The sequence below is a fragment of the Pollachius pollachius genome (genome assembly GCF_949987615.1).
Source record: "Pollachius pollachius genome assembly, chromosome: 7".
Taxonomy (NCBI): domain Eukaryota; kingdom Metazoa; phylum Chordata; class Actinopteri; order Gadiformes; family Gadidae; genus Pollachius; species Pollachius pollachius.
Window position 1 is genome coordinate 12677986 of NC_136940.1, and position 144179 is coordinate 12822164.

Sequence of the window (144179 nt, forward strand, 5' to 3'; positions counted from 1 at the left end):
CAAACAGCAGGCGAGCCAGGATCTGACGCCGGAGCGCGCCAGTCAGTACCGGGCGTTAAAGCAGGCAATACTGGCATACTATGGCCATAGCCTCGTCGCCAGGGCCCAGCACTTCCACGACTGGCAATTTGATATCAGAGGCGCCGTACGGACTCAAATCTCCCTACACGGGAGGCGGATCCAGAGATGGCTCGCGGCCGGTGAAGGATCCAGCCTCCTTGATCGGGTCTTAATAGATAACAGCATCGGTCAGCTCCCGCCAGACGCCCGGAGAACCCTGGCCAACAACCACCCCAACACGGTGGATGAGTTGGTCCGGCAACTGGAGAACTGGCAGGTTACTGAACAGCTGAGTGTCAGCATCAGGACCCTACCCAACCCGCCGAGACGCGTAGGGACCAACGAGGACCGAATTCTACGCCTGGAGTCACGTCCTCGCCCATGATGGCCAAGCGAGGGAGTCGGTGAGTTCCAGGGCGGGCCTGCAGTATCGGGTAGTAGAGAGGGGGGGTGGTGACCAAACAGTGGTAGTCCACTCTTATATTAGCAAAGTGCTGTTCATGGCACACTCCCATTTGTTAGGGGCCCACCTAGGCATGGATAAAACCAGAGACAGGATTTTAGACCGTTTTTACTGGCCCGGGGTGAAAAGAGACGTCGTCCAGTAATGTCAGACATGCCACAAATGCCAGTGTACTGCTCCGAGACCCTTGGTCCGAAACCCTCTAATCCTACCTGGTGACTATGCTACAAGGTATCCTGAAGACCTTCCTCTCCACTCCGGCACCGCCAAGGCTGTAGCTAAGGAGCTCATGCTTCTGTTCAGACAGGTTGGGATAGCCAGGGAGGTACTAAGATACCAGGGGTCCTGCTTCATGTCACGTGTAATGAAAGAACTGCTTAGCCTCCTCCAGGTAAAACAGCTCCAAACCTCGGTGTACTACCCCCAGACAGACGGGCTCGTGGAACGTTTCAACAAGGCCCTCAAACAAATGCTGAAGAAGGCCATGGACACCGACGGGAAGAATTGGGACCAGCTCCTGCCCCATGTTCTATTCGCAGTCCGCGAAGTGCCCCAAGCCTCCACGGGTTTCTTTCCCTTCGAGTTGTTGTATGGGAGAAGACCAAGGGGACCCCTCGACCTCGCCAAGGAGGCGTGGGAGAGTTGGCCATCCCCACATCACACCATTGTGGACCATGTGGAGCAGGTGCGGGACCGCATGGCGCAGGTCTGGCCCATCGTCGGGGACCACCTCCGACAGGCCCAGCAGGCCCAGGCATGGGTCTACAACCGGGTTGCCCAGCTGTGCATATTTTGGCCTGGAGACCTGGTCCTGGTCCTCATACCAACTGCTGAATGCAAATTCTTGGGCAAGTGGCAGGGGCCATACGAGGTGGTTGACAGGGTGGGGGAGGTGAACTACCGGGTACGGCAGCCCAGGAGACGCAAACCCACCCAACTCTACCATATCAACCAGCTGAAGCAGTGGCGGACTGGAACTTCCCCACCGGCACCGGCTCCCCTGGTTCTTGCCGCCCGGCACGACATACCGGTGGTCCCCGTGGGAGATGACCTCAGCCTCGCCCAGAAGCAGGACCTCGTGGAAGTCATCCTTCAACACCAGGATGTCTTCTCGGGAGTACCCGGAAGAACCGCGGTCGCACAACATGACATTAAAACGGCGCCAGGCTTCACGGTGCGCATCCCACCCTACCGGGTCCCAGAAGCCCGTAGGAACGCTATCCGGAAGGAGGTCGCCCGAAGGCTCCAGCTCCGCGTCATCGAGGAGTCGCGCAGTGCCTCGTCTAGTCCTGTCGTCCTGGTCCCCAAACCCGATGGGACCTTTAGATTCTGTAAAGCTTCCGGAGACTGAATGAGGTCTTGGACTTCGACGCCTATCCCATGCCCAGGGTCTATGAACTGATTGAGCGGCTCTGACCCGCCCGCTACCTCACCACCCTGGACGTCACCAAGGGGTACTGGCAGGTTCCTCTCACCAAAGCCGCTCAGGAGAAGACAGCGTTCGCGACCCCGGGGGGTCTTTATCAGTATACTTTTCTCCCATTCGGTGTCCATGGCGCACCCGCCACATTCCAGCGGATGATGGACCAACTCCTTTGGCCACACCAGGCGTACGCAGCAGCAAACATAGATGATATCATAATCCACAGCCCCAGCTGGGATGTCCACGTCCGACATTTGCGGGCGGTCCTGGGGAGTTGAGGAAGGCCGGTCTCATGGTCAACCCAGCCAAGTGCCGCCTGGGTCTGGAGGCGACGTCCAACCTAGGTTACCAAGTCGGATGTGGGAACATCCAACCCCAGGAGAGCAGAGTTGCAGCCATCCGGGATTGGCCCCGCACCACCTCCAGAAAACAGGTGAAATCGTTTTTTGGTCTGGTACTAACAGAGGTTTATCCCCGGTTTCGCCACTCTGGCCAGCCCCCTAAATGATCTGACCCAGAAGGCCCTGCCAGACCGGGTATCCTGGTCGGAGGCAGCAGAGATGGTATTTGGTAACCTTCGACGAGCCCTCTGCTCGGAACCCATCCTGATAACACCTGATTTCTCTCTGCCCCTAATAGTCCACACCGATGCATCCGAAGTGGGACTGGGAGAGGTACTCTCACAGGTCCGGGCGGGAGAGGAACACCCAGTGACCTACATCAGTCGAAAAAAAACCCTAACTTATGATGACTCCAGAGTGACAGAGACATTCCTGGGGCCAGGTCGCCACAACATCCATCAATGCACCATTTCTCTCCACTGTGAAGAGAGTTTGCTACCCTACACATGGGCCAGGGACAGCAGCCACCGACTGCAAGACAGGCATCCGTTGCTAAAGTGAAAGACAATAACATAAGTCACCAAGTGCAAACATATGTTTGTTTTGTTAATCCAGCCTTCCCACAAGCGTCACCAGATGGCATCGTGAACTGCATCTGTTGTGGGAAAGGCAGTTTAGAAATCAAATGCCCGGCAAATTTAAGACATGCACTGTCCTGGAGGCGTGTTTATCAGACGACTGCAACTTCTGCCTGCATGTGGTTTATGGAGAAGTGCACCTCAAAAATTCTAACCCATACTACAGCCAGGTCCAGACCCAACTTTTTTTCCACACACAGCAGATACTGTGACTTTGTAGTCTGGACACTAAAGGACTGTGTTGTTGTTTGCATTACCCGGACATTGCATTTTGGAAACTGGTGTCTCTCCCAGAACTGCTTGCACAATACTTAACAATACCAACTACCTCCCAAGCATCGGCCGGCACCATTGTGCTACGGCAACAACAGCAAGTGCATGTCCAAAAAAACAAAGCGACCAAGAGGAAAATTAAGGTATGGTTTCTCGGTGCTGAACCAGAGAAAGGTCAAATTGTGGCATGTGACAACCAAAGCTGCCTAATTGAGTGGTATCACTTTAAATATGTCGGGCAATACCAATAAGTACTGCTAGCACTTCTTGGTATTGTCGTTTTTTGGGCTAATTAGTATTTGTATTGAATAAACACTTTCAAACCACAAAGTAGTTTCAAGAATTTATTATGATAATGCAACACTTTTGCACTTTTGTCAGGACACAGCAAACAATCACAGCTTTATCTTATGTTGTTACATACCAATTACTCTCTCCACATTCTGAGATGTGCAATTGCCCTGGCCTCCTCCACATCTTTCACTTCCAGCTGTGCACGACCCCTTGTGAAAGAGGGTACCTTTACCTCAGTTTGTAGTGGAAAAAGATTTGTGCCCTGGCAAGAAAAAATCTAAACGGTCAACAATGGCGGCCACATTTCTCCCAAACGATTCAACAAACTGGTGGTGCATGCTTTTCAATAAACTTTCTCTGGTTGGCCAATACACCCTTGGAGACAGCCCTAAGTACATCACACCAAGGGTATGGTGAAAGGCATCACTAGTACTGTGTACCTGAAACACAGCTGAGGTGCGGCATTTGGCAGGTCTATTCTGATGCGCATAAGGGTTAACAGGATAAGCTAGAAGGGTGAGAGCTTTTTCAATGCACACAAGTGTTCAAGCAGAAAAGTGTTTGGAACATTCAATAGTTCGGAATTCCTGTGTAATACCTCACTGTGTCATCATTTCTACTTAAAAAGGTTTCAGTCATCCGATACTCTTCAAGCTCCTCGTTCAGCTGTCTGTTTTCCTCCAAGAGTGATTAGATGACTTCTCTTCTAAATGGGCAGAGTAAACATTCCTGCTCTCCCTGGTACTCTTCAAGCTCCTCCTTCAGCTGTCTGTTCTTCTCCAAGAGAGTAGTGATGGATTCAATGATTATTTTCCTTGATTCAGTTTGCTTCGGTCAATTCGCCAAGAAGAATCGTTCAGAATCGTTTGTTCGTTCAGTCGAGTTTCCAGTAGCGGTGAATCTTGTATTATACTATATACCTGACCTTTTTATTTTATTGTTCACCTGCTTTAGCAATGAGTTGTAACTGGTCATTTGAAAATGGCGCAACATTTCGACAAGAGAATCTGCGGGTTGGTGAGGGGTGTCACATGCCACCGCCGCTTAGGCCTACACTTTTTGCACATTTTTTTTGCCGATTTCGGATGACAAAAAGCAAAATCATCTCCTCTACATTTGCGATTGTCGATGCCGTTAATTTTGTGACACGACAGTCACTGCCCTCCAGAGGATATATTGCGTAACATCCATAACAACGCTGAAACCTGGACGGAGGTATGAAGGGTAGTCCCGGAGACAACGTTTGGTACGGACGGACGAGTTTCGTCCGGCTCCGGAGGTATGAACCGGCCTTAAGCCTCTTCCCTCTTCACCACTCACAGTCATTGATCGAATAGCGAGTCAGAGAGTCAGCGACTAGTGAGTCTAGGAGGAGTCCAGTCTGAGAACGAACGAGAGAGAAGAATCAGTTCGGTTCATTAATGTAACAGATTTGCTCATTCAAACTGATTCGGTCACAAACAACCCATCACTACAAGAGAGAGTTGATGACTTCTCTTCTACAGGGGCAGATTGCACATTCCTGATCCTCCTGGTGCAGCTCCGGAGATGGCAGCTGCTCCTCCTGGTGCAGCTCCGGAGATGGTTGCTGTTCCCGTGAACTGGCGGCTGCTCCCCCTAGTGCTGTACTTGGACTGGCTAATGTTCTTCCTTCTGCAGCTCCTGGACTTGCTGCATCCGGAGATGGCGGCTGCTGGTGAAGCTGTTGGTTTGCCCTCCACTTGTGCTTTGCTTGCCGCTGAAATCTCACTTCATGTGTTACCTTGGGCCACATCACTGTGGCCCAACTGCAAAGATGGCGCAGAGGCAGAGTTGTTCCCAAACATTTCTTATGATGGTATACCTATAACAGCATAATTTGGTTAAGAAAAATCCTCAATTTAAACAATGCCTTTAAACAATGCCGTTATATCCAGCACGGTAGTTCCTAAGTGAATGTGTGTAACCAGAGGTTGCCAGAAGAAGCCAGGCGGTAAGAGATACAGACTTGTTCATGATGCTGTACGCCTGCTATTAAAGTAGCCACATTTGCAATGAATATTCCTCTCTGTCGTTTTTACTTAAGTATCCACACAGTCTGTAGAAACACAACAGGAATATTTTTTGTGTTTAATGGGAAAACATTTAAAATGATGACCCCAAACATTGGAAAAGCAGTGTACATGCATAGTGGGATAACTGGTTCAATTCTGCTGTAGCGGAATTCATGCCACAAACATGAGGCAAAGATGACCACTTTTTATGAACAAATCTTATTATTTCATATTTATGTGTTATCGGGGGTGTGACCTGCCCATGAACAGATACGTATGAAACTTTCATATACTGCTAATCATCATTAAGCAAACACATTGATTGGCTTTTAGCCTGCCAATCAGGGGCGTAGGAATGAGTTTAACATTAGGGGGACACATATCGGAAACCTGACAGATCCGTTAATGGTTTGAACAGAAATATGTCATAAATTAACTACACTGAAAAAATTCACAAATATATTTTGTAAATGTAAAGGAAAACACATTTTGAATGGCAGTAATGAACTGATAAATATCAAATCAATTCTTTAATTGCACAATCATCCAGTTTTTTAGAATAAGAAGCGGTGACAAGACGCTGTGTTGTGCTTTCAAAATAAAATAAAATATTTTTCTCCCCCCGGTATAATTCTTAGGTGGGACAAATGCGCCTGTCTCCAATATTGGAGGGGACACGTCCCCTCCGTCCCCCCCGGTTCCTACGCCCTTGCTGCCAACGCTAACGTGTGCACAACAGACACTGCTCTGTTCTTGATTAACTCAATTGCATACAGAGAAAATAGAGAACATAGACGATTGAGAAGAGATGTAAAGAGTGTTACGAGATATAAAGGTCATAATCCAAGGAAAACTGGGACTTTTGAGGGATGCAACACAAATCTGATAAACATGTTGGAAGCTAAGGTAGGGGTTAGCAATGTCTGATGCACGCCAGGTGCACTTTGTGGCTTTAAGAGTCAACAACATAAAGGAAATGAACACATTACAAGAACATTTTAGAGCACTTACCCGAATGAAAATGCAGAGAACACCGCCTCACCCTGTCGGGGCAGTGATCAAAAGTAATACTTTATTTTAATGGCAGCCACCCAAGCCATCCGGCGCCTCACCGTCAATTTTGAAGCTAGCTCTCCTTCCAACTTTTTCCATTTTGGGAAATTTAAAAAACTCTACCCATGGTCCTTGATTTTCCCACAGGAATCGTGTGTGGAACTTGAGCAGTTTTTTTACACAGCAGTATCTTCAAGACATCTCAGGTAAATGCGCGCAACAGCAACCCTTGGTTAGCGGTCAAACAACTCGACGGCAGTAAGCTCAAAATGGCAGTTGTGTGTCGTTACGACAACCCCTCACTCTCAATTATTTTAATATTTTTCTATTGAAGTACAGTTTAAAATGATGCAATTGTTGCTTTATCAGTATCAATAAAATTGATTAGTTGTAATTTGCAGCGTATTTAAATAATGTATTTTATATATTACATATAGCGAATTTCTTTTGTTAAATGTCATTAAGCCTAATAAGATACATTTTGTACAAAGTGCTTAGTTATAGCATAGTATATTTTGATATAAGTAACAGGTGGCGCTATAAATGTCACAGTGGCATAAGCCATAGAGACGTCAGTTCAGTGATCAAGAGGTTGCATGTTCAACTCCCGCTATAGTCAAATTTATTTTTGCCCTTATAGTCCAAATTATTGATTCAATTGGCCTCTTTCATTATAACATTTTAGTATGATTTCACGACAGACCAGCCACGGCTGGCCGCTGGCCACTGGCTCCGGGCTGCAGGCTGCGGCTGGCTGCTGGCTCTGGCAGGCTGATATCATAGGCTTTTGGTTGCGATCGAAAGCAGCCAGCTACAGCTGGTTTGGTAGCAGCTATGGTGTTGGCTGTGGCTGGCTGCTTTGGTCGCTCATTTAGACATACCTCTGCTTGCAACCTATTTGCTGCCAAAAGGGTTGTGACGTAAGGGCAAAATAAAATTGACCATTGCAGGAATTGAACATGCATCCTCTTGATCACAGAACTAACATCTCACTCACTTCTGCCAGTGTGACATTTATAGTGTCTTCTGTTACACTCATATCAAAATATATTATACTATAAATAAGAACTTTGTACATAATGTATCTTATTAGGCTTAATGACATTTAACAAAACAAATTCTATATATAATTTAATAAAACAAAAACAGGCTATATATAATATATTAAATATATTATTTGAATGCACCGCAAATTATAACTAATAACATTTTAAACTGTACTGTACTTCCATAGAAAAATATTAAAATAATATTAGCAATAATAATAAAAAAAAGCAAACGCCAGAGATCATGGCTTTCTGGTACTTTAACTATCGCAAGCAGCCAGCGGAGCGATCAATGCGACCTACGTCGCGACGCACGTCGTTGGTCATCACGGAGCTCGGCCCTACTTGAATTCTGAAGGAGCGAGGATCTGTAGGTTGTGATCTCCATCTGATTGGAGAGGGTTTGGACTGCACCAGTGAGAATGAATGTGCACCCGTGAGAATGAATATGCCTCCGTGCAATTCGTTTGGGAGCTTGAGCACCCAACAAAGTTAGAACTATATGCTCTATGTGTGGTTGGGTTAGCCAAAATAATTGGAGACCAATTGGAGATTCATTGCTGCCTCTTCTGGCGTTAAGAGGGTGGATCTGGCCTCCAGAAGAGGAGGGGCAGTGCATCTCTCTCCAGGAGGGGCAGCCTATCTGTCCTCCAGGAGGAGCAGCGCATCTGTCCTCCAGGAGGGGCAGTGTATCTGTCCTCCAGGAGGGGCAGCACATCTGTCCTCCAGGAGGGGCAGTGCATCCGACCTCTGTCCTGCGGCAGAAAGGCATGTGTAGCACCTGCAAGGTGTCAATCACACCCTGATCTTCTCATGTCTGTGGATCACAGTACCCTGTCAAGGCAGGGTTTTTGTGCGAAATTTGATGTTTTGTACCTCTGAGAGGGATTAGCCTTATTAAAATATTAAATGGTCTAGTCCTTAGCAATGGAGACAGGAAGGGGGCATGGGATCATAACGGGAGCAGAACTTTACACGTCCCTGCCCCCTCCACCACAGACCTACACACAAGCATACACAAACACACACACACACACACACACACACACACACACACACACACACACACACACACACACACACACACACACACACATACCCTACATGACTAAACATAATCACACGCACGGATACACACACCATCAGCACCTTCCTCTCTATTCCTTTCTGCTCTCTTCTCTCATCAACACCCCAGTAGGCAGAGCATGTGCCGCCTGCAGGAGGATCTGTCATCGCCCCTCTGAGGAACCTCAGATCAGTTGCCAACTACAGGGGCTGAACTGCGAGAAACAAAAAATGAATAAAAAAACACACATACAAAAACACAAAGCAGAAAGGCCAAGGGTTTAGAACAAATGGGATGAATAGTTTTGCCCTTCAGGAGCAGTTCATATGTGATTCTGTCTGAAGGTTGATCGGTCCAGAGCAATTACTGGGTCTAAGTCTGACATTTAGACCTGCAGGTTTTTAATAACACACAAATGGGTAGTATGACATACAGAAATATAAGAAAGAACACTGAAATAATAATTTCTAGAATAAAAATAATCCCTGTTAAAGTGGTGGGTTAGCAAGTAGAATCAAACTGGGAATCACAGCATCCTCGCTATCAGCCCAATTTTTATTTGCTCTGCTTAGCTTTATCATGGTATGAGTACTGTGTTGTATGCAAAAAATAAATAACATTCTGACTCTCCATGTTTTTGTGTAGGTAGTGCTCAGTGCTTGTTTGGCTGCTACCGCATACTGTTACTAAATCAAAGTTCATAACAAGGATAACAAGGGAGAAACAGGGGAAGAAGAGGAGGGAAGGGAGAAGGTTTTGTTTCACATGCAGGTGGCTGTAAAGTCAAGTCAAGTCAAGTTTATTTATGTAGCACATTTAAGAACAACAATAATTGACTGAAGTGCTGTACAAAAATACAATTCAAAACAACAAATAGGCCTTAGATACACAACAACAGCAAAAACAACAATAACAACAAAGCAAAACAAAAAAGCTTAATTTGTGTTAAAGGCCAATGCAAAAAAGTGAGACTTTAGTAGCGTTTTAAACTGATTAATAGACTGGGCAGTTCTCAGACTCAGGGGAAGACTCTTCCAGAGATTGGGAGCAGCCACAGCAAAGGCTCTGACATATATTGAGGTGCCAGCCCATGTAAAGATTTAAAAGCAAACAACAGAATTTTTAACTTGATTCTAAAAACCACAGGAAGCCAGTGAAGAGAGGCCAGAACAGGGTTAATGTGGTCATATCCCCTTTTCCCAGTAAGGAGACGTGCAGCAGCATTTTGTACCAGCTGCAGGCGACGGAGCAGACATTGGTCCACACCAAAATAGAGAGAATTGCAGTAATCTAAATGGGACCTAATAAACAAGTGAATGACTCTCTCAAAGTCCTTCGGAGGGAGATAAGGCTTTACTTTAGCTAGGAGTCGCAGCTGGAAGAAGCTTGTCTTGACGACTGAGCTTATTTGCTTGTCAAATTTAAAAACATTGTCAAAAATACCTCTGAGGTTTCCAACAAAAGGGCGGCTGTAGGAGGCAAGGGGACCAAGGACACTGTCGATGCCATCTAGTAGTTCAGATTTACCAAAAACAATTATCTCAGTTTTCTTATTGTTTAGTGTTAGGAAATTAAGTTCCAACCAGGTTTTAACATCTTTCAGACAATTTAACAATGCATTTGTGGAATCCTTATTTGATTTTAACAGCAGGTAGACTTGTAAGTCATCTGTGAAACAATGGAAAAAAATGTTGTGTTTTTCAAAAATGGAACCTAGGGGAAGCAAATATAAAGGGAAAATAATTGGAGCTAAAATAGGGCCTTGAGGGACACCACAGACTGGTGGGGCTGCAGCTGAGGAGTACTGGCCTAGGTGAACAGAGAAGGTTCTCTCTGCAAGATACGACTTCAACCATTTTAGGACATTTCCAGTAATACCAACACACAGTTCCAGGCGGGATAAAAGAATTTGGTGATCGACTGTGTCGAAGACAGCAGTCAAGTCTAAAAGTACGAGCGCAGCAGAGCTCCCCGAGTCAACAGTTAAGAGAAGATCATTAAAGATCTTTAAAAGTGCAGTTTCTGTGCTGTGGCGTGATTTAAACCCAGACTGAAACTTTTCTATTATGCCATTAAGATCCAGGTGTAGCTGCAATTGTTCTAAAACCACTTTTTCTAACACTTTAGAAAGGAAGGGAAGCTTAGAGATAGGCCTAAAGCTGGAAAGAACAGAGGGGTCAAGGTTGTTTTTTTCGATAAGGGGGTGAACTATAGCATGTTTAAAAGCAGTTGGAACTCAGCCTGAGGCAAGGCTGGTGTTTATTAATGTTAAAATGTAAGGGCCAACAGTGTTAGACACGTCTTTCAGTAATCTTGCAGGAATACTGTCTAAACGATATTGTGAAGGTCTCAATTTTGTAACCACCTGCGATAACTCAGAGAGTGACACTGGGTCAAACTGCTCAAAGACAGTAGGGCATACAAGAGACACAGCTGGATCTACGGTGGACAGAGGAGGTGAAGACCTGATGGCAGAGATTTTATCAATAAAAAACGCAAGAAATTGTTCACATAAAGTGAGTGATGGCACAACAACAGGAGAGTTACAGGGATTTATGAGATGGTTGAAAGTATCAAAGAGAACCTGGGGCCTATTGGACACAAGGTTAGAAATTAATTGTGTTTTCGCAGATTTAACGGATTTCTGATATTCAGTTAAACTGTCTCTTAAAATCCCAAGGGAGACATGAAGTTTATCCCTCTTCCATTTTCTCTCAGCATGCCTACATGTGTGTCTAAGAGTGTGAGTGTAATCATTTAGACACGGCTCAGCGACAAGTTTAGGGTGTCTGTCTTTGAAAGGTTCAATCAAGTCCAGGATATTAGTGGAGGTAGAATTAAAAAAAACGGACTATCTCCTCAGAAGATGCATTGTACAAGTCACTTATTAAAAGCATAGAGTCAGTAAAGGCAACGGAAAACTGTGACGCAGTCAAAGGATTCAGCGCGCGCAGGCAGCGCGCCGGGGCGCACGTTGAATCCTGAGTGCAAGGCAGAGTCACAGTGAACAACAATGGTCAATAGTCTGAGATCGGCATGTCACAAATCCTCTAATACACACATTTAAGCCATGATACAAGACAAGGTCCAGTGTATGACCCTTTTCATGCGTCGGGACAGTAACGGACTGTGTGAGGTTAAAAGAGTCAATGAAATTCAAGAAGTCTTTAACCAGCCGCCGGAAGTCACAACACATATGGATATTAAAATTGCCTATAATTAATAAGTGATCTGTGTTCAAGACAATTCCTGCCACAAAGTCATAGATAAAATCCTTATTAAACTTTGGGGGACGGTAGATCACAGCACATAGAACAGGAGGTTGAAAATGTATCTCAAAGAATTGCAGCTCAAAGCTAGAGAAGCTGTTGGACGGAGTTTGACGGCAGCTGAAGCTGGGTTTAAAAACTGATGCCAGCCCTCCACCTTTCCCAGTAATCCGCGGGGTGCTGATGAAGGAACAGTCAGGAGGAAGAAGTTCAGCAAATGCTGTAAACTCACCAGCGTGAAGCCAGGTCTCTGTCAGAAACATAAAATCCAAGTTCCTGGACGTGAAGAAATCATTTAGGAGGAATGTCTTATATGCTATTGATCTGGCATTGATAAGTGCCAATCGCAGAGTGAGCTCCACGGTGCCAGATGGAGAAGTCCTACAGGTCATTTTGATGGGCCACAGCAGACTAGGATCCACTCTGCATCTTCCTCCCCTCCTAATGTGCAGGCTAGATGTGCGGGTCGGATGGCAGGCGCTGTCAGTAATAGGGAATGTGTCCGTATAGGGAATGTGTCCTTTGAACGTAGTGTTGGGTGTGGCCTGTAGGGGGAGCTGCTTGGGGAGGCAGTGTTCTGATGTGCAGAGATGAGCAGAGTCGTGGAAGTAGACTCTGTAGAGGGGGTTTGCCTCGTAAACAGTCAATCATGTGGACCGTTGTGTGGAGCAGATTGTACGACATGCTGTATATTAACAGCTAGCACCGAGCTGCCCAAAATGGTCAGGTGTATTCCATCAGTGCTATAGAGAGAAGGGCGGTTCGAAAACAGATTGAAGTTATCGATAAAAGCAAAGTTATAAACTTTGCAAGTGGACTGGAGCCACGTATTGAGCTTGAGTCTGCTTAAACGCTCTGGGCGTTGGGACATGATTGGCAGGGGACCATTGATAAAAACAGACTTCCCGCAGCTTTTTAAGAAAGAGAAGAGGTCAAAAATCAAAATCCCGCTTTGTCAGCTCAGTTTGCCATGTCATTGCAACCTGGGTGGACTATCACCCGATGTATGGCAAAGGATCTTTACCAAAATTTACAAAATGACCTGTATCTCTTTTTGCTCCTCTCTCACTGTCTTGCCTCTCTCGAATTAGCTATGAACAAAAATTCAGTTCAGTTCCCTTAGACAGCCTTACTATTGAGTGACGGTCCTGACAAACCAAACATCCTCTGTTGTTTTATGGCTAGCCTGCCTGTCCATATGGAGTTTCACTTTGGAAGCATCACCGACACCGAACAGAATAAAAATATTCTAACACAAATGTTAAAGCTGTTATTACATTCACCATAATCTTCAAGATAAATATATTAACAGATTACAAGTTTCACATGTCTTTACACTGCATTATTAGTCCCTATCAGGTTTTTATTTTTATTATTATCATACAACATTCCATAACTGTATAAATGAAAAATAAATATCTTACTACTATATAATAGCAGGCCTGTCGGACAAGTTACTCAAGTTGGTCAGTGTGCATGTGCCAAGCAGCCTGCAGCTGTCATGGATAAAACCCACGGTCTTATACTCTAACAAAATACGAGAGGTCGAGAAGGACTAGGGTTGAATGATGAAGGCTTTACTGTCACTGCAGAGAGTAACAACATCACCTGAGTTTGTTTGCAAAGAACTGCCCCAACCCGGTGTCTGAGGTAACCCCAGCATCTGTGACTTCCTAGACCAATCACAGAGCTCTAAAATGAAATCAACGGGCCCTTCCATTAACCCTTTAACATTTATCTTCCCGCCCACATGCTCATATTACATTCTCATACATTCAACCATTACGTACAAAGAGTTACATATTAAACATTACAGTTATATGAAGTAACATATAATGCATTAGTTACATAGAGTGAGGTCTTTGATTAAAATCCATTCATCGGTCTGTTTATTAACCGGACCTTAAATCACCATGACTCACCACTTGTGTTTAAGAGATGAGCCCTGAGAAAGCAATATTAATTTAAACAGTGAAATATGCATTTGTAATAGTTAGCAAAGCCACATTATTTGTCGGTGGCCTATACAGTCATAATCCTATTAGTTAGCTCAACGTCTAACTTGAAGCCAACAGAATATACATTCTAAAGCCACAGACGAGAAACCATAGGAGGTCTTCTCCTCTCACCATCTTTGAGGGCCCACTTATACATAAATGAGGCTGCTGAGGGTTAATTTTTGTAACGCGTGAATGAGGGACACATGTAAATGTCCCTCAGAGTGCAGGCCCTTGTTGACCAAGGAAAGCCAGGTAATATCAATAGTGTTTGACATTTGGAACAATAGTTATCTTGTATGCTTTATACTTAAAGAGACGCTGTCTCTTATATAGCACAGAACGAAAACAGGTCAATAACACAGTATGGTGAATTATGTCTATAGAGTCCACCACAAGACTACACTTTTTTCTTGCTCAAATGTAATATTACTCTCCTTCTTGCACCTCCAGAAATGTCTTTACACTTAATATTAAGTTTGTTGATCAAACTTAATATTACTCTTCTCCTTGAGCCTCCTGAAATGTTTTGCGATATTGATATCCCCCTCCCCCCTGCGGACTATTTTAGTTGTTTTATTTTTCTTATCTTTTGTGTGTATGCTATGTGTGACTGTAGGCTACTGCTGCCTGTCTTGGCCAGGACACTTGAAGAGATGTTTAATCTCAATGATGATTATTATTTTCAAGTAACCAATTGTAGTTTACATGCATTTAAAAATGTCAATGCACTTTTCAGCCCTGAATAACAGTAAAAGCTAATGAATAATTGATTTGCATGCAAGGTATACTACACTTTTTAATGAAAAATTACCCCTGTTACCAATAAATTGACTCATTTTATAATGTAATCAAATGCCCACACACTAGCTGCTTTCAGACACACATATAAGTCCTGATATTCTCCTGCTGGGCTGTATGTGTGAACAACATATCCTGACATTCTTACCCTGAAAATCTCCTGAATAATACTACCCTTGAGGTAGTATTTTCTCCTTAGGAAATGTAAATTACCTTATATGTGAATGAGGAGTAGAATTGAGTGGCCCCTAAATGATAATCAGCCTGTTGCCTTTTGTTCGCTGAATGGTTAAAAAATATTTAAATGTTGGCACTGCTTTTAAGAGTCACTTGTGTCGAACGCTAAAAGATATGTCTTATCATAACCCTAAAAGTACACATCATACAATAAATTACAATAATTGAGCTCACAGCTTCACGTGTATAGAAAATGTTATTTTTATTATTATTACTGACAACAGTCAGCGGAACATTATAGGGTCCCGTCCTTCCACTCTCTGTTTTCTCAGTTAAACACAGAAATAAACTACATTTGTCCAAGTGCTAGTTAAATTTGAAATGAAGCAAAAAAATACGCTCTCTTTCTTCGATAACGCAGTTGTTCACGACGCCTTTCTTCTTCCTCATTTCTTCTATTTGTCTCCAATCTTTCATCGATCGATGCTTCAGATTTTTTGGATGAAACGGAATACATGAAGCATCATTTTTGCAGAGTTTACAGCCGGCCAATAGGGGATAGTATTCGATTAAAGACCGCTGACCGACTCAGTTAGGCGTCAGCCTTATAGTGTTTACCAGCACTACAGACGTTCCTGTTACAGAGGTTGGATATTAAGCTGTTAACATATTTCATGTAAGTCCATTATCATTCTTTATTACTATAGTTGTTGTTGTCAAGGTTGGTTAAGTTCCTGATGAAATAAATGTTAAACATGTGCATTTAGGATTTACTGGTTGTAGCTTATGTTGTTATTTTGTGTATTGCTGCAGGGCTTCTTCATCTTTGTCAGTAAATAAGTAATCTGACATCAAGGAGTGTATTTCTTCATGAAGAATCCATGGTTGTCATTGGATGTACCATTCCTTGCTGAGCTTTCGAGACCGGAGATGTGTCTGAAGCACTTGCTATTGCTCTGTTGTCAAATCACGGACTTGTCCACCGGAACCCGCTGGCCCAATGCCCGACTTCACATGGCGATAGACGATAGAGGAATTGGACGTGTTCATCTGTCACTGGGATGTCTTTTGCACCGGCTCAGGCATAGGAGCTGCCCACGCCCCTTTCCAGTTATTTCAGTGCGCTGGGCCTGAACTTGGAGACAGCATGTTGAATGCCAATCCCAACATAGCCTCCGGACCCCGGGTGGATCTGATCGCTGCCATGCGTTCACTAGCTGTCATTCCGGTTGTCAGATGTCCCACCGAGCTGCTTCAGTTGCACCAGGAACGTGATGAAGCATTCCGTGCCTTCACCACCAGGGTGCAGGGGAAGGCGGAGACATGCGCTGTAACGTGAGCGTTTGGCTGAACCCAAGTGCACAGACGGGCGAAGAGCGTGGAACAGTGTCAATCGTTTATTCGGATTCAGGATCGGCAGGCAGGATAGTCAGACAGGTGGGGATCAGGAGCAGGCAGGGTAGTCGGACAGGCGGGGATCAGGAACCGGCAGAATAGTCAGGCAGGCGGGGGTCAGGAGCAGGCAGGATAGTCAGACAGGCGGGGATCAGGAACCGGCAGAATAGTCAGACAGGCGGGGATCAGGAGCAGGCAGGATAGTCAGACAGGTGGGGGTCAGGAGCAGGCAGGATAGTCAGACAGGCGGGGATCAGGAACCGGCAGAATAGTCAGACAGGCGGGGATCAGAAGCAGGCAGGATAGTCAGACAGGCGAGGATCAGGAGCAGGCAGGATAGTCAGACAGGCGAGGATCAGAAATCATCCGTGATGTTCTATTCAACGGGTTTAAGACTCAGACATACGGCGCAAGGCACTGGGGATAGTCGACATTCTGACAAAACCAGTGAACGATGTAATTGCAGTCGTTGAAAAGAACGAAATGGCCCGCAATTCTCTCGTGTCCACTCTGTCAGCCATGTCGTCATTCCAGCGCCTAAAGAAACATCCACAGACAAGCCCTGCCCTGGCCCCAGCAGACAGGGCTAGGCAAGTCTCGTGCCTGGACTGTAAAAGCACCTTTAAGGTTTTCAGGGGGGGATCTCGCGGATGGAATACCAGGCCTCACCAGATTTGTATCAGCTGCTATAGGGCCTGCCGACAGAAGAGGCGACAACAGCCATCAACCAACAGTCAGCAGGCTGCCATGGAGTCAGTGCCAGATTTCATTGGTTCAACTCAGAGCACGCCCTCACCGACGCTGCGGGGGCCGTCGCCGCGCTCAGACGACACACAGCACTGTTAGTAATCCCACACCCATCAGGCTCGGGCACCACATTTTTTCCAGGGGTGAATTGAGGCGGGCCAAGCTAAGAGACCACCCCCGAGTCTTAATCACCATCTCGGTTGACAGGTCAGTAGGACCGCGAGACAACGGCAACCACCGACACATGTCGGCCGGTCAGGCATTGTGTTGAATCCAGATAAGTTCAATTTGCAGAGAGGAGGGTACATTTTGCTGGGTTCAGGGTGTCAGACGCTACCATAGAGTCACTCAACCCCGGACTCCACGACAGATATCAGAAGCTGGTTTGGCCTTGTCAACCAGGTGATGAACTACGCCCAGTTGCGCGACACTATGGCGCTATTCAAGCCGTTCCTCAGCCCACACTGCAAATTCTCATGGTCCCCTGAACTGGAGGAAGCCTTCCAACGTCCAAACAAGCCATAATTGGGGCCATCCGTGAGGGCATGGAGATCTACATGCGGAGGCGCACCTGCCTCTGCCCTGACTGGTCCAGGCATGGCATTGTCTACCTCCTGTTCCAACAACATTCTAGCTGCACTTTTGATCCTGGGTCGCCGGTTCACGGTTCCGGTTCACAGTTCCTGGTGGAGCAACGCTATAAGGCCATCGAAGGAGAGGCCCTGGCCATGGCCTGGGCCTGGAGCAGACACGATATTTCACACAAGGATGTGACAACCTCGTTGTAGTCACCGACCATAAGCTCCTTGTGAAGATCTTCGGCGACCGCATGCTAGATGAGGTAACAAACTCACGCCTGTTCAGACTCAAGCAGCATACCCTCCCATGGCACTTTGACATTGTGTACCTGCCTGGCAAGAGCAACCATGCCGCTGATGCAACTTCGAGACATCCTTCCCTCTCGGGCTCTGCAAACGGCCTCTCATTGGGATCGCCAAGCGTATCTGTTGCCGTAGAATCAGCACTTGGCTTCCATCCGGGACGATGCACTAGGATCCATCCAAGGACTAGGATCCATCTCATGGTCCCTTCTCGCACGAGAGACGGCAGCTCACGCGTGCCTTGATGTTAATGACCCTGTCCTAGCGAGTCTGTCACAAGTCTGTGATTTCATCTACGCGCAGGATGGCGTCCTCCTACAGCACGCCCGTGCCATTGTCTTCTGGCCCTTGATGACGAAGGACATCCAAGCCACCAGGTATGGATGTTTGGACTGTAACCGCAATTCTCCGTCACAAGCAGCCCCCCCCACCATCCTCACCACCGTCCACCCCATTCAAGGCGGTGTTTGCTGACTTCTGTGATTATGGAGGCCGCCACTGGTTGTCGGAGATCGACACTCGGGTTGGGTTTAGGTCCTATGCTCCACAGCAGGCACTGATCGAGGAGGCTTGGCTGGTTTAGTTCGCCACCTCTGCACGTTCTTTGCCACCTTTGGCGTGCCAGAGGAACTTTCGAGCGACGGTGGTCCAGAGTTCAAAGCTAGCCATGCAGAGGACTTCCTCCAATTATTGCACGTCAGACATCGCATATCCTTGGTCGGTTTTCCACAGTCGAATGGGAGGGCGGAGGTTGCAGTGAAGGATGCTAAGCGCATTCTTGTGTCCAACACTGGCCCGACCGGCGCTCTTGATCATGACCGCTTTATGCGTGCCATGTTACAGTTGCAGAACACACCTGACCCCGACTGCAACCTCTCACCAGTGCAGATTATATTTGGTCGTCCCCTTCGAGACTCATTTTCTTTCGTCAACAGACTAGAAAAGTTCTCGAACCCTCATATCCGGCCGCTCTGGCGCCAGGCATGGGCGGCTAAGGAGGATGCCCTTCAGACCCGGATGTCCCGCACCACTGAGTCTTTGAGGGCTCACTCAAAACCACTCCGCCCATTGGTATTTGGTGAGACAGTATTCCTCCAGAAACAGCAGGGCCCAAGTACACACAAGTGGGACAGGTCAGGGGTCGGGTTGGAGTCGCTGGGTCACTATCAGTATCGGGTTAAGGTTGATGGGTTGGGGCGTCTGACTTTGCGCAACCGGCGATTCCTTTGCGGCTACACTCCAGCCACCCCCTACGCCCGACAGCAGCCAGCTGCACTGTTGCCGCCACCCGCGACCCTGGACCGCCAGCCCCTCCCTGTCCACCCCAGGCCAGTGATGCCCCAGGGAATCGTTCCACAGGCAGAAGATGGACCCCGTCACACAGCATTTGACACCTCCCCGCCGGAGCCCCCTGGTGAGGCATCCACTGGTCTCGGGGCCCGAGATGTCCCCATTCCTACAGGCGTCAACCCGGATGCATCGCTTCCAGCCTCGCGGTCGCCACCGTCGCTGCCCCCTCTTGAACAGCCGTGCCGTGCAATTAGGCCACCAAGAAGCTACGAGCCCGAAACGGGCCATTGGATACAGGACTGAGTCCGTTAACCTTTTCCCATTCATAGCTTTCCGGACTGGGGGGGATGTTTACCGCCGGCCTCTAGGGGATAATATTTGATTAAGGACCGCTGAACGGCTCAGTTAGGAGTCGGCCTTATTATGTTTGTCAGCATTACAGACCTTCCTGTTACAGAGGTTGGATATTAAGCTGTTAACATAATCATGTAAGTCCATTATCATTCTTTATTACTAAAGATGTTGTTGTCAAGGTTGGCTAAGTTCCTGATGACATATATGTTAGACATGTGCATTTAGGAATTACTGATTGTAGCTTATGTTGTTATTTTATGTTATGCTGTAGGGCTTCTTCATCTTTGTCATTAAATAAGTAATCTGACATCGAGGAGTGTATTTCTTCGATTTTAGCAACATTTAAGATGATCGCGTTCTGCCCGTTCTGCCTCTATTTTGTCTATGGTCAAATCAAAACCAACAACAGTGACAGCAGCCACAGTTATCCTGCCTTTTTGCGAACTTAGACCCTATGTCATATACCGCCCCTTGCAAGCCCACCCCCCTAAACCCACATTGATTCTACTGATGTCTAAACGACATTGATGTCTGCATATAAAGCAGTATAAAGAAGTGTGAATCACCCTCAGGTTCGAATCTCCTGTTATATAAATGTAGCCAAAATAATATGTGAAAATGGCTTATAAGTATAAAATTATTATGCTTGCTTCATAACGTAAGGAGGAAATAATTATGCTTGCTTCATTACGTAATAGGTGAACCAAAATGTTAAATGTTGTAACATTATAGGCAAAATTATATTATATTATGCGCTCAGAAATTTGTTACATTATCATCTGGGGTTTCCACATTATTGCTATGGGTTTAATTACAACTAGAATTTAAGCGAGCACAACGCGCATGCGGAAACTCTAGTCTTACTAATGGGCCTGACAGACAGGAACATTATAGTCAAAAATGATATACATCTTAGAGCCAAAGATGCACTATCTCTGGCTCTCGGCCCTGGGGACCCAGCCTATATGGCAAAATCAAAGACAGGAGAAAAAAAGTAGAAAAAAACATTTAACTCAGCACTGAGGTTACCTGATACCACTTCACCACTTCCCATAAGACGCTGAACCTGTATGGAAGAAGTTCAGGCCAGAAATCTTCAGGCCTGAAGATCTGTATGTAGTTTGATTTTACAGGGCAACATCCTAATTTTGATAGACACATACTATGCATAGTCCTGTTTGAAACTGCTTTGATTTTTTCGGGCACATTTCAATGCATTTTAAAATGGTTCTGATTTTAAGTTTTAATGTGTATATGTTATTTATTTACTGTTTATCACAGAAGCCATGGTTCATCATGCAAAAAACGATACTGTGTAGTGATTCCACACTGTAACCATAGTTTAAAATGCAAACGTAATGCAGCATCAATAAACGTTTTTACACTGCCAAAAATGCCCGTCTTATGCATGCCTTTTTCCCGGCATGGTCCGCGCGTACACACATTGGCGGTTTCATTCTGATGTAAATGCAATAAGACGGCTCCGCGGTTCCAGGGGCGAGACTTAGGTAGAGGTGTTGCTGAGTTGTCTCTACAACAGAGAGAACGCAGCGATATCAACATGAGTAGTTCTAACTGGAGAGACAGTGAAATCCGCTAGCTGCTGATCATGTAAGAGAATGGGATGCAGTTGCATTTAACAAAGACGGGGAAAGATGGTGTTTTCTGTGAGAAAACACAGAGGAACTGTCCTTTTGTCGGTGGTCAACAAAATAAAGAATATGTTGGCGTTTTTGCATTTGTAAATAGTTAATGGGTTAGTAGCCTACACTCAGATGTATGCTCATTCTTAAATGCGGTTAAGGTTAGGGTTAGGGTTATAAAAAAATATTTATAGTATGGAAATTATTCTAAAGAGGTCTACTCTCCGTGCTTAGCCCAGCCTTCTCCAGTGAACCAAGAAAGTCCGCTTTGTGACGACTGGGGATTTTACCCCCTCAGTTTTACACAGGCAAGGCAGTGAAATTGCCGGGGGTGCCAAGCCGGTTCGGACCGGCTTGGCAGTGTAAAAATGCCTAATGTTATATTTTAGTGGACCGTTATAGCCCGGGAATGTCCCCGAACAGTTTGCTGGTAGTATGGCTGTGCCATTGTGGAGATTCCCAGCAGCCACTAAAGGCATGTCCCCTGCTCAGTTATCTCCCTTATGCTGAGGGCTACATTATTATGGCCTTCCCGAAAAAGGGCAGATGGAGCTACAAACACGGGGACCAGTTTTCCCCAAAAAACATTTTAAAAAAGATGAGGAGAAACATCGGACTTTAGAGATGCTTTGGAAAACTTTGGATTTCAGACATGAAAACAAAGGTTTCAAACCTTTGTTTGGGGAATGTTTAAATCAGGTTTTCCTCCCTGTCTGGTTGTAAATTCAATGTTAAATGGAATGAGATCTTAATAATCTTTTTGTTTCTGTACCATTTTTTCTTAACAAAACCATAGCCCACACATCCAATTAGTGTGAATGGAAACCTCTTTACAAGTGGGATTTTATAGTGTTACATTTTGGCTGCAGACTTTGTGGGTAACTGCACATCTAATTTTCACTGCTGACACAGGAGAAACGTTTTGGTTTTCTCCATTTATTAGTGATACCTATTTGGCTAATCATGAAATCATTCACCATAGAATGGAATTATATCTCAAGTTTAAAGGCACAATAATTAACATTGACACAGAGCGTTTAAAATGGGCCCTGCTGTCCAAATTCCTGATGGGATGTCAGGTTGAGGTTCCTGAACGAACACAAGCACAAGACATGCCCTCTGGGCTCTAGGCTATATACATCCTCAAAGGCAACTACGTTCACAACGAAAGCGAAGCAAATATTCGCCCGCCGATGCCGTCGTTTATGGATACATGATATCATCCGTTGCACACAGCTTTTGGCATTGATATTATATATTATATTATATTATAGTTCGCCTTGTAGCAAAATTGCCTAGTTGTGATTATTAGATGTGCAAGGTTACAGATCAATTCTAGCACTTGGTCAGATCATGTGCGACAGGATATCTCACAAAACTGGTTGTCATGACACCATTAGACAGTGGCATGAATAAATTCTCAGTGACATGTCACTCTTACGTAGATATCTTCAAATATAGTGTTACCAATTCGTCTTTACATGACAGCAATCAATAAATCAGATGCTAAAAAAAAAAGAAAATATCGGATATCCGTGGTTGTCACAAGAAATTTCATTAGCCAATCCAAACATTTCATTTTTTCAATCATTTTCCTATTTTGAAATAATAGGATGGCTTACCTGTCTGTCCATGTACCTACTCCGCTACCGTTGTGCACTCTGCCCATGCATTGATTTCTCATCTGGAGTCTTCCCCAAGGGCAGGCAGACCAGAGACCTATTGCTAAAGCTAGTGAGCTAGCCATGTATTTTGGAGTGGCTTTATAGGGAGGCCTGAGAGGTGGGATGTTTTGGTTGGATACATTCAAAATCTAGCTTTCTCTGATTTGTTCACCAAGTTGCCTACTATAGCCTTAACAAGGGGATAGCCAACATAAAATATATATATATATTTATATATATTTCATATATTATATATTGTTATATATAGATGAAATTAATTCAATCAGCCAAACGGTATGGCAGGTGGTATTATACCATCAACCACTGGTGGGATTTCCTAGGTCATGGAAAACACAACACAAAATCCTTAGCAAGACACAAGAGGTCCAAGGTCTTCCTGAAATATTATACTTTATTATGATCATACTTTTCTTGGAGTCAGTACAAAGTCCAATTTGCACTTAGTCTAATGCATTCTATGCAACATTTTCTCTGCAAAGGACAAACAAAACATTTTGAATATCTACTAAATGCCAACACGCACAAACAAACACGCACAAACAATGACATAGGCATGCACAGGCTGATACTTGCTTCCTTCTGACTACTAAAGGTTCACTTTGGATGTTTTGTTCTTTGTTGCACTCACCTATCAATACGTGAGTGCAATGAAAACTGTAAGATGGAGGCAGAGGCTAAACTGTATCCTCTGTGTTTCCCAGGGACAAAGGGTGTGGAAGACAACCCACTGTAGCCCACTTTCACCATCTCACACTCTCTCTGAACCCTACTGGGAATAAATGACACAGCTCATGGCTGAAAAGAGCAATGCATTGTGGATACAGCAGTTGCTATAACCAGAGATAAGATGTTTCAACCAACCATTTGGTTGAAGTGGGTAGACTAGCATTGTTCTATATAAATATATATACTGTAAATATACATATAAATATAAATACAGTATATATTATTTATGTTTATATATTCTTGATTTTTACTACACCACTGAAACATAAGCTAACAAATAATATACTCAAATACATTTTTATAGATATTTATATGTACACATATAGGTTAAATGATCATTCTGAATCCCTGGATAGCTGGAGAAATTATTTTATCTATTCAGGCAGCTGAATAAAACTCATACTGTTACGATTTTTACCATGTAATAGCCATTCCTACCATGCACTTCACATTTGCCTTTGTCTCACTCATGGTTTTAATAGTTTGGCCCAAAGGTTTTGTCCAGTGGGGAAGAATCAGAAGAAACATTTGTCTTCTATTTTTTGTCTTCAACCTGTACAGTTGAACACTCCATTAAATACTATGGACTCATTTTGGAGGGCAATCCCTCATATCTCCATCTTATGCCGTCACATGCGAGTTAGAGTGTGTGTGACTTTATGTGTCTAAATTACTGAAGGCAATTTCAATTACTCAGCCTAAGTCATGTTTATCTGCCACTGCATAGCATTGTGTCGAACCATGCTAGTCCATGGCAGTGTTTACACACTGCTACGTGTAGTAGTGCAATGTGAACCATATCAGCAGACACACCCCGCCTTATAAGTGCATACATGTTAAAAAATTACTGTTGTACTCTGTAGAGAGATTTTCTCCTTTTTTCTACTTACCCCTGAGATCAATAAATACCACGTTATTTCAACTCCAAGTCTTAAGCAGAAACCGTTAAACATACCAAGATTACTTTTGTCATGAAGTCAATGTGAAAAGTTTATGTATCACATTTCTAAAATATTTGTAGATATGTATAATGAAGCTTGAGTTATTCAAAGATTGCTATGGAAGACTGGAATTGTACCCATTCGAGGTTGAAGTAACATTTACACAGCATCAGACGTAAGTAGAAAATAATTCTTCAATTCACATAATTTTGATTTGATGATTTTGGACAGATCAGACCAACTTTCTGAACATAAGGAAAGTCTCACCGAAAGCACTTCCAAAACTTAATCATAGGAAAACAACTAGGACCCCCTAATTTTCCCTGACCAGGGGGGTATTCCATCAACCAAGCTAAAGGAAAAGCCGGGCTTATTTCGCTTAGCCTCGCTACTAAGCTAGAGTTGCGTTCCATCAACGTGACTTAAGGGAAACTCCGCTAAGTAACCATGGCAATTTATCCGACCAAATGAAACTGGTCGGTACCAGGCTAACTGTCAGGCCTACTTGAGCGGTGTTTCAGAGAAGTTCCATCTGTCGGAAACAAGTGTACCATCAGAAGGTTCTGCCAAGACTAGTCCTCACGATTTTGTCATAAATGTACATATATGAAGTAGGCCTACAAACAGCGTATATTTTCACTAAGGGTCTAAGATTAAATTTTGCAAATAAAATAATTAAATGACTTGCTATCTATTGTTATAGTGGATATTTTTTTAACACATTTTTATCTAATACTATGTATTCTGTCAAATTTGTGAACTAGCAGTTCAGGGAGTGGTCTAGTATTTGCCCTGAGGTTCGGGCGAAGTGAATTCGCGTCCTGAGTAGCCTACGTCCTTAAATATTTGGCGTTGGCTCATTTTTGTAATTTCCTTTATAACAGAGAAATTAGGCCTGACAATTGACTTTTTATATAATAAATATATCTTACAATATCCCCAGAACCAAAATATAACTTGCAAAAACCCATGGTAAAGTTAACGTTAATATTAATGTTATTGATAGTGAAATTGAGACGCTGCTGCATGGGAAATTGTCAGCCACATAAATTTCTTTCAGGTGAGGCAGGCAGCCGAGACCACCTCTGTTGAGATAAATACTATGGTTAGTCAATTTAGAATATTCAAAGAAATGGAAAATTAACGGCATGCAAAGTTTTTTGATTACTCCAGTAATCCTTCCTAAATTACTAATTAGGTGGGGATTGAACCCTGGACGACCGGCTGCAAGTCCAACACGTTACCTCGAGACTATCTCCCTGAATAAAAATATACAGACAATATTAAATGTAAATATGTGACGCTTAATACTACTTATTCATTCAGAAGATCTGCGATTTTATTGTCAGGCGGCCTCCCTGTTTTTATTAATGGTTACGGTATTCCCTTTTTGATTTATTATATGCTTGTACTCCTCATAGACCTCCACAAGCAGCTTTTGTTCGCCTCTGGAAAAGATCCCGCTCGGCCTTTTCGGACATTTGATCCATGATTCGACGTTCATGGTTCTGGGCTGGTTACATATCTCATGAGCGCGCGTAATCCACGATAACGTAAGCCTGGCTTGAACTAGCCTGAGCAAGGCGCGGCTGAACTGGGTTTCTGGAACGGCTTTAGCCTCAAGTGGAAGTTGGCTTTAGTTGTAACCGGGCTTAATCAACTAAGCGCCGCCTTCGTTAGCATCTTTGATGGAATACCCCTCAGGCCCATTTTGTGAGGCATAACAATACCAAAAATGTTCCAGACTTTTCCTATTACTAGAACATTACAACATTGCTTATTGATGTAATACCAACATTCCTTAAACCTAAAGAACCATAAAATATCAGATAATGTAGCTCAAACAAGGAAATCCTAATAATAGCTTGAGGATCAATGTTACTTGCAGACTTCGAGCATGTCCAATATCATCTGAATAATACAATGTTAATATTGGCATATTATTATTATTAATATTGTTTCTGTGTTCCGGAACTTCAGGAGAGGGATTGTCCTTTTCAGCACACCACCTTCGCACAATCAAGGCACCTTTAACACCCCTGGGGGTCAATGAGTTCTTCCAATAAGAAGAAAACCAACAATAACATGAAACACAAACCTGGATTACATTGGAAAAAAGGAACAAAATAAACAAATAGTTGATAGCTAAATCATTGTGGAATGTGGGGTAGAGAAAATAGTGAAGACCTCTCGTCTTTCACAAATAATTGTTAAATATTTAGTCTTTTGTTGTACTGGAAAATAAAGCACATTGAGCACCAACACATCAGTGTTGCCGTACATTTCACCCACACTGTGGTTGTACCCTGAAGCACCGCCATCGGTCGAACATCATGCGTTTGCATGCGTGCCAGACATGCATGTGCACGGTATGCGTGGTGCGGACGTGCACGTCAGTAGCCAACGTTAAGCTTGTTCTTGTTGAGCTCCCTCTCCAGGTTGCCTATGAGCGTGTCTATGCTCTCTTGAAGGTCCCGCAGATTGACCCTGTTGCTGAGCACGGGGCTGATGTCCTGGATCTTCACGTAGGCCTGGTACGCGTGCTTCTTTTGGAGGTGTGGTTGCAGAATGTGGATGCGCAACCTTTCCTCCTCCTCCTCCTTTTCCTGCTCCTCTACCCCCTGCTGCTGCCCCTTCTCCTCTTCCTCATGTTCCATCATGGCTATTTCTTCCTCCATCTTGGTCTCTAAGGGATGAGTGCATCCAGAACTGTCACTCTCAACCAGCACCTCCCCCTGCTCCTCTTCATTATCATCCTCCTCCACCTCCTCTTGGTCTGTTTCTTGTCTTTTCTCATCATCCTTCTCCTCCTCCACCACCACCTCTTTTCCCTTTTCCGACTCTTTTTCTGATCCATCCTCCCAATCATGTTGTCTAGCCTCTGGCTTCTCCTTCACCTCCTCCTCCACCTTCACCTCATAAACCTTATGTTCCTTCTCCTGCTGCTCCTCCTCCTCTACTCCTGCCTCGGAGGCCACGTCGTCATAGTCCGCCTCAACTCTGCCACTTGAGAGCATTGGTACTTCCGGCACTCCGAAATAGCTCTCACCACAGCAGCTCCAGTCGCCAGCGTAGCGGTTGCTGGGGCTGTCCAGGCGGCCCGGTTTGGGCCGCAGCATGCCCGCCATCTCCGCCTCATTCAGGTTCAGCACCTGGGGCCGCTCCTTCCTCCGCCGAAGTGGTGGAGGGGCCCCCAGGAGGTCAATCATCATGGCGGTGGTGGTACTGGTCAGAGACGAAGAGGCGTGAGGAGTCTGGGTGGAGTTCAAGGGCTGGCCCGGATAGATCACTATAGGAAGAACATAAAATGATGGGAATGATAAGGGGATGAGTATTGAAAATATTAAATATTAATATTGTCTTTCTATCGAAAGCTGCTCAGTTTCAGGTACAAAAAGGAAAAAAAGGTCCTTAGAAAGAGCCCATGGGCTTGTTGCTATGAATGCTGTTTGAGTAGTTTCATTGCTCTGCTTTCCCTTTCCAGACTATTAAATGGCATTGGTCCCAGTCAAACTTCAATGATTCAATCACTGCAATCATGCATTTCTATTGATTTAGTCAACATAGTAATTGTATTGGAAATTACATTCAAAAGGTGGACTCTGGGTCCGGGAATCGTTTAGCGTACTCTTAAGTCTTATACTTAACCTATTTTTCAAAGATGTAACTTGTGTTATCCAATTAGATTGGATGTCTTATGCTGACAGGTAACCGAGTAAAGTCATGTACAAAGTTAAAAGTTGAATTCTACACCATACAGATGAGAGAGACACACATGCTGAACTTACTGCAACAACCTCACTCTCTATAATGCTCTCTAACTAGTCAGCCAACGCTTCCACACAAGAAGAACAGTTACCTGTCTCTCTCTTTCTCTCTGTTTGTCATTTCACTGTCCTATGTGTCTCCACAGCACTAGCTTACTAAATTGGAAAGGAACAAGAGGCATTGATACGGTTGATGGGTGTAGTTAAAATAGAAGGAAAAACACAGAAAATCTGTGAAATAATATAAAAGTGGAAAATCATTACTTCTGCTCATCTAAATCATATTACAAAAAGCCTGGGGAGACCATTTGGTTGGCAAGACACAGATTAATTAATTTTCACATTCAATTCTATGCAATGGTCGGCTTTGCTAGTTCGATCCCCAGCTCCTCCTAGCTGAGTGTTGATGTGTCCCTGAGCAAGACACTTAACCCTAACTAATCCTGACGAGCTGGCTGTCGCCTTGCATGTTTGAGTCTGCTGTCGGTGTGTCAATGTGTATATTTACCGCTGTAAGTCGCTTTGGATAAAAGCGTCTGCTAAATGCCCTAATTGTAATTGTAACTCAAACACTGTGAACAATGAACCAAGTTATACCTAACCTGTTCTCTTTCACAAGCACCGACCGACCGACCGACCGACCGACCGACCGACCGACACCGCACACATTTTTCATGCATGAGACCAGATATATCCAGATATTCAGCAAATACCAAAAGAGCACTGGCCTATAAGAATACAGACACACAAATCCAAAAATAACAAAAACATACCACTGTCACAACCTGTGCACATGTTCAAAGTCACCAGATGGCAATACCAAGTGAGGAAAAGTGGGATCCCAAAAGTCCTATCATACAGCAAATAAATGAGATGATGATGTTGGTGGGAGGCGGGGATGAGAAGAGGCAGAAATGAGACAGAATGTGTTTCCTTCACGCTGGGCGAGATAGGCTGGCAGAGGCACACAGCGGTTTGGCCTGCTAAGGTTCACATTTCTCCCAACAGCATTAGGTCATTAAGCTAGTGGCCGGCATCACGAGAGAGCAGAGTGGAGGCACCTCTTTATGTGATTAGGTAAATATTCCAGGACAAGCTGGATACAACCTGTGTATTAAATATCTTACTCATTTGAATTGTATTTTCCTATTTGTAGAAGATTTCTTATATTTATTCTATTGCCATCCAATGTTTGGCCTTTTGCTCCCTACAATAACAGGGGCTACAAATATGAAATCCCTCTGCAAGGGCTTTGTTTGTATTTGTTAAGATTGTAGCATTGGAGGAAGTGGTGGAGAGTGGAGGCCAGACTAGGTGATTGCTCTTACTGTAGCTTTGTTGATCCAACATAGACAGTGAGGTTACACCTTCTCTATGATTTTCTCAATGGATTTGAATATTCATAAATCCATACCATTAGAATAGACCACAGTCTATCCAATATCTGGATGGACTGTGTCCGCCCATTTAAAACACAGACATATTGTTTTTATTTTCAGATAATTATATATTGAAGACTCCTTCGATGTCTTGGTTCAGAGTCTACAGTATTTGTTCTCTGATTATGTAGAGGAGAGGCATTTTCTGCCATTACAGCTAATCAACCGCTAATCCAACAGGGGGCGGGGGGCAGTGTTGTGCCTGAACGCGTTCATTGAACAATAGTTCATGAACTCGTTCATATTTTGGGCGAACGTGAACTGAACGTATTGTATTACTGTCTGATGAACGTTACTGTGAACTCATTCATTCTGGTGTCTGTGAACGGCACCCTCACTTGGTTTAACTTCGTTCAATATGGGGGTTATTTGTTTACCAACACGGCGGATGCGCGCGCAGATCGCCATGTTGTTTGACCGGTTGCCATGGTAATCTCTGTGTGGTTAATTTGCGGTGTTGCCAGCTTACTGTTACATTGAACTGTAATCAGAAAAGGCGGTTATATGCTATAGACCCTATAGTATCTGTCGTATAAAGGCTGGGACGAATTTCAAATTATAAATATGTATTTATAATTTTATTATTTTGAAAGTATAGACCGGCGCGATTCCCATTGAAATGAATGGCGCGGTGATTATTCTTCAAAACGAGAGCTGTTAAATTGTGGAAAATGAATTAAACTGTAATCAGACAACGCGGTTATATGCTATAGACCCTAGAGCAGAGGTCCCAAATACGTAGATTGGGGGTAGATCGCGTGACGTAAAAAAAAACAAACAACGTATAACGTTTAAACAAAAAAGAATTGCATCCCTATGGCATTTACCACTGGATTGATGAAAATTGTCTGTTTGACTTTGACAAACTTTTCCAAGACTCTCAAGACTGCTATCCATTTAGGGAAGATGTTGAGGTTGATTTACTCAATCACAAAAAATTGTAGCACTGTTTCACCTAAACACGTCTGCAGTGGAGGAAGAGATTTTGATAGTACAAACTGATATTGAGCTTAAATCCAGGGCTCATGGACAATTTTGGAACTTACTCACAAAGGAAAGTATCCAAACATGAGGAAATGTGCTACCTCCTTGACTGCATTATTTGGCTCTACTCTATTAAGTGCAAATACCATTCCATCATGACTGATTGTCATTTGGAAGCCTGCTTGAAACTAACTACCAGCCGCCACCGTGTTGGCGTTTTGCCATGTACAGTAGGTAGATCATTTTGACCTGCTCATTTTTAAAGTAGCTTGCACGCCAAAAAAGTGTGGGCCCCCCTGCCAAACGAATTACGAATTATAAATATGTACAATCCATAACGTTAGCTCTCTGGCTCATAGTTCAGCGGACTAGAATACCTCATAGAATCATTGCTTGTTGGCCGGAAACGGAAAGGGGGGCTGTTCACGTTTGGTTGTAGTCTTTTCGCTCGGTTCTCCGTCTCATCAGTAGGGCTAGAACCGAGCGAAAAGACTACAACCAAACGTGAACACCCCCCTTTTCCGTTTTCGGCCAACGAGCAATGAGTCTTCCAAAATAAATCAATGGGATTTACGAAATGCGCTAAATGTGCAATAAAACACGATAGAAACTGTATTTCGCTACGATACTTGATTCAACCACTCTATTTCATCCTAGACAAACCACAAAGGGGGCTCAATGTTCAAAATACCGGAAAAAACAAATAGCTCACAGCAACATATTGAAAAAAAGAACTATGAACTAGTTCATTTTTTGGAACTGTGAACTTCGTTCAAAATTTTTAATTATGAACGTTTAACTGAACTAGTTCATTTTAAAATTTGTGAACTGAACTTTGAACTAGTTCACGTAGAAAGTGAACTTTCCCAACACTGGCGGGGGGCTTAAAGCCTGTGTTGCAGGTTAACCACCACTGTCGATTAATGGGTACATAAAGCACTCAATATATGTATATCACTTTAAAAATGTCTCCAAAATGGTGTAAAAGTCAAGTTCTTGTTATTTTTGGTAGTAACGGGTGTTTTCTAACGCAACTCTGCGATGATGTCACATTGGGGAGATGTGGTGGAAGGTGGCCTCAGCAAAGTACTAGAAGTATGGCGTCTTAGAGGTGGCAACAACCACAAATAACATGTTTGATGGCCCATAGGCGTATAACTTTAAACCTGTAAGACGTGAGAGGGCGAATGAGGAATTGCCGAGAGCTGATGGCCGTCAAAGACAATTAAATGCATGGTCAGAGGGGAATGAGTGGAGAGTTGCTATCATTTAGCAACGCAGCAAAGAGCACTGGAGCTAGTCTATGAACAGCAGTGCATACAATAACGTCCCTTTTTTTTTTTACTGTCAGTGAATAGCACCGAGTAAAAGCCAACGCTTTCTTTATATCTAGTGACAGTGATTATGTCGTTAGTTCATTCAGATAAGTACCGGTAAATTTAGTCAGAAGATCTAGAAATAGAAGGCATATTGCTAGCTATGGGCTAACTTGCCAGTCCCACTTGTCAATCCCCCCCCCCTGATAATCCCTAATTAAATCTTTCCCCTGACGTTGTAAACACATTTCCGATTATTTATCCCATGTTTTGATGGTAGCCTACTCCAACATCTTTGCCTAGTGTTTATTTCTAAGCTTTTACCCAGTGTCTGAAATACCCGGGGGGGGGGGGGGGGGGGGGGGGGGGTCCCCATCTCGCGATTGTTACGCAATACCGATCTATATCGATATACGCAGTAGGCCTATAACATCACATTATTTCATTCATGCAAGCCAAGACAATCAGTCTATAGCCTACATGAAAACCCACACACGAACACACTTAACAATTTTGATAATCCGATATGCTATAGTATTCATAAAGCAACACTGACATAGGAGGCTGCATTGACTAAAGTTGTTTGGATGCACGTTGTTTTATAACAAGGAGACGGAAAGTTGTGCATTACAATGCAAACACGACAATGATTGGCACCAATCTGGCACACTTAGAAGAGGCATTTATCAACTGAATAAATGCCAGGTATAGCCTATCGGACAAGCAATCACTGCACTTGCAAACAAGTGCCTGCAGTATGACCGATAATGGTGTGACATTATTTAACCATCCATCTACAAGAAAAACGATCAGACAGATACATCATTGAACACAAAGAAAAAGCACATTCGAAGCACACTGCTTCACTAAGACCACAACCAACCGCAGGGCCTTCATAACCATGCAGTATGCCAAAGCCGGAAAGGACACACGCACAGTCGCACACACTCATCTTATGCAAAACAAATCAGTTCTATCATCAACATTCAGTCTAGAGCCCGATCGATAAAGGATTTTTAAGGCCGATACCAATACAAATATTTGGTGATTTAAAAATCTGATATTCTGATATATCCGCCGATATATATTTAAAAAAGAAATTCCAGAAACGCGTAACAAAACATAAACAGATTTCCCTAACATTGGTTATTTGTAGTTATTTAGATGTCCTCACTGAGGTAATGCAGTTTAAAAATAAACTTTATTTTATTGTTTTATTGTCACAACAGAAAAGTCAAAATCAAAATTTATTAAAGTTCTGATGAATGTAAAATGAAATTAAATTTAATTTTACAAAATGAAAATTTATAAAAATACAAACTTAAGATATGAAACTCAAAGTCCTTTGAACAAAAACACAATAACGAAAAAATAAAAAATATATTTTTTTAAATATTAATTAATCGGCCGATACCGATAGTTTGGAAAATGCCTAATATCGGCCGATAATATCGGCCCGCCGAAATATCGGTCGGGCTCTCATTCAGTCACTGCAACCCTGCATCACAGACTTTAATTGCTGGTCTCTGAATGGTTTGGGTCGGCTGCTGCTCGTCATGATGGAGAAGAGCTTTGTGGGGAGTTTCATCTCCAAACAGATGGTACGGCCAATCTGTTACGTCTATCTGCACTGCCCATTGGTGGTGGCTACCCTCAGGGATCAAAGCATAAAGCCTGACCCCATGGTTGAACTACTTTATTGAGATAAAACCTCTGAGAGATTCTGTGCATTAGAAAAGGCCTATCATGGAGAAGGGAGTGGCGTAGGATATACATCGCTGTTTTTGAGACGGAGCCAGATCAACTCTTCTTGAATGTATGCCTGTTTGGTGGATTTAGGGAATGTATGTACGAACTACTTTCAGTCAATACTGCAGCAAACACGTTTTGCTCATTTCCTGTCATTCTTAAATGTTCAAACGTGAACTCATGCATAAACTAGCTAACAAAAGAAACAGAGAAAGTAACACACACATGTACATATACACCTATTCAAGGACAACATGTGGAACTGCATGTTAACATGCCTGTGGTCAGCGCAGATGTCTCACCTGGCCAAAGCTGCAGCAGGTAGTGGAGGACCTCGATGTGTTTCTTGAAGTGCAGGGCACTGGCCAGCTCCTCTGAGTCTATGAAGACCCGGTTGGTGTGGCAGGAGGCCTCCTGCCGCTGGCTGAGAAGCACAGGGCCGAAGCACACGGCCAAGTTCTGACACGTCATCTTGTTAACCTCCTGGTGAGACGCCACCAGCTTCAGATGGTCGAGAAGCTTCCGGAGCGTCACCTGAGGAAGCCATGGGCAATGAGCGCGCACACACGCGCACACACACACACACACACACACACACACACACACTTCCTTGAAACAATGCTAGTTCTTGTCGGTGATGCTAATGATAACAATTGAGATATAAACTGTAACAGCAAACAATGGTTAGCTTAGCTTAGGTCAATTGGAGACGGAAACTATGTATACTCATCATATATAAATCGCATGCATATGGTGTAATCCATTTGTTTTGTACGCCGGTACGTGCAAGTCGTAAGTTGTAAATCTCCCAGCCTTGTTGCGCCCCCTTTTGGTTGGTCCCACTTGCTATTCAGAAAGTAGAGCAAGTTCAGTGAGGCCTACAGCAAAAATAGCTGCGCCATTTATATTTTCTTTGTATTTGTATCACGTTGGTCATTTTAAGGTTGATTTTAAATGCTCTTACACACTTATATTGCTACTTTATGCGGTTCAACAATTTATGCATTGCATGGCCTTGGTATGCGTGCAATACAACGAAAGTTGTGTTGTTTGTTCTCCAGCTGGTTTGCTAAAGAGGCTAAAGTAGCTATCAATAACAATGACTAGCCAATGAGAAACGGGAAAGCTACCATGACCAAAAAGGAACGTGCCTCCTCAATTGCCGCAAGCAAGCAGGGATATTTTCAACTTACGACTTCAGGGCTCTCAAGTGTTGAACTGAGTTCAGAGTGAGATTTTGTCGGCGATGTGTCCACAGACATGGTGACTAATGTATGATAGTAAGCATTATTGGCCCTTAACACTAATATTCAGAAACAACACTGCCTCAAAAGCCTATTGGCTTAAGCAACACATAAGCAACACTTAAGAGGCATATACTTTTCCCTGAACTTTTAAACGTTGCAAACGTGCAAAAACATATTTATGTATTTATGTGGCATTCAGTCCAATGCTTAAAATATATCTGTGGCATTCAGTAGGCCAATGCTGTGGTAAAGTGTGTAAAGTATGACCAAGTGTTTCTTTCTGTTCAATAGATAGAACTTCCTCAATCCCCTGTAGGAGAAATTTATAAATTTTTGTCCCTGTAAAACAATAATGGTAAAAAATATATACAAAACATGACGGTAACTAAGTAAGTCAAACCGTCCAATCTGAAGGCTCTACTTAACCACTCCCCCTACTCACTTCTACCAATGCAAAGCGAACAGAACTGAGTTGGGGAGGGTGTAGCCTAACTAGTTTGTGAACGACCCAGAGAAACGCAACGCAAATTCAATGTGAACATGTATGAGGCTTTGATAAAATCCCGGACGGTTTTGAAATTCCGCCACACATTTTTTTTAAAGTGTCTCAAAAAGAGGGCATGTCCGGGCAAAAGAGGGTGTCTGGTTAACCTAAGTACTGGAAACCCATTTGATTCCTACTTGTTCCACTGTTAAATAGCGGCCCAAATTGGTGAGCGCTATCCTGGTAATTTCTCTGCGTGAGAAATACGAAGTGTGGCGTGTGAGCGTGTGCATGGGTTGAATTGCATGTGTCTCACGCCGAATGCGTGAAACTTGAGAGCCCTGCGACTTTGACGAACCCACGTACCATACAAATGGATTACACCATGAGTACCCATATTACGTGTGCTAACAAACAGAGGCTTAGAGCTAATAACACTGATGCTAGCAGCTACAAAACTATGGCAGACCTAGCAAGCAAATTTGATAGGCTCTCATTTTACCTTGTCACAGCATTTATATCGGAACCCGAAAGCACACACTATACTATGTTTTCTGTTCACTCACCCTTTCCACCTCCGGCAGCTTCTCCAGCAGGCTGACTGTATGTTGGGTGTCAGCGGCGTCGTTCTCACAGCCCGAGGCTCCGATGCGCAGCGGCCTCTGTACCATGGTCTCCAGCACGGCCTCGTACAGTTGCTTGGTGATTAGAGGGTAGGGCAGCTCCCGCAGGTAGTCCTTCAGCACCCCTAGACACGCAGAATGGGTGAGAAAAGCTGCTGTGTAAATGAGCCCTGACACACCAATAGCTTCATGAACCTGTTGAATGGGATCTCTCTGGTTTTACATGGAACCTTTGATAATTAACTCCCTCCTACTTTTTCAAATTTTTACCCTGACCTTTGGCAAATACCAAGACTGAAAATATTGAACCTTTTTCATATTTCAACGTTTTGATACTCCTAATTCTGTCAGATGCTTACCCAGGGCACTATCGTCTCCTTTTACATAAATATATGCGTGTGAATTTAGGCAATGATATAATACCTGAGTCAAGATGGCTAGAATAGGAGTCTGAAGTGTAATTCAATTTGTGGGTCTGTAATGACATACAAATAAATAATATAGCTACTGAACAGCCAATCAAAAAATAGTATTGTTGTATCCGGGTAAGATTTAGATATTCCTGCTACAACAACGTTACATTGAGATTCCAATTATATCTAAAAAAATAATTGCCGTCGATAATTAATTGATTAGTTAAGGCGATAATAGTGAACTTGCCCAGAACTAATATATATATATATATATATATATATATATATATATATATACATACAGTGGGGCAAAAAAGTATTTAGTCAGCCACCAATTGTGCAAGTTCTCCCACTTAAAAAGACGAGAGAGGCCTGTAATTTTCATCATAGGTAAACCTCAGCTATGAGAGACAAAATGAAAAAAAAATCCAGAAAATCACGTTGTCTGATTTTTTAAGAATTTATTTGCAAATTATGGTGGAAAATAAGTATTTGGTCACCTACAAACCAGCAAGATTTCTGGCTGTCACAGACCTGTAACTTCTTCTTTAAGAGGCTCCTCTGTCCTCCACTCGTTTCCTGTATTAATGGCACCTGTTTGAACTCCTTATTAGTATAAAAGACACCTGTCCACAACCTCAAACAGTCACACTCCAAACTCCACTATGGCCAAGACCAAAGAGCTTTCAAAGGACACCAGAAACACAATTGTAGACCTGCAACAGGCTGGAATGTCTGAATCTGCAATAGGTAAGCAGCTTGGTGTGAAGAAATCAACTGTGGGAGCAATTATTAGGAAATGGAATACATACAAGACCACTGATAATCTCCCTCGATCTGAGGCTCCACGCAAGATCTCACCCTGTGGGGTCAAAATTATCACAAGAACGGTGAACAAAAATCCCAGAACCACACGGGGGGACCTAGTGAATGACCTCCAGAGAGCTGGGACCAAAGTAACAAAGGCTACCATCACTAACACACTACGCCGCCAGGGACTCAAATCCTGCAGTGCCAGACGTGTCCCCCTGCTAAAGCCAGTGCATGTCCGGGCCCGTTTGAAGTTTGCTAGAGAGCATTTGGATGATCCAGAACAGGATTGGGAGAATGTCATATGGTCAGATGAAACCAAAATAGAACTTTTTGGTAAAAACTCAACTCGTCGTGTTTGGAGGAGAAAGAATGCTGAGTAGCATCCAAAGAACACCATACCTACAGTGAAGCATGGGGGTGGAAACATCATGCTTTGGGGCTGTTTTTCTGCCAAGGGACCAGGACGTCTGATCCGTGTGACGGAAAGAATGAATGGGGCCATGTATCGTGAGATTTTGAGTGAAAACCTCCTTCCATCAGCAAGGGCACTGAAGATGAAACGTGGCTGGGTCTTTCAGCATGACAATGACCCCAAACACACTGCCCGGGCAACGAAGGAGTGGCTTCGTAAGAAGCATTTCAAGGTCCTGGAGTGGCCTAGCCAGTCTCCAGATCTCAACCCCATAGAAAATCTTTGGAGGGAGTTGAAAGTCCGTGTTGCCCAGCGAAGGCCCAAAAACATCACTGCTCTAGAGGAGATCTGCATGGAGGAATGGGCCAAAATACCAGCAGCAGTGTGTGAAAACCTTGTAAAGACTTACAGAAAACGTTTGACCTCTGTCATTGCCAACAAAGGGCATGTAACAAAGTATTGAGATTACCTTTTGTTATTGACCAAATACTTATTTTCCACCATAATTTGCAAATAAATTCTTTAAAAATCAGACAATGTGATTTTCTAGATTTTTTTTTTTTCATTTTGTCTCTCATAGCTGAGGTATACCTATGATGAAAATTACAGGCCTCTCTCATCTTTTTAAGTGGGAGAACTTGCACAATTGGTGGCTGACTAAATACTTTTTTGCCCCACTGTATATATATATATATAAAAACGTATTATCGCGTTAACTAATTAATAAATCATCGTCGACAATTATCTTGCATTAACGCAGTTATTATTTATTTTCTTATTGTAAAAGTCTGTTGCTCACTTGCTTTTATTTTGTAAAAGTCCATCCAAGTTCATATGGCAGTACATTTACAATAAAAGTGAGCTATACACGACTTTTGAATTCATTATTGGATTTTGCGCATAACAATGGTTTAATCGTGATTAATCACAGGAACTTTTAAACGTTGCCCAGCCCTAATATATATGTGTGTGTGCTAATGCATGTTTGTGCTAATGCATGTGTGTGCGTGCTCTTATGCATGTGTGTGCGATGTGTTTGAGTATGTGGACACGTGTGCACATGTTTCGGTGTGTGTATGTTTCAGAGCACTGCGGACAACAGCCATGGGGCGAAGATACTACCTATGAATTTATACTGTCTGGTCTCAAATTAATCTCAATAGAAAAAACACTGGGGTGTCTTTTTTAAGTGCTATTAAAAATTAAGAATAAAGAGAAGAGTCAGAGGAGGAGTGATAATAATACAACGCTCTCAAGTCTCACGAATTGGTCATAAGACACACGCATTTTTAACCCATTCACACGCTCACACGCCACACTTTGTTATATAAGGATAACACCCACACAAGTTGCGCCGCTATTTTAGTGGAACAGGTAGGAATCAAGTTGGTTCCCCGTACAGTTTAGAGATGCCTGCCACGCACCAGCTAATCGTATAACAATAATATAGCTACCGAACAGCCAATCAAAAAATAGCATGGCTGTATCCGGGTAAGATTAAGATATTCCTGCTACAACATTACATTCAGATTCTAACGACAACATTGCGCATTGATTCACGTGCTCGCTGAAGTAGCTACAGAAGAGGACAGCTAACATTGGTTCACATCTCGCTGAAGTAGCTACAGACTGATTGATGTGGGAGGAGACCATATCCTAAGAGTACAGTAAGTTATCTCATCATTTGATTTCTGTTTCTGGGGACTATTGTGTCCAGGCAGCTGGTAATCAGTATTGTTAGCAAACTGTTTGACCAGAGTCTGTGAACTAGTCTATCTAGCCAGTTGAATCCCTGCTTATTTAAGCAGCTATACTGACACTTTTTTTAGTCCTAGTTCAGGACCCATTATTCACAAGCTTTTCTCTTAGGCCAAAGATGTCAGGGAAGAGGCAAATGGGCATTCTTTCATGCTTCGCTCTGAAGGATCAGCTCCCTAAAAAGGTGGCCAGGTCAGAGGCAGTAGATGGGGCAGGCATGTGGAAGGCAAGGGACATCGAGCCAAAGAACAGACTCTAAACTCAGCAGTCAGCAGTGTTGCACAGTTCTACACGCCAGCAACTTCTGTTGGAGGCATGAGTGTACAAGAGGCCAAGGTACATAGCACAGGAAAACGAAAAGGCTGGTGGCAATGTTTGATGAATTGCATTGTCCTTCAAATATTGGTTATATTACCATGAAAACGTATCTAATGTTTGTGAGTATTATATCAATTGTTTATATTGCAGAACTGGAGAGATGAGGTGAGGGTTGCAGTTGCAATGGTGCAGCACAATTTTCCATTTGCCGTTGCTGACCATTTCAGCCCCTTGTACAAAAAATGTTTTAGAGACTTCCCCAAGGATCAGAGCTTTAAGAGCACAAGCACCTAAACAACGTGCATCATAAATGACGCAGTGGCACCACATTTCAATTATGTACTGGTGAGGAAGATGAGAGAGAATCCGTTCACATTTGTCAAAGATGGCTCAAATGATACTGATATGATACTGAGTGATTTATATGTTTGTATGTATGTTTTTTCGTATTTTTTTTTACAGGTCTAGAGTAGGTGAATCCCCTCACAGTGAGAATATTTGACACCAACAAAGTTGTGCACAGATTCCTTGATATGTGCACCACCATTGGACGGAGCTGTGGCATTGCTGAGGTGATTTATAAAAATGAAAATGACACCTTGCAGGAAAGTAACATCCCTTGGAGAAATTGGGTTGGTCTCTCAATTTCTAACGCTCCTGAGAATACAGGCGCCAACATTTCAATTGCAGCAAGAAAATGGCAGCATTTACATAAATGGACGCCCCTGTCATATTATCCACAATACTGCCAAACATGCAGGGCAGAAGTTTTGGAAGTAAGCTCAAACATGTGCATTTTATATTACCAATCTATTAAGCCTAATGCCAAATAAAACAGTTTGCTGTATAGTGTTGTAATAAATCTTTGAATTCATGTATTGCAGATATCTGGATTTGATCAAGAGGGTCTGACTGTGGATGTTGGGAACTGATTTAAGGGAAGCACCAACCGTAAAAGTTACCTGGCAGGTTTATGATTCAACCAGCTCTACTGTTAGACAACAAAATGCAGACATTTTTAATTTGTTTGCTATTGGTGATATTTATATTATTTATTGATTTTCTCTCCAGACTTTTGTGATTTCCATGGGAGCGAGGTCATGGAAATGCTTCTGCACATTTCAGTGTGATGGTTAAGCATGGAGATGTGCGTTACACAAATTCTGCGGCAGTATGTGCCACTTATTACTATTATGACTATTTCAAGTCTTTAAGTATGTTGCTTATTTCATTGACAGTAGTACAGGTGCATTAAACCAGACTAAATATGTACTTTAAAGCATAACCTGTTTTTATTTACAGATTAGAAACAACCAAGGTTTAGAAGGCTGGTGGACGCATTTTCCAACCCCCCGACTGTCCACCTCCTCTTCTTTCATGCAACATTGCCAATGTTCACCACTCTGAACCTTCTCCTCCAGCGAGAAAGGTCTTCCATCTTCCAGCTCCATGGAGAGGTCAAATGCAAGGGTTGAGGTATCCTGCTGCGAAGTATGTCTGATTATCTTAATTGGCTGATATGTACTTTTTCAAGTAGTATATGGAAATCTTTTATGAACTACAATTTCAGATGACGAAGTTCATCATGAAACTGGGTTGCGAGGTTCATGAAGCCGTCAGCACTACAGGGCTGACAAGTCCATGACATCCTCTACAACAGGGGTGGGCAACAGTTTTAGTCCGAGGGCCACAGTTACTTTGGCAAAGTAAGCGGAGAGCCACACTTTGGACAACGGCAATTAAACATAGTTATATGTTTAAATGGTAAAATTAGGCTACTTTACAGTTGCCTCGACTTTCCCAGCCTATGTCAAGGCCTGATATTTATTTTTTGCTAGGCCTATTTGACCTTGGCTATTCTAAGATTACAATAACTGGATTTACTTTCAAGGATTCATTTACTACACTACCCCTGCATATTGTTCAACTGTCATTCATACGAGCTGTAGCTCTTCAAGATAGATAACTATTAACAAAACTGCAAATGTATATGTGCAGGTTACATTAACGTACAGGGACCTATTTTAACGGTCTGAAACACAAGTGAGAAGCGCCAAACGCAAGTAGCTTTGTGGGCGGTTCTTTGGCGATGTTGCTATTTTACCAGCGGATAAATGAATTTCGGCAAAGAAAACTTAACACACATATGATATGCGGTAACTGTAGTTCTATTTAATGATAAACGCAATGCATTAACAAACATAGTTTCTTACCAGTATTGTATGCATTATCGTTATCGACTTGTGTTCCTTATATGCATGTGTCCCCCCGTTAATATACATTGCCATGGAATGTATTATGCGTTACGTGTTTAGTTTGTGTGTTTAAACAGATGGATGCACACACGCGCGGCCGCATTCATTAATTCTTTGACACATACACACACACACACACGCTCGCCCGCATTCATTCGTTCTCTTTAACACTCACTTCGTGGTAAAACAATGTTTTCTCACGATCAAATACTCATCAATCCTAAAAATTATGGGCTTGTACACGATGCCTGTGTCAAGAAAATATGTGTTTGCTGTACGGTGTTTGCAGATGCATTGATTTAAAAGTACAACTTATTACCGCTGCATCAGCTGTTCTTTCCCAAATAATTTACCAAGAATGTGTGGCTAGGTAGATGAGAGAAGCAAAGTGCATGCGTGAGGTGCACAAGCAACATTATGCATGCGCCCTTAAAATAGCATCTGAACAACGTGCCACTGACTTTAAACCATGTATTTCCTGGTTTGTGGCGGAATTGTTTTCTGAAACTGCAAAATAGCACCAGGGACCGTTTGCGCCAGAACACGCCTCCTCCTTTCGCCGAACCACACCTTGGGGCGCAAGTTCATTCCCTTATTTACCGACGCGTGGTGGTGGAGGGAAAAGAACGCTCTGCGCCAGTTGCAAACTAGCAACGACACATGCGTCAGTGTAGAAAGTCAATTGCGCTGGATGCAAGATAGGGCCCACAGACTTAAGGCAATTTGGCTTGGAGTCATCAAATTTAATTGAGGCTACCAGAAGGAGACCTTCATCACTGAATGAAAAATACATGCCTATCCAGATGATTTCAGTTGTAATTATTCCTTTTTTTGTCATTTATTTCACATATTTAATTTAAATATTTTATGAAATAGAACACAATTTAAGTGCAGATCAACTTCATCATACTTATGTTAGCTTGAAAGATATAAAAGGGACAACATGGAAGTAAACTTTTCTCTTTTTGCTGCACTCATTTTGACAAATTGTTTATGCCGCCCAACCGTTTATTAATTTTTTACTTTGAGGCAGGCACTTAGCCACATAAGGGCCAACATGGGCCAGTGCCACTATGATTGACAGCTGAACCACCCTATCAGAAGTGCCCTGAATTAACCTGAAAATCAAGGAACAAAAAAATAGCCCATATGTCATACAAAATTGTGTGAGATCAATTTTGTTTCAATAAAGTATCATAGTGTTACAAATATTTACCAAAATGCTCTCTCTGTTCATCTTTAATATTGTACGATTCATTTTGATTGGGTAACACTATGTAGGGGGCCGCAGGGTGCGTAAGTTGTGTCCACAATCGTGGAATTTCAAGCGATTATGTTATGCATGGTCATCTGAGTTTGAGAGAGGCTTCCCCTTGTGACCACCATGTTTCTGTTCTGCCAATTCATTCTCAACCATGGCCAGTCTCTACCTTTTGTGGAATACCAGAGACGTCAGATAAAACCAACGCGGTCGTTTAGGATTCATAATATCATCCGGAGGCGCACACAGCTTTTGCCCATGCTCTAATCTAGTATAATATTCTAATCTAGAACATTCCGGGAGCTCCGGCGGGCGTCCTGGAGCTCTATGTCAAAATAATATAATATAAGAGTGAGAGCGAGATATATATATATTTTATATATATGTATATATATAAAATATAATATTTAATACCACGGCCAAAAGCTATGTGCGCCTCCGGGGAATATTATGAATCGTAACGACTGCGTCGGGTTCTACAACGTCTCTGGTACTTCCACTTCACTCCGGGGGCCGGCGCTGAGCTGCGGCAATAATCACTTTCTCCTCCATGTCGCAACATCGGTTTGATTGATTTTAATAGCAGGATCGTGGGTCAGATAGGTTAAAGGCAGCGTGTTTTTCCGCCAAATTGCGAGCGCATCGCGGGGGCCGATTGAAGCACTATCCGGGCCGTATGATGCCCATGTCTGCTCTACAAGGACCCACTTAACCAACTGCCAGGTTATACTTTGAAGTCTCACATAAGGAGATAAACCTTTATTATCATTGACCTCAAATACACTTTTTGGGAAGATTGTTGTTATGAGTTGGGTGATATCTCTGATGTGATGAAAAAGGTATAAAAAGTATGTAGGAATAGAAAGTATATGTAGTCCATGGGTCAAATAGCAAGCTTACATAGAGGAATACCTTCAAAAACTTACACTTATTGTGCATATCTTGCAGATTCTATGTTCTAGTTTTGAGTTAAAGTGCTGATTGGCAAGTCAAATTCCTGTGTGTCTACCTGATGCATTTGGCGAATAAAAAGTGATTTGACTCTGAAATATTGTTTAAACTACCTGTACTTAATTTTCTTTATCTCTCTCTGTTCTCTGTCTGGTATGATAGAAGCTAAATGTTGGCTTCACCATCAGAGCTACCCTCAACAGGCTCCTTGAGGCTGGAGACATCACACCTCAGGAGATGCAGCTATTCCAGCAGGCAGCACTAGCGTTTCTGGTTAGGGCTGTGGAGTATGGATTCAACAAACTCCTCCTGAAGGAGGCCCTTCTGCAGCATGCAAAATGTGTTGACGTGCAGCCCTAGGCTGAGTGCGGGATGGAAGATGCCCTATACTTCGTAGACAGGCAAGGAATTCCAGTTTTTCAACACATTGAATCCTTAATCAGTTTTTCAAACTTGGTGCTCTTTTTAGATTTCAGGAACTTTCCATCCATTCCATGGGCCACAGGAAAAGGACAAGGTGAGTGAAGAGTTCCTGGAGTATCAGCTCATGGATATCCCCATGCCCCAAGATCCCACCTCATTTAATGTTGAGTTTTGGGGGAGTATGTCCTCAACAAAGAGCAAGGTAAAAAAATATTTGGCATAAGATACATATGATTCATTGAAATCATAAAAGCAAAGCATTTGAGTGATGGAGGGCCTTGGTTCCCATTTTCAAAGATGACCGGTTTTGGCTTTCCAAGTAGTGGAATGCAGGCACTCAGAGGGTTTTCTCCAAGGAACAGCTTGGCACTAAATGGAACTCTGTCATCAATCATGACAGTAAAAATGGCTGGCCTGGAACCACAGTGTTTCAAATGGGAGCCACCAACCCCCGTGCTGAAGGCCTCAAAACCTGCCAACAACACCTAAAATAAACAACACTAACTATTATTTTTCTCACATACGCACACACAAACACCTGCACTAAGAAATACTGCATTAAAGGTTCAATGGCATGCTACTTTATGAGTGCTTTTATATAAGTGTTAGTAGGCCCCTAATAGAGTATTTGATGTTCAAGAAATTCAGCCTTGGTGCAGAATTACAGCCACAATGAGCCAGTCCCACAATGAGCTTTCCACAAACGTGCTGTTTTTAGAGGCAGGTCAAGGTGGCGGGTGGGGGTGTGGCCCTGAGCAGCTTGCGGCCACGGTACCATGCGCTAGTGTTTACCGTGGATGTATCACAATGGCTCGGATTCATAATATCATCCGGAGGCGCAGACAGCTTTTGCCCGTGTTCTGTAAATATTCTACAAAAATCCTGGCGCTCCAGCGGGAGTCCTGGAGCTCTATATTTAAATAATATAATATATAGATATCTATATAATAAAATATATATTATCCCAGCCAAAAGCTGTGTGTGCCTCCAGATGATATTAAGGTTGTCAAATGACTGTCGGGTTCTCGTATCTGGACGTATCTGGTTCTTCCACTTCCACGTCAATCTGAAGTGCCTACTGTGTGCGGCGACATAGAGGAGAAAGGGATTGTTGCCGTTTGCGGACTCCCGTTACTTTCACAACGAGACTCGTAGTGGGGGTTATCTCCGCCATGGTTGAGAAGGAATTGGGGGAAAGGAACTTTGGCTTTGACTCCCTGAAGTCCAGATTGAACCACGACATGGATGAGAAAAGGAATTGTTGCCCGCGATTGTCTCCCGCCGGAGCCCCGTTGCCGGGGCACCGCAGCACCACCACCACGGGGCTCCACCGCCACGGGGCTCCACCGCCGGGGGGCTCCACCGCCACAGGGCTCTACCGCCAAAGGGCTCTACCGCCACAGGGCTCCACCGCCACAGGGCTCCACCGCCACAGGGCTCCACCACCCAGACAGTCGTAGGTCATTGATCATTGGCAGGCCAAATTCTCTGGTCGGACAAAGCAGAGAAAGGGGTGGTAACCCTTATGACGACATATGGGGCCAAATACGAAATCGGTGCGCCTGAGCTTTCGATTTTCAAAGACGGAGCAGGTGGTCATTTTACACCTAATGTAATTTCTAGCCTCTGGGGGACCATAGGCAGGCTAGGGGAACTCATATTAATGTCATTTATCAGATCAGTCCCCCTTCCCAACCCCAACCAAGCCCCCAACCCAAGCTGCCGCCGACGTCTGACTAAATCTCACTCTGAACTCAGTTCAAAACATGAGAGCCCTGATAATAATTAAGAATGAATGACAATAATAATTAAGATTTAATCAGAGGAGGGATAATAATAAACATAAATGAAAGAGAAGAGTGGAGGGATGGTAGTAATATTCAATTCAGACTCGTGATGGTGCTGTGCGGCAGCTAGCTTTTGTTTGTTCTCCTTGATTTAACGCCGGATGGTTTACACAACAGCATTGGGTGTTGTCAGCAGAATAATATAAGTTATTTAAAAGCTAACATGCAGATACACTTTTTCCATTGAGCTACACGATCGGTTGAAACAAAACACTATTAAATAGCACAGTGATTTCCTTCACGGCCAACTTGTCTCTGCCTGCGGCTAGTATTGGTTTGAATGGTTTGTTTTTCAGCACCAGTGACTCAAATTAATGACATCATTGCGTCCACACCACTCACAAACATTCACAGATAAACTCTCTGTATGGACTATAATGTTATGGATTTAGTATCTTTATTAAAGTATCTTCAGCAGCAGGCAGAAGCAAAAGATACAAAACGAACATCAATACTGTTATTCTATTGGTGCAAATTCAAGAAGTAAGTTAACAATCCCCTAGACATATTTGAACCTCATCATTACTTAGCACTCTGTAAATAGGAATTCCCTGTTCATCGCTAAAACACTGCTGGATAAGTTTGCGGTGGTCACTAGTAGCAATGAATGCCCCGTGAGTTGGTTTTAGTGAAATAAATGCTCTCAAGCTCCTGTTTCACACTGTTCTAATGTGATGGAGACGGTGGGCGGTGAGGAACGACATGATTTTGGCTCTTACTCATGAATATTCATGACATGCAAATGTCTCGCCTCTGATTGGCTTATTTCCATCAGTCCTTCAATTCAATTTCCCAAGAGACTCAGAGAGAGGGAGAAGGAGAAAGAGAAAGAGAAAGAGAGAGAGAGAGAGAACCACTGGGCTCCTTGGGGGTTTCTGATTGATTGAATACAGAAAGAAGAGCCGGGGCACTGCCGCCGGGCGCACTGCCGCGGTGCCCGGTATTTTGCCAATATTTTAGCCTATTTAATATGCGCAAAAACTAAATGTTGAAATAGTGGTAATGTCCAATCCAATTATTTCTTCCTCAACTCTTCTTTCTTGGTCAAGAGATGCAATGTTGATTTGTTATCGCCACAAATAGCACAGGAACAATCTTCCGAAATGTAAGCACCTTGCTGTTACCTCCTACCTGGCAAAATGGGCTCTGTGTCACCGGCAGCAAAATCAATACCGTCTTCCTGTGGACCGTCGCAAGCCAATGTGGGCAAGGCCATGAATACTAATTCACCAAATTATGTCAGTTTGTGAGGCTTTTCTGATTTGCTTGTTTATGTGTCTATTTTATTTCATGTGCTAATGCAGGCAATCGAGGTAGAAGAACATTTACACGTTCAGCATACATATGCAACTCCGAGTGACCTATCGCATTTCAAAAGGAACAAGTACTAAACGGTTACACCTTTAACAAGCTCACCTCCTTAATCCTCCTAAGGTCTACCCTTTCTAGCTTCAGAAGCCCACTTGGTCTCCATAGGAAGGAATGGGGACTAAAAGTGGGATGCGCAAAGTACATTTTGAAATTGAATTGGAAATAGCGTTGATAAAGCAACGCATAAAATGCATTTAGGTAAATCAATAATTAGCTGTGAGTCACCATGTTTGCTGAGTACTGAGTCTCTCTCTCTCTCTCTCTCTCTCATGATCAAGGTGTAGCGGATAGACACTGTGTTAATGGCTCCATTAGGATTCCCCCACACTGACAGCAGTATCTGTAAGGAACAGGATCTCTAGGACAAGAGTTTTACTAGAAAAGCGAACATCAAATACTGAACACATGCAGTGTCTCAAGCTCCCTGGTGGAAGAGAGACAACTGACCCAGCAGACATCAGGTCACTTTCATTGTTGTTTTATGAACACCTGTTTAGAGCTAAGGATTGTGATAAATCTGCGGGGGATGAGCTCCTGCAAGATTTACCACGATTAGGAGAGGAGGAGGCCCTGAGGCTAGAGCACCACCTTTCCTACAATGAGCTCACCCAGGCAGTACAACAGAACTGGCCGGTCACCTGGTTTAGATGGTTTGTCGGGGGAGTTCTATAAGGCTTTCTGGTCTCTTTTAGGGCCAGACCTGCAAACCGTCCTCCAGGAGGGTATTCTCCCTTTAAGTTGTCGTGGGGCAGTCCTGTCTTTGCTGCCCAAAAAAGGGGATTTGGGAAACTTAAAAAAATGGCGCCCTGTCTCTCTCCTATGCGTGGACACAACGATCTTCTCCAGAGCCCTCACCAATAGGTGAAAGACTGTAGTAGGCTCAGTGGTCCATAGTGATCAAACATACTGCATTCCAAATTGATCAATTTTTGATAACCTGTTTCTGGCTCGGGACATCATAACCACAGCTGCCTATCATAATCTGAACCTGGGCCTTCTCTCCCTAGACCAGGAGAAGGCTTTTGATCGGGTCGACCATGGCTTTCTGTTTAGGGCTTTAGAGGCTTTTGCGTTTGGTCCAGTTTTCATAGGCCTCAACAAGTTGCTATATAAAGACATTTTTAGCATCCTTAAAATAAACGGCTTACTCACCAGACCTTTCTCTGTTTCCAGAGGAATATGGCAGGGGTGTGGTCTCTCTGGGCTTCTTTATGCTATCTCTATTGAACCTCACCTTGTAATGCTGAGGGCACGCCTGGGCACCATCGCTGCACTAGGGATTCCACAGGCCCCTACCATGTCACTTATAGTCTATGAGGATGATGTAACATTGATTCTGCAGTCGCAGGAGGATGTGAAGGTGCTCTCAGGTTTTACAAACCTACCAAAGAGCTGCGTCTGCTAAGATTAACTGGGAGAAATGTTCTTTTTTAATTGGAGACTGGCAGGACTCGACACCACTGGTTTTGCCACAACGTTGCGTCTGGAATTTGGATGGCTTTAAGTTTTTGGGGGTATATCTAGGAACTGTTGGATATATGGATAAGAACTGGGAGGGGATGGAAGAGAAGATAGCAAGTCGGTTGCAACTGTGTAGGTGGATATTACCACAGCTCTCGTATAGAGGGCGGGTGCTGGTGGTCAAAAACCTGGCGGCGCCGATGTTGTGGCACACAGCCAGAGCCGGCCCTGGGCATAGGCAGTATAGGCAAATGCTAGGGGCGCCGTCATCCGCGGGGGGGGGGGGGCGGAAAACGGGGGGGGAGAAAAAAAAATATATAAATACTTTTTTTTTTACCAGTGCCATTACTACTATTATTTCGAAATATTATATAGGCCCACAGCAACATAAAGTCATAGTAAAGACTATTAAATAATGGAGAAGCCTTTTTTCTGGGTGCCTGCCTGGCTCGTTGCTCTGTACCTGCCCTCTGTGAGGGGGGCGGGGTCAAGAGGCCAGCTGCCTGAATCTGACTGGACCGTGACCCCGAGACGAAGAAAAAGATTAATGAAACTATATCGGAATTATGTCCAAAAGACTGAAGCCATCCGGCGCCCAAGGAAGGAAAAGAAGGAAAGAAGAGGAGGAAAAACGTGAAAAAGATAGAGGTACAGTAATGTCAATGTGATTAAGTGCATGAAAGTAATAGTTTAATGCATCGTAGTTACCGTTGTTGGAGCAGAGTGTTAGCTTGCTAGCTTACTTCGGACGATAGCAACATTGTTTAATAATCAATAAATAGCTGAGTCGAAGTGTGTTAATGTTAGTCCACCTTAAATTCATCAGGGACGTTTGGAAACTTAACGTTAGGCCTTTTCAGGTGTTATTTTACAGGTGTCTTTCCTGCTTGTATGTCAGTTAAAATGCTTTTAGTTGTCCATCCCCTTTGTAATAGGGTGGTTGTAAGCATTTGGTTTTATGTGTCACAGTTTATGTTTGTTAAAGTTTACATCAGTGTTAAAGTGCAGTTAAAGTGTATTACTGTTAATATTTCATACCTAAGCTTTCACATATCATTCATAGGCTATATATACATATATATTCATTTCACTGCACTTTACTGGTTTTTGCACTGTGGTTAGACTGAATTGCATTGCAATGACAATAAAGTTGAATGAATCTCATCACATTTTCATTATTAGTCTATATTAGTCTCATGTATAGCACACCAAGCATCTGTTTTTTTTTTATTAAAATGTAACATGCAGTCGTCACATATACTTCTCTTCTCTCTTCAGATGCACTTTTAAAATATTTCAGTACCACCCCCAGTGACACAGCATCAGGTGCTGCTGTCACGTCTACCTCTGCACAGCCCAGTGACACAGCATAAAGTGCTCCTGTCCCGTCTACCTCTGCACAGCCCAGTGACACAGCATCAGGTGCTGCAGTCCCGTCTGCCTCTGCACAGCCCAGTGACACAGCATAAAGTGCTCCTGTCCCGTCTACCTCTGCACAGCCCAGTGACACAGCATCAGGTGCTCCTGTCCCGTCTACCTCTGCACAGCCCAGTGACACAGCATCAGGTGCTCCTGTCCCGTCTACCTCTGCACAGCCCAGTGACACAGCATAAAGTGCTCCTGTCCCGTCTACCTCTGCACAGCCCAGTGACGCAGCATCAGGTGCTCCTGTCCCGTCTACCTCTGCACAGCCCAGTGACACAGCATCAGGACTAAAGGCTGCACCTATAGACCCTGCTGACTGGCCATCTCTTCTTACAGACAAAGTAAGAAGAGAGTTAGTTCACAGAGGACCATTTCAAACAAAAAACAGTTACACATTTCCCCAAAACAACGATGGGAGAAGGTGTAAACATGACTTTTTTAAAAGAGTCTTAGTTAATTGGGAAAAAATCAAAAAGGAGCTGGCTGATATACTCCAAAAAGAATGATAGCTTGCACTGCTTCTGCTGCAAAACATTCTCTACAAAAGATTACAAACTTAATAAAGAGGGATTGAAGGACTGGAAAAATGCAAGCCAGTTGCTGAAAGCTCATGAGGATAGCCGGGAGCACAATACCCACATGGCAACATGGAAGGAGTTGGATGTCCGTTTTGCAAAGGGGTTAACAATAGATAGGCAAGAGAAACAGGTGGCGTGATGTTCTCTCTCGATTGGTGGCAATAATTCAGTCCTTAGCTGAAAGAAACATAGCTTTAAGGGGGTCCACAGATACATTAAATAAACCAGACAATGGCAACTTTCTGAAAGAGGTGGAACTCATGGCCAAATTTGATCCAGTAATGAAGCAGCATGTTGGGAGGGTGGAAAGTGGAGCTAGCAGTCACACACATTATCTGGGTAAAACAATCCAAAATGAACTGATAGACTCCATCAGCTCCAAAATACTGGAAAGCATTTTGGATGAGATCAAAACAATGAAATATTTCTCTATTATTCTAGATTGCACCCCTGATCTGAGTCATAAGGAGCAGCTCTCTGTCATTGTCAGGACAGTATCACTAGAAGACTCACCACAAGTTAAAGAACATTTCTTGGGCTTTCTTGTGGCAGAGAAGACAACAGGGGAAAGTTTGTCATCTCTCATCCTAAACAGGCTGGAGGAGCTGAACATCCCCTTTGAGAACTGCAGAGGACAATCCTATGACAACGGTGCCAACATGAAGGTTGCTTCAGCAGAACCCAGGAGCTTTTTTTGTTGCATGTGGTGCCCACACTTTAAATCTGGTGATAGCTGATGCTGCAAAGAGCACAACAGAAGCCATCAGCTACTTTGGACATTTAACAAAGCTATTCAAGCTCTTCTCAGCCTCCACCCAGAGATGGGATACCCTGCTGAATCATGTTAAAACCACTTTGAAGTCATGGTCAGAGACGAGATGGGAAAGCAGGATAAAAAGCATTGAGGCAGTAAGGTACCAGGCTAGGCAAGTCAGAGGGGCTCTTCTGGAGGTGAGGGAAACTACTTCAGACCCTGTGGTGAGAGTTGAAGCCCAGTCTTTGGCTGAGGAGATAGGATCTTACAGATTTTCCATTGTACAGCCATATGGTATGACATCCTCAACCAAATCCAGCATGTGAGTAAACTGTTGCAGTCACCCTCCATGCAGCTAGATGTGACTGTAGACTTGCTGAAGAAAACCAGAGATTCCATGGCCTGCTACAGAACCACTGGGTTTTCTGATGCACAGACAACTGCAAAGGAGATGTGTGAAGAGATGAACGTGAAGACTGTACTGAAACAACAGCGATTAAGAACCACAAAAAAGCACTTTGCATATGAGTCTCCAGATGAGCCTATCAATGACGCACTTAAGAAAATGGAAACCACATTTTTTAATGTGGTCGTGGATACAGTTGTCTCTTCACTCGATGAGAGATTTCAGAACCTTGGAGAGGTTAAGGACAAGTTTGGAGTGCTCCTCAACTTCCCCAACTCAGCAAAAGAAGAGCTGCTACAACAATGTCAGACCCTGAGCACTGCTCTGACCCATGATGGGCAGCAAGACATTAATGACAGGGAACTTTGTGTGGAAATGCAAAAATGTCCACCTTTGCCAGCAAAGAACATGACAGCCATGGAACTCCTGACTTTCCTGCACGAGAAAAAGCTAACCGAGATGTATCTCAATATGTGGGTTACTCTGAGGATCTCCGCCACTCTTCCTGTTACAGTGGCTTCTGCGGAAAGAAGCTTCTCTAAGCTCAAGCTTATTAAAACCTACCTGAGATCAACGATGGCACAAGAACGTCTCAGTGGGCTTTCGATTATAAGCATCAACCATCAGTGTTGGGACTAACGCGTTATTAAGTAACGCGTTACAGTAACTACGTTACTTTTGCGGTAACGAGCACTGTAACTAATTACTTTGTCAAAATCAGTAACGCGTTATCGTTACTGCGATTTAAACAGGCTTGTTACTCGTTACTTCACGTGCATAACCCAGGACTACAGTTTCCGTGGTGGACGTGAAGCGGACGTGAGTCACGTGACGCAGCGACGCACAAGTAAATGAATTAAAACAATGGCGGCAGTCGACGACGGTCCAGGCGTTGTATTTCTCTCATGGAAATATGCACATTGGTTTTCCTTTCTGACAGTAAAAGACATAAGGAATATTTTGGTGACCTGTCATCTTTGTGGAGGTTCGAAAACTCTAAAATCAAAAGCTTGATTTTACAAAGCCTGTTGCACAGTCTATAACCCAGACACAGCTAAACAAATGATGGAGATGTATGGACAAAGACTGATATAGACATAGACATACTAATATAGACTACTAAAGCAGTCTATATTCCACCATTATTGATTTAATCAGTTGTTTTATTTATCTAAACGGCCAGAGTGGAGGAAATATTATTTTTGTTAAACATTAACTATGTTTGTGAGGCTGAAAGTACTTTTTATTTATTTAGTTTCTCTTTGTGAGGCTGAAAATACTTTTAAGTTTGCCCATCATTATTGATGATGAGGTCTCCAGTTGGTGGAGTTTAGCTGTTTTGAGTTAAGGTTAACTTACAAAGAACGGATAAACCTCACTGTGTTTACATTGAAAACATCTATTGTATCAGTTTTGCACTATTGATTCCTACAGTTGCTAAATGGTCTGTGGCACAGTTTAATTTTTGCACTGCCAAAACTATACTTTGTACCTGTTTCAATGGCTATGATAAATATGCCTATCAAAAGTTTCAAAACATACTGTATGTTGTGTTTTGTTGATCCACTGCTTCATCGTAGTGATACTGGGTACAATGATCAAATTTTACAGTTGTTTTGTCGAACACTATGCCACATCAACCCCAAAATAATGTGTGTGCATTTGTAGAGGGTTGGAAACAGTTGGAAACAATGGATATATTTCATTTATTTGCACTCACACTACTACACTGCTATGACACGTTCAGGTCACTAGGTGGCGCATTGCGCTTGTGGTAGGATAGGACTTACGTGTAAGCAAGCCAGAGGACTGGCAGCCTCCCTAGCTATCCAGTTAGGGAGGTCCACATTAACACAATAAGATAATTTAGGAAAAAAAAAAGTTACTTTCCCTAGTAACTAGTTGAAAGTAACGAGTAACTTAAAGTAACTGAGTTACTTTTGAAAGAAGTAACTAGTAACTAACTAAGTTACTAATTTAAAGTAACTTGCCCAACACTGTCAACCATATTGTTGGAAAACAGCTGTCATATGATGACATTATAGATGACTTTGCATCAAGAAAGTCAAGAAGAGTAAGGCTGTAAAGTGAGTTTCTTGAGGTGTTGAGGCCTTTAATACAATCAACATGCAGATAGCCCCCTCTGTGGGAATCATGTAAATAGCGGTGAATTAAGAGGTCTCTCATTTATCTTTCTTTTACTGTGGGCAATAGTGTGTGTGTTGTTATGTCTGCACTGGTTTCATTATTTATTATTTTGTGCAATACCATATTTATATTGTATTTTTAATTCATTTTATGTCACTTGTTTTCATGTGCAGTGTTCGGCTTAATATGTTTGCCTTATTTATTTTGTATGTCTTATTCATTTTATGTCACTTGTTTTCGTGTGCAGTGTTCGGCTTAATATGTTTGCCTTATTTATTTTGTATTTTTAATTTTATCACTTGTTTCTTTCTTTAGTTTTTATTTGGTGAGATATTTTTTACTCAAAGAAATAAAATCTTGAATACACACATTCAGTTTCTATGTGATTGTATGAAAGTTGATTTTGAAATCGACTGCTGCGATGCAAGGGGGCGCCAGCTAAAATCTTGCCTAGGGCACCAAATTACTCAGGGCCGGCACTGCACAGAGCATTCGTAGTTGACCCCCCTGTGTACCTCCTCTGTAGTCTCCAGAAGTCTTTTGTAAATGTATTTTGGGATGGTTATCATTGGCTGGCCCCGGGGGTTTTGTGCCTGCCAGTGGCTGAAGGAGGAAAGGGACTGATTCACCCAGCAAGTAAGGTCGCCTCTATGAGACTGATGGCCCAATGTCTCCTCTATGCGCCTGACAGTGTGCTTTGGGATTCCTTTGCGCGGTCAGTGATGCATGGCATTGGGGCTTTTTCACTGGACAGACATTTTTTTCTGATGACGAACAATCAATGATACAAGGGTTTCATCTCCCTTTTTTCTATAAATCTGTCCTGGAAGCATGGAATATTCTAACTGTGTCTAGATAACCAGATGAACATTATGGTACAGAAGAGCCCCCCTTTTTTATTTTCAAATGCGTAACCAGGAGAGAGTTGGGGATAGCTTGATCTCGGCTTTCATGGGAGCAGGCATGACCAAGTTGGGATACTAGACCGTGAGAAAGGAAGGTGGAAGTTGGCACTGGAGGTCAGTGCCCAAACTGGACTGAGGTGTCTGCGCCTGGTGGCTGACCTGTTGGGCAGGCTCAGAGTCTCGCTCCCGACCAGCCTCAGTGCTGCAGCAAGCAGCGTGGTAGCTGGAATACAAGAAAGTGTGGTTTTCCATGATCTTTGGATATCTCCAAAGTGTATCTAGTATCTAGAGGAGAGGGACACCTGCTGCCCTTTAATGGTCTTACTGATATAGTTTTTGCCTCAGATGACCAAATGTTTTGTCTCAAGGTTCAACCCTGACGTCATGCCAACGTGCCCTTTCTGCCCAGCCCCAGACACGGTTCATTGTTGGGGAAACTTGGGTTTCTGTTTAATCAGAATCTGTTAGTATTTTCAGTGAGGTACAGTAAGGAGAGAAAAGGCAAATGTACACTGGCAAATTTCCTTCTCGGTCAGGCAAAGCTGGCCATCTATAAAACTCCACAAGACTGACAAGCAGGAGGGCAATGGGAAGGATTTAGTGGGGGTGTTTAAAGTGATTGTCAGGACCAGGGTGGCAGCTGATTTTGTATACTATAAAATGACTGATGAGTTTTTGTGTTTCAACCAGCGGTGGTGCATTGGTGGTGTCAATGCTCAGTGGACTCTCTTTCCAGTTTTAAGACAATGGTTTTATTTTTGTTCCTTTTGAGTCTCTCTCTCTGTCTCTCTCTCTCAGGTTATATAGCTTAGATATACAAACATACAGGCGCACACACACACAGTCATGTCCTTGAGTGTGAACAGGTGGCAGTGCTCTGCAGGTGCCTCACAGTCAGTCTCGATACATACCACGTGTTTGCACATGAACCGTCTATGGACAAACTTTGATATGCACTGCATTATCCTAAGGCCCTTCATTAGGGAGTTGTTAGAAATGAATGAACCATCCCAAACTTACAATATGCATAAAGCATTCTGATGCATGCAAATGTTCTGTCAATGTCCACATGTCGACAAGTTAAATAAATAATTCCCCCAAAATGAATCATCATTAATTATGCTCTGGGAATTGCTTAGAGCAATCTCATGCCTCTTAAGAGAACACATTAAACCACAGTAGACCTATAACAAAACAACAATCAAAAAACAAACACAAAAACAAAGGCTTGCATTTAATCTTCATGCAGTTCTCCGTACCACGGAATAGAACCTAAGCGTTCCGACACGAAGGCAAGGCTGACTGCTCCCCTGGCCGGCCAAGGGTTCAACTAATCCCCCATGCGTGAGCCAAATACCATCTGTGTTTGTTCGGCAACAAAGGGGGCACTTGTTAATGACTTTCCATGTCTTCACTGGGGCAGGGCTACAATAAGCAGCTGAGTTTGGAGGGTCGAGGGGGAGGGAGTGAAGTGTGTTGTTGTGGAGGGGTGCGGGTGAAGGAATGAGCTGGCAAAGCTGGTTTCAGATCCACAACTGTGCTGAGCACTCCCTTTAACGTGGATGACGGAAACATCATGGTTCATGTCTTTTATTCAATCAAAGACATTCAGGTTTCCTCTTGATAAAAGTTCCCAATTGGTCCACTGTACTTAATAAGGCTGGTCTTGGTATATGGTGTGCATGGTCAAAGTATCTATGGATACTCATTTTATTCCTTTTCTGTATCCGGAGATAAATTGGGAGGGATTATTTCTGCACTTTAAGGCCCCGCTCAATGCTGACCAATGACGCTTCCACAAGGCTGACCAATGTCAAGATATTACTTCTCCTATGGTCAATATCTACTTCATGCCAGTGGTGTCACTAGGCTGGATAGTATTTAATTAGCCCCGAATCTTATAAAAACATAATACTTGCTTTACACTAGAATCAAACATGGGGAATCCAGGGGGATCTCAAAGTAGCCTAGTCCTTCTAGATAGTCCTTCTGGCAAGAGAAAAACATAACCAGACTGTTTACCACCTCAAGTGACTTAACCTATCCTATCTCCAGTCATATATATATATATATTAGTGCTGTCAAGCGATTCAAATATTTAATCACGATTAATCGGATTAATGTCAGTTAACTCGCGATTAATCACACATTTTTTTCTACTCTAAATATCCCTTGATTTCGTGCTGCTAGCCTTTTAGTGAGATCAGAGAGTGTTGAGAAGGACAGTAATAAAATATATTTGGTAAGATGGATATAAGAAGAGAGACCCACACTGAATTCAACCCGGTCCACTTGACATTGGGTAGGTGCATGACAGTTGTAGGCCTACCCGTAAAACTTCAATAGCCTAGGCTTTCATTTGTTTCAATTTCTGAACTTTCAAACAAAACTCTTGCTCAGCAAAGCTAGGAAATACTATAACATTTATTATTCAAACCAGTATGAATATTACTACCATACGTAGGCCATTACACATTTAAATCGCCAATGCTAATCGCGGTAGCATTTACCATTGAATTACAGTGTAAAATTAGCATTGAAGCTAGCAGGATTACAAAGTCTGATGTTAATGGATACTCTTTAGTTTAATGCTATTTCTTAGTTTATCGTAGCTTTGTATATTGTATATTCATTTACATGAGCAGATTGTAAATTCATGTTCAGTATGTTTTTACAGTTTTACAAGTTTTGAAGTAAACAAGGAACCTTATCAAAGGCCTAAACCGTTCCACGTTTCCTGGGCTTTTATTTCAAGGCACCGACTTCATGTTAGCTATCTGCTTAGCTAACCCTAATCGAGAGCAAGAGCAGAATAATATATATTTATATGTAAGGTCATCACTTGTATTCATTTTACTCTGAAATAACTTGAATGGAACATTAGATGTCTGAGGATAAGCAGCACAGCAGTCACGAAGCTATTTAAAGCTATAATAAACTGCATACTTTGTATATTTATGTAAAGCATTATGAAAAAATTTGCATGCGCAATAAAGCATACAAAAAAAAATGCTCCGCGCCACGCACACATTTTCCCTTTCCCTCTGAGCTAAGCCCCGGATATTTCAGAAACCTAGAAATGCCCCTGCTTCATGCAAACCAAGGTAGGGCCTACACGCTAGGTGTTTGCCTTCAGTACAGAGGCAATGCCATCCAATGCAGTCCCTATCGTGGAAGGCAAAGGAAGGCTAAGATGTCACAAATGCTGAGGCTCACTCAATATAAAATGGCGTTATTCCAATATACTATACTGGCCAGGAAATATATCAGTGATCTTAAAGTGTTAAATATTGTCCAATATCCAATCTTTAAAACCAAACTAATTTGTTTTGCAAGAGAATATTGTAAAACTAAAATCATTGCGGTGAGGTTCCATCTATAGAATATCATCAAACTAAAATCACTGGGTTGCGCTTCTACTAAACCATCATTGCCCTATAGGCTTCTATAGTTTTTGGAACTAACAAATTATAAAGAATGCAGCTGTTTAGAACTTTAGCCATACTCTTTATGCGTGGCGACGCATCTCATACACAAGAACACTATTGTATTTAAACACTATCATTGTACAACTTCTCTCGCCGAACAGCAACCAGGGCTGACATTACTGCAGCCCACTTGAAGGCGGGTCGGGCTCGCTTTGGCCTGACCTCAGAGATTATCCATCTCGGGCCCGGTTTGGCACAGCTCGGTGCGTTTAAAATGACAGTGGAAACGCAATTCAGCTCGGCATGGTATGACTCAGCACGGCCAAAAGTGCTAATGCAAAAAATGGTGTGTTCGTGAATGCACACTCGCACATACAAATGTAAGATCCATGACCATCACAAACTGACATTTCCCTTATTGCAGTGAACACCATTGACCGCCACTCCAACACACACACACACACACATCCAACCGGAGCGCTTGAGGCCCATGAGTGAAGCAGCCACCCTTTTTCAGCTGGGCAGGGTACATTTAGACGGTGAGAAAAGACTAACAGTCACCTCCAGCACTGGGGCCCTTTTTTCCGAAGCCGTTCAACTGTTAACTGTGTTTTCTGCCCTGCCATGCAAATGTATGCTGATCAAAGCATCCGCATGATAGAAGGAGGCCCACAAAGGGCCTCTTCCCAAAACCAACAGCAGCTCCTGTTGCCTTCCTCTTTCACTGTGGGAAGGGAGGTGGGAGAAAAATCATGACCATGTTTCTCCCCCATGAACTCCAACCAAATACTTTGTGTACATCCTCTACACCCAGTTTAAACACCTACCTTCCCCATACATCACAGAGATTGATACATTATGCTTAACGTGCCAATATTATAATACATATCATAATCTGATTATCACACCAAACAATAAACGTTTATAAACAAACCCTATTATAATAAAAACAATCAAATACTTTCTACCTCTGACCACAAGACCAAGGAATGGAAGGGACATTCTTCGACCTCCACCACAGCTCCACAGCCTGGGAGCCATAACACAGTCCTATGAGATAGCTGGTTGAACTACAGGTGACTGCAACTCTTTTTGTTGGTCAAGAGTTGGTTGGACACAATAACAAAAAGATTGGATAGAGCAAATGGTAAAGAAACAAGTTGTATTCCTCTGTATGGATCTTTTCCATAATTTTGGAATATAATCTGAGCCTGTCAAAGGCTAAACAAGCACTTTTAGAGGACGTCTATTAATGGGGCGCTATTGCCCTGAAGTATTCAGGGCATTGCCGTTTTCGAAGATCACAGCTGCAGCGTGATCTTCAGCCATCTGCCTTTTTTCGCTGAAGTCTGGACCAATGCAAAAATTGTTGCCCACAACAATACCAAAGACGAAAAAAAAATCAGAAATTGGGAGCCAAGTGGGACAAAAAAAAAAAAATATATGTGTGTGTAGGTTGTGCGCCAGCATAACCTGAACTGTGATGTTGGTTTACTACAAACAGAAAACTGGTGTGATGACTACAGTTACCTGTGATGACATTGATGTCGGGATAGGTGTTCTCACACAGCTCTGTGGCGAGGCTGTCTCGCTCAAACGCCTCTCTTAGCTCCTTCTTCACCGCCGCCGAACCACAGAGACGGTAGAGACCCACCACCTGGAAAATCACGCACACACACATACACCAATACACACACAGAAACACAGAAACAGACAAAGTGGGTCAAGCTAGGTGGACATTTTTACAGCCCCATCGATCAAGTCTACGTCTTTCCAAACAATGTGCTGTTGGAAAAGGCCTAATATGAATGACAACTTGGCTAGAACGCAGGAATGTGTGGTGAAATGCAGCAGTCTGAAGTCCAACTCAGGATAAATTAGTTATGTTGTGTGTTCATAAGACATGATAACTGCTTTCCTCACTTCTCCTTTCTTAAATACTATTTGTTTTTGATGAAAATGTACTATGTTTAAGCTCAGGCATTTAGTCACTTAATGGGATAATTAATCGCGGGACCCATTTTAGTTCATTTAGATTTGTTGTTTGGATTCCTGTAAAGATATCGAAACAACGACATGACATTATGTTATTAGACTCCAAAACCCAATACAAAAAATTCATTTTAGCAGTGAAAATGCATTGTATCCTAGCATCAATGTCTCCAAGACGCAGCTTCAGCCAAACAGTCCCCAGGTAGCACAGCAGGTGGCAAGCCGCATTAGCCGCTTTGAGACTTGCAGAAGAAATGGCAACCAACAAGTAAAGTAAACCTGCCAACTCATGTACTCACAGCTTACATAACAACACAAAAGCACTGTGTCAACCAGTGTTAATTTCGTTGACGAAAACTATGATGAAAAATATTTGTCAACGAACCCTTTTCACAGACGAAAACTAAATAAAAATCAGATATGATGACGAAGACTGTGACGAACTATAACTGACACTATAGTCAACGAATAAAAACGAGACGAAAATGTTAGCGCGGGACGAATGGAGAAGAGATCCAATCAGAACTACTCTTTCTGTTGGACAAATTGGGAAGAAATCCAATCAGAGCGAATCTTTTGAGGTTATGTCGATCTATGCAGAAGCAGCCATTTTAAAAAGCCGCGGCAAATGCAGGTGCACGCAACAACAGCTAAACAAACGCAGCAGCAGTCACACAAGAGGAGAACAAAGAAACACAACAAAGTTTTGCAGTGCACCCAGTCCGAGCCGAGGGCAACGGCATGTCTCATTAATCACAGAAATGTCAGGACTAGGGCGAAAACGAAGAATTGACATCTGGTCTTACTTCACATATGACAACAAGCCTGTCTGTACCACGTGTCAAGCAAAAATCGCTGGGAAAAACACCACCAACTTGAATTGACATTTACAGACGACTCATCCAGAAATACATGCGAAGGTAAGCATATAGGCTACGGCTATTTTATCAGATAACCCAACATGTTTCCTCTAAACTTGGAATTAAATAGAAGCTAAAGGAAACCCCCTCTGAACTCTTTTGATTAGACGATTGTCTCGCTGAATTAATATGAGTATAAATATTCAATGTTCTCAAATTGGATCAAATCTGTCCTATAAGCAGGTGTGTGTGTGTGTGTGTGTGTGTGTGTGTGTGTGTGTGTGTGTGTGTGTGTGTGTGTGTGTGTGAGACAGGGAGAGATCTGAGGAGATTGGGCAAGAAAGAAAAGAACCACAACTTGATTCCCCCTTTATTCACCCTCACAGGTACAGAAGACGTCTGATGACAAAGATGACCATGGGCCAAGTGGAAATAAAACTAGTGCTGCTAGTGCAACCCAGCAGCAGGCCATCTCTACAGCTTTCCAAAGTTCTTCAAAGTACAAAACTGAATCAAAGGAACAACATACCAAGGAGCAGTCCATAGCTAGATGGATTGGACGCACAGGTTTACCACTCACAACAATTGAAGACAAGGGCTTTGTGCTAATGATGGAGATAGTAGATAGGAGACTAACAGTTCCAAAGGAAAATAAAATGAGCAATTTGATTGAAACACAGTATGAACATGAAAGACAAAAATTGAAAGAGAGACTGGCTGCTGCCCGGAGAGTATCCATTGGCCTTGACATGTGGACAAAAAAAGGCCTCATTCCTTGCCATATGCTAATTTTGTGTTGAACGAAGTAAACCTGTACACATATTGTTGGCCCTTGAACAAGTAACTCACCCACACACTGCACTATTAAGGCTATTAATACTCAAGGTCTATTAAGGCATGTGTGGATAAATGTATTCAAGAGTGGGCCATACCAAAGGAGAAGATCAACAATAATAACGGACAATGGGAGTAACATGGTGGCAGCCTTTAAACACACCACAGCAGGAGAAACAAGCTCCGAGGACGACTCCCCTGGGTCCACAACGCCGGAAAGTGACTCTGAATCTGTACCTGATGACCAGCGGTGAGCCATGTTTAGTTTATTTATTTTACATACATCATACATCACATGAATGATCTTCCCCCTGCCACATGTATACAGTATACAGACACATACCAGCCACTTTATTAGGTTCAGACTTATTTGGTTGTCTTTTCTTCTTGTTATTAGGTACCATCATGTCGACATGGAAATGGACCGGACACCATGTGTGGTGCATGCCATACAACTTGTGGTCCACACGTTGCAGAAAGAGACAACTGTCAAAAGAGTCCTCGATAAAGCAAGGTCTGTGGTGAAGCTCTTTCGCAAGTCCTCAGTTGCAACACAGAGGGTATTGGACCAGTGTGGTCTTATTGTTGTAAATGACTGCCCCACACACTGGTCAAGCACATTCAACATGGTCACACGACTCCTCACAGTCAAAGATGCAGTCTGTCAATCGCAAGTGACATGGGATGGGACAGTTTGCTTACTAGTGAGTGGCAAAAGCTTTCGTCATTGCACGACCTACTGCTGCCTTTTGCAGAACACACTAAAACCCTCCAGAGTGACACCACATCTATGTCCCTAGTGGTTCCTGCCCTCTTTGATCTGCTAAGTCACCTAACTTACTTTGCAGAGAGCACTTGGTACAGAGACCTCGGCACTCTTGCAGATAAAATGAGATCAAATCTGAACCAGCGTTCTGCTTGCTTCTTGTATTCAATCGATGAAAAGTTCTCAGCGCTTGCAGCAGCTGCCTGCTTCGTCAACCCAACTGTCTGTGAAATCCTTGTTAATGTTGATGTGGCTGATGGAAATATCCAGGAACTGCTGAAACAGGCAGAAGACTATGTGGTCAAATGCACTTTGCCACACACAAGACAGGAGGGACCAGTCTGAATATGATGCAGAAGAAGAGGTTATTGAGGAACCAGAAGCAGCGCCATCCTCATAGCAGCCGGTGTTTAGGTTCCTCTCAAAGTGCCGCACCACAAGGCCTAAACAGAAAACCTCCACAACCAGCCTCAGGCAGCAGATCATCAAGTACAAGGAAGAACTTTCACATCCCATCACTGAGGACACAGGAACAGACTTCTGGCTGGAAAAGAGTGACAGTTTTTATCACAGTTTAAAGCCTTTTGCGTTAGACTTGTTGGCTATGCCAGCTTCTCAAGCTTTTGCAGAGAGGGTATTCAGCATTACAGGTGACCTCACAAGAGGACGGCGCAACCGAGGAAGGGTCACATTGGAGCGAGGTGCTTTCCTTAAAATGAACAGAGAGAAATAGAACTGTTGTATTCACTGTTATTTACAGCATTTCCTGTAGCAGTATATGCACAACTTGATTGGTATTTATTTTGTTTTTTGTTTAATATGAGAGCAGAGATTTTTTCGTTCCATGCAATAATGGCATTACAGCTTAGCATGTTATTCACTTGTCTTGAGTTGAGCTCATTGATACTATCTCATTGGACCACTTTGTATTTATTAACAGAAGAATATTTCATTTTGTGTGCAATGTCATTACAACCAATCCCTATTTTCTTTTACATGTTTTTTATTTTCAAATCTCTTTGATTTTGTACACAATGCACAGTAACATAAGATGTGTACAGAGTTGTGTGCTATGCTATCAATGTTGAGAGCAGGTTTTTTTATTTCCTTGAGGATTAAGGAGTATTCTTTGGTAGTGTGTGCAATGGCCTTACAGCCAATACACATTTTATTTTACATTTGAGAATTGCACTAATCTGTTCTGTTCAAATTTTGTTGATTTTGCACAGAGTAGCAAGAGATTGTATGGCATTCTAAGGCATTGTAGCCTTAGCAGTTATTTAACTTTTATTTTGAGAGCAGGTTTTTTTATTTACTTGAAGATTAGGGAGTATTCTTTGGTAGTGTGTGCAATGGCATTACAGCCAATACATATTTTATTTTACATTCGAGAATTGCACTAATCTGTTCTGTTCAAATTTTGTTGATTTTGCACAGAGTAGCAAGACATTGTAAGGCATTCTGAGGCATTGTAGCCTTAGCAGTTATTTAACATTTATTTTGTTAAAAATAAGCCCCTGAATTCAACACATTTTACATCTCATGCATAAATGATGCACAAAGTCCATAGAAGAAGATCAAACTTGAGATTGATGCAATATTGAAGGAGGAGAGTTCTGTCATGACGTTAAGAATAAAATACATGTTACAACCGTTAAATCTGTGTCTGTATTGCATATTCAAACCTTTATACCATTCCTTAAAAAAATAAACCTTTAGTCGACTAAGTCCACTGTAGATTTAGTTGACTAAAATCTGCTAATATTTAGTCGACTAAAACTAGACTAAGACTAAGGGCCCTATTTTAACGGTCTGAAACGCAAGTGAGAAGCGCCAAGCGCAAGTAGCTTTGTGGGCGGTTCTATGGCGATGTCGCTAGTTTACCAGCACAAAAATGACTCTTGCGCCCGGTGCAAATCTAAAATGGGTTGGTCTGAAGTAGCCTGATTACCCGTAGGTGTGGTTTGGGCGTAAAGTGCAATAAACCAATGAGAGTGCCAGCTCCCATCCCCTTTAAGAGCCATGAGCGCATTTGAATCTGATGAGTTGATATTTTGACAGCGCGTCTGCAGTCTCCGATGAGACAGATGCAAATGAATTTTAAACTTCAAATGGCTCAGTTTATGGCCAAATAATATGGCCTAATTCAAACATGGAATAAGTTTTTCTTCCACAACTTCAAATAAATTTTGGCAAAGAAAACTTAACACACATATGATATGCGGTAACTGTGGTTCTATTTAATGATATACGCAATACACTATAAACATCGTTTCTTATCAGTATTGTATGCATTATCGTTATCGACTTGTGTTCCTAATATGCATGTCCCCCCCCATTAATACACATTGCCATGGACTGTATTATGCGTTACGTGTTTAGTTTGCATGTGTTTAAACAGATGGACGCACACACGCGCGCCCGCATTCATTAATTCTTATACACATACACACACGCGCGCCCGCATTCATTCATTCTTTTTCACACTTACTCGCGGTGAAACAATGTTTTCTCAAGACCAAATACTCATCAATCCTAAAAGTTATGGGCATGTACACGATGTCTGTGTCAAGAAAATATGTGTTTGCTGTACGGTGTTTGCAGATGCATTGATTTAGAAGTACAACTTATTACAGCTGCTCTTTCCCAAATAATTTACCAAGAATGTGTGGCTAGGTAGATGAGAGAAGCAAAGTGTATGAGCTAGGTGCACAAGCAACATTATGCATGCGGCCTTAAAATAGCATCTGAACAACGCGCCACTGACTTTAAACCAGGTATTTCCTGGTTTGTGATTCAGATTTTTTATTGTGCATAATCATCATTATCATTATTATCAGAAAATTCCTCTCCGGGAACCATCACCTTATCATGGTGGAGGTTTGTTTGAACCTGAGGGCTATCTTGTCTGGAGCCTGGGGCTCCTGGTAGGGTCTCCCATGGCAGAGTGGTCTCAGGTGAGGGGCCAGCCTAAGAATGGCTCACAAAGACTCCATGGAAAATAGAGAAAGAGGAGGAGAGACCCTGAACGGAGGAAACCCAAGGCCCCCGTCTGGAGCCAGGCCAAGACGGAGGGCTTGTTTTCGAGCGTCTGGGCTTGCCACGGAGCTTGGCCGAGCACAACCCCCCTCCCTCCGTCCTGTGGGCCGACCACTCACAGGAAGACCTGCTGGGGTAGGGTGCGCTGCCACATGGCAGAAGCTGGCTCTTGGGACATTGAACATCACCTTGCTGTGGGGGAAGGAACCGGAGCTTGTGAGGGAGGTGGAGTGGTACCAGTTAGATCTGGAGGGGCTTACCTCTACGCACAGTCTCAGCTCTGGAACCGTACTCCTGGATAGGGGTTGGACTCTATTCCTCTCTGGAGTTGCCCAGGGCGTGAGACGCCGGGCTGGTGTGAGGATACTCAGAAATCCTCGGATGAGTGCTGTGGTGTTGGTGTTTACCCCATTGGACGAGAGGGTGGTCAGGAAAATAGTCTGACTGACGAAGGAGGCCTTCCGGGATATGTTATCCCGGAGGACGACCGAGACAGTTGCAGGGTACCGAGAGGCTCAAAGGCATGGATAAGGAAATTCGGTCGGCACCAAGGTGCTTTTGGAAAACCGTCCGGCACCTCAGGAGGGGTAAACAGGGAACCATCTAAGCTGTGTAGAGTTAGGAAGGGACTTTGATGAACTCAACTGAGGGGGTAGTCGGACGGTATAAGGAGCACTTTGAGGAACTCCTGAATCCGACTAACACGCCCTCTATGGTAGAGGCAGAGCTGGAGGCTGATGGGGGTTCTTCGTCAACTTCCCTGGGGGAAGTCACTGAGGTAGTGAAACAACTCCATAGTGGTAAAGCCTCAGAGATTGATGAGATCCGGCCAGAAATGCTGAAAACTCTGGTTGTGAAGGGGCTGTTCGGTTGACACCCCTCTTCAAGCCGTAAGAGTCTGGGACAGTGCCATAGGAATGGCAAACCTGGGTGGTGGTTCCCCTGTTCAAAGAGAGGGACCAGAGAGTGTCTGCCAAATACAGGGGTATGAAACTACTCAGCTTCCCTTGTCAATTCTACTCCAAGGTGCTGAAAAGGAGGGTTTGGCCGATTGTCGAACTTCAGATGTAAGAGGAACAATGCAGATTCCGCCCCGGACGTGGAACCACAGACCAGCTTTTCGCAAGGATCCTGGAGGGGGCCTCGGAGTATGCCCATCCAGTACTACTTCTAGTAATAGGTATGGGGATCACTTCTCAGGGCCATTCAATCTCTGTACTTCCAAAGCGAGAGCTGTGTCCACGTTCATGGCGGGGAGGTGTTGCAGTTTGGTGGGCTTGGGATCTCATCACTGCTTTTTGCAGATGATGTGGTCCTGATGGCATCATCTGCCTATGAACTTCGACACACTGGATTGGTTCGCAGCCGAGTGTGAAGCGGCTGGGATGAGGATCAGCACCTCTAAATCTTAGGCCGTGACTCTTAGCAGGAAACCGGTGGATTGCCTACTCCGGGTAGGGAATGAATCCTTACCCCGAGTGAAGGGCTTTGAGTACCTCAGGGTCTTGTTTGCGACTGAGGGGACAATGGAGCGTGAGAGATTGGCCGGAGAATCGCAGCAGCGGGAGCACTATTGTGACCGCTTAACCGCACCGTTGTGACACAAAGGGCTGAGCCGGAATGCAAAGCGATCGATCTACCGGTCGATCTTCGTTCCTACCCTGACCTATGGTCATGAAGGACGGGTCATGACCGAAAGAAGTGGAACTCGGAGTAGAGGCACTGCTCCTTTGCTTAAAAAGGAGTCATTTGAGGTGGTTCAAGCATCTGGTAAGGATGCCACATGGACACCTCCCACGGGAGTTATTCCAGGCACGTCCAGCGGGGAGGAGGTCTCGGGGAAGACCAAGGATTAGGTGGAGAGATTATATCTCAACATTGTCCTGGGAATGCCACAGCATCCCCCCGTCAGAGCTGGTCAATGTGGCCTGGGGAAGGGAAGTCTAGGGTCCCCTGCTAGTGCTGCTGCCCCCGCAAACCGGGTTAAGCGGTTGAACATGAGTGAGTGATGAGTCAGTGACATGCGTGGCACATCCGTTTTCAGACATTCCTAAAATTTGCTCCAAATTGGCTCACTATTATGAGACAATACTATAACAATCTTGTGTCCTAAACCAAGCTTTTTCAAAATAATTACCTATATGTAACCTTTACACAAAAGTTAGTAAGTTGAACAGCTCATAACATGCTCCTTCAAGACAACTCTTCTTGCTTTTTGCGCCATGTTTTGTTGGAACTAGGCCAGATTGTCGAACTTCAGATTTAAGATGAACAATGCGGATTCCGCCCCGGACTTGGAACCACAGACCAGCTTTTCGCAAGGATCATGGAGGGTGCCTCTGATTATGCCCATCCAGTACTACATGCGTGTTGTGGATTTGGAGAAAGTGTATGACCGTGCCGCCGGGAGATACTGTAGGAGATTCTGCGGGAGTATGGGGTGAGGGGGTCACTTCTCAGGGCCATCCAATCTCTGTACTCCAAAAGCAAGGGCTGTGTCCACGTTCATGGTAGGGAGGTGTTGCAGTTCGGTGAACTTGGGATCTCATCACTGCTTTTTGCAGATGATGTGGTCCTGATGGCATCATCTGCCTGTGAACTTTGCCACTCACTGGATCGGTTCACAGCCGAGTGTAAAGCGGCTGGGATGAGGATCAGCACCTCTAAATCTTAGGCCAAGAATTACCTATATGTAACCTTACACTAAAGTTAGTAAGTTGAACAGGTCATAACAGGCTCCTTCAATCCAACTCTTCTTGCTTCCCCCCCCTTGTTTTGTTGGAACTAGGCCAGACTACCTAGACATCTCTCCTACATGTGTCAGCCTGGAATTTGGCATAGCAGGCCAACTGCTGCAGTTGCCGGGGCAACTCAGTCAGTGGGCTGTGAATGGCAGGTTGAGACCAGGTCGGTTATACACACACACACATTCCTTCACAGTCTTAATATGTTTTGCCACGGACCACTGTCTTAATAGTTTTGTTACACATCCATCCAGCCAAACAAAGACAGGAAAGAGACATCAGTCCTCAGCTCTGTAAAATTACAGATATCAGCATAGTAGTGGAGCAACACTTTCCTTATTTACCACATTTATGTAAACTATGAGCATAAGACAAGTAACAAACATACACAAACACACACACACACACACTTACAGACCTTTCTGAGTATAAACCGTCCCCAACACATAGCAGTTGCCAATTATTAACCAACTGGCTACAATGGCACCACCAAAACTGTGCTAGGGCTTTGTAAAAGGGAGGGGGGAGAGAGACAACTTGGATACCTGTTTGGGACGAATACAAACAGCATAACAATAGCAGCAGCAGCAAGATTTCTGGCATACTGCGTCCAAATCCCCATACCCTCCCCCAGACCTCACCTTCATGGTCACTAACCTGGACACCATCTAAAACCTACCCTCTAGTCACTTCATCAGGGGACACACACACAACCACCTTACACCGGACATTTGTACATCGCTGATATTTCACAGCTGAACTACAGTTTTATTTTTGTATAATGGCAGATTATTAAATGATTCTAGCATATACTGGACACCAAAGACACTTAGATATAAGTGCATACATGTGTTGGATCCAAATAGAAAAAAAAACATTATATTCATGCTATCAACTTACCACATGTCAGAAATTCACTTGAGCAGGTAGAACTATGTTTTAAGTGTCAAACATTACCTGTGACAACCCAGAAAACACCACTACAGCAACAAGAACTGCAGGCAACTGGCGGTTACCTAGCAGTAACCGTGGAATGGGGATGGGGAGAAGTGTGTGCTGCTTGACAGATGAGCGTTTCATGGGACTTACTGTTTAACCCAGCACCCTCTGCCCCTGGTATGTCTCCCTATAGTGAGCTACCATAACCAATGGCCTGGTTTTACAGTTTTACTGCCAGTCTTAGCCTTAATTAGGAGGAATAGGATTCTCTTATTCCTCCTGCACGCTAGTGGCAAAAGTGAAAAGCTGGATTTCGCTCACCCTGGACCAAACTCACTAGGCTTGAATGAGAGAGATCTCTCTCCCTCCCTCTCCCTTTCTCTCCCTCTACCTCCCACACAATCCCTTTTGGACTCCTCCTTGCAGCTCTCCTCACTCAGCTGGATACAAAGGCCACTCTAAAGGCATAGAAGGAAGTGCAAGCACCAGGGTTGTGGTGTTCTGTTCTGTCTGATTTGTTCCATGACTGTGGATATAGGACACTCTTTCATGCATCACCAATGGCTGCAGGGCCAGAGTTTTTTACTAAATAGGCTTACTGTGGGTGTATGCACTTACTGCCCTTCCCATTAGCGACACAACGTCATTATATAAACCTACCGTATGGCAGCATCATTCAAGGTAATGTTAAAGTTTTGTTTCCATAACTCCAATACTTCAGAATTACTATTGATAATGTTTTCTTCAGGGAAGCTTCAGCTCGGGTTATTTAAGGGGTTCTGACTCACCTGGCAGCCTCTATTCTCGATCTCAGTGATGCACTTGTGTATGAGCAGTGGCACCAGGAGCCCCGTGCTCTCCCGCTCCACCACGCGCCACGCCTCCACGCCAAACACCCGGCGCTCCCGGCTGCCGTCCCCACCCCCGTCCAGTGAGTTCTGCCAGTGCTCCATCAGGTTAAGCTTAACGTAGATCAGCCCACGTGGCTCCAGCTTCACGGTCAGCTGGTGGCTGCGTGTCACGCGGAAAAGCGCTGGCAGCACAACCATGCCGTGGCAGCAGACGCGGTTGCGCTGCTTGGGCGCTGGTTCCCAGCTAAACACCACCAGCTTGAGGTGCTGGGCGTTCTCCAGCTCGATGTTAAACGTGTGGTCCATGTCCAGGAAGCTGGTGCGGCAGGTGAGCAGGGCAGTTCGTGCCTTGTTCACAGAGTCCACCTGTATGGCACAGTAGACGTCACGTGAGTCCACGCGTGGTAGCTTCAGGTCCTCTGCGCCGTAGAAGTGTAGGCTCATGAGCCCCGAGATGTACTGGCTGCACTTTGGCTGCAGGCTGAAACTGTATGGGCGGAAGGCGTCGATGTCTAGCTCAGTTCCGTGCAGCTTTGGAGGGGCCACCCCTCCGGCAGCAGTCCCCATGCCCCCAATCGCTTTTTCGGCTCCCACACTCCCAGGACCCAACTCCTTACACTTCCGCCCGCTGCCCTCCGTGCAGCCGCGCTTCCCGGACTTGGCGACCAGCTCAGGGGTGTCTCCGTCACTGAGATAGCCACCTTTATTGGCCGACTTGGACACGCCACTGTTCTTCTTCTTGCCGTAGTTGTGCTGGGTGGAGACACTGCTGTCCAGGTGGTAGCGTGAGATAACGTTGTGGCTCGCCTGCCCTCCTCCTCCGGGCGTAGACAACCTGAGATGTCCTGAGGAGTTCGCCATAGCCTCGGGACCCGAGCTTTTCAGCCTAAAGGAGTTGGCCCTGGTCTCTGATTGGCTGCCTCTGTTGTCACCGCCAATGCTGCTGTTGGTGTTGCTAGGGTACCCCTTGACGCTAAGCTTACGACTCAGCTCCGGAAGCTTCTTCATCTTCATGGAGATTTTCCTGACCGTGCGTGGGGACTTGATCTTGTCAGGGAAGGACCAGTTCAGGGAACTGGGCTTCTTGGCTGGGTTGGGGCTGGAGGGAGGCGAGAACCCAGCTGCCTGGGGAACATCCGAGCCATCTGCAGAAGAAAACATACAACATGAGGATGTCAATAAGTCACTACTTACATACTATCACTGAAATTCATTTTCGAAAATCGAATGTATGATGCCAGTTTAAATACAATTATTGATTTGAATCTCTCATGAAGACACCCTAAACACAGTCTTTACTGGGGCGTTACTGTTTGATTATATTATTATAAACCAATCAAAGGTTATGAAATATTAAAATAGGTTGTTTTCATATACATCTATGAATTAAAATTTATGATACATTGCTATATGTAACGCCTTCAATGGCAATTCAAAATTACAACGCAAACTGTTTTAGTATCATGAACAAGAGATGGGTTATGCATTATTGTGTGCTTCAATACTGTTGTGAAATTTCAAAAAGTACTCTGATAGATGGCATAGATGCGCATTTAGATTAAGATTAACATTTTGGAGAAAGAGAGCATGGAGGGTGGGTAGGAAGAAAAGAAGAAAATGAGAGGAGAAAGAGTGAGGGATTGTATGGCTGGTGGAGGGAATTTTAGGCTTCCTCAGCAGAACTTCACAGTTACAGTTACATTGGAACTTGTCAAATAACAAGGGGACAACGTAGTAAAATTTTAATCGTCAAAACAGAGTGGCCCAGTCCCCTTTTTGGACAACTTCGGAACTCTGCTAAGAAGATTTAGTTCTTGACTAGCCTGCCACTTTTGCACACATTATAAAAAGGTATTTTTGGGGTCCATTGGGTTCCTTGGTAAAAAGGAAGGAGCCTGTCGTGGAGGATTAAACAAGGACGGAACTGTGGGTTTCTTTAACGGCATCCATGACTTTCGGCGTACATCGTGCTCAAAGAGAGGATTGGGTATATACACTTGCAAACAACAAAAGTTAGCCAGGCACACAGAGCTCAAAGTTAGCAGCACACACACACACACACACACACACACACACAAACACCACAAAGACCCCCATCCCAAGTCACCCTGTATCTGTCGTCCAGGAATGTAGTGCTGTTGAAGTCTCCTTAATGCGCCGAACAGACAGGTGCGGAGAGGCAGGGTCTGGATGGGTGTGTGTCTGCACGTACGTGTTTATTAGTGTGAGTGTATGAGCATCCGTTATTATGCGTCGGGGCATGTTAGCACGTGTAAGCAAGTGCATGCCTTAACCCCATTGGGATGCAATGCATGTGCACATTCTCAGTTCAGGGTGTATATGTCATGTGAGTTTGTGTTTGCACAATGTGCTTTTGGGGGGCGATACTGGGCTTTGCTTGTGTCAGAAAGTGAAAGTGAGTGAATGAAATCCAGTGTGGGTTTAGAATATACAATACCTAGGTACAGACGGACAGAAAGACAGACAGACGTCCTGAATGACGTTGGAGGTAAACAAATCTGCTGTCCCTGTAAAACCCTTGTGTTAAATGTGTGTGTGTGTGTGTGTGTGTGTGTGTGTGTGTGTGTGTGTGTGTGTGTGTGTGTGTGTGTGTGTGTGTGTGTGTGTGTGTGTGTGTTTAACGTTAGAGAAAAAAGCCAGCGAGTACGCTTGCAAACATAGTTTTGTACATAGCGGAATGATTGGCATAGTTGTCCCATGGTTTCCGCTCTCTGTGATGAGGGCCCCAACCGACACTGTTGGACTTTCTTTCCCTCTCCGCCTCCATCACATTCAGCAGCACAAGGGGCCATTCCTTTGTAAGTGACGCCCAGGACACCCAGTGTGACATGTACATTGGAAACAGAATCCCTGCTACTAGAACCAGGCATGCAGGCTCTCCTCCTCCTAGCACAACATGGCCCCCTGCCAAGGCTGTGCTCATGCAGTGTTGGCCACCCTGCTGCAGCAGCAGGAGCAGCAGCAGCAATTCCAGCTAACTGGTAACTGTAGCAACAAATTGTCAACTAATTCAAGGCCACTCTGCAGGCAAGTACTGTCTTGTTAAACTGCTGATGATGATTAAGACCAACCATGAGAGTGGTAAAGGCTCTGTAATAAGATGCATCTTTAAAGTTCTTAACTGCTGTAAAGTAACAGAGACCATGTAGCCACCCTCACTAATAAACAAAATGTATTACTATGACCATTATCTCCTGGAAGTAATGCGTCTTCCTCTCAAACTAAACCTGACCATTGCAATCTTCCTCTTCTAGATAGATAAGATAAGCAACACAACCCAAGCTCTCTCTCCATGTAATCCTAGTTGTTTAGGCTAATTCTAGGCCACTTTAGGCGACCCGGCCTCCTCACTGAACTGCACTGACCTAAACAACTCCCAGAAATAGCTTATCACATTATGAGCCATCCGCCAGATTCCCTCAGCACGACATGAGTAGAAAGACAGTGTGTGCAATATGGACATCATATAAACTACATCAATCACGACTCCAGCTTCTATACAGGGCATTGAGGGAACACTACGACGGGGCAATAGGCTGCATGACCCGTCTGGGGAGTATCCGGCGGCCCAGAAAAGAAGCAGCCATCCGAACAGAGGAGGGCCATAGTCATACCAAGTCATCTGCATCTGAACCACTTCATTAATGCAGCACTCTCTTGTTCCCAGTCAATCAAGGAGGCTGCCGTCCATTTTTTAATCTTCACTAAGTGATCTCTGTGCCCTCCCATGTTGATAACACAAGATACATCGCAAGACTAGAACTCTGGATCTGCTTCAACACCATGAGCCCGTTGACAGCTCAGACATTTTTAGACATTAAAACAAGGTGAAAAAACATCACCAAGTGTTACTGAATGTGAATATTTTAATTTAGAATCATTGTTAACCGTATACAAGGAATCCATTTATTGTCCTCACTGCAAATATGTACCTGCTCTTTCATCTGTTCAACCTTCCTCTTCTTTTACACATTTCACAAGACGGCTACCTAAATGTATGTATGTATGTATGTATGTATGTATGTATGTATGTATGTATGTATGTATGTATGTATGTATGTATGTATGTATGTATGTATGTATGTATGTATGTGTGAGTGAGTGAGTGAGTGAATGAATGAGAGAAAGAGAGAGAATCCCCTTATTTCAGCCGTCTCAGGCTCCCCTGTCCCATCCCTCTTCCTCCCAACTAGAGGAGAAGCACCATGTCATTCTTATATAAAGCCAACTACATTGGCACAAAGACAAAGAAATATACACACACACGTGTACAGGAGTGAACATCGCTACTAAGGCCCAATCCCATTTCCACCCCTTACCCCTTCCCCTTCCCCCTTGTTTTTGTAGGGGTAGGGCTGTCCAAATTCTTATTTGGGTTGAGGCTAGGGCCAAGACGTAGGACTACGTAGCCCTTGAAATGAAGCTTCCAAAGGACCACACTTTAAAGGGAGGGCTTTGAGGAAAAGCCGGCCAGCAAATTTGGCAGCTGACATGAATCCTTTTTTTTTTTTTTTGGAAACACGCCTTATCTTGGCCTCTGTTGACGTAGCAGTCCGCGAGCTTCAAGCGATGATGACGCGACGTAATGGAGGGGTGTCTCATTTCTTAGGGGAACGTTTTACCCCTCTGTATTGAAGGGGCAAGGGGAGGAAATGGGATTGTGCCTTAATGTTGATTTAGATACAATATCAAGGCAATGTTTAATTCACCTATCTCCCTGCTCCTTTAACATTCCATAAGCACCCACATATCCCAAATACAGGCTGTAGAACATCGTCAATTTGTGTCGGTCACTTGTATTGCCGGTGTGTGTTCCCTCCATGTGAGAGGGAACACACAGTCCAAAGTGTTGTTCTTGGCTGCTGAGCCCAAGTGTGGGATGGCGTCACCAAAGCCACAGGAATGGGCGACAAAGTCAACAAGCTGGCAGTTCCGGAGCGAGACACGGTGGACGTAGGTTGGGTGGTGCTGGTGGGTGTAGGGAGTCTGGGGCTGGTTGTTTGCTGCTGGTTTATACAACAGCAAAGAGCACAGCAAGAACACCAGCTCAATGGGATAGTCCATTTACTCATTTGAGAAATTAAACTCAATTTTTTAGGTGCTTGCACAGGTCCAACACCAATGTCGATGGTTATTTTTGGCTAGTGTCAGCTTACCTTTTTTGTTGGAATTGGCCAACATTCTATAGTTTTTTGTGGGTGTTTGTTGGGGCATTGCAAGTTTCCTTAAACTAGGTTGGTTAAATGGCAGGGCATCTCGTCTCTTTTGAATACTAGAACAACATTGCACCAAACCTTTTCATTCTAAAACAAAGATTGCCTGTTTGTCGATGAACAAAACTCCTTCACCGGATTAGAATGTGCTGAACAAGCCAATCTGCTCTGCTATTATGTCAGCTCATACCTGCCTACTGAACAAGAAAGGCCCTAATTTCAGCAGACTGATGACAGCAGCACATTTCAAAGAGGCCTGCGAAAAACCAACCTATTAAACTGTATTTAGAAATGAGCGCTCCCCCCCGTAGTACAGAGTGTGTCTCTGACTAGAATTTGGGTACAAGGAGACTCCTCTGGGAGTGATTGAATCCTAATCACAGAGTGAACTTCTTGGGGGGCAGGGGGGGGGGGGGGGCGTGGATGATTGGAACAGTGAGCCAACCATGACTGTTTTTCAGGTGTCAATCAATCTCCTCTGGGTTGCTTCAAGTACTTAAGGTCCCAACAAGGAAGGATCAGTGTGTGAGAGTTCATTCAATTCATGGTTTCAATTTTGTAGCTTTTTATAACAAACAACTGTATATGCAATGCATATCTTTATCTATTTTAAACGAGGCCACATTAAACCCTTAATTGTCAATGACAGAAGTGGGGTTTATTGTCTTCTGAGCAGAAGACAATTAAAGTTAAGTTAACAAAGGCATAGCTTTGGTCTTCAGATGTACTCTGTTGGGGGGGGGGGGCTGTTGCGTGCCACAGTCAAGAGTCGTTTAGAGCTATAATTATATGCACAGCTCAAACGGTTAAAACTACCATGTTGCCACAACAGACACGACAACAGGTAGCAAGTCAGGAGAACAAACAAGGAAAAATAGTCCATAGGGAGTGTCGACATAACACTGGTCTGAGACCACCCATTGGAAGAAGAAAACTTGCAGATGTAGAAGTGCCAAACACACACACACACACACACACACACACACACACTTGGATAAATGTATTATATATATATATAGGACTGAAAGAACATTCACATTTTTTGTGCTAGTTTTCATCTTTTGTGGAAGGTATTAAAGAGTCTATAACATGAGTGATGGAAGATTTCTCCCTGCTGATGTGTGACTGCTGTTCCACTGTTGAGTGACACTGATGGTAAATGCTATGATTAAACAGTGAGAGGGTCATTGTCAGATCTAATAGGATCTTGTTTTGTTCCTATTTGATCTTTGTTTGGTTTTGGTTCCCAATCTCTCCATTTTCTTATTTTCTTTAAAAAGTAGCAGAAACATAACTGAAAGCCTAGCAGCAGCCAGAGATAACTAAGAGCTAAATAGACTGTGTGTGTGTGTGTGTGTGTGTGTGTGTGTGTGTGTGTGTGTGTGTGTGTGTGTGTGTGTGTGTGTGTGTGTGTGTGTGTGTGTGTGTGTGTGTGTGTGCGCGCGCATTCCCATTCCCTTCCTCACCTGTTGCTCTGCTGCTGGAAGCCCCCGCCTCCTCCTGAGATTTGCAAGAAAGCATCTGCCTGTGCAGATGTGGTGCATCTGTGGAATGTGTGGCATTCCCCTGGCTCCCATCTCCTCCTTCACCTCCGCCAACAATGCAGGCCAGGCCCCCGCCTTCCCTAAGCTTCTCTGGCCGGGCCGTGTTGGTGGAGGTGTCTGGCGTCCTACAGGAGCCTCCATCCCAGCACCTGCTGGGCCTCCTCTTTGGGGCTTGGCTCTCCTGCGGAGGTGAGGCCAGTGGTCTCCTAGAGGGGGGGTTGTTGTTGGTCACCTGAGCTGGTTCTTCGTCCTCAGGGATGGGGTTGTACCAGATCTCACCCTCGTCATCTGCATCGTTTTCTTCAGCTGGGTCAATGCACCGGATCTGTGGCGTGACCCGGGCCTGGCCCACGCAAACCTTAGGCAGGGAAACAAAGACATTAATGTAGTGATATATATTTCTGCTAGAACATATAGTCTAAGACATTCCTCGCCAACACGTTGCCCGCCGGGACCCTGTGAGTCGCATGCATGGATGTTCCAAAAGTGACAATTCCTGCACTTTCCATCTGTGCAGACGGTTGTGAATGGAAATGCCACTGCCCCTGCGACCGCTGACAGGGATGAAAAAAGTACACCAAGCTCACATTTCGGCATGGCCAAGAGTTCAAAGAGAGATTTTGCTTTCTTTTGGTTTTGTTCAACGTATCTCTGTGAGTCTGTTTTTTAACTAACAGAAAACCTGCTTAAGCGATGTGCACCTCGAACATTCGATTAGAGTTGCTGTGTCAAGTTATACACCTGAGTACAGTGCTCTGGTGGATTCGATGCAATGGCAGGCTTCACACCATGAAGAACTTGTATTCATAATGGTTACATATGCATTTGTATGTTATGAAATGTTATGTGTGTAATATGTTTGTACATTATATTTAAATATTAGATGTGTGTTTTGAGAAAGTATTAAGGTGGAATCTTTCAAAATGCAATTCTAAGAGTTTAAACTTAAACTTATTTTTTTGTGTTGTGTGACTGCTATGGAAGTGGAGCTTTTTGAAGAGCTTTAAGTGTTGGGCACATTGAACAATATAATTGTATTATTGTGCCTTTCCTATAATTTATGTTCAGATAAATTGGCAATGACTTTCAGTAACCATTCTTATATTTTGAGATAAATGGGATCATAATTATTCCTAATTAATATTAGTCTATTTCCTTTGATTGGTGTTAATAGAGAGCAGAACAAAAATATAGGCTTATTTTAAAGAGGTGTTTACACTTATTTTAATTAGGAAAATGATTTTGAATGGAGTAGCCCTTGATATAATTTCGCATCCATCGGGTAGCCCTCAGCTCCAGAAAGGTTGGAGACCCCTGGTCTAACAGACTGTAAGAGAAATTGCTTTTTTTTCGTTCAAATGCTTCACTGAAAGAGCTTCACTTAATTCACTTATTTTCAACGAGAGAGGGAGGATCACCAATAACTTAATAAACACTAGGTCAAAAGCATCGGAGTGAGTATGAAGGTTTTGCAGAGGACGGAACATTTAGTAATTTGATTAAGGAAACATTTAACAAGTGGACATGGAAAAAAAAGTTTGGGCTTGACACCTGCTTGGAACTAATCAAAATATATAATAAGAATGAGCTACTATGGTTGTTGACTGTAGAAGACCATGAAAGCATCCCCGAAGATGATTCGCCAGTATAATACTCTCCACATCTGTATTAAAAAGCCAATTATCACCAGTACCTGCGGCAGGTGAAAACGCACTGGGCGTGACGATGAAACCCCTGGGGGCATCAGGGGTTCAGGGGAAGAACTGGGACGAATGAGAGGCTGGTCACGTGAGGCCTGTCCTCCCTCCTCATCAGCCCCCAGATCTCCAAGGGGCTCCTCGAACCCATGGACCCTCCCCAGCGAGCTTTGCTGCAGCCAGTTGCGCTTCTTGGAGACAGTAATGGAGTTGAGCATCGACCGACAACCAGGCGGCTCATTGGGTCGTTGGTTTGGCTCGCGGCCCTGTGCATTCTCATCGGGAACTGAGAGAGAAAGAGAGAGTATTGTTTTTGCCACGTTCCACTAAATAATCCACATCTGAGGCATTTGTCAAATGTAAGATAATATGTATGTAGATATTTGACACAGGTTCTGGTTTTATCTTACCCTAGTTTGAATAAAAAATATCTGTATCAACAAACCTTCCTTCAGTCCGTTTTGAAAATCTGCCTCTTCTGACATCACAAGCTGGCGTATCCACCTACATGTATATATCTAGGACCATACATCTAAGTGGACACGGCCACATGTGATGTCAGAAGAGGCAGATTTTCAAAACGGATTGTAGTGGCTAATCACATTCACACCTGGAGGTATAATATGTTACCTTTAATGGGAATTAATGTACTCTTATTTGTCACACGACATTTGCCAATTCTGGGACAATGTCATTGTAGATTACAATCAAACTAAAAATGGGACTAAAAGTTCCAGGATATTTGGTGGAAACACAGCTTTTGACTTTGTTTTTCCCACCTATTTTCTTTCTTGTTCCTCTTATTCTAAAGCAGGCCACTGGTGGCCCGGGCCATAACTGGCCCGCCAGAACTGGCCTGTCTGGCCTGCCAGATTATTCTGAAGTAATATGATTGATTTATTGTTATTTTTTTAATATCTAATATCTATATCTGTTAGCTTAAATGTAATGGGCCGGATACAGTGAACTTTTTTGTTCTTTCACAACCTTTGAATTTAATTGTATCAAATCCTGCTACTACTCCTGGAAGGTTAGAGACACTCTCGTCACGGTCACGTGTAAGCTGCGAGGGGCTGAGCGGGAGTTATTGGAAACTATGCAATATTAAATTAAACGGAACCCCCCTCTATAGGCCTATATACCACAACCATGGCGACCCGACATTACGTATTTTTGTATGACACTGCATGTAGAGAAAGGCAGGAGCTGTTGACAAAAGTCCACAAAAGATTTAAGACGCCAAGCTCTGAGACTTTGCTGTTTAACGCAAGTAGATTCTCTGATTAGACTACTTCGCCTACAGCTCTTCTAACGGGGAGTAGGCTAGGAACGGAGGTTTGTGTGTGCGCGCAGTCAATGAGCACCCGCTGTGGTGTGTGTGTGTGTGTGTGTGTGTGTGTGTGTGTGTGTGTGTGTGTGCAGTCAGTCAGTCAGTCAGCACCCACCGTGGTGTGTGTGTGTGTGTGTTGTGCTGTGTGAAGTGTTTTAAGAGTGGTTGGCTGCTTTTTTAGGTTTGCACTACTGCCCTCTCTCCAGCGAAAGGCCTTTCTACATTGCCAAGCCGGTTCGGTCGAGGCTTAGCACGCCCGGCAATTTCACCATCTTATCTCAAGTTTCCTGTGTAAAACCGAGGGGGTAAAATCCCCCGTTCGTCATGTCGCGGGCATTCTTGGTTCACTGGAGAAGGCGGGGCTACGCACAGAGTCTAGACCTCTTTAGAATAATTTGCATATTCCCGAATGTTTTTATTTTTTAATGAATGAAGACACCCGCATGCAAGAATGAGTTGACGTCTGAGTGTAGGCTACAAACGGGATTAACTATTTACAAGTGCAAAAACGCCAAAAAATTCTTTATTTTGCTGACCACTTTTGGGTTAGGAACGGGTTAGGGTTTTTTATTCTGACAAAAGCCTCGTAAGGACAGTTCCTCTGCGTCTCTCTCGTAGATCGCACCATCTTTCAACGTCTTTGTTTAATATGAGTGCATCACCTTCTCTCACATGATCAGCAGCTCACGGATTTCACTTTCTCTCCAGTTAGAACTGCTCATGATGATATCGCTGCGTTGTCTCTGTGGAGACAGTGCAGCAACAACTCTACCCAATATGATCAGGCATGACATTTACGTGATTAGGGCATACACTTGTTTATATGTACGTCTTTTAAGAGTCATCTACTGCTTGGTAGGCATATGACTAAGCCAGCTAACGGGCCTGCATCTCAGTTCCAGTATGTCAGTATGTAAAGTATGTCATCTTTTTGCCATTGAGGAGTACAGGTACCTCAGCAAAAAATCCTTTTGTGCGGAATCCGTTCAAAAGGCTGGAGAACGATTAGTATTTTGAATACAGAAAAAAGAGGAAACCAGTGAGCTGTGGAAGGATATTGTTTTTTTTATAATAAGTAGCACCAGCGGCGATGAGTGGGAAGTGAATACACAAAAATATACGGTGGTGACTCGCTGAGTCCTTTTCGAAGGCTATATAGAGAATATGCATGTCAAAGCAAACATAGTGAATGAGTGTGTGTGTGTGTGTGTGTGTGTGTGTGTGTGTGTGTGTGTGTGTGTGTGTGTGTGTGTGTGTGTGTGTGTGTGTGTGTAAATAGCCAGCATCTAGTAAAAACACACCTTTTCAAACAAATCGCACATCAACTGCAAATCATACAGTATTTTGACAGTCCCCTTTTCACAAAGTGTTGAAAGGCTGTGGTGAGCAGACGCTAAGAGGGTGGGTGGGGAAACTGGTGCTGAGGACCTTGTTTTGTTATAACATGTTCTGCAGAAGGTCTGTGTAAAAAGATTGTTTTAATGCCCGACTCAAAGATGTGTGCCCCTCTACACGCTATAATGACGAGGCTAACTTCTACTTTTCCTGTAGGTAATGCTTTTAAATGCAATGACCAGCCGCCTGGCTGGGCAGCAGTGTTTGTAATAACGTTTAAAAGAACGGTGTTAGGTAACGCCGTTATTTTTTCAGTAACGGGGTAATCTAACTAATTACTATTTCCGTCTTTACAACGCCGTTACCGTTACTTTACGATAAATGCAGTGCGTTACTATTAATTGATTGAATAAAGTGCGTAATCCGAACGCACCCCTCGCTCCAAACACAAACTGCTAGTGAGGAGATCGGGTGGGTTAACAACGAGATAAGCGATTACGATTGGGTAAGGCAGAGTCATGTTTCATGGTAGCCAATCGGAACCAGTGTTTTTACACACAAGCCAGGACACGCGCGCCACACACACGCAAACGCACACACCAAACAGATTCGATGAAGCAGCAGAAATGGCGATGCCGGAGCAATCCGATGAAAAGTTGGCATTTTCTGTAGTATTCGGCAGATGTTCCACAGCCTTTGCAACCAAGCAAATTGAAATTCAGGCCCCATCCACACTAACCCGGGTAAATGTAAAAACGCACGTCCGCAATGAAAATGATCTCCGTCCACACTATCGTTTTCAGAATGTTTTGCATCCACGTTCCTCACTGAAATTATTTTGATAAACAGTTGTCATGGTTACGTAACTCCGCCACGCCTTCTGTTTAGATTACAGGCGCGCGATCAGCTGATATTTACAGTTGATCAGCTGGTTAATCATTTTCGACCCGGCCTTGTCCGGAAACGCCGCTCCAAGTACGGTTTGAACTGTCGTCTTTCGGGTTTTTTACCACTTAAGAGCATCAAGTACAGCGCTCGCCTCCGGCGTTGGAGCAACGAATATGTTTGAGCCATTATGTCGAGTTGTTTCTGGAGATAAATTAGTGCATTGTACAGAGAGATCATCATTTGCATTTCACCTGCCATTTTTTTGATGAGCTCGGTCTGGTTTTCGAAAAGCATCGTTTTCAGTGTCGGAATTCTCCGTTTTAGTGTGGACGGAAGGGCTAAACGGATAAATATTTATGCGTTTGTAGATTTACCCGGGTTAGTTTGGACTGGGGCCTCAGTTGGAAGCATATCAGGGCCTTGAATGGGCAGTTCAACCATTTAACACATTAAGGCCAAGTGAAAACTGCTCAGAAAAATCCAAATTCTTTGACATATAGCAACTTTCTTTTTTTAACAGTAACGCAACTAGTTACTTTTATTATAGAGTAATTCAGTTACTAACTCGGTTACTTTTTGGAACAAGTAGTGAGTAACTATAACTAATTACTTTTTTAAAGTAACGTTCCCAACACTGCTGGGCAGTCACCGAAAGGACAGTGTGCTGCTCTGGCATATATATATATATATATATATATATATATATATATATATATATATATATATATATATATATATATATATATATATATATATATATATATATATACACACATATATATATATATATATATATATATATATATACACACACATATATATATATACACACACATATATATATATATATATACACACACATATATATATATACACACACATATATATATATATACACACACATATATATATATACACACACATATATATATATACACACACATATATATATATATACACACACATATATATATATACACACACATATATATATATACACACACATTATATATATATATATATATATATATATATATATATATATATATATATATATATATATATATATATATATATATATATATATATATATATATATATATATATATATATACACACACACACACACACACACACACACACACATATATATATATATATATAATTATATTCTCACTTGATGAAAAGTTAATCTACAGGGATACGTCTATGCCTGTGTTCCGGTGTATGATTGTGAGTGAGTCATTAGGGGTCCTAAGAAACTGTAGGAACCCATTTGTTTTCGTTAGTATTATTAGGGATCCTACGAAACAGTAGGAACCCTATTATAATCGTTTGTATTATTATTATTATTATTAGGGTGCCAAGCACAAAGTGCAAAGGCAACCTATTGTAATCGTTAGTGTTTTTATTATTATTCCGCCACGTTTGACTTACACAGCCTAAACCGCTCGCATGCTTTTATGAAACTTTCTACAGCTGTAGAGGCTGACTCAAGATTAACAGAGAAGAAATATTACACTGATTGGCCCAAGGTGGTGCTATAGCAATAGTCCAAAAATGCTAACTTTAAACAAGTCATGAAATTTTGTTCACACCAGTGTAGGCTTCTCCAGTGAGAAGAGGTAGGAAGATCCTCCTTAACATTGTTGAGAATAAAAAAGGTAGATTGTCCGGACTACTTTAATGAATTAATGACCTTAAATAGGACTACTTTAATGCCTTTGTATATGTTATGTTCGTTTTCCTGGGTAAAGGGACATTAGCACCCCCTATCACCTATTGACAATTACTTCAGGGAGGACGTTCCTTCCTCAGCCTCCATTGACTCCCATTCATTTCCCCGAAAGTGTTGGCGGCTGGTGAATAACATGGGGTTAAATGGGAGAGAGGAGGAAAGTCCTCCTCTGGGTGGGTGTGACTAGCTAAGGGATCTGGATCCCGCCTATGTCTATTCACGAATAGGCTGAAGCCCTGGTTGCGCTATGAACCAATAAGCAGGAGTCCTGGCTGTGGAGCAGCCCGGAGGAAGGGTTTATCCCCTCAAGTCTATGTTACGAGAACCAATGTACACACTCAGTCGAATGTCTCGTTTCCACCGAGCGGTGCGTTTCTGTTCGTTGTGGTACAGCGCGGCTCTGTTTGCTTATATTGACATTTCCGTAGCCCGCGGTCGGGCTGTGGAGCCCGCGGTCGGGCAGGGCTGCCTGCAGAGCCCGCGGCCGGGCAGGGCTGCCTGCAGAGCCCGCGGCCGGGCAGGGCTGCCTACGGAGCCCGCGGCCGGGCAGGGCTGCCCGTGGCCAGGCTGCGGAGCCAGCGGCCGGGCTGCCCGCGGCAGCTGCAGAGCCCGCGAGGAGGGTTGACTTGATCTATAAATTAAGTCCCTCAATCTTAATTGGCTTAACACCATGACCAACATTCTGAAACATCCATTAACATCCACATTTTCCTCACACAATGTTAGGCTTACAGCCCATGTAAATAGTTGTGAAATAATGTTCTTGTTGTTCTTTTAATTGTTTGTTACTCTGACCGTTCTGTTTGATATTGTGGAAAGGATAATAGTGAATGATTCAGAGCATGATGCATTTTAAATGGAATCACTTGTATTGCAGCTGAAAATAAACATAGCCAAATCACAACCAATAGCCCAATGATAGGCCCACGTTTTTTTATTTAGTTTTACACATCAAGAGTAGGCCTGATTTGACTAAGTGGCTCTGCATCCTTTCCTTCTACCCTTGTAGTCCAAGACATGCTGCCCACCAGCTTTCAAAGTCCAATGCTGCCACTGGTCGATTTGTATCAATTCACATAATTATCCCATCCTGCTATTTTGTAGTTCACCAAAACACCCTGAAACAACTTGAATGTCACATACTTATGCCACTATCAGTGCAAGCAGGCCAATGGAAACCTAGCGCACAGTCCTTCCTCCCTCACTTTAAAACCATGTGAAATCATACATTAATGTATGATTTCCTTTGGATAGATTTACGGCCATCTTGAATTCAAACTTGAACTTTGTTAATAACACAAAATTCCCAAAGGATCCTAGGTTTTTTGACAAGAAACCTTTACAAATACAGTATCATCTATGAACCACCATGAAAACCAATTTCTTCAATCTGACATAAGGGGAAGTCTGTACAATAAAGATTAAAGAACCCAGGAGCCATTGACTTCTGAAAAGGGTGTGGTTTAAAACTTGTAATGACCTAAATGCTGATTTAAACATCAAGATGGACTCCTATGATCTTGAGTCCAATGAAAAAGTTGGGGCATGGCATCGAGATGGGCATGGCCTCTGACTAAAATGACCACAGTTCCTCGACGGAATGTTTGATTTGAGCGGGACCAACTTAGTTCTAACTGCTCAAGTAAGATAAAGTCGATTGACAAAACAACATGTCCGCCAGAGCCTCAAAATAGTCCAAATTTTACTTAACCCAATAATCATTAAACGATGAATCTCTCCAAATTGTATCTTGATCATACGATAGCGAGCGCTATAAGAATTAACTGAAAATGCAACCACTCCAAATTGTATCCAGATTTGCCCATAGGGGGCACTATAACATTAACTGAAAATGCATACTTTGGACGGACATATTTCCTGACCCCTTTTACCTACAGTCATGAAATCCTGTAGACAGTTGTTTCTCCTCAAGTTGAGCAAATGAACCTGTAACAAAATAGACGCTAACCAATGTTAGGTGCCAAAAGGCAAGGTTAATAACCAAGCTTGGTGTCCTAAAAGAAGCATAGGGGAAGGTTAACCGGGCTAAAGTTCATCAAAATAGGACTATAGGGGGTACTAAAGTGATCAATTGAAAACTTTAAAGACTAATTACTCCTCAGCCAGTCGTGGAAGTTTGTGCGCCCATCAGCAGATCCAAGCTGAGGCTATTCCAGCATTGTCAACTGCCTGCAAACAAAAAAAGGTTTTAATGGTCTTTGTCTGGGTCTTTATGGTCTGCGTCACAGTCTTAATGGTCTATTAAGACTGTGCCATCTGCGCAATCTATTAAGATGGCGCTCCCCTGTGTGCGACATAGCGTAGCTCTCCGAGTCAAGTTTTTCGTAGTTTTCGTGTTATTGTTTTGTTTTCTTTTGTTTAATGTGCGGTACAATACGGCTAGTGTCAAGTATGAACGGGCGACACTGGTACAGCTTGGTGAGATGAATCACAAAGGACATTTTAACGCCAAACTCCTCGACTCCTTCCCGGAGCTACATCTTCATGCAGGAACAACGCAGGGCCAGGCCGCAACCGGGGGTTTGCCTGGCACCCCGACACCGACATGGAGGCGAGGCAGACGGGGCGGCGTGGAACGAAGACTCTGATACCTCGTTTGCAAGGGTAGGCTAACCCTCCCGGTAATACTTCTCGCCAACTTCCAGTGGCTGGGAAATAAAATGGACGATCTTCTCAGTAGGATGGCTACGCAGAGCTACATTCAGGACTGCTCTGTGCTATGTTTCTGTGAAGCGTGAAGGCTGCGGACTGCGGCAAAACCCGCAGGAGTGGGACAGCGAGTCTTGTCAAAAAGTCCTGGAGCACCAACAACACAGTAATATCGCAGTTATGTACTGAAGACGTGGAGTTTATTACCATAAAGTGCAGACCATTTTACCTACCTAGAGAACTGCAGTGCATTATACTGAGTACAGTGTATATCCCCCCCTCTGCTAACGAGGACAAAGCACTCAAAGTACTGCACGACATGATCTCAAGACATGAGAACTCATACCCAGAAGCTGCTTTTATTATCACAGGGGATTTTAATCACTGTAACCTTCGAAAACGTATATGCCCAAACTCCACCAGCTCATTAACTTCCCCACCAGGGGTAACAACACATTGGATCACTGCTACAGTAACATCAAAAATGCGTATGCTGCTGTCCCCAAACCTCACTTTGGAAAGTCTGACCACGTAGCAGTCTTGCTACGGCCCACTTACATCACAAAACTGAAATCAAACCCAGTCACAGTCAAAACTTTGAAGATGTGGACTGACAGTGCACTGGCTGAACTGCAGGGCTGTTTTAAGGCCACTGACATGAATATTTTTAAGGAAGCCACAACAAACATTGATGAATACACAAACACTGTAAGCAGCTATATAGACTGGTGCACCTCCATTTGTATTCCCTCCCGGACCATTTGTATGTTTCCTAATCAAAAGCCCTGGTTCAATGCAGATATACGCATGAAGATCAGGAGCCAGTGTGCAGCTTTCAAGTCAGGGGACACCGTGGAGTATAAGCATGCTCGGTACGAGCTACAGAAGCCCATCAGAGCGGCCAAAATAACATACTCCCAAAAACTTGAAAGCAGCTTCAGGGACAACAACACAAGGATTATGTAGCAGGGAATACAGTCCATCTCCAACTACAGAAGTAACACAAACAGAGTTGAAGTTTGTGACTCCACCCTTCCAGACACATTGAAAAGTTTCTATGGCAGATTCAACAGACAGAACAGCAATACCCCTATAAAGTCCCCCCACAACACAGAGGAGACCACACTACAAGTAACACAAACACAAGTCCTTCAGGCTCTGAAGAAGGTGAACCCCCACAAAGCTACAGCACAAGTCCATCGTTACAACTGCTCAAATCTGCTCCTGCAAGTCTCAGCTCTGGGGTTTTTTGCAGGTAGTTTTGCAACACGTCTAGGTGGTACATGTGTAGCAAAAGTGATTTGTATCCGTATGAGGCAGACAGAGCGTCCGTGGGCAGGACAAAATTGCAGCAGTAACCAATGAAAGTCGCTGACAAGGGGTGCATTTTTTTAACTACACTGGGACTATCCAATCAGACCATTAAAAAACATTGAAGGACACTTGCGGCATGTAAATGCAATAATTTGGGGGGAATTCAGTTGAACTAAGTAATTTAATTTGACATAATGTAAGATACCCAACTCCGTTATGTAGGATGCCCTCGTCTACTTTCAAGACTCCAGAAAGTAAGAGTTTGCTTGGATGGTCCCAGTGTAGTTTGAAAAATGCACCCCCTGCCGGCGACTTTCATTGGTTAATGCTGCAATTTTGTGCCGCCCATGGACGCTCTGCTTCATACGGATACAAATCACTTTTGCTACACTTGTACCACATAGACGTGTTGCAAAAGTATCTGCAAGAAAAACAACAGCTGAGACTCATAGCAGCAGATTCGAGCAGTTGTATCGATGGACTTGTGCTCGCTCATTAAAATGCTCATTGAACATAGCTATCTATATAATTTCATTTCTGAGGAAATATTTCCCAGATGTGCAACTTCTGATGCATTAGTTCACATTTGGGTTTACGAATGCACAAATTTTGTGCATGTTCTCAGATTATGAAACACGGGTGTGTGAATGTGTTTTGCACCAACTGCACTGCAATGATTGTAGCAATAGTGTCAAATGCATGACTCTTTGAAGTTGTGATGCACAGGATAGGATTTGTGCACCTGTAACACAGACTTGTGAACTTGTAGACCCTATTTAGTGTTTACAATGGCAGAAAAAATATTTTTGACATCAAATGTACTGTTACAGATTTGTGACTTTAGGGTACACATGACAAATAAATATTTATGACACATTTGTGACTACAAAATCTGCAGTTACAGGTGCTAAAGACTTTTGCTGCAATAATACCTTCATAGGTGGCACCCAGAGTCCTAAAAGCCTGCACTGAACAATTGGCAGAGGTGTACACAGACATCTTCAACATCTCTCTCAGGCAGGAAACCGTCCCACGCACCTTTAAATCATCAGTCATAGTTCCAGTCCCTAAGAAACCAAATACAACCACAATGAATGACTTCAGGCCAGTGGCACTCACGTCGGTGGCCATGAAGTGTCTGGAGAAGCTGGTCCTACACTCAACTCTGTGATTCCAGACACTGTAGACCGCCTAGTTTGCTTACCGCACCAACAGATCAGTGGACGACGCCGTGGCCCTGGCACTCCATTCCACACTGGAACATCTGGACACCAGCAACACATACGCACGCCTCCTCTTTTTGGATTACAGCTCCGCCTTTAATACAATTCGGCCAATGAAGCTGATTGGGAAGCTGGCAGACCTTGGAGTAGCGACACCCACCTGCAACTGGATCCTGGACTTCCTTATAGACAGACCACAGGTGGTGAGGATTGGTACAAAGGTTTCTGCTGAGCTCACAGTCAGCACAGGAACCCCCCAAGGCTGCTGCCTCACCCCAAAACTTTTCTCACTGTATACATGACTTTGTCTCCCCCCAGGACAATAACAGCATCATCGTTAAATACGCAGACGACATGACCATCCTTGGCCTCATCAGAGGGAGGGATGAGTCCTCTTAAAGGGAGCTAGTTCACAGAGTCACTGTCTATGGGGAGGAATACAACTTAGTTTTAAACCTAGACAAAACAAAGGAGCTAATTGTGGACAATTAGCTCTCTAATTGTGGAAAGCCCCCCTTCTATAGCCTCTCACCATCAAGGGGACGGTGGTGGAGCGGGCTGACAACTATAAGTTCCTTGGTCTTCACATTGCGGATAACCTGAGCTGGGCCCAAAACACTGCTAAAACAGTTAAGAAAGCACAGCAGCAGCTTTACTTCATCAGGCTGCTGAAGAAGACTGGACTTAAAGGTCAGCCCCTCACCCAGGCCTACAGAGGACGCGTTGAAAGCATCCTCTCCAGTGGCATCATGGTGTGGTTCGGAAACACCACACTGTCTGGGAGGGAATCACTTTAACGGGTCATAAAGACTGCAGAGAGAATCACTGGCTCCAACCTACCCTCCATGGACACACTGTACACACAGCGCTGCAAGGGGAAAGCACAGAGCATCCTCAAGGACAAACATCACCCAGGTCATGCTCTGTTCAGATGGAAGAACTCTGGCTATAACCTGCAACATCACAGGCCAGAGAGCATCTCCACCCACAAGGCCCGCTACCACAACAGCTTTTTTCCTGCTGCTGTGAGACTTGTAGCACAGGACATTAAGATGGGAGGGAAGTACTTCACCCCACAGACTAATTGGACAGTTGATGACCTCATAGTACAATATGTGTGCAATGTTAACCTTAAACAGTGCAATAACGTAATATAATGTGAACATTTTGTGTGCAATAACCTCATGTGTGTTTCATCTCATCCCAGTGTACAGTTCTACTGTTCTACAGTGCAATACAAGTGTGCAATATTAACCTTAAACAGTGCAATTAGATATTGGGAAAATATGTGTCTCATCTCATCTCAAGTGTTCCCCTTTGTTATTTTATTGTTATTATATTGTATTATATCTTGCTTTAAGACACTATATAGCTTTTGTACAGGGTATTTTTAATGACTTAGCTGCTACTACCACTTATTCTTATACTTTTCTACTACACTTTTTCTTGTTATAATGCTATCCTATTTATATATATATATATATATATATATATATATATATATATATATATATATATATATATATATATATATATATGTATATATTTTTTTTATTGAAGAAGCTGACTCAGGGAGATTCAAGAATCCCAATGTACCTGTACTGTCTTGTACCTGTGCAAATGGCAATAAACATATTCTTTTATTCGTCTATCAGGGTCTTCATGGTCTCTTAGGGACTTAATGGTCGATCAGGGTCTTGCTGGTCTGCTTTAGGCTTGGCCCCCGTAAAATGCTGCTTGCAGCTTTAATTAGGGGGCCAAGCACAAAAGTGTGAGACAACCTATTGTAATTGTTTGTGTTTTTTATTACCTTATTATTATTATTATTATTATTATTATTATTATTATTATTATTATTATTATTATAAGTCCTACAAAACCATAGGAAACCTATTGTAATCGTGAGTATTATTTTTCATTTATATACAAAAACGATATGTCAAAAGTTATGAAAATTGGCAGGCTTATAGTACTCGTGAAATGAGTAAGGGATAACAAGGGATTCATCTTGAGGGATGGGCCAGAATTTAGGGCTGCTGGATTATGGAAAAAAAAATCATAATCATGATTATTTTGGTCAATATTAAAATCACGATTATTCAAACGATTATTTTTGGAGTTTGAAAACATGATGTATTTATTCAGCATGTCTCTCTCAAAAACACTTAGTAGCTGAGAACTTAGAAATTTCACCTTAAAAAAGTACACAAAATGGTCCAAAAGAAAATGTTCAAATCTAAAATAATGTACAGATATTTATCCAGCTGTTCTGTATCCACTTTCTATAAAACATGAAAAATAAAATAAATAAAATTAATAATTAAAAAATCTAAAACTTGATTATGTTAATTTTGTAATTGTTTGACGATAAAATCGAAATCGAATTTCGATTAATCGCCCAGCCCTAGGTGGGGCTACAACAAGCCTTTTTGGTGGCGCTATAACAAGCCTTTGAAGTGCAACATACTCAACAGGCTGCCATGTCCACTAGGAAAGTGCAATATGTATAAAACTTGTTATACATGCACCATTCGTCATAATGAACAACTTTCAAAGTCTGACCAATATGCTCAGATCCAGTGTTGTGCCTGAACGCGTTCATTGAACGATAGTTCATGAACTCGTTCATATTTTGGGCGAACGTAAACTGAACGTAGTGTATTACTGCCTGATGAACGTTACTGTGAACTTGTTCATTCTGGTGTCTGTGAACGGCACGCTCACTGGGTTTAACTTCGTTCAATAGGGGGGTTATTAGTTTATCAACACGGCGGATGCGCTCGCAGAACGCCGTTTGTTAGACCGGTTGCCATGGTTATCTCATGGTTAACCGTCGCGATTCCCATCGAAACGAATGGCACGGTGATTATTCTTCAAAACGAGAGCTGTTAAATAGTGAAAAATGAATTAAACTGTAATCAGACAACGCGGTTATATGCTATAGACCCTAGAGTATCTGTGGTATAAAGGCTGAGACGAATTTCAAATTATAAATATGTACAATCCATAACATTAGATCTCTGGCTCATAGCTCAGCGGACTAGAAAACCTCCGAGAATCATTGCTTGTTGGCCGGAAACGGAAAGGGGTTCTGTTTGCGTTTGGTTGTAGTCTTCTTTATGCGGTTCAATAGACCATCAGTGAAACATTGTTGCGACACAAATGAGTGTAGTAACCCAGAGAACCAGCTACAACATTGTTTTCATCCAAAAGAGCCGTCTTTAGCGAACGGTGAATTGCATTGGATTCTACGCGCTGTCGGCTTTCAGCCGCGAGTTTAGGGACCATCTGCAAAGTGCAAAACTGAAAACGACCACAATGGTAAAATTTCAATAGCGTCGCCATTATTGACTCTAGAGCCCCAAAACTTATTCCATAGAGGTATGGCCTCTTCATGGTCCTACTTCAACCTTTAGTTTTGAAAAATATATCTCTCCTTATTTTTGAGGATTTTTTATTTAGCAACAATTTCAATAGCGTCACCATTATTGACTCTAGAGCCCAAAAAAATTGTTCCATATAGGCATGGCCTCTTTATGGTCCTACTACAACCTTTAGTTTTGAAAAATATATCTCTTGTTATTTTTGAGGATTTTTTATTTAGGAACAATTTCAATAGCGTTGCCATTATTGATTCTAGGTCCCTAGAACGTTTTCCATATGCATGGACTCTTGATGGTCTTACTGCAACCTTAAGTTTTGACAAATATATCTCTACTTATTTTTAAGGAATTTCTTTTTAGCAAAAATGTCGATATACTTTTTTTTAGCAATAATTTCAGTAGCGTCGCCATTGACTCTAGAGCCCCGAAACTTGTTAAATAGAGGCATGGCCTCTTTATGGTCCTACTACAACCTTTTTGATGGGGAGAGGGGAGGGAGTGGGAAGATGCATTGGTTTGAGGCACAGACGTTTTCAATTGTTGTAGTGTTTGGTTTATTTGATTTTACTGTATAGGGTGGTTGTTGATATAAAATATTTTTTGTTAAACAAATGTAAATAATGGTTTTAAAGATTATACTTGTAATATGTTCAATCTCTCCTTATTTCCCCTGCTTATTACTGTGCACAAATGTACTGTATGAATGTTGCCGGCATACACATAGAAACCTCCCGGCAGGGTGCGCTTTGCGAGCACACAAAAAAATTGGCGTGCGAAAAAAAAAACATTTCACCTCCACTGCAACTCCATCCTAGGGGAAACACTGCATTGTCATATTTCCATACCGACCAAGCTCACCATACTTCCACAAACTTTTATTCTCAAATAAACTGTAATCTGCCCTTTGCCGTCTACATGTCCATGGCCTTTAGTGTAGTGTTATGGCGTCAGACTCATGACCAGTGTTGGGAACGTTACTTTAAAAAAGTAATTAGTTATAGTTACTCACTACTTGTTCCAAAAAGTAACTGAGTTAGTAACTGAATTACTCTATAATAAAAGTAACTAGTTACCAGGGAAAGTAACTTTTTGCATTACTGTAAAAAAAGTTGCTACATGTCAATGAATTTGGATTTTTCTGAGCAGTTTTCACTTGTCCTTAATGTGTTAAATGAATACGATTGGCCTTAGCCAATCATAATCGCTTATCTCGTTGCTAACCCATCCGGTCTCCTCACTAGCAATTTGTGTTTGGAGCCAGGGGTGCGTTCGGATTACGCAGTTTATTCAATCAATTCATAGTAACACAGCGTATTTAACGTACAGTAACGGAAACGGCATTGTAACAACGGAAACCGTAATTAGTTAGATTACCCCATTACTGAAAAAATAACAGCCTTACCTAACGCCGTTCTTTTAAACTGTATTATTACAAACACTGCTCATGAGTCATGACCATGGGCTCGCTGGTTCAAGTCAGACCTCAACCAACCATTCTGATTCAAATCAAACATGACATCAAATAATGTTTACCATAATGTATTAATTCGTTCAAAAATGTGTAATTTAATGAAAATGTTAAACATCGTACAAGAGAATAGGATAAAAATTACAAAGAAGGAATTTACAAAAGCAGTTTCAACTTTGATCACTGTTTACCGAGTAGAATAGGGAGAAAGAGACAGAGAGAGATCTATTGAGGTTAATTTGTCCTGAAAGTGGTGCGTTAGGTCCCCCCCCCCCCCCCCCGCTTCACTGTAAGCGTCTTTGGGTAATTGAAAAGCACTACGTAAGGGATAATGTATAGAACGCCGGTCATTTTCGGGAAAATAAGTCCCGACAGGGCGAACAGGACACCGAAGCGCAGCGGAGGTGTCTTGCTTCGCCCTGAAGGGGCTTATTTTCGATAATGACCGGTGACGTTCTATACATTATCCCGCTTATTACACAGATACTTGCCAAAACGAAATACTAACTTCACATTGTGTCGTTTTACAATTTATTTGTCACCAGCATTCGTAGTGTTGATCAGCAGAGAAATAATCCGCCAAAGACGTTGACGACGCTTAGCAACCGAAGACGCTGAAGTTGAAGTTGTGAAGGGCCCATGCAAGTGAACGGAGTGTAATACATAAATATAATGAATTATTATTATTATTATTAAACAAACCCTCTGAGCTTAAGGGTTGCTTTCCCCGTGTTTGACAAGGCGACTTCATTAAGACTTCAACCATGCAGCAATTGACTGGCCATAATTGCCGTCATCTCCAGTCTTCCAAAATCCCTTAAACCCTTGGTTTTCCTCTTTCCACAACAGAATGGAGACTTTACCCTTGAATTGGTTGAGTTACTCCCTTTGTGGAGGCTGCATTTGTCAATAATATTGTTTAGGAAATAGTGTATAAAACAACTTTCACTGCAGCTCTTGTGATTTAATGCAATGCTGAATTTAATACGCAACACAATATAGCCATTGTAGTCGTTAGACATTACTTTATTAAATAGGTTATGTCATGAAGATCATTTGAGCTTTTACCTTTACCCAGGACTGGGGTGGAAACCCTATACTAATGGGAATATGCCCATTTATTATAGATGATCATGCTCAAGTGGGTCTTATGAGCAGGAAGTTTGCTGAGCTAGCCATTAATCCTGGCAAAATTATGAGAATTTTGGTTTCTCTGCCTGTTTTGAAATATTTAATCACATCAGAGCTCTGAGTTCTGGTAACATATAGTTGGCAAGAGGCTGATTCACACAAAATTGTTGTCAACATGCCATCTTCTCTGAGGGGTCTTTCATAACTGGAAGAGGAAGCATGCTACAACAAGTACAGCATTCCAGACCACAGCTTTAGATTTACAGCCGTTCTCCCACATCATTCCACTACAGTACACTTCCAAGCCTTATTTAGGTCCCAGTGGACAAGCAGTTTAAAGTTTAACCCATTCAAAAAATAATGTTGAGTGAATTGCTTGTAATTTCTCTCTCACATTAAAAGGTTTGGAGAATCTCTTATTTTAAGATAATGTAGGTACATAGTAAGCTGGACCTTACGTAAAAAGGAATGTCATGTCATGTCACATTCTGTGAAGATATTTGACTACTTCTCTGTGATGCATTGATCTGAAGGTAGCATTTCAATATACCAAATTTGGGGAACATCGTCACCAAAAGCAATGATGCCCTTTTATTTAAAATATACATATTTTGAGAAACATTTGGATTTGCATGCGCACGTATACTGCACAAAACACAAATACACTACACAGAACAAGCTAGTAGACAGGCTAAATCATGAACCTCTTTCTGAGCCCCTTGTCCCTACTAGGGTTGCAAAATTCCTGGAATTCTCAAAGTTGAAAACTTTCCAAAGGGAATTAACGGGAATTAACAGGAATTTATGGGAATAAACAAAGATTTACAAAAATGTAGGTTGGCTCTTACAGGGGACTTGAATATAGTTAGGAGAAATATATTTCAGCATAATCTTGACTAACACAACCAGATTTCATGCAAGTTAACTTGAATATCTATGCTATTCCTCAATCACTCTGCTTACTGCAGGGCTATTGAGACCACCACGCCCCCTACATGCACTGTGCATTCCTCCATCACATGTGCACTGTAACTTCTAGAACCCTGTACCACACTTTTGAGCCCAGAGCATATTTAACTCAAATTTCATGTTTTTGTTCTTCAAGGAAAGAATAAAATAATTTGAACTTGTTAAAGTTCTACTAACAAATAAATCTGCTAAAAAAAATGTTTTGTGTTATTTTGCATGGTGTGTCTACTTATAACAAGAAATATATATTTATGCTTGGATATGATACAGTTCGATTAAATTACCCTTTTCAATATTTCCAAAATTCCCAAGCTTAACTACCCATGGTAATTTACCGGAAAGTTTCCGGAAATTTACCGGACATTTTCCACCCCTTTGCCACCCTAGTCCCTACCCTGACCACCCTGTGTGTGGGAAAGAAAGAGTTCTAGGGTTAGGGTTCCTCCAATACCCCTGACCTGAATTAAACAGATGGTTGGAGCACATAACGGAGGGAAGTAAAACGTCAGGGAGTAAAGAAAGAAAGAAAGAAAGAAAGAAAGAAAGAAAGAAAGAAAGAAAGAAAGAAAGAAAGAAAGAAAGAAAGAAAGCAGCACTAAGACAAATATTTAAACATTTCCAATGTTGTGAAAATACTATTTCTAACTATGGGTTGCGGCTTTGATTCTTAGATTCACAGAAATTGCTTCCTGGAAACAATCTTTAGGCACTTCTCCTTTGATAAGTGATGCATGCAAGTATATTTTCTGCTGTGGTCTGAAGGCCTATGGAGCTTCTTTGAGGGTGCCATACATTCCTTTAGGCACACATTCATATGCTAATATCCTTGCTACACGTTTACCGTTTCAACCTGATTGCCAGAATCGCATTGAATCTCAACCCTTGAATCCCACTGGGATTGCTGTGGCCAGCCCGTCTCTCCCTTTATTCTTTCAATATTTTTTTCCAGTGGCTCCCCTCTCCACTATGGGATTCTACTGTCTACAGCTGTGGGACAGTTCAGTGAGACAGAGGAGGGTGGGGGCAGAGAGAGAGAGAGAAAGAGACAGAGACAGAGACAGAGACAGAGACAGAGAGAGAGGTTTTCTGGCCCGATCCACACACCAGCCGACTGGCAGCAGAGGCCTTGCGATGCCATTCTTCCCAGATCCCATTCTAGCTCCTATTATAGCTGCATAGCATGCTGACAGTCAACAACCACTGTCCACTGGCCTGTCCCATTTACGCATGCCTCAAACTAATTGCACACACACGCACACACACGTCCATTTACAGACTAGTATATTTAAAAAAATATTTGTTTAGAGGTTAGCGTATATTCATGGCAAGAAAATTCATGGCATCACCAATATTTCCAGATGTCTCCATCCTTACATTTAGTTTATTTTATTAACCTCACTGACAGAAAATATAGGTGGAGGAGTGAACAACGTTTCCGTTGCATAAGAACCTTACGGGAAGGTAATGATAGTTCCAGGTATTAGTCAAACCCTCAGGCGTTACCAGGGAAACAAAGTTATGGCTTGTGAAAAACGTTATATTTGAATGGGAAAAAAATGTTAACGGTCCAAATGTTAAAAATCGATTTTTACCCTCGGGAATGAATAATCGAAATAATCGAATATTCTGACCCATCCTTAATAGGTTTTAGATTGTATATAATGAAGCCATAACATGGATAATGCTTTTCTCTGGGTTTCATGATACAGATGCTTTTTGTTAATTTGATTCTCACTTAAAAAAAAGAGCAATGCATAATCAACAATCATTAAAAATATCAAACCCACCACCATTATTATCTAGACGGCGGGAGTTAGTCGTTATTATATTAGGATTGTGACTAATTCTATACCCTAAGCTCTTATCATTTCAGAGTTAACCCAAACATCGACCTAAATGAGTTAAGAAGAGGAGGAAGAGGACGAAAAGAAAGACCCCACCGCCTTGTTAGAAATTCAGACAAACAAAAACCAAGCAAGATAACGCTGAGAGACACAATCGCTTTGCTCTCCATCCAAGAGGGAGGAGACGGGGGGGGGGGGGGGGGGGGGGGGGGGGGGGGGGGGGGGGGGGGCTGTAAGAAGAGAGGGAAGGGGGGTGTCGTCCACCAGATGATTTTGGCTATGTATGAAGGAGGATGAAGGAGTGATCAGACGAAGAGGAGGGGGTGCTTTGTATGAACTGAATCCCCGGGGTTTCGGGGCCCGCATGAGGGAGCCCTCCTACCTGGATGTTGCTGTGGCGACGACGCAGTGGACTGCCGGGGGGACTTGGGAACCGGCTTGTCCCCGCCGTGACCCAGCGGTTTCACCCTGTGGGCCCCACGAATGGCCTCCTGCTCCCATGCCTTGTGCCCCGCTGGTGGGCTGGAGGATGAGGTAGACGAGGAGGATGATGACGAACCCTCGATGCGCTGCTTCATCTCTGACGACAGCAGGCGGCCCTTATGCATCCATTCCTGCATCTTGTTCACCGTGACACCATGGTGGTGACCCTGTCTAGCCAAGGCGCAGGTGGCGGCAGCCAGAGTCTGTGCACCCATGGGATCCTTGGGGGCATCGGGCAGGGGGGTGTCTGCGTTGTTGTTGTCGGATGACCCTGTGAGGCTGGCGAAGGAGCCCCCGCTCGCCTTCAGCATCCGGCATGCATCGCCCACATTGTCCTGAGGCTGCTCATTGCTGCTGGTGGCCTCTTGGTTAGCAGCCTGGTGGCCTCCTTCTCCCTCCTTCTGAACCTCTGGCCCCGTAGGCTCCACCACAGCCAAGTCCTCACACACATCAGGACTCCCGCTTTCGGCTGCGCCCTCACACATGGCCACAGGCCCTCTTCTACAGTGGCGATAGCTGATAGCGCCGTCGCTAGCCGAGCGTGGTATGGGCGGTCCCGAGGAGCTGGTGATGGACAGTAGGTTCCCCAGGCTGCCACTGTCCAGGGGGCTGCTGCCCCCGCACCAGGACCCAGGCGTCCCGCTGACACAGAGCAGGTTGGGGTTGGAGTCAGACAACCGCTGGGGGCTTTGGTCCCCGCCCGACGACCAGGAGTCGCTGTCCATATTCTTTACCGAGAGCCTGGAGCACAGGCTGTCCCTGGAGGGGCTGCTGCTAGAGGAGTATGTCTGTTGCTTCTTAACATCACTATGCTGCTGCTGCTGCACATCCAGGTTGATATCATGCATGGCATTGATGAGGAGGTAATAGGCCTCTTTCAGCTGGCTGCGGAGCCGGTCGGTCTCTTGGATGCTGATGTCCCTCACCCCCTGGCCTCTATCCTTCCTGCTCTGGACCTCTTCATGGTTCTTCCCACGTGTCATCTCATTTGCACCATTTCTCACAGTTTCGTAAAAGGGCAGTATTTCGTTATCGTAGTAGTCCTCGTCTTCACTGTCCAAAGAGTGGCGAATGGGGGACCCTTCTGTTGCGCAAAGCGATGACATGTTTATTTCTGATTCCGTAGGGAAATAGGTTGGGCTCTGAAGGTTGATCAACCTGATGTTGCCGGAGAACTCTGAGCTTTCATAGCTCTCAATGTTTCTGATTAAAATGGTCTCCTCGGTATTACTTCCTGTGAGGCAATAGCTTGGGTCACAAGTTGGATTCATGAGTGTGGTGCACGTTGCAGATTTTGTATTTATAGGTCGGTTATTGTCATAATTAGAATCGGCGTTATGTCGACGCTGGTTTACAGCCACAACACTCTCCGCCATGTGCTGCATTCCTAAACAACGACTGCTGCTTCCATATCTGTGAACTCTTGCTTCTTTGTCCAAACATACGCTGTCTGTATCGAGGTCAGAGATGCTGGCGGCATCGACAACTTCTGTACTATTTGAGTCTAATAGTGTATGGGAGACGTGATGGTTGTGGTTTTCCCCAAAACCAATTGAATCGCCTACGCTGTACTTCCGCGGAAAGTGTTTTCCCGGTGTGTGCAGATCTGCGACGCAATCCCCGCTGGGCAGCACCGCTTTGCCTAAAGAATATGGCTCCTGAAGGATCGTATCCTTACCATAGTCCCAAAACTGCACACCTCTTTGAAGTGGAACCCCCAGGAGCTCCTCATTAACCCGATATCTACCCCTGCTGCTGGTCTGCTCTCTCTCCTCGCTACTGGGGTTCATGCGACGACTAGAAACCTCGTAGCGGGGACAAGCACTTGCGGGGACAAGCACCACACGTTTCGACTCCCGGAACAGAAACCCCCCGACTTCTACTAACGCCCCGTTGTCAAAATTCTCGTAGGTACTCATTCTTTCAGTCGCCGGTCCACAGTCCAGCTCGGTTATAAAGAATATCGAGTCAGTCTCACTGTTTTGCTGTTGCAGAAGTACTATGTCTTTACCTTCCCCGTCCTTCTTTGCAGTAGCAGCCGAACAACCGTATCCACCACCGGCTGACGCTCCTTTCTTCAATTTCTTTCCCCGAAGTTTCGCAAGTATAGTCCTCCGCAGAGGATCAGCCATTCCTTTTCAGCCAGTAATTACTACAGTTTTCAGCACATTAGTTGCAAAAGAGAAAGGGATAAGCTGCCTCTCGCTCGAACTCGCTAGGCTCGAACGGGATCTGCTCCATAGTCCGCTGTCACGCCTGTCGACTTGCGCTTTGGCTCTCCTCCCTCTCTACTCAACTGCACCACCGCCGCTTCTCGTTGGCACCCTCATATTACTCTCTCACTCACTTACTCACACACTACGTGCATACGCAACACGCGCTCTTTCATTTCTCTCTGCGACTCTAGCGCCTCTCTCGACCTGGCCACGTTTAAAGCTTAAAATATGTATACTATTTACAGGCGACACTGAACGTAAACCCTCATAGACCAAATAAATAAATATAATTCGTCATTCTTAAAGGTGATAACATTTAAAGACTGTATGTTGGGAAGAACAAGGTTGATTTTTTTAAAGAAAATAATACCTTTAGTAAACCAAATAATAAATTAGTCTTCTGTAGACCTTATAAAGGAGTTTCAAGCCGGGTTGTAAGGCCCTGTATGGATGATAAACACATTTACCATTCAACAACGTCAATGAAACAGGGATTCAGCAGTGGGCCATTATCACTCTACCACCTTAGCTAGTGATTGTGAAGAGACACAGAACGCAACCGTGAACATTTCTCCAGGAGCTCTGTTTGGCTCTTGGGGTTTCTTATCAAAAACTGGTCAGCTTGATTCAAATGAAAACAAGGCAACATTGTGAAAATTTGGCAATTTAATATAATTATATTTACCCTTTTATTTCTTCTCTAAAGTTAGGATTAGGACTGATCTACTGGACTGACACTGCTATCTGAAGTGTATCTTGATCGATGCTCTCCTCTCTGACCCCAAACCCGTCCCCCAACCCCAAGGCCTATGCTGGGAGACAGCCCAGACACGCCGGAAAAATACTTCACTTGAACCTGCATACATTTGTTTGCTGTTATCTTTTTAGGAATGCATGAGGGGGAATAATAGTTGTTGAAAATCCCCATCGGTGGATGTTGGGTGCGTGCCTGGGCGGGCCTCTCTCTCTCTCTCTCTCTCTCTCTCTCTCTTTCTCTCTCTCTCTCTCTCTCTCTCTCTCTCTCTCTCTCTCTCAATCTCTCTCTCTCTCTCATAAACAAACCTCTTTTGTTTTTACTTCAGCTTTTACTTCAGATAAGGTCCACTCCAACTGTCCTGAAAGGAACTAAAAAGAGAGAGCGACAGCTAGGTACAATGTCTCCCTGTGAGCGAGTGCACATAATTATCTGGGCCATTTTCCTCCTCCCTCCACTTCTTCATCACCAAAACATGATTAGCATCTGCTGTTGCTGTGTCAGAGCTGAGACTGGGGTCTGTTGCTGCCATCCACCTCTGTGCCTGACGACTAGACCTGTGTCTGGGCGGCTCTTTACAGGTCAAGGCCGCTCGGTCCACAACAAAAACAAGTACATCAACGTCCATTGGCATTTACTGAATTGCAAATTATAGCACAGTGTTACATGGACATGGACACTATACTTTAATATTAAGTCCCCTTATTCATTAGACTTTCCATATAAGCTGCAAAATATTTTCATTGTTTACTTAAACCTTAAGAACACAGTCTCACAGTCTTTTAGCACAAATATCAGCTTGTCTTGTTACAATTACGAGGAAAAGAAAAACAACAAATATTTTAAGAGGCAATCACTCGGTTCTCTGGAATGCATTTTGAGTGAAAGGAAGGAGAGATGTGTTTCAGAAACATGAAACTGAAATGTTTATGATTTGGTCATCTATTATAATTGCAATGTCTATGACCGGTTTACTTAATGGCATACGATTCAATTGACACTGGATATAAAGAGAAAGTCATTTTACGTTTGCAGATTTGCTCGGCAAATTGTCCAAAACAATGGGAGGAAAATGCAGAATCTTCCATTCTTTTTTTGCTTCTCAAACTATTAAGTTGCCCTTTTTGTTAGGGCCCAACATCGGCTTGGTTTTCTCCCTCTTAAAGTCTGGTCACTCCAAGGGAGGTAGTATATGTGTGTGTGTGTGTGTTTTTTCGGTGTGTGTGTGTGTGTGTCTGTGTGTCTGTGCGTGAATATGTGTTTGTGTGTGTGTGTGTGTGTGTGTGTGTGTGTGTGTGTGTGTGCGGTGTGTGTGCATGCGTGCTTAACTAAGGATAGAAGGCATTGCAGCTGTTGGGGCTCTCCTCCTGATGGCAACCATTGTTCTCTCCCTCTCACTTTCCCCTGGCCCTCGCTCCACCTCTCCCCCCCTCTCTCTCTCCCTAGCTTCTCTGTCATTTTTTTTATGGGCCTTCCTTTTTTTCTCAATGCACCCAGCGGATAAATATACGTCCCTTTTGACACAAGCCTTTCGCAGGATATAAATGAGCCGAGAAGATGTGTGTCAGGCTAGCTTTTACTCAGAGCCTTTTACCTTACACTCCACGAATGAACAGTCCTCCTAGAGCCATTGTCTCTTATTTTAATGGCGGCAGAGGGAGAGATGACAAACAAAACAGGGGTCCACCTTTTGCATTTCGATGTGCCTCAAAGATAAGATGTGATACTTCACGCTGACAGCCCAAAAAAGTCTGAAATGTTGGCATCTTTGCAGCTTCTGAACAATGTATTTTGCTATGAATTGCTAAAGCTGTTATTTAAGTACTGATTGCTGTGAATAAGTTACATTCACACTGTGGAATAGTATTTCATAAAATAATGTTTCATGTAAATGTTTAATTCTTGTTTTATTGAATCTGTTCTCACCTTTTGTTTTATCTGCTGGCACGGGTAACTTTCTGTGAAACAGAAAGCTCGATCATGGCTGATGCAACCCACCCCCTGTACTTTGAATTTTTCTTGCTGCCATCAGGGCACAGAAACAAGCTGCCACTTTGCCAAACAAACCGGTTGAAAAAATCATTTATGCCTGCTGCCATCAGTCAATGATCACATTTAACGAGTGTGTTCTATTTTGTGTTATTTGTTGTCTTATCCGTTATGTGTTTGCAGTTTCTTTTTTACTGCTGGCTGTGCATCAAATTGCCCCTCGGGGATAACCTTGTACCTTGTAGGCCTATTAACTTTGGTGGTCATAGATTTTCTTCAAGGGCATTGTAACGGCGACCAAGAAGCACATGGAGTCAGGTTTTAAGTCACCTGAAGCTCTGCGTCCCATACACCGCACGACTGCAGGCTACTCTATTCCAAACAAACACACGAGAAAACAGCACACCCAATGAACAAACATGACACAGTCAGTGATGGTGGCGACAACAATAAACACACATGTAAGCATTGAACACACAACTAAACAACACCCCGAACCCATCAACCCCACTCAACCCAGCAATAAACAAAGCCTTCAAAAACCCCTTACATCAACTGAAAACATTTAACTCCCAGGATCCCCTGCACGACCCCGGAGGGGTCGCCACACAGCTCCCACCTGAGGGGTCAGTCGTCACCGACGACCCCATCACCCGACACATAGTCCTTCAGGTGTCCAGGGACCCGGCGCCGCCGGCTAGGCCGCTGAACCCCTCCAGGGGCGACAACCGCAGGGCCAACGGCCCCGTCTGGGGAGTCGGCAGGGGCAGGGGAGCCACCCGGGGAACCACGAGGAGGTCCGCCTCCCTCGCCAGCCACAACCGGGGCGAGGGGCCGGTACGGCGAGAGTCTGTCCTGGTGTAATACCACCACACGCCCCCGGGCACCCAGCATCCGCAGGCGGTACACCACCTCGGACACTCTGTCGATGACCTCCCGAGGCCCCTGCCAGTGGCTCCCTAGTTTAGGGCAGACCCCTCTCTTCCTGACGGGGCAGTAAACCCACACCCTGTCCCCAGGTGTGAACGCTCGTCCCCGGCAGCGAGTGTCATAGCCCCTCTTCTGCCTCACCCCTGAGGCAGCCTGAGCCTGGCGGGTGTAGGCATGGATCACCAGCAGGCGATCCCTCAGCCTGCGGAAATAGTCCATAGCCGCACCCCCAGCGATCTTAGGCTCAGGGGGGGACCCGAACACCAAATCCACCGGTGTCCAGAGCTCCCGCCCGAACATGAGGGCAGCCGGCGTGCAGTGACTGGACTCGTGCACTGCAGTCCGATAGGACCACAGGGCCAGCGGCAGGTGGTATTCCCAGTCCCGTTGGTGCTGGCTGGTGAGGATGGCGAGCTGGGTGGCCAGGGTGCGGTTAAACCGCTCCACCAACCCGTCAATCTGGGGATAGAGCGACGTCGTCCTTGTCTTGTGCACCCCCAGCCGCCGGCAGACCTCCCCAAAAACCTGGGACTCGAAGTTCCACCCCTGGTCGCTGTGGAGCTTGGCAGGGACCCTGAAACGGGCAAACATCTCCTCCACCAGCTTCTCCGCGGTGGTGGCGGCGCCCTGATCCGGCACCGCATACGCCTCAGGCCACTTGGTGAAGTAGTCCATGGCCATGAGGACGTAGCGGTTGCTGGAGTCGGTGACTGGAAATGGCCCCAGGACGTCGACCCCCACCCGCTCCATCGGTGCTCCCACCAGGTACTGCTGGAGCGGGGCGTGGGAACGCTGGGCAGGCCCTTTCTGCGCTGTACAGGTGTCGCAGCAGTGGACGTGCAGCTCAACGTCCCGTCGACAGCCCGGCCAGTAGAACCGCCCCCGCAGGCGATGCAGGGTCTTGGCGTTCCCGTAATGCCCCGCTCCCACCGAGCCGTGGACCAGCTGCAGCACCTGGGGACGAAGCACAACAGCTGCAGAATGTCGCCCTTACCCCTAGGGTCCTGACAGCTGCGGTGGACCACCCCGTCGTGGAGCTGGAAGCATCCCCACTGGGAGTGGTAGGCCTTCACCTCAGGCCCTCGCGACGACACCTCCGGCCAGCTGGGGCGCTGCCCCGCCTCCAGCCAGTCCCTCACCAACGCCAGGGTCTCGTCGGCCCGCTGCTGCTGCTCCAACTGACTCGCCGTCAGCCGGAGCCTCACCGATGGTCCAGTCAGCCTCGGTGGTCTGGAGAGCCACCACCATCAGAGACTCATGGGCCCGCTCCTCCTGCCACAGGCAGTAGCGACACTCCAGGACTGCACAGGGCCATCGGGAGAGTGCGTCGGCATTGCTGTGGAGACGCCCTGCCCGATGCTGGATCTCGAAGTCATACTCCTGTAAAACCTCCAGCCATCGAGCCACCTGGCCCTCAGCATTCTAAAAACTGAGGAGCCAAGTGAGGGACGCATGGTCAGTGCGGATCTGGAAACGCTTTCCATGCAGGTATGGCCTGAAATGCCGCACGGCCAGGACCACAGCCAACAGCTCCCGTCGGGTCACGCAGTACTTGCGCTCCGCCCGACTGAGAGTGCGGCTGAAGTAGGCCATGGGACGTTCCCCTTCTCCCACCGCCTGGGAGAGGACTGCACCAACCCCCACATTACTGACATCGGTGTCGACGATGAAGGGACGGCCAGCGTCGGGGTAAGCCAGGATTGGGGCCTCGGTGAGGACCGCCTGGAGTCGGGCGAAGGCTGGGCACAGGTGTTCTCCCAGTCATACAGCCGGCCTGCCTCGGTTAGACGGTGGAGGGGGCTGGTGACCGTAGCAAAATCCTTAACGAACTGGCGGTAGTACCCCGCCAGGCCCAGAAAACTCTGCAGTTCGCCTGTGTTGGCGGGGGTCGGCCAGTCCCGGCCCGCTGCCGCCTTGGCCGGGTTAGTAGCTATGCCATGCTCGTTCACCACGTGCCCCAAGAACAACGTTTCCCTGGCCAGAAGGGAACATTTGGCAGGGTTCAGCCGCAACCCGGCCCGGTGGATGGCTTCAAGAACCTCCCGCAGGTTCGCCAACGCCCCGCCGAAATCGCGGGCGTGCACCAATAAGTCATCCAGGTACACGACACAACGACTCCAGGGAATGTTCGCCAGCATCCTCTCCATCATCCGCTCGAACGTCGCCGGCGCGTTGCATAGTCCGAACTGCATGACCCAAAACTGCCACAGCCCCTGCCCGATGGTGAACGGAGTCTTAGGTCTGGCCTCGGGCGCCAACTCCACCTGCCAGTAGTCGCTACGCAAGTTCAGGGAGCTGAACCAGCTAGACCCCCCGATGTAGTCTAGGGCGTCGTCGATCCGTGGAAGCGGATACGAGTCCTTCTGAGTGACCTTGTTGAGGCGCCGGTAGTCCGCGCAGAACCTCCAGCTGCCATCCTTCTTCCCCACCAAGACGGCCGGAGCCGCCCATGGACTGGACGGGGGCTCGATCACCCCCCCGGGAGCCATCTTGCAGACCTTCTCCTCCGCCGCCTGTCGTTTGGCCAGTGCTAATCGGTGGGGCCGCAGGCGGATGGGCCGAGCAGAGCCGGTGTCGATGGCATGCTGCACCAGCCCTGTCCGCCTGCAGTCCTCATCCCGGGCCGCGAAAATGTCCCCGTACTCCTCGAGCTGTCGATTCTGCTGTACGTCGAGGCCAACTCCACTGCGCAGCCAAAGCGCATTGACGCCTCGGTGGTCTCGGAGGAAGGAAAGACGGCAGACACAGGGCTGCGGGGAATGCAGGAACCGGGTAGAGGTCAAAACTCTCGGGGCACAACCTGGCGACTACTCCGCTGGCCGCCAGAGCCCCCATGCTCTCCCCGTCCGGAGTGGAGCGCCACAGTCTCCGCACCGACGAGTCCCCTATGTCGGCGAGCCAAAACTCATGCATCACCTCCTGGTCACCCACCTGGACAGTCCAGCCGCTTCCTCCCCCTCATTTCGGTCTCCTGTCCCGTCACGGTAGTCAGCGGACGCTGGTCACCGTCCACCAAGGAAGGTAAAGGCCCCTGGCGCGGCCCGGACCGCCAACCAGAGCGCACCGACCGTGGAGAGGGGTTGGAATACGGAGCGGTGGTCCCCTAACTGTCGAGATATCGAAATCAAGATAACCCTGCTGGGCGTACAGCTGTACGTCCGCTGCATAGGCCCCCAACCGTTCCCCCTCCCGGCAGCGGCGACTGGACAGCAACTCCCAGCTGTGGTTCACGACCACCCGCTGCCCGAAACGCGGGCGTCCCGTCGGTCTGCTTGGGCCAGGTCCAGCAGAGCCTGCACCGCCGTTCCCTCCAACGCAAGGACAAGCTGGGAGGCGGACTCGTCCATGCTCCAGCCTTAGTACCGCGCGGAGATGTCGAACTGCGCCAGGTAAGGCTCCAGTAGCGTTGCCCCGGAAAATTTTAGCAGCCTGGCTACAGGGTGTCAGTCGGCAGCCGCCGGTCCTGTAGCACTGCCAGCGGCCGCTGGGTGATATTGCGCCGCTGTTTTTCTCCATCCCCTGGTTCCAATAAATCCCACTTCTGACACCAATGTAACGGCGACCAAGAAGCACACTAAGTCAGGTTTTAAGTCAACTGAAGCTCTGCGTCCCATACACCGCACGACTGCAGGTTACTTTTATTCCAAACAAACGCACAAGAAAACAGCACACCCAATGAACAAACATGACACAGTGGTGGTCAGTGATGGTGGCGACAATAAAAACACATGTAAGCATTGAACACACAACTAAACAACACCCCGAACTCATCAACCCCCCTCAACCCAGCAATAAACAAAGACTTCAAAAACCCCTTACATCAACTGAAAACACTTAACTCCCAGGATCCCCTGCGCGACCCCAGAGGGGTCGCCACAGTATTTTGAAGTAAAAAACCTGAATGCCGCGATGTAAACTGATCCAAACATATGAGTTTGTGGGATATGAGTGGCAACTGGCTTAACATATATGTGTGGCGCCATTGTGTGCCCATCCACACTTTTTATTATTCGATTTTTTTTATATTTTTGATATGTGCCCCTTCTCCTAACAGAGAATAAGAGCCTTATGACTCTAAGGCCCTGTCCACACAGACTAAAACAATCTTCTCCCCCCCGTTTCCTTGGCAGCATTTCAGTAATTTGTCCATAATGATGGACTCATTGCAAAAACACATTTAGCTGTAGAAACGCTGTAGTACATATTCCAGGCATATATCTGGCACTGTTTCTCCACCAAAAAAAGAAGAAGACGAGGCAGACCATGTGCATCAAGCCTGCGCGTTGTGTACCTAACTGTGTACATAACTACATTCAAAGTATTTTCTGCTCAATCTACAAGGTTTAACTACCGCTGTTGTTGTTCGGTTTCTCCTCCTCTACTTTGGATGTTTCCCAAAGTGATGGCTGCAGCCTTGCTAGAACACTTCCTTGCTAGTCGCGTCCTACGGAGATGAGGCTAGAGTGCTGCCTAGTGTTTGTAGCGTTCAGAGTTTGGAACGACTTGCTAGTGTGGAAGCGCTTCCGCTTCCGCTTTTTAAATATTTTCCAGTGTTAAATATTTTAAGATTTGAATTGTTTAAATTGTTCAATCCATGCAAAATATAGTCTATCATTACGTTGCAAAAACGTTTGAAAGAAATCGCACAGGTTAATATTTTGCAATTAGATGATTAATCTATAAAAAGCAATACAGCACAAAATATTTCTAAAACGTTCAAATAACTTCACTTGTGTAAAGCAATGTGCATTGCTTTATATACGCAATTTTTAAATATCCCACGCAGCGTGTGAACGCAAAGGATTGTGTGTATTTTGGCTCGTTGAGGATCCATCGATGCATCCTTGAAAAATCTCGGAATTCTTAAAAATAAAGGACGCGAAAAGGGTGCGAATAACCGAGTGTTCTCAACATTGGAACAGTGCTTGTCGGCGTTCTATGATGTAGCGTCCTTAAAAGGGCAGCCGTTGAGCATGCTTCCTTCACAGATATATATAGAACACTAGATGTCTTACGCAGGCCCCCAGGAACAGTGCATACTTCCGCAATCCACCAGTGCTCAGCGGCCAAGCCTTGTATTGCAGCTGTTTAGCGGGCTCTGGACGGGTCCCTCAATTCATGGAGGAAGATAGTAGTAGATATCGCTGTTCACTCCAATACAAGTGGGGAACAGGAATGTGTCTCCACAAAAAATGTCTGGATATCAATCAAAGGCTCATAATTCTCTTTATACCATGTACTAAAAAAAATTAAGTTTTCTCTTTAATTCTTTTCTCGGCTAATAAAACGTGTTTTATTAGCCGTTATCTTTATTTATTATGGGGTGGGCAGCTGAAAGGAGTCATAGTGAAAAAAATGTTTCTTTAATAGGTCCATGTATCGGCCAGGCATCCGAGAGGGCTCAGTGCCATGGACCTATTAAAGATTAAAGTTACCTATTAGACCTGTTAAAGTTAACTTCTCGTGTCCGGGGTTGTTTTTTCCTTTTCCTTAACATGAATGACGGTGATGTTTTTTAGGCACTGTGGTGACTTTCTTATCACTTAAAGTCGCAGAGGGATTTGTAAACTGGTTCAGCTGTTGGACCCGTGGACTCAATAACTCTGACGTTCATCTGCTTGCGATTATTGCGATTCACCATTTATTGATCCATTCATTCAAAAGATCCAAAGACAAAGACTGGCATATTCTATGTAATTCTTAGTATTTTAGACTTGTTTTTATTGCTTTGCATTTGTATTTATCTTTGCTCTGTGTTGATGTTGTGCAAGTGTTTTAGATATGTTATTAATTATACATGTATGGTGTCCTTAAGTGGCCTGAAAGGTGCCCATAAATAAAATGCATTTTGTTATTATTAGGGGTCCGAGCAGCTTCTGTAACGTTTTTTTTTTCCTCAAATTCTGTAAAAGTCATACTGCAGCCTATACCATAGGTCGGAAACTCTTTAAATGTTCAGGTATGGTTACCAATAACCCTCTACCCATAAAGCCAAATTTGTGGTACTGCACCCAAAGGTGCCGCTATTGTAAAAAATCATGAATTAGGCTTATTTCTCCTCACCAGATTGACCTGGACTCAAAATTATTTCAGAATATTAATCTCTAGAATCAGACACATTTATAAAACCCTGGTCTTCTACTCTAAAAATGTTTACTTTTCCCACAATTTCATCGAAAAGCCAAACGTCCTCCGTCTCAACCCATTTTGCCTATATGACCATTTAACTACCATTCGGCTATCATTAGGTGGATACCATTAACAGTGCAAATTTTCAGATCTGTACTCTTTTAAGAAAGCCCTTAATTCTCTTGTGAAATGTCTGCTTGGAGTTGTCTTGACGATGTGTGCTTATCAATAGACATTTTAATCATGTGAATGAGGCTTCTTGTTCAAGAATGTCAGTGGCTCAATGGGATAATGCTTTTACTGGTGATCCTTAGGTTGAGTGTTTGAATCACGATTAGAGCATTAGGAACAAGCAAAACATGACATTCTGTCATTGCCATAGGCGTCGATAACGCCGGGGACGCGTCCCCACCAGATTTCGTCAAGATTCATTTTGTACCCACCACTTGTAAAAAAAAAAAAAAAACTTGAGTTGAATTATTATGGATTATTACACGGGTCTTCTCAATGCCGTGGACGCTCCATTCACTCGCATGGGCTCTTCACAACTTCCGGCGGTGAATTATATTTGATAATGGTGAATTATATTTGATAATTCACCGTTGCTAAGTATAATTGACTTTTTGTCTATAATGACGTCTTTGGTATCACTCCTCAAGTGGTCCGGTAACTTTTCAACCCCAGCGTCTTCGGTTGCTAAGCGACGTCAACGTCTTTGGCGGACTATTTCTCTGCTGATCAACACTACGAATGCTGGTAACAAATAAATTGTAAAAAGACACACCATGTGAAGTCAATTTTTCGTTTTGGCACGTAGCCGTGTAATAAGCGGGATAATGTATAGAACGTCGTCGGTCATTATCGAAATTAAGCCCCGTCAGGGCGAAGCAAGACACCTTCGCTGCGCGTCGGTGTCCTGTTCGCCCTGTCGAACAGGACACCGACGCTGATAATGACCCGCATTCTATACATTATCCCTTACTTATTACATGGCTCTTCTCAATGCTGTAGACTGCTCCATTCACTTGCATGGGCCTTCCTAACGTTCAGCTGTCAATTTTTTTTCATATTACACGGCTCTTCTCAATGAAGTGGAATGCTCACGTCAACGATATTTGACCGCTGTCAAGGAAAGTGGGTTTTTTGCCTCTGATTCACGTCATCTGTATCAATCCGCAGTCCGGTAACTTATCAACCCCAGCGTATTCGGTTGCAAAGCGACGTCAACTAGGGTTGGATTTAGTGATTCGTTTCAGCGAATCAGTTCGCGTCATTCAGTTCGCCATGAGGAGTCGTTCGCGAATCGTTCGTTCGTTCGTTCAGTTGAGTTTCTGGTAGCGGTGAATCGAATCATACACGGTTCTCTGAGTCAGTCAGACTCAGCCCCTCGTTCGTTTGTTCGTTCAGTCGAGTTTCAGGTGAATCGAATCATGGAATGAACGGCTCAGACTCAGCGCCTCCCTCGTTCTCATTCTCATACGTCAACATTACAACTTTAACCAAACGCAGCGGGATGGGGGGTGTAGTTGATTATTGGATGTTTAACATATCAGCAAAATAATAGACTTGATTTAGCAATGATGGTGGGGGTCCCAGGTGTTTTAGGCTCCCATAAACAGAACCCTGTGCAGCCAAAGACTAAATCTAGCTGCCAAAATTAACACTGCCTTCAAAACGAGAGCTGGTTAATTGTGAAAAATGTATTAAACTGTCATCAGACAACGCAGTTATACGCTATTGTAATGACCTTGCCGGTGACAAACCAGGTCACTGAAAACCCGTAACCAACGGCAAAAAGTCACACAAACAACAACCGGTTACCCGGGCAACCCCCCAACCCGGTCCCTTCAACGTGCAAGCCCCCACCCTCCTGTTCTCCCAAGGCCCTCCCCCAGCTGACCTGATGATTCGCCCCCCACACTGATTGACAAGAAGAACATCCAATGCATGCACAGAGAACAACTGGCATAACGGACAACGAAATACAATGCAACACATAACACACAAACTCTTTAAATGTCCCAGGGTCGCTACACTATAGACTCTAGAGTTTCTGGTATAAAGGCTGGGACGAATTTCAAATAGTAAATATGTGCACTTTATGTTGAAAGTATACTGTCGCGTTTTCCATTGAAACAAATTGTGTAGTCTTCACAACGAGAGCTGGTAGGTTGTAAAAAATGTGGTATAAAGGCTGGGACGAATTTCGAATTATAAATATGTACAATGCATCCTTTAAATACGTCCATGCAACAGATGGCCAATGTGAATAATAGATAGCTCGCTCACTAAACCCATTTGTTTTTTCCCCATTAAACCTGTTGATTTCTGTCTCTCATTGACTAAAATTCAACGAGAGCGTCCTAGACTCAGCCCTAGAACAGCATACGATTGGCTGGCTCTCGTGAGTCGTGACGTCTCTCAGTCGGTCCCTCCTCACCACTCACACAGTGAGTGAACGAACTGTCAGCGAGTCAGCGACTAGTGGGTCTGGGAGGAGTCGACTCTGAGAACGAACGAGGCGAACGAGACGAAAGAGGCGAACGAGACGAACGAGGCGAACGAGAGAGAGGAACCAGTTCAGTTCGTTCGTCTTAACGATTCGTTCATTCGAACTGATTCGTTCGCGAACGAGTCAACACTATTTTGCACTACTACGGCGGACAACAAACGAATAGCAATGTCTTCATCAACGGCTCCTCAATTTCCCATTCCCCGGATACTAACAACTAACACTGGTAAGACAGCGAAAAAAAGAGGAAAGACACTTGTTGAAAGGACAGCTACTAAAAGGGAGGTGGAGAGAGCTCGAAATAAAACCAGAGTAAACATTGACGTGGCCCATGAGCGATGGAGAGAGTTACGTGACCTGAGAAACTTAAAATCGGCCGCTGAGATGGGTATATTTCTTATAGACAGGTAAGGAATAGTGTTATCTCTCCATGGTATATTGTGAAGAATATGTAAAGTGTCGGCTGGTATGGTTTTTTACTAGGCAAAGCCACGATAACCGTTACATTACGGTTCTGTAATGTAACCGTTTCAATACGGTTCTATAGGATGTCTTGCATCGGCCCATGGTTCTTTTCCGGTCCGTTTTATATGGTAGTTATGGTCACACTAACCTGTCGGAATAACACAGAGATTGTGCTCAAACATAGCCTAGGCCTCAACTCAACTGTGGATAATGTCCGAGTCACGTTTGTGTAAAAGCTACTTTGACACAACTGCCAAGATAAGCACAGCGCGGGAAGTGTAGCATATGATATTCCATGTATTGTTGTAACGTTGTTGCAAGCTAGCAGCAGCCTAGCTAAGTTTCGTGATCGCTTTAAAGTGACGGTTTCCTTGTGTGTAATTTGGCTTTCTGTGTCATTTTAACAAATATATATATTTTTTAATTCCGATAATGTTTTTCTTTATTGTCCAATCACTGTTGTGCTTGACCTGTTTTGGCAGTTATGAGAACCTCACATCCCCTACTTCATCCACACCATGCAAGCGCAGGAGAAACCTGCCTCTACCCCCAGCATCAAGCATACATTCAGAGACCCTCTTAGACAGGTGATCACTACCCCACCACCGTTTTCCATTAACATTTCCAAATTATGAAATTGTGCACATTTCTTTTCAGCTTACACCTTTGTAGAAGACAATATAGCCTAATAACTAATTTCAAAGATCTTCATTTTTATAACACTATTTATATTCTCAGAGCTGATGACTTCTTGGATGCTCAAGATGTAGAGGACACCAATCCTGCCACTACATTTCAAAGTATGGATACAAGGTAAAGGAAGAACAGTTGGAAAAAGTTAATTTTGTATCAACTAATCAACAGTAATACCTCTCCATTTATTGACTTCTCAAGTACTCTAATATGTTAATATTGTATTTTATTGTTTCTGTATTTGTAGTATTTCTTCACAGGTAACTGACATTGAAGTCATAACTGAAGAAGAATTTAATGACATCCGGAACTCCACGTAAGTGCGTCCTTGGCTCTAGTGTTATCGATGCAATACACTTTTTAAACTTAGCCCTCTAAAAAATCTCCTTCATAGAATTGGCTGGGCCGATAACACCTGGGAAGATGACAGTGGAGAAGATGACAGCTGGCACCCAGAAATGGAGATGGAGGATGGGTCATTTTCAGAGGAGGAAGAAATGATGGGTGAAGACAGCGAATGCAGTGATGACACTGACATTGATTACGTGCCTTATCTCTGTGTGCGGTATGTATAATAAATCAAATATCTTTTGAGTGTTGTGACCCGTTTATTCATTGCTGGTTCTTGCTCACTGTAGCACATGATGCAACTCAATTACAACATGCAACTCAATTACGTCTATTTGCCATATCAGGTATTCAATTCAGTTCAATACAAAGCAAACAATTCCCATGACTTGGGACATGGTACAAAACTGTTAGCTGCCCCGAATTGCATGCACCATGCCAGGTGATTACCTAAATGCCTTCCCATGAACAAGTAATCCACGCAGTAGTCAAAACATAAAACGGCATATTCCCCAAATAACACGAAAAACAATAGCATAATGGCTCCAGCAACTTGCATGTTTAATATATCTGTATTGTGGTTCCCACATTTCAATACGCAAATGTTATCCCTAAACTCTGTAGCGTTTGTAAATGTTGTTATTACAGGACTGGTGGAGCTCTCCAAAAGAGCAAATGGCTGGACACATTACCAGCTGTTGGTCTGGAGGAGACTGTTCATGACATTGATGATGGACACAATTCCTCAGAAGTGATACCACCGCTACCAGAGAAGACCCAAGTCCTCTGCAAGGAAGATATAATTGGACAACCAGCTTCCATTGTTTACCATAGCTTTCTTAAACAGCTGGCTCAGTATCTCGTCGTACCAATCCCCAAGTGGAACACAAAGGACCCAGTAACTGATGCTGAATGTGGAGCACTTAGACTTAGAAAATAACTTCCAGGGGCGTCGTGGAATGGGTGAGTACTTGGTTAGCAATAAAGACATACTGTAGAATCATAATATTTCACTTTGAGGGCATAGTGTACACAGGCTTGCAAATTATTATCTATTTAATGACAGCTACTGTTCTGTGCTGTGTTGCTCTTTTTTTAATTTTTCAGATATGTCATCAGGGTCACAGTGTCTGGAGGTGGAACTCCCAGCCCACTCTAAAATTCGGGATGCATGCAGGTGACCTGTTGTCCTCGAACATCCTACTCTCTTGGAACAACTATGGGAAGGTGGCTCTGCTGTTGGTAATAGTGTATAGAACAACATTCTTTGAAATCCAGGACGCCTACTGCGTTGACGCCATCGAGGACTACTGGGATGACAAGAGGTCAGCCATTATTATACATTTGATTCATTTACTTTTTGCGTAATGTGTAATTTTATACTAAGTTCACCTTTGACATTGATAAGTGAGAGAATGTGGCTTTTATCTATTATATCTGCAATGTTTTTTTTGTTTTGTTTTTTCATCTTTCATAGGTGATGGTCGTATGGATAGTCCTGAGTTTTCAGCACAGTACTGTACATACACAACGATGTACAACGACAGTAAATAGATAATATCGATTGTCAATATTGATAAGAGGGAGACCCAGAAGAATTCTGTTATCATGGAGAAGGAGGCCTTCATCCGGACCTTTGAGACTCTCCACCAAGAGATTAGCCTACAGGAGTTTTGCACTGATGCTTATTCACAGATCTCGGCACTCTTCAGTAAGTGCAAAGATATTTGTGTGTATAATTTTACGGATGAAGTATTGCTCTATATATTTCATGATTGATCATTGTCAAAATGTTTTAGCCTGTGTCTAACATATATCTGTTTGCATATTTCCATGCAGATCCAACAAAAGACAGGTTCAAGGACTCTGGTGTTCGACACACCCTTGACATCTGGCATGGGTCCAAGAACTTGGGGAAAAAAATCCATGCAGTAAGTTCCTGACTTTGATTCTGATATTGGTCCTCGATAATAGATTGTTATAATACTAAGTGAAACAACACCGTTTTTCCTACTTGATTTCTACTCTTGTTGTTTATGTTAAAACAACTTCTTTGAGATTATGATCACAATGACTGAATTGTAAAGGTCTTGCCATTTCCTGCCATTCAGTTATAAGCCACGTGTCTACCACACAGATGGTGATTACATCAGGTTCCTGGTTCCAGAGAATTTGCCAAATCAACATTGATGACAAAGTCTGAGCTTTATTTAAATGTTATTTTCCATTCCGTGCCAAGGCAGGCCTTCGGAAAGGATGTTCGATTCTCCTTACCTGGAGTAAGGAGATATGCAACCATTTCTGGTATTGCTTTAAGACTGCACAGAACTATAATCAGTTCGGTGTAAGTATTGTGTTGAAATTCTGTTTTGGATTTCACTTTGCGATTTTAAAATGGAAATCTGAATTCCTGACCATTTCTTACATTTTGATTTTATTGATAAATTGACTTTGGTTATTTTAATTTATATTTATTTAAAAAACTTGCACTAGCATTTATATAATGACAAAATAGGTATTATTTATTGTGTAAAAAGAAAACACAATAAGAAATTATGCAGTTCTGTTCTACTGTAGGATATGTGGACAGGACTTCTCCACCATGTTCAAGGAGAGCATGAGTGGGCACTATCTTGCTGTGAACATGGCCCCTTATCGGCTGACAGGGAGAAGGAGTGGATCCAGAGTGACTCTGAGGCCTTTCTGTCAGAAATAGTGCTGGATGAGCACTGGAAATAGTGCTGGATGAGCACTGGCTGAAGAATGTGGAGAAGTTCCTGAGTTTCAGGTAAGTAAACATGTTTTCATAAGAAGGTTATTTTAAGTGGCTAAGCCCTGCTATACGGGCATTTGACATACAGTGCTCAGGGTAATGACTTTGCTGAGATGCTTGCTATACACTGTCTTACACTTGCCACAATACTGGGCACATGGTGTTATAAACACTATTCATGGTAATGGCTCTAACAAGCATTTCTATAACGCTGTATTCATGGCCACTTTCAAATTAGCACTAAAGTTCTATTATATGTGTATATATGTGGGGTCATAGCTTAAACATCTGTTTATTTTATTCTTTAAGGTCAACCGCTGAGCATGAATCCTTCCAGTCAAATACTGATGCATGCCAGCAAGCGATTCAGCTTTAGCCCCCCTGTTTACAAAGCACGCACCCTCTTAGCAGCGTTGGACTACAACCATCATGTTCACAGACCGGTGAAGAGGAAGGCTGATGGCTCAATAGAGTACCTTTTCAATAATTTTCAGTAGATTTGATTTACAAACTTCTAAGCTGCATGACTGATGTGGATACATTGAGACATTATTTCATCCTGTGTCAGGTACTGCAAGCTCTACAATAAAAAGTCAAAGACTTGGAGTCTATACACAGTGAAGGTGGAGAAGGTCTACGGATACATTGCAGACCTACAGAGTGCTATCCTAGAAGCAAACAAAAAAATACAAAATATATAATTTTTTTTAGGATTTTGTATATAATGTTTTATGATCAATTTGTTTATAATTGACATCTTTTCAATGCAGTTGCATGATTGTTCTGCTAAAAAGGCATTTTATTATGTAGTGCTTTTATACTTATTTTAAACTTGCATTTGTGCTGCATGTAGTCATCGAAGGCCAGGGTGTTCCTGTGTGTTGTGAGTTATTATAGTTATCTTATTGTTACATTTTTTAATAAAAAAGCTTTTTTCCGCATCTGCCCTCATCTTTTGTCCAACATTACACCTGCTTAATGAGCATTGTTATTATGATATGCTATAGTTATTTTGATGTCTGCTGTAAGCGACAACGAAAAGATGGATCATAAAAACAGGAAATTGACGTGTGTGTATATATAAAGTGAACATGTCTTTTTTTAAACATTTTTTTTAATGATGCTTAAAGTCTCCTTGTGAGGAAGCAAACATATTGTCCAAGTGGGTCTGGGTACTTGTCCCGTATCCTCCAGACACAACAACTAGGAATGACGGCCCTGTGTCCCCGAGCCAGTGCTCGTATTGCCAAGCAACAAATTGCCTATAGGCGGCAAACCTAAATTATTTGTTGTCCTCCCCTGGGTCTGGACGGTCAGCCACAGCACGGACATCATTCCAGATCCTCCTGGCAAGCCGCAAAACCCCACCCTGCATTATGTATGCGTCCATGTGAGGCAGCATGGAGTGGGTCTGGCTGCTGTGGGTCACTGAGACCAGGCTGTTGTGGGTCAGATGTGGGATGAGGGATGGACATGGCCAGGAGGTCAAAGATGAGGGATGGTTCCCCTTCCAAACACAGCTTCAGCAGATGTTGGGAAGCTTCTAGGTTCAGGTTTCTGATTCGAACCTGGTCAGGAAATGTACAATTACTTATTACACATTTATACTGACAATTGGCTCCCCTGATTTTTTTTAAAATTATGGCATGAAATAAACATACCTGCTCATTTGGGATTCGTTGAATCACACGGCCCATGTTTCCACACGGGCCATATCCTCTTGCCCTACCCTGTCAAGACCTCCACGACCGCAACCTCGTCCCCTTCCTCTGCCCCTGCCTCTGCCCCTAGGCTGCCTGCCTCTAGCAGCAGGACGTACGCTGACCCTATATATCCCACGTCTTGTGCTGCTAGGACTTGGGACATAATCGTCCCCAGAGCCAGCTGGGCTCTCTTCTTGTACACTCTTATAATGCAAAAAATTAGTTTTATTGTAGTAGAATTCATCACTTCAAAAGGTCAGCATATAATATTGATGACCAGGTTACTAGCTCTAGCAGCTTATGCTAACGAATTACAGTTGCAATTAGTTTGCTATCTTGCTTGGCTGATACAGCTACTTTTCTTAGGCCTACCAGCGCAATTACAATGATTTTAAGATAACATACATGGTATGTCTGTGAGTAAGATGTTGATGCTCAATATGTACTTATGTAGTTATCAGCACTAATGTTTATTTACCTCGGAATCGGACATGGTGTTTCGTCTTCCTATCAATGTAACTGAATTCACATGAACGCGCATAACTGACGTTCGGAGGGAGGAGCTACAGCAGGTAGAGCGTGGCAGGGAGGGACCAGAGAGAACACAACAGAATCTCAACGGCTGTTTTCTCCCAAATTACCCACCCTAGCTTTAATTCATTTGAGAAAGTTACGTTTTCTGGATGTTGTGTGCTCAGCAATAGACATTTTCAGCATGTGAATGAGGCTACATTTCAGGTTGGTCAGTGGCTCAATGGGATAACCTTGTACTAGTGATCCTTAGTTTGAGAGTTCGAATCCCGATTAGACAATGCTGAACATGACATTCGGCCATTGCTCTGCAGCTCAGGCCCCTTGAAAGCCGATGCACAGTATGGCATTAAGGGGGACATCAACAACTTTCCTTAATAAATATATGTCTTTGTGGGGGGACGTGCGACGTCTGGCCTGCAGGGGGAGCATGGACAGGTTGGGAGCGCACGGGATTGGCCGGGGGGGGGATTGAACCTGGTGACGAGCAGGTGTCTGCACTCAGGGAGGCTGTACTTATGTGCCTGTTTTCTGTTATAGTAGGGGACCCGGGAGCGAACGGACCAGGGAGGTCCGGAGCGAGCGTGACGCTGAGCCAGATTCACCGAGAGACGGCTAAATGGACCTTTTTGTTACCTTTTGAGATTTCTGTTCAGTTTATATCGCAAAATAAACCGATCTCCTGCGGAGAGAACGACAACCCCGCCTGCTCTCATTCATCGAACCCGTTACAGTCTTATTTATATATCTTCCATTAGTGTGTTCTTGACTTTTCATTTTACTCTGGCCCCGTTAATCACAGCTTGCGGTTATATTTATTATTGGGGGTCAAGCAGCGAACCTGCGAGACAGCCTATTGTTTTCGTATGAATTCCTATTATTATTTTATCTCCATGGGAGTCTATGGCAGCCCATAGAACGCCTTGGTGAAAAGTTGTGAAATTTGGCACACTGGTTCAGGACAGTCCCATTAGCCCATGAGGCAAATTTGAGGTTGGACATGCATTCATGTTCATAACTTTCGACCCACTCATCCAATATTCACAAACAAGCTATCATTGGATTCCTTGATCTAAGCCGAGTTCAATGCACAATGGTTCGTTTCGCGCAATGATGTATTTTCCGCCATCTTGGTTCATGTCAAAAACCTTCAAAATGCATCTCCTATCACAAATTTAGTCCAATCATCGTGAATCTTGGCAGACATGATCATCAGGCCGTGTTTGTTAAAACATATCGGACCGATTTATCAAATTCAAAACCGTTTGGCCGGGACAGCCAATCAAATTCGACCGCAAAGTCGCCAAACAGGAAGTAAGCCAATATCTCAGCAGCCGTTTGACGTATCACAACCAAACTTGGTAAATAGACCCATGACATCATCATGGGGACACTCAATGAATTTGGTGACCATTAACCTCTACGGGGCACTATAATTAATGAAGACGTGTTTTAACTCCTCTCTCTTCACATGAGTATATTTCAAACACATTTCCAATGTCTGATGATACTATCAGACCTCCCCATAAAGCTAATAAAATATTTCCAATGGCAACATTAGAATTTGGCAGTCATGTTGACAGTTGTCAAAATCAATAGTACATATCCACAGGACACAAATTATGTCCAATCATCATGAGACTTGCCATATATGATTTTCAAACCAAGCTGAACAAATGTGCCAAACAGCTTTTTCAGATTTAGGAAGACAGGAAGTAAGCCTGTTCTCAGCATATCTTTAACATATCATAGCCAAACTTGGTACATAGACTCATGACATCATTCTGGGGACATCCAAACAAGTAAGTTAGTAACCTATACTTCCATGGTCGATAAAAAATGCTACTGTGCTCGCTCAGACCACTAGACCTATCGCTTAAGATGCTACAATGCTAACAAATGCTTGAAAACGAGAATATTTCTACATCCGGCGCCACGTCATGCATTCTTCTTTAATAGGTTCATGCATGCACTAGGGCGTTGTTTCAGACCTCCGTGATGCGGAAGCAAATCTCTCCTTGATGTTGCCCTGCGCCATTGAACAGTTTTCATAGGAATGGGCAGTTATTTTTTATTCCGCTGTCCTTTGTTTAATATGTCTATGTGCTGTGTTCCAATATCCATACTGCAATGAGTACACTTAAACGTAGTACACTATCCGCACTCACTAAGTGCGCTAATTTTCAGATGTCAGTGTTAGTGCACCACTTCGTAGTGCACCACTTGGTGCACTTACCGGAAATTACGATATTGTCTGCCGCCGCGGCTACTCCCCCGCAATAAACATCCCGCTTTGAACGGTTAAACTCCTTACGCCTAGCTGCTATAAAAAGCTATAAAAACTACAAAATGACTATTAATGCAGGCTATGTGGAAAATGCGCCGACATTGGCTCAGCCTGGCTCTGCCCTCTTCCGCTACGTAGATAAGATGGCTGCCGTTGAGAACAAAAAGTGTAAATCGATCCACTTCGCCGTTTGACCGTTTTGAGTACACCATCCGGGTCCTTTCAGTACATTTATTTCGCCCCGATCTTAATTGGAACGCCCTACGTACTCAAACTAAGTATAGCAAGTATGGATAGCAGGGGCTTAGGAATGAGTTGAACATTGGGGGGGACACATATCGGAAACCTGACAGATCCGTTAATGGTTTGAACAGAAATATGTCATAAATTGACTACACTGAAAAAATTCAAAAATATTTTTTATTCTACTAAAAAAATACATTTGTAAATGTAAAGGAAAACACATTTTGAATGGCAGTAATGAACTGATAAATATCAAATCAATTCTTTAATTGCTCAATCATCCAGTTTTTTTAGAATAAGAAGTGGTGACAAGACGCTGTGTTGCGCTTTCAAAATACAATAAAATATTTTTCTCCCCCCGGTATAACTTTTAGGTGGGACAAATGCGCCTGTCTCCAATATTGGAGGGGACAAGTCCCCTCCGTCCCCCCCCCGGTTCCTACGCCCTTGATGGATAGTGTGGATATTGGATCACAGCAATGGTCTTACGGCGGCGGTCTAGGACGTCATCACAGGCGGCCATCTTACCACAAGCTTTCTGGTGGAATCTGTGGTCAGTCAGTGATCTGCACAAACGCTAATACTGTTATCTCGCTGAAATCTTGACGGATTTACAAACGGTTTGGTTTCTTACAAACGTTATTAACGTGGTTATAATCTTGTACCAATTTCAGAACATTATTCTATTTTTTTAGAACCTAACATAATTATTCATAGGTATGCAGTGTCATTACTACATCTCTGACGTTTATAACAAACCAAACCGTTTGAAAATCGGTGGAAAATTGAGCAAGTTATGGTTATTTAAAAAGTACATGTACCACTACCAACACGATGTTATGGGTGAGTAGCTGACTGTGGCAAGATGGCCGCCAGTGCGGAGGTTCGACTCCATTTGCCAGCAACGCGGACGAGACATCTTCGAAATCGTTCCCTATTCACTCACTCACTATTCCCTATATATTGTTCGTGATATAGTGCACTAATTAGGGAACGAACAAACGAGAATTCGGACACTACGCTGAACATTTCTAAACGTCATTTGCGTCAGTAAATGCGCCGGGTATTTGTGTGACGCAGACAGATGCGCCCACATCATGTAAACAAACCGGGCATTCACGAGGAAAGCTGGAGGTTGTATTGATGTTGAATGTTACATTTCCTTGATCAAGGTTTTTTTTTTAATTAATTTTGAATGTTACATTTTCTATGTTAAATCCCAAACATCTTGTTGACATTTCTAAACGAAAGCCGGAGACTCCACCATTAAATGATTTCGTTTTCGCGGTTATTCATCTTCTTCTTCTCCTCCGGAACTACACGACAGCATTGCATTGTGGTATACTGGAGTAACATGTAGGGAACATCGTATGTACACTCAAATGGCGAACACCCTATATCGTGCACTATACCCGTGATAGGGAACGTTTTCGAACACAGCTTATGTTCTATATATATCGCGTTGGGAGACAGCCTCTATGTTTGTATATAGCGCCGCAGGCTTGATGCGCATTTTTTAAGTGGAGAACCAATGCCACAAATAGGCCTGGAATATGTACTATAGCATTTCTCGAGCTAGATGTGTTGTCGCAATGACTCCATCATTACGGAGAAATTCCTGAAACGCTGCCAAGGAAAACGGGGGGGGGGGGGGGGGGGGGGGGGGGGGGTTCATCCGTGTGGACAGAGCGTAAGACCAAGGTTCAAGACAGATTGAGCCAGAGACCTAACCATGATAACAGCTACATGCTGAAGAAATAATAGCTACATCTAGCCTCCATTACCTTCAAGCCTTTGGCGTGTCTATACACTTTATGACAGGTTGAGTATAATGGTTCGTGCGTGTGTGTGTGTGAGAGAGAGAACTGCACCTTTGCACCCTTAAGCATGAACAGACAAGGACATGACATTTGGGAACAAGCAAGTAAGTCAGGGATGTTTTTTCTTGAAACAAGACAAATTATCTGTAAACTGTCACGTTAAATGATTAATTAATCATGTCAAGTGGTTGAAGACGATCCGACTTAACAGCCTTTATTATGGAGGCCACAGAGGAGTGAGCTCTAAAACAGCCTACGGATCAGTATCGGAGTAAGAGATAGAATAGTATTTTCTTTCCATCTTTTGTGCTGCTCTCCATTGTTGCTGGAAAATATCATATTAATTAATCAACTTCCCAAATCCTCCATGGTCCCCGGAAGACATGGCCGAGATTTGTGTTCTAGTATTTAGCTAGTAGTTTTAATAAACCTTAATGCCCTAATTCATTTAAGACATCAGTCGTAATTCAGTAATTTTGCTCCCACAAGTGTTTGCGTCACTTATTGCAGTCTATAACTGCAATATATGTTTTAGTAGCCTTTTAGAATGTTTTTCGTCTGCCTTTTACTTTATTTATTACATTCACGCTTGAAAAACATTTAAAGCGGCATTAATTTGTGATGATTAGCTTGATGAACAAAAAGTATTTGATGACCATGAAAGGAACCGTTTGAATGGATTCATTTAATTGGAGGCAAAGCGAACATAGACATCCGTTGTGAACCACAAAACCATGTCGTCCTAATACGTCCCAATGAAGAATAAATTTCATCCCTGGGTCACTCAAATGTTATTTTTTAAATAACATCAGTAACATAAAATACAACTGGTCAGAAGAATACACAACGCAAAGACATTGATTCAAACAATATACAAGCTGAGTGGTTTCAGGGATAGTAGCGTCCATTACCATGGCAACGAGAGAAAACGTTGCATAACAAACATACTAAACATACATTCAATGACAATAATTGTATTAACATTTATCGCAAGAAATGTTATCATAAAGCGTTTTAATTCTGAAACTATTTTAAAATGTCTAGAATTTTCCACTGAGAAAAAAAAATGTAATCCATTTGTTTTTGGCAGGACAGAACCTTGAAAAGACGTATTTATTTAACAATCGACAGGAGGCTAAAACTTGCATATGGGTCGTTTTGGATGACATAAACAGTCAACCTATTTTGTCATTTAGGTTGGAGGACAGGCTGGACAATACAGTTGCTTGTTAACCCATAAATTAGACTGGACGACAGTCCTATACTATTACATGTTATAAATAACCAAAAGCCTAGACCAGCCTGCACGAAAAAGGCATCAAAACAATAATCAATATATATATATATATATATATATTCAATACATAAGAGCAATTATTTTATTAATATTGAAATCATACATATAATTCTTTATTTCAGACCCAGGGGGATCCATATCACAACAAACAACAAGAACAAACAGGAAAAACACAGAAATAAATAACAGGTAAAATAACCTGATAAGTTTGGAGCGTGTCGTAATCAATTAAGGGCATCAGATTGAATTGTGAAACACTAGAATGTCCAACAAATGTGCATACTTTTGTCTTTCATACTAATAGTAGGCCAGAAAACCATACACACTGTTCAATGTTCAAATGCAGCTACAGTTTATTGCTGTACGGCTTGTGTTGTCGTATAAATAAAGCAAATAAGCCACCATACTAACAATAAAAAGCATTGCAAATTTAAACAAAAATATGATATAAGCCATAAGTGGAGCTTCTAGCTGCATGCTAGAGCACCACCCTATCATCAGAATGATAAGGTTGTGAACTTTACTGATACAAACAGTGGGATTGATGATCTTCGCAGAACTGAAAGCATCCCCAGGACATTTTGTTTAAGCTTTAAAATATAAAATAAAACTCTATTGTCGTTTGTTTCAAGCCGGTTGAGGTGTACGGGCTTAATGCTACCCATTTAGTCTGAATGGAGTGCAGTCTATGAAACAATATTTATTAAATAGTTACTGAGTGGAAATTGACCAGGTCATGGCTTATAAAGGGCGGATGATGGTCTCACATGTCACATGTAATATAATACTGGAACCTTCTCTTCTAAAATATAAAGATTCGGTCTGTCAACACATTCAGAGGGGAAGAGAACACAGGATGTTGCCCCCTGCTAACCAAATACCTATGTTTCATAATGAGACCCTACCCTTAAAAGGCAGGAATGCTTTTCATCATTTTAAAGCAGATGGAAAACAAAGCTATTCAAAGAGATTAACAGCAGCAATAAAAAATCCATGTGGGTCTTCTGAGTAGAAGAAATTGGGACACCGTTTTTTATATATTTTTTAGAACCAAAGGTTCCTTAAAAATACCTAAACATGTGACCCTGCTGGACATGGCTTCACTCAAGAGAAGAGTTATTTGTCTGTAAACAACGTCTAATAGCTATCAGTGTGCTTCCTTTTTGTGCCAGGTACACGGTGCAGACAAGGCCATGCGCACACACACACACACAGTTTGTGAAATAAAGCGCTAAGCTTCATTTAATTGTTGTATCATTCTGAATATTCTTTCATTTACTCCTCCTGGGTCCCTCAAATTGACAAGGCAAATATGACTAAGGTGCCATCTTGTGGCAACAAATAGGACCTACAGTCTGTGAATTTATGGTTTTGAATTTAATTAAGCATAAATAGTTGATTTATTTTGCCTTCAATGGAATCTACAACAACATTAGTGAGGATAACAGCTCAAACTTTCAATGAATACAATTTGAATATCTAATATTCTGATGGGCACTTGTTAACTTACAAGTTTAGAATACAGAAAAACACAGTATATAGAATATATCAAACATGTTTTATTTACCAAATCCATAATTGTATTTTTAACATCTATAAAGGGAAAAGTATAAAATGAAGCTGACCAACAAAACATCTATTTCACGCATGTATGTACAAACCTTTGATAATGTCTTTTAAGAACTTAAATGTTACAATGACTAGGATGTTGGCAATTTAAAAACATCAGACACGGTTGCATCCAGAAAGTTAATTTTGTCAGATTTAGCTTGTGAACCAGAGTCAGGTCGCTAATGTCCTGGGGACTGTGGCCTTACTCGACCTTCTGCCTGAGAATTCTCTTCTCCTCCTCCACAAAACTCTTGTCGGAGGTTGCCTGACCTAGGTCCCTCTTCCTCTTTTCCTTCTGCTGGAAAGTCTCCACACGCCGCTTCTTGGCGGAGGCAGAGCCAGCCTCTGTATCCTCATCTAAGATTAGAGAGAAGAGATGGATTTGGGGGTTAGGGAATTTTATCTAAGATTCTTGAGTGATTTATGGAGTGTTCATAGAACCATGCAATCAGAGAAGTCTGCCCCTGTGTAACATGTTGACTTACACTGCAATACAACTCCTATATTTCTAGATATCAAGATGTATTTATTATGACAAAATTTCTCCCAATTTTGTAGCAATACCGTTATAACTAAAACAGAACCCCGATTCTCTCTCTCTCTCTCTCTCTCTCTCTCTCTCTCTCTCTCTCTCTCTCTCTCTCTCTCTCTCTCTCTCTCTCTCAGAGCCAACCTGAATCAGGGGCTTGTTCCTCATCTGGCAGGAACCGGGCATTGCCTGTAAAAGGCTGTGGTGCGTCGTCCCCGTTGTCCTCATAAACATTGGACCACTTTATGGCCATGTCCATCCCAGGCGGAGCTCCTTTCTTCCTCTCTGGCTCTGATGCGCATGAATGGGGAGGGGGGACTGCATTGGTCTTCCAGGGTTTAAATTCTCTGGCCGGCTAGAAAAAACGAAAATATATAGTTATTTGTTACACCAAAAAGCTAGCTAGTGGGTCTCTCTCTCTCTCTCTCTCTCTCTCTATCTCTCTCTCTCTCTCTCTCTCTCTCTCTCTCTCTCTCTCTCTCTCTCTCTCTCTCTCTCACCTCTTCTGGGGCTTTCACTGCACGACTTTCCCAGTCTATTTGCTTATTTAGTGGATTGTAAAGAAAAGCAGGCTTCGAAACCGATTTGAATAGTTCGTCTGGCTTTGGTAAGGGGACATTGGCCTCCCGTTTCGCGGACTGTTTCAAAGACTTGCCCCCGCTTGACGAAGCGTCTCCCCCCAATGCATCTTTGGATTTCTTTACTCGTTCGTCCTCTTCGTCAGAATTGCTTTCACTGCTGTCGCTCAAATCGTCGTAGCTTGAAAAGAAATGGAACGAATCCGATTTATTCTTCTCTGTCATAATGTCTGTGAAATATAAATAGTTTTGCGTAATACCGTATTTAAATAAATACAATTCTACTTATATACTTAAAGAACTGGTAATAACAACCACCGTCTACTCCATTTTGAATGAGCCACCAAAACAGTTGTTAGCAGGGCTTCGCGACAGTGTCGTGAAGCAAGTCCAGTAAAGAAATGTGTCCCTTGTTATGTATGCCAATAAAGCCCGTCTTTTCAATGTGGTTTAAAATAACGTGTTTTTACACCAGAAAGTATTTGTAGGTTCGTGGCTCCACAGTGCATTTGTATAGCATGTATGTTTTGAGGACTCTCTTTTCTTTAAATGTGTAAATATAATACACTTAAAAGCAAAACTAGCAGGGTAAATTTATAATAAAACAAGTTTAATGAAAAACCTTTTTTGGTATGAATGCACTATGAGTTATAACTAGTTGTTTTGCACTTTTTTGCACCTACAAGTGTTGTAGGTGCAAAAAAGACAATGGACAATGTCATCTTCTTTCCCTATTAGGTTCTGCTCTCAATTATTACAGAATAATCATCTTAGTCCTATTCATTGAGTTTGTGGTCACATTAAGGACCTAACAAATATCACTGTCAGTGTGCAAGGCACAATGAAAATTGCGACTTGAACATGCTAAAAGCATTCATTTTATTTATTTAAACTAGGCCTACACCCCGTCGTTTTATAGCAATGGTCTGAGGTTAAGTCCATCACTACATACAATAAACATAATATGAGCATTTAGCTGTTTTTTTTAATTTAGATCAACAAGGAAGGAACCTGTGCAATGTCTGTATTGTGATCTGTATTGACTAGGTTTTTTCTTGATCATAGCTTTTTTATTTATTATGCACTGTCAAATGAACATCGTACAGTTCAGGCTTTACTTTACAAAGCAGGGATTGAAGGAGAGCATAGACAGAAGGTAATTGCATAAACCATCCACTAGAGTGCAACCCTGCTTTATCTAAGAAAGTGGCGCCAAAGTCAAGCAGGTATGTCTTTAGCAATTTTAAACAACTGCATACACCCCTGCTCACATGACCTAGCCCTTATCCACATTCGTTTGTATTGCAGCGAAGTGTACGGTACATAACTTAACTGCATTTGTCCAACCATTGAAAGGTTTAGTTGATATAATGACTATAATGACTTGATCATTTTATTTTTCACTATGCACTGAACCAGTGGCGTCACTAGGCTGTTTTATTCGGGGCTAAAGCCCCGGATCTAATTTGATTAGCCCCGAATCTAATTTTTTGGTAAAAAAAATAAAATAAAATAAAAAATCGAATAAAAATTGACTTTCCGACGGTCCTTGAACGCCCCTCATTTACCGCACGAGTACAGAGCAACAAGTGCGTCAGTACACTTCAGCAGCCAGTCTCTCACTGTTTACAACAGGTGAGTAGTGAGCACAAGCCCTAGATTTCACAATGTCTTTATTATATGTCAGTAATTAAAATGTCTGTAAACCTTACTTATGGTAAATGTATATAATGTTATAATTGAATGCAAATGTATATCATGTACTTTGTCTGCAGCTAGAATGCTCTAGCTAGCTAACGTTAATGACTAGTAGTGTGATGGACCAGAGGCATTAAGCCTGCTACTATATCTATTATTTTCGTCTGTAGTCTAATTGACCGCTTTGTACATGAAAGTTGATGACAATAATATGAAGATATGTTATGAAATTAAAAGAATAACAGTTAGAAATATTTATGTTAATACATGATTCTCATGGCAACAGGGAATGAGACCGGCTGCATAAGTGTACTGACTCATTTATGTTTGTTAACAGAGAATTATAACGACATCTGCTGTAGAGTCCCAACCCCCTGGGACCTGCAAACAACAATGTCACAAAGAAGGATTTCAATGTTTTTTGCTCCAAAAGTGGTTGGCAGCCAAGGAGGTAATGGGAATAGAAGGTTTTTTTGTTGTTCTTGTTCTTGTTGAACTCTTTAAGCATATAATGGCACATCCTTCATTTTCAGGTATGATAGCAGATAAGGATGCAGTCAGGGTTCATGCAGGACACCAAAGGGAGGAGAGTGCAAAGAGTGTCTATGTAACAAAGTCGACCTGGTGAATTCCCTCGCAGTATAAAAAGAGGTAAAGACCTCCCACTTGCGCCAAAAAATAGGTTGTTTTGTCCTTGGCATAACTAATAGCACACACGTTTATTTGGTGGTCAATTGTGGTCGCAAATCAGAGGACCTGGTTTCGAGATCAATGAAGGCAAACTAGCAGGAGGAAGCAATACTGACGAGCAACACAATGACACCACTTACATGTAGTATTTAACATATTTTAGTAACGTAATTATAATGTTTGAAATTAAAATTTCTAAATGTAATAATTTGATAGAATATTGATCTTAAGTTTACAGTAGGCTACAGCTTAACTTTTTTTTATTTATTCTTTTATACATTTTCAGAGATAAGGGCAGAGTCAGCATACATAGATGCAGCTGCCAGTGATGCTGCTGACCAGAGTGAGGACAGTGCAAGTGCAAGTGCAGGTACCTGTAGGCTATGTGAGGAGTATCTATACCAATATCTCTAGTCCAGAATTGTATAATATTCAGCAGTGTATCCCAGTATACATCCTTGCCAGTGCCCATTAATTGCAAGTTGTGGATAGCAGAGTTTTATTTAATCATGTTTAAAAAAGGGGGGAGAAGGAGGCCATAGCTTTATTTAGCTTTTTTCCCCTTTTTGGAAGTACAGGTGGCTTAGGGTCAGGGAGCACAGGGAACCTGTTAGGAAAGAATGATTTAGGGACACGAGAAACAGGCCCAAAGCAACCCAGACGGGACCAGTACCCCTCCACTAGTTTTGGAAAGCAGCAACGGTCTTTCCAGTACAAATGGTTTGAATCTTTTGACTGGCTGGAGTATTCTTTGAGCAGAAACTCTTCACACTGTTTCTCATGCAAGCTCTTTGGGAAACACAACCCTAGAGCCAGCAAAGATGCCCTCCTCAGCACTGAGGGCTTTAATAACTGGAAAATGGCCTTGGATAGCTACCAAGAGCATGAGGCAAGTGCTGTCCACAAGTCATCTATCCTGGCCTGGAAGAATTACAGAGCTACGCTAACAGAAGGCGATGTTGTCGACCAAATGAATGTTGGAAATTCCAGTCAGATTAGTGAAAGGAGAGAATACCTGCGGCGCATTGTGGCCGTCACTAGCCTTTTAGGGAAACAAGGCATTGCTTTCCGTGGTCATGATGAAACCAGCTCCTCCCTGAATCAGGGAAACTTTTTAGAAGTAATGAAGCTCCTTGAAACCTTTGACCCCTTCCTCCAGAACTACCAGGCCCCTTCTCATTCAACATATCTATGTCCTGCCTCGCAGAACAGCATGATCGAATGTTGTGCTGATGAAGTGACTGCAACCATCGTAGAAGAGATCAAGGCATCGAAAATTTATGCAGTGATGGCTGATGAGGCAAGAGAAGGCCACGTTGAACAGCTTGCTGTTTGTGTGCGCTATGTTATAGCTAACGGCGGAGTCAAAGAGCGTCTCCTTGAACTTGTCACCCTTAAGGGATTGAATGCACAGTGCATCACTGACGCAATTGAAAATGTATTGGAGTCGAATGGCCTTAATGATCTCCTGTGTGTCGCTCAGCCTTATGATGGAGCTTCCGTTATGAGTGGTTCAGTAAGTGGAGTTCAAGCTCGCTTTCGTGAGAAACACCAAGAAGCAGTGTACATACACTGCTATGCTCATGAGCTGAACCTGGTTCTCTGACATACGTGCAGGGCTGTTCCAGAAGCCAGTGACCTGTTTGAGACATTGGAGAGTGTCTACTGTTTCTTCAGTGTATCAATCGTAAACCATCAGAGATTCTCTGATGTCCAGATGCTCCTGGGCTTGAAGAAGAGTGAGCTTGTCCAGCTGTCAAAAACCCGATGGGCATGTCAGGTGAAGTCTGTGAGAGCAATGATCAACAATCTGCCAGCTGTTGTAAAGTGCCTGGAAGAGAGTGCAACACCTCTGGCAGTCGGATTACTGTCAAAGCTGTCCAGGTTTTCAAATGTCTACCTGCTGGTCATGTTCCGGAGTATGCTGTCAACTACAGAGGGGCTGCACCTGTACCTTCAGAAGGATTCTGTGGACTTTGCCCAAGCAACACTCTTTAAAGATGCAGTCCTTGACACACTGAAATCCATCCGAACCAATGAAATGGCAGACAAGCTTTACAATGAAGCAAAACACATCTATGATGCCAACAACATATGTGAGAGTCACAGTGGTCGCAGGCACAAGCAGAGGGTGATGGAGGACTTTACAATAGAGTCCACCTTGGGTACAAGGGCTCATCTGGGCACAGAAGACCAGCTGAACAAACAACAAACAAACTCTGTTGTACCCATGTCTTGACCGTATGGTAACTGAGCTAAGCAGCAGATTTTCTGATGTGGGGGCAGAGCTAATGCGAGGCATTCAAGCTTGCAACCCAGCGGCCGTTGATTTCTTCTGTGAGGATTCCCTAGAGCTGATTGCAACACATTATAAAATGTCATTGAAAAAAGAGGAGATCCTGGTGGCAAAGCAGTTCCTTTCTAGAAGAAAGAGAGAAGGTGCCGTTTCTGACATGGGCAGTGTTTACAAGCTACTTCACCCAGACATGTTCCCAACCTTGAGCTCAGTTGTCCAAGCAGCCTTGACAATACCTGTCAGCAGTTGCACGTGGGAGCGGTCATTCAGTGTACTGCGCCGTGTCCACACCTGGCTGAGGAGAACCATGGGCCAGGAGAGGCTACATCATTTGGCTATTATGGCAGTGGAGAAGGATGCGCTTTGTGGCTTAGACCATGGTGAAGTCATTGACCGGTTCGCCCAAGTCAAACCGAGGACATACCCACTTGTGCCCAAAGGACAAAGGTCCAAAGAAAGGAGCAAGAAACAGTGAAACGAGTGAAAATAAAAAGTTCACTTCAAACAAGAAATGAACAAAGAAAGACAATACATGTAGAGTAACAGTTAATAATACACAGACAAATGTTCAAGTATACACAATATGGAAAGTGTAAAGTAAAGACAGATATACTGTAGAAGAAAAGAAATGAACAAAGACAAACGCATGACTACAGAAAGATAAGATGTTTAAAAGGCTCTTGCCTTTTAAACATCTTATCTTTCTGCATTTCTGCATTGTATACTTTTTCAGACATTGTTTACTATTGTGAAACTAATAAAAATATGTGAAGAATACATATATGACTATGTGACTCATTTATTATCTAAATGTTTAATGTTGGTGCTTATGAATGAGGCACTTTTTTGTTAAGACAAAGGGAAGTTTGTGAAAATCTATATTTTTACCATTGGTATTAATAAACTGCATACATTGTTTATTTTGTTATTTGTTATTATTTTCAAAAATTGCATGCGCAGTTACGTTTTGGCCCTGGGCTAAGCCCCGGATCTTTCAGAAACCTAGAAACGCCCCTGCACTGAACAAAAACCACTCCTCACCATACCATATGATTCACACACACAAAACGTGTTTTACTCACGCACAACGATTCACACACACACACACTCAGTGTGGTTTGCAAGTACAAAACATCATTCACAAACTAATGCATTTTGTTTTGCAAATAAGAAATGTACCTATCAAACAAATACATCATGCTTCAGAAACAAATACAGTATGTTTCACACATACAAAGAAATATATTTCTTCAATTACAAAAAAATATCCTCCAAGTACAAACTAAAATCTTTCAAGTACAAAAAACAATTCTACAAGTACGGAAAACTGTCACGTGACTTTTGGCACTAATTGTCCGCCTTGCTGATCCACACACCTTTCAAACAAATGTCCTGTAATTCACAGTACACAACAGCAGGTGACGCTGTTGAGTCAGTTTAAGGCCGCAAGGACGCTCTCCCCCCCCCCCCCCCCCCCAAATCTTTATTTAATGCCGGCCAACAGGAGCTACCGTGTGTGGATTCGACTTGCCGTCCCTTTGACTCGGAATCGCACGACACGGATACCTGCTCGGAAAGACAACAGAAAGCTTGTTTAGGAGATTAAATTCAACACAATGAGCGGCCAACAGATGAGTTTGCGGTCGTTGCTGGTGAAATATCATGTTAACTGAACTCCAGAAATGTCTTTCGTGGGTAGGATGATACATATGTAGCTTATGGTACCGCAGGAGCTAAGCTAGCTAACTTAACTTTTTATTGTTTCTAACTTAACTAAATTAAACTATGGCCACGTACGTCTTGGTCTTAAGACGGAATTTTGAAGTGAAGACGACCTCAGGCCACACACATTTGTTTGAGCGCCATCTAAGGAGTCGTGTTAAGTCACTGAAATACCAAAGTAACTGGAGGCTTTTATTGTGAAGAGTTTATAGGTGAAATGTCATTAGGGCAAACTTTTTTAGCGGCGCTGCTCGCGCTAATTCCCGTGAAATTAGGTAAAGATGTGGATGTGTTTCATTTTTATAGCGTCAAAAGCACTATCAGGGAACCATGTTTGGGCATTAATATCTTAAAGTGTTATTCCTAGCCTCACCAAACTCTGCAGGATGGAAGACAAGTTGTTAGTATAACTGAACCATTCAAAGTTTGTACTGCATGTCTATTGGTTTTCTGTAACGTGAGCGTTTGGCTGAACCCAAGTGCACAGACTGGCGATGAGCGTGGAACAGTGTCAATCGTTTATTCGGATTCAGGATCGGCAGGCAGGATAGTCAGACAGGCGGGTATCAGGAACCGGCAGAAGAGTCAGGCAGGCAGGGATCGGTGGTAGGTCAGGATTTGAATCGCGGGAAAGCACTGTGAAACACAAGAGACAATCTGGCAGGGAATGTTTGGGAGGAAAGGGCTGATATAGGGGAAACACAGGTGAAGGTGGTTGGGTTAATTGGGAGTGATCAGGGTGGCAGGCAGGTGAATGAGAAAACCAGGGGCGGATCATGACAGTACCCCCCCCCCCCCCCCGGCAAGGGACGGCTCCAGACGTCCTAAATCGAACAGGGAGGGTGGAGGGGGCCCGGAGGAGGGTTATAATTCCTCCGAGGCCTCAGAGATTGCGTCCTCCAAAGAGGAGGAGGACGCCACATCGGAGTCCCTTCTCCCCGGCAGGTCAGAGGAACCACTCGCCAGTGGAACTGTAGCGGGCGGGGCAGGTTGGTCAGGCTGGGATCGGAGAGCAGGCAGGATCGGTGGTAGGTCAGGATTTGAATCGCGGGAAAGCACTGTGAAACACAAGAGACAATCTGGCAGGGAATGTTTGGGAGGAAAGGACTGATATAGGGGAAACACAGGTGAAGGTGGTTGGGTTAATTGGGAGTGATCAGGGTGGCAGGCAGGTGAATGAGAAAACCAGGGGCGGATCATGACAGCTTTCTACATGGCCCTAGATTTGGGTAAATGGTTGAACTCCGGACATTGAGGATATATGCAGAAAAACTCTTTCTGCATCCATATGATATCAATCATTACATTTTCTTTAAGCACAATCCTGTATTAATCGTGTGCCAATATTTGAAGTCTCTATCACTAATGGTCATAAAGATATTAAGAATAAAGCAAAGTGTGATAGCAGTTTCTGGACATTTTACTAGTCATGTTCAGGTATATCAGTATTTCTGACCTCATACATTTTTCCTCTTTTCCCCTCTCTCTAGGAACTGCTTGTACAAACAATGTTAGAGAGGCTCCACACACGGCTCCAGCGTATTGTGAGTCAGCAGCCACTTGACCTGGATTACGTTGAATTTGTGTGTTCCCAGGAGGCTGTTATTTCTAGTGCTGCCTCTGACCAGGTTCTCATCCCAAAAGCCGTTGTGGATGCACAAGTTGGTTGTTGAAGAAAGAGAAAATCAGGTCCCCATAGTATTTGTGCAGGTTTGTCATGGAGCAACTGGGTGTCCAAGATTTAATATTTCTCCAGATACTCTGTTTTAATCTCATCAAACAAGGTCTTCTTGTGCCGTGTATTGCTAACTTGATGGGAGTGTCCACTCGCTCCATCTTCAGAAGAATGAGAGAGTTCGGCTTTTCTGTCAGAGCACTCTATAGCACCTTTTCAAACGCAGAGTTTGACCATTTGGTAACTGAAAACCAAAAAAACATGCCTCATGCTGGGTACCGCCTGGTTAAGGGAAGCTTGCAGGCCAGAGGATTCAGAGTGCAGTGGGAGAGGGTGCGGGCCTCGTTGCACCGTGTAGACACTGTTGTCATCCTTTGTCACATGAACCAGCTACAGGACTACAGGACAATACTGGAAAACAAGTAATATTTGATCTCTTATTTCCCACAATGACAACACCATGAACAAATATAAATTTGAAGAAATGAGCCAATACCCTACCTGGGCCTGTGATCTGCCAGGTTGGTTTTCCATTCTGGGAAACAGGGAAAGTATTATTAGCTATGTGTTTAAGCCATTTTCACCACCAGTAACACAGAATACTGTGTCACTACACATCCCCATACGTAACCATAAAGCCATATTCCCAAAGGTTAATTTCGGTTGGTGGCCCAAAAGTCGGTTAATCGAGATAAGCAGTAGGTGGTGCAGCGCCAATCAAACCTCAAACGTTGAAAAACAATGTAGAAAACACGATGGAAATATGACATTGATGTTTGTTTCATGTATTCATTTGAGGAAGGTTACGGCCTCCTCATCGCTCCACACAGATCTGATGGTTTTGTCTGCCGCTATTATTAACATTGAAAATGCACATGTGGATGGAAACCCAGACAGCTCAGCTAGCGCGACACCTAAGACGAGAAAGAGACTAACGCTAACTAAGCTGGCTACAGGCTGATAAAGTAATTCAGCACATCACAAATATAACATAAACTAACGTTAGATCGTTGAACACAAATAGTCCTGTTAACTAGTAGCTACATGCACAACGTCATGCAGGCTAATAGGCAGTCTGGGCACGTAACGTACCTATGACTAGCTAATTGAGCTAAGCTAGCAGCTACAGGCTGAAAAAATAATATGTATTTTTGAACATTCTTGCTATTACTATGACGGAAGACTTACCTGCGCATTGATTTTCTGTCCTCTCAGCTCCCGAGTCCCTCTCTGTTTCATCATGGACTTCAAAACTCCCTCTCTCGTTACTAACTGTGGATATTGCCAAGCTGTCACTCCCATCGAGACTGGCCAACAGAGACGTGTCTTACATATTTTGGCGTAGGTCCCGCCCACGAGATTCAGCTCAACAGCAAGCAAAGCTTTTGGATTCGCAAGCAAAGCTTTTGGATTCGCAAGCAAAACTTTTGGATTAGCAAGCAAAGCTTTTGGATTCGCAAGCAAAACTTTTGGATTCGCAAACAAAACTTTTGGATTCGCAAACAAAACTTTTGGATTTGCAAGCAAAACTTTTGGATTCCCATTAATTCATTTTTTATCACATTTATTTTACTTGCAATAAAAAAAAATTTGATTGCAGTGTCGATAGTTTTGCTCTCAAATCTATTTTTTGATTGCAGCGTGGAAAGTTTTGCTCTCAAACCTATTCTGTTTGATTGCATAATAAAGACACAAATCTACCTCCATAATACTCCAGCTTATCATCACTTTGTATCAAAATCACTATGGATGCACTCATTAACTATTGAACACAAAACAGATAACACAGCTGTCATTTTCACTGTCACTGTCAGCGATATATTGTTTCACTTCTTATGACAAATGTACTTATTGTAAGTCGCTTTGGATAAAAGCGTCTGCTAAATGGTCATTTGTCAGCTGTCTATCCTCTATTAAACTGAATTGAAGTGACACGTTTGTTCCATGCATTATTCATTTGCATTATTGTTGCATTATAATGCGTGCAATAATAATCTCAAACAGTTCATTAACTCACACACCAGACCAACCAACCACGCGTGACACCTCTGCCCAGGCCAGAGCCTTTTTGTTGCGATCTCTGAAATGAAAAGGGCTCGGATCGTACAACACCGGGTGCCCAGTTACAGCCGCGATTAATTTTTCAGTCGACATTTTGTACAGTCAGTAGGAACCAAAAAGTAGGTAGGAACCAAAGTGCCAGTGTTCAGTGTTCCTTGGGATGCACGCAAGCAAAGAGCGTCTACATTCCGATTGGCTGTCAGTGTTTTGCCGCTGAAACGCGTCATAGTAATTTGCATAAAGTTCAGCCGTCTTCAACTTTTTTTGGTCGCTCTGGTCGCTCACCTTTTGCCGCTGGTAGCGTTTGACGCTTGCGTCGCTTTGGTCGCTCTTGTCCATAGAAAGTGAATGACTTCCGTAGTAGTATTTATTTGGCAGCTCAATTGATTTGGCAGCTCAATTCGCTTTTGGTGTGAACGCACAGTTACACAGATGTTCTGCCAATTTCTGCTACCCATCAAATTCTGCTTCCTATTGGTTCTGCGCATGCGCATCTCTAAAATGAAAACGAATGACGCCCGAGGAAGACGTTCACAGCGGCAGACATCACCGTCTCCTGTCAGGGTGACGCAGGTCGTGCGCACCCCCACTCTTAAGCTGCCAGAGTTCTGGGACTCAACGCCTGCTGCATGGTTCACTATAGTAGAGGCACATTTCTACAAAAGCAACGTTACCGACGACGACGACCGGTACAACCATGCTGTGGCTATGTTAGGCAGCTCCACCGTAGCGCGTGTGGTGGGGTTTCTGTCCGCCCCCCCGGCGACAAACAAGTATGAGCGCCTCAAGGCCCTGCTCCTGGAGACATTTGAGCTGTCCACCGCAGAGAGGGTGCGCCGCCTGTTTGACATGTCGGACTTGGGAGACGAGAGGCCCTCTGCACGTATGGACAGGATGCTTAACCTGCTCGGTACAGAAGACCCCATGATCCTCTTCACGGAGCTGTTTATGCGCGCACTGCCAGCTCAGGTCAGGATGGCGCTTGCTAACACCACCATCGTTGGACCCTGCGCCCTGGCCAGGGAGGCAGACCGGTTCGTCTTGCCCATGCCTCAACGGTCCCCGGACCTGCTGGCTCCCGCGGCTGCTCCACCGCCGGACCGTCGCAGGAGAGCGAAGGACGACGCCAGACCCTCGGGCCAGCAGGGTAACGCTGCGGGCCATTGTTTCTACCACGCCACTTTTGGCGCCAAGGCCAAACGATGCCGCTCGCCCTGCTCCTTTGGACCGGCGGGAAACGGCAGGGCCGGCGTTCGGTAGTAGCCCTGAGCGCTGGTGTCACCAACAGGCTGCTCTTCATAAAGACACCATTTCCGGTCGCAGATTCCTTTGTGACACGGGTGCCCAATGGAGCATCATTCCGTCAGGGGGATCGGAGGTGGCGAAGGGGGAGCACGGTCCGCAGTTGGTGGGTGCGGACGGCACGCCTATCCGTTCCTATGGCACTAGAGCGGTGGATGTTTGCTTCGGTGGACAACGCTTTACCTGGGATTTTGTCGTCGCTGCTGTCACATTTCCCCTCCTGGGCTCTGATTTTCTGTGCGCCCACAACCTGTTGGTGGACGTGGGGAACAGGCGCCTGGTCAACTCGCAGACTTTCGCTTCCTTCGCCTGTACGCAGGGGGAGGCGATCTACAGCGGGTTGTCCAACACGCTCGCCGACAGCGACCAGTACCTTCGGCTGCTCGCCGAATTCCCTGACCTCACTAAGCCCACCTTCTCCGCTCCCACGGTGAAGCATGGTGTGGAGCACCACATCGAGACCAATGGGCCTCCCCTCCACGCCAGGGCCAGGCGCCTCAACCCGGAGAAGCTGTCCGTCGCCAGGGCGGAGTTCGCGCACATGGAGCAGGTGGGCATTGTTCGACGCTCGAACAGCCCCTGGGCGTCTCCCCTGCACATCGTCCCTAAGCCAGACGGTGGGTGGCGCCCATGTGGGGACTACCGCCGCCTCAACGACGCGTCCAAGCCTGACCGCTACCCAGTCCCGCATATCCAGGACTTTTCAGCGCATCTGGCGGGCAAATGCTTCTTCTCCAAGGTGGACCTGGTACGGGGGTACCATCAGGTGCCGGTGCACCCAGAGGACGTCCCTAAAACAGCCGTCGTCACCCCCTTCGGTCTCTTCGAGTTTCTGCGGATGCCCTTCGGCCTGAGGAACGCGGCGCAGACCTTCCAACGCCTCATGCACTCGGTGCTCCAGGACCTGGCCTTCCTCTTCGTCTACTTGGATGACATCCTCGTCGCGAGCACCACAGAAGAGGAGCACCTGTCCCACCTCCGGACCCTCTTCACGCGACTCAGCCAACATGGGCTGATTGTCAATCCGGCGAAGTGTGAGTTCGGACGACACACCCTTGACTTTCTCGGGCATCAGGTCTCCGCGGAGGGTGTGACCCCCCTACCCTCGAAGGTAGAAGCTGTTGCAGCCTTCCTACGCCCAGCGAGCTCAAGGGGTTCATCGGGATGGTGACTCTCTACTATCGCTTCCTCCGCCACATAGCTCACATCCTGCACCCACTGTACGAGGCCCAGAAGGGCAAGGCTCTGAAACAACCGGTCGACTGGACGGCGGAACGTGTCAAGGCCTTCCAGGACGCCAAGGCGGCCCTGGCCCGCGTGGCCATGTTGGCCCACCCCTCACCCTCTGCGCCCACTGCTCTCACCACGGACGGATCAGACTTTGCCGTGGGGGCGGTGTACGAGCAGTGGGTTGGGGATGCCTGGCAGCCACTCGCATTCTTCAGCCGCCAGCTGTCTCCCAGAGAGCGCAAGTACAGGACCTTCGACAGGGAGCTCCTCGGGTTGTGGCTCGCGGTCAGACACTTCCGTTTTTTGCTGGAAGGCCGTGAGTTTACGGCCTACGTGGACCACAAGCCGCTCACACACGCCATGTCCAAAACCACGGAGCGTTGGTCCGACCGCCAGCAGCGCCAACTCTCCTACATCTCCGAGTTCACCACAGACATCCAGCACGTGGCTGGGAAGTCCAACGTGGTCGCCGATTGTCTCTCCAGGGCGGTGGTCGGTGCGGTCCAGCTGAACTTGGACTACTCCCGCATGGCTGTGGATCAGGCTGCCGACACCTCCGTCCAAGCTCTAAAGTCGTCGAACACAGGGCTGCGCCTGGAGGAGGTGCTCTTCAGTGACACAGGGGCCAAGCTCCTGTGCGACGTTTCCATGGGTCAGCCGAGGCCAGTAGTCCCCACCAACTGGAGACGCCCCGTCTTCGAGGCGGTGCACAGCTTATCTCACCCGGGTAGGAAACCGTCCTCACGGCTGGTGTCAGAGAAGTTCGTCTGGCACGGGCTCAAGAGGGATGTGAGGTCCTGGGTCAACACTTGCACTGCCTGTCAACGCTGTCAAGGCCCCCCTGGAACAGTTCGCGGTGCCCGAGCGGAGGTTCGACCATGTCAACGTGGACCTGGTGGGACCCCTGCCCCCCTCGCACGGCTTCACCTACCTCTTTACCATGGTGGGCAGGACGACCCGCTGGCCGGAAGCAGTCCCACTCTCCTCAACGACAGCCCCCGACCTGGCCCGGGCGTTCATCGCGGTGTGGGTCTCCCGCTACGGCACTCCTGCTGACCTCTCCTCTGACCGCGGCCCGCAGTTTACTTCGGGGCTGTGGGCGGCGGTGGCAGAGAATCTGGGGGTCAGGCTCCACCGCACTACCGCCTACCACCCACAGGCTAACGGACTTGTGGAGCGCTTTCATCGCTCCATGAAGGCCGCCCTTCGGGCCAGCCTCACGGACAGCAACTGGCTCGACAAACTGCCGTGGGTCTTGCTGGGGCTCAGGACGGCGCCCAAGGAGGACCTCCGGTCATCGTCGGCTGAGCTGGTGTTCGGACAGCCGCTGCGGGTCCCTGGTGACTTCATCCGCAAGCCGACGGAGCCCTGGTCCGCCTCCACTCAGCGCGCCTCCCTGCTGGACGGCGCCAGGGCCTTGGCCCCGGTCCCGACCACGCGGCATGGCGTCCCTGCTTCGCGGGTGCCCCCGGAGCTGCAGTCTGCGGGTTACGTTTTCATCCGCCACGACGGCCACAGGGCTCCGCTACGACCTCCCTATGATGGACCCTTCCGTGTCATCGAGGCAGGAGCCAAGAGCTTCATGGTTGATATGGGGGGTACGCCGGAGTGTGTGTCTGTTGATCGCCTCAAACCGGCTCACTTGGACCTTGAACTGCCCCCGGACTTGGCTCTGCCACCGCTCAGGGGCCGCCCCCCCGTCCTACCCCCCCTGCCAAGCCGTGGCCGTTCCCCCCTCCAACCCCTACAAGCCCCCACAGCTTGCGGCCCTCGGGTCGACGCTGCCCCCCGCCCCGCACAACAAGAGGATGTGATGGACGATGTCACACCTCCTCCCTCACCTCCTGACTTTGCCTACAGTCGTAGGGGCCGGGCCATACGCCCTCCTCGCCGCGGGGATTTTGAATATTGAGGTGAACACTGGGGGGGCTGGTGTAGTGACTACATTATGGGTTCGTGTTCCCCTCTTACTGATCGAGTGGGAGGGAACTGGCTATGAGTCACGGGGGTCTGGGGGGACGGGTTATGCGGTTGCACGAGTTCTAGCCATGCGCTGCGAGTGATTGTTCTGCTCTGTCGTTTTTGGATTAAAACGGTTATTATTACGCTGCCTACGTCCTCCTTTTCCTCCGGCACTACAATATATGTATTATCTTTACGGGTCTGGGAGCGGAGGAAGTTTTCGTCAGTGGTGGAGGGGGAGGGTGACAACGACATCTTGTCTTGTTAGAATAAGATATTTGTCTTGTTACATAAATTCTAAATACTTGTGTTTGTAAAGCTATGGAGGAAAGATGGAAACAATCGTTTGACCTCCTGTCTTTGGGAACATTCCCGGATGGCTTTGATAAGTCCCAAAAATTCAAGTTAAAGGGTGAGTATCTCAAATACATGCTTGTTTATAATGTCATTATTTAAGATAGCAGGGGTAAAGTAGCCTATGTGGATAGACCAATTGCCTCTATCAAATAATGCTCCTCCACTGCAGAATCACATTATTTTACACCACTACTCACCCTATGTACACTGTAAGAATATGGGGAGCATATTTTGATGCTTGTTTATAACGTCTTTATTTCAGATAGCAGGTGTAAAGTATGTGGATAGACCAATTGCCTCTAACAAATAATGCTCCCACTGCATAATCACATTATTTTAAACCACAACTCACCCTATGTACACTGTAAGA

At 44.1% G+C, this 144179-nt stretch overlaps 3 protein-coding genes across 3 annotated transcripts; 1 reads left to right on the top strand and 2 right to left on the bottom strand.

The window, feature by feature from the left end:
• Positions 1-23345: 23345 nt before the first annotated feature.
• syde2 (synapse defective 1, Rho GTPase, homolog 2 (C. elegans)) lies at positions 23346-101683 on the bottom strand. The gene is made up of 8 exons (XM_079739158.1): positions 99308-101683; positions 79629-79918; positions 77858-78293; positions 71095-72302; positions 60663-60789; positions 36149-36330; positions 34154-34385; positions 23346-27885 (listed from the first exon to the last, which is right to left on the bottom strand). The coding sequence occupies exons 1-8, from the start codon at positions 101538-101540 to the stop codon at positions 26990-26992; spliced, it is 5604 nt and encodes a 1867-aa protein (XP_079595284.1). The 5' UTR covers positions 101541-101683; the 3' UTR covers positions 23346-26989.
• Positions 101684-114219: 12536 nt separating this feature from the next.
• Positions 114220-118183, top strand: LOC307077862 (uncharacterized protein; the record flags this gene model as incomplete). Its single annotated transcript, XM_079739340.1, has 8 exons — positions 114220-114345; positions 114886-114990; positions 115142-115216; positions 115344-115412; positions 115491-115661; positions 116093-116342; positions 116552-116769; positions 118111-118183. The coding sequence occupies exons 1-8, from the start codon at positions 114323-114325 to the stop codon at positions 118181-118183; spliced, it is 984 nt and encodes a 327-aa protein (XP_079595466.1). The 5' UTR covers positions 114220-114322.
• Positions 118184-127513: 9330 nt separating this feature from the next.
• cUnh1orf52 (chromosome Un C1orf52 homolog) lies at positions 127514-129151 on the bottom strand. The gene is made up of 3 exons (XM_079739701.1): positions 128739-129151; positions 128383-128593; positions 127514-128066 (listed from the first exon to the last, which is right to left on the bottom strand). Exons 1-3 carry the CDS (start codon positions 129039-129041, stop codon positions 127912-127914), a joined length of 669 nt encoding a protein of 222 aa, XP_079595827.1. The 5' UTR covers positions 129042-129151; the 3' UTR covers positions 127514-127911.
• Between the last annotated feature and the right edge of the window lie 15028 nt (positions 129152-144179).

Bases quoted from the DNA above. Each gene is read 5' to 3' on its own strand.
- syde2 (XM_079739158.1), bottom strand. From the start codon at position 101,540: ATGGCTGATCCTCTGCGGAGGACTATACTTGCGAAACTTCGGGGAAAG. The intron at 78,294-79,628 runs GTACTGGTGATA...TCCCTGCCTAAG, and splicing joins TGCGTTTTCACCTGCCGCAG to GTTTGCGTGGGCCAGGCCCG. The intron at 60,790-71,094 runs GTGAGTCAGAAC...GTGATTTTCCAG, and splicing joins TCGAGAATAGAGGCTGCCAG to GTGGTGGGTCTCTACCGTCT.
- cUnh1orf52 (XM_079739701.1), bottom strand. From the start codon at position 129,041: ATGACAGAGAAGAATAAATCGGATTCGTTCCATTTCTTTTCAAGCTAC. The intron at 128,594-128,738 runs GTGAGAGAGAGA...CGTTTTTTCTAG, and splicing joins CAGTGAAAGCCCCAGAAGAG to CCGGCCAGAGAATTTAAACC. The intron at 128,067-128,382 runs GTTGGCTCTGAG...CTCTAATCTTAG, and splicing joins GGAACAAGCCCCTGATTCAG to ATGAGGATACAGAGGCTGGC.